This window comes from Pinus tabuliformis, chromosome 7 (assembly GCF_031772625.1).
Source record: "Pinus tabuliformis cultivar Carrire ecotype Pingquan chromosome 7, CPIR1, whole genome shotgun sequence".
Classification (NCBI taxonomy): Eukaryota; Viridiplantae; Streptophyta; class Pinopsida; order Pinales; family Pinaceae; genus Pinus; species Pinus tabuliformis.
In genome coordinates this window covers 1,476,737,611-1,476,879,255 of record NC_142293.1, presented here as the reverse complement: position 1 = coordinate 1,476,879,255, position 141,645 = coordinate 1,476,737,611, and the positions used below count along the sequence as shown (strand labels likewise).

Genomic DNA, 141,645 nt, shown 5'->3' with positions numbered 1-141,645 from the left:
GGCCCGATTTTGGGTAAATTGGTACATCAACTTCCTGGGGTTGTAACTTTGGCACCCAATTTCCGTTTGACGCATACAATAGCTCGTTAGAAAGATCTATCCAATAACTATAACTTTGCAAGAGAAACATCAATCCATGGACCCATGTTGTTCCCAGATTTCCCAAAATATGTCATTTAGGGTCTCAAAACGGCTCTGAAAGTTTAGGACCCGAAAAACAGCTAAAAATAGTAACTTGTGCTACAAATAAGGAAACTGAAAAGTTGAAAGAGATAGTTGTGGGTGTCCAAGTGGGATAGGTGGGTGGCCACAAAAATCCACCTGGATCACACTTACCTGATCACCCACACCGCCGCCACCTCCACCACTATTCAACATGGTGAACTCCATAAAGCTACTTGTATTCAATGGAATTGGAAATGAAGATCCATACCAGTTTTGGTTTGTCGCAAACGCTGTATGGGAAACTTAGGGTATCATGGATGATCAAATGAAGAAAGCAATTTTGGTTAGTGCTTTTCAGGACTGCACACTAACATGGTACATTAAGTACAGTACTAATAACTCGATGTCCGCATTGGCAGATATCCAGAGTGCTCTAAATAAGGAATTTAATAGACCTAAGTCTTAAGTGCAATCCATTGTGAGATTCAAGGAGATCATGATGAAGCCTGGGGAGACACCCTAGGATTTGGATCAAATATTGAATTGTATATCCGTGAAGCCAACATGAGCCTAGCTAATGGGCAGCACTGCAAATGGTTTATGGCCTTGCTCCTACCCCACCTTAGGGTTGCGCTATCACAACAGAAGATTTGGACCCAAGCAAAAGCTCTGGAAATCGCAATGAGACTGCATGAGACACCAATGTAGGATGCTAATCTGGGGTTTCAACAAATTCACACGCAGTTGCAGAACCTTTGCCTCGAAATGCAAAGTCTGAAGAAAGATAGAACAACTCTACTAGAGGTGCGGGAAGAAGTCTGGTGCTCGAAATGAAAAGGTCAGGGGCATGACAAGGATCATTTTCCAGTCTTTGTGAACTATGATGTAGCAGGGGGACCAATGCCTCTAAGGCTTGAGGCTACAACAGGGCCAAGTACATGACCCACGCTATGGTGTGCTATATGTCAGGTAGCTAGGAAACATGCGAACGACAATTGCCATTTGCTGCACAAATTCGTACAGGCACCACAACAACTCTTCTACAATTTCTATCAATCAGTAGGTCATGACGAGCGCAATTGTTGTAGTTAAAAATTAATGATGGGCAGGACACCTATATATAGGGTGCAGGAAGAAAAGTGGCCTCTGGACCAAGGCATTGGGGGAGCATGAGGTGAGTATAAGGGCATGGCCGACGCTGAGCTGGAGGGGGGCCTGGTAGAGGCCGACGACAGCTTATTTGTTACAATTGTGGAAGACCAGGACACTACGCGAGAGATTGCCCAAATCCGACGCGACTGTCATGCCGCTACTGTACTTAGTTTGACCATGTGACTGAAGATTGCCCTATATTATTGGCTAAGGTTCACGAGAAGGGGGCGCAACCTCCTTAACCGACTCAAAACCTATAGATGATGACGGTTGAGCCTCGCGAGGAATACCCTAAGGTAAACATTATCCTACGGAGCAGAACAACGACTGGTGAGGATAAGGGGAAGCATCCTGCAGAGGGTGAGTGGGTCCGTAAAGCACCGAAAAAGGAGACCGGGTTTGATCTAGAATGCGCAAAAGAAACATTTATGGAAGAAAATAAGAGTTTCGTTGAGGCCTCTACCTCAGGAAGTTAGGAGAAACTGGTTAAATAAATGGACCCAACCATTATTATCATGTTCTTAGAGACCTGCATGAAACTACTCTACGATAGTAAGGATGTGAAGGGTCTGCAAGAACTAATCAATCAGTGCATTGGGAAGGACAAAACTACTAGAGAATCGTGCATAGTCAGAAAGCTTGGTAAGCATAAGGCGAGGACTGGACATGACATGAGACTTACTGCGCAAATAGAGGAATACGAAATGGACCAAGTTATCTTGGATCTGGGGTCTGATGCGAATTTTTTGCCAAAACAAACATGGGAAAGAATGGGGAGACCTGCACTCCAGTGGTCTCCGATCCAATTAAGGATGGCGAATCAATAGAAAATCATACCAATGGGGAGGCTGCAGGGGGTAACAGTTGACATCGAAGGCGTGAGCGCACTGGTGGATTTTGAAGTAATAGATATTGTGGATGATAGCAATCGCTACCCTGCGCTCCTTGGGATCGATTGGGCCACTGACATGAATGGGGTAATCAACCTAAAGAAGCGAAATATGATACTTGAAAAGAAATCACTCCACATATGGGTGCTACTGGATCCTGTAGAAGGACCGCGCTATACAAAACCGGTCCATGATTATGAAAGTAATGACGATTTGGAACATATTTACAAGATAACAGTGCGAGACCAGGATTGGTTGAATTCAACAGTAGATGGACATATTTCATGGAACTGCGAGAGATCCTGCACATCAGATTCAGATGAAGAACTAGAGCACTGGAAAAACCAACTGCATGAAGTATCTATGCTACATTGTAATATGATGACCAAGTCATTGTGCTGTGTATGCTCAAAGGCAGAATATCTACATCACTATGATGGACTAACTAACATTGATCACTTTTTGTATGCATTCTAAAGGGAAGTTCCTGAGAAGCATCGCTTCTAGGAATTAAATTGGGCATTGTGCACTACACCTACAAGATGGTTGGGTACACACAAGGATAGTTTCGAGGATTGGCGTGAATATAAAAGGATGATGAGGATATGCTTTGGCCACCCGAAGGTACGACTAACAGAAAAGTATGATGGGAGGAATGATCTACATGATCATTTGGCCAAATGGACTGAAGCATATGGAGTGAAGCCTCAATTGGAGTGGGTCCATCTATTTTGTCATACCTTGGAGGTTTAACCAATGAATTGGTACTTGGATACAAAACTCCATCATGGCACTGAAGAATGGGATGTTTTACGCCAAAGATTTCTGATGACGTTCAATTTTGAGGATGGATTCGAATCCATCGATGAAGCATTGGAGGAGGTCAAGAAAACCATCTTTAGGATACCACAAGATCGTCTAGACTTGATTCAACCTAATTGGACTACCCAGCTAAGCCACGCGTTGAAGTGTTACAATGTAACAACAGAAGAAGAAGACGAAGACCCGAGGAAGATTAATATCCCGGAGACTGAAGGTCACTACGGATTTGAAGGACCATAGCTAGAGAAACCAGACGTAACTGAGCTGCTCAAGACCAGGGAGGTGAACATTGGCACAGAGGTAGAACTGAAGTTTGCAAAGATTAGGGACTATTGGGATGACGCGACAGTAGATAAGGTTGCTAAACTGCTCCACAAATATCAGGACTTATTCCCCATGATGTTTTCTAATATGAAAGGGATAATAGGAGACTTGGGTGTCATGAACATCACCCTAAAGCCGGATGTGAAACCTGTGAAACAAAGACCGTACCACCTCAACTCGAAGTATAAACAAAGGGTCCATGTTGAGTTAGATAAGTTGCTCGCGATGGGTATTATTGGACCAGTGGAAGAATCTGATTGGGTAAGCCCAATAATGGTTCAGGAAAAGAAACAAAGGGAAGAAATAAGGATATGTGTAGACCTCAGGAAGTTGAACGATGCCTGCGTGCATGATCCCTTCCCAACCTTGTTCACCGATGAGGTCTTGGATAATGTTGTTGGCCAAGAAGTGTATTCGTTCATTGATGGGTTCTCTAGGTACCATCAAATCAAGATCGCGCTAGAGGATAGAAGTAAGCCAACCTTCACGATCAAATGGGGATGATTCCAATATATGGTGATGCCTTTTGGGCTGAAGAACGCGTCGACGATATTTTCACACATAGTCATCATGGTGTTCAAGGATTTTATTCATAAATTTTTGGAAGTATACTTTGATGATTGAACAATGTTTGGACTAGTGAAGTGCCATGTGGAAAGTCTATGCTTGATGCTAGATACATGCCAGAGATACCAGATCATGCTCAATTTGAAGAAATGTTTGTTTTGCATCCCTTTTGGGATCTTATTGGGCCATGTGGTATGCAAACAAGGCTTGATGGTAGACCCAACTAAGATCACAGTCATAATCAACTTGGAGGCACCAAGGAGTGTGAAACACCTGCACGCAACACTGGGGCATATGGGATACTATAGGAAATTCATTAAGAGCTATGCCCAGATTACCGTACCAATGCCCAGATTAAAAATGTATGTTACATTCTGTTGGAATGAAGAATGCCAGAAGAGCTTGGATGTGCTAAAGAAGAAGATGGTCACTGCGATGATCCTAGTCTTCTTAGATTGGAAGAAGGAATTTCATGTGCATGTGGACGTGTCATGTATTGAGCTGGGAGCAATACTGACACAGGCCGATGAAGGGGACTTTCATCCTATAGCATTTGCGAGCAGGAAGCTGTCTAAAGCAAAGAAAAATTATCCCACAACCGAGCGCGAAGGCTTAGATATGGTGTACACACTCCAGAAGTTCAGGCACTATTTGTTGGGCGGACACTTTAAGATGTATACGGACCATTCCTTGTTGAAATACCTAGTCAACAAGCCTATGTTGGGGGAAAGATATGTAGGTGGCTGTTGTTGTTCTAGGAGTATGATTTTGAAGTTATTGTGAAACCAAGATGTTTGAATGCTAGACTAGATCATCTGTCGTGCATCGAAACAAGAGAGGAACCTACTAATTTGCAGGAAAGGCTACCTGATGCGCAACTCTTTGTAGTATGCATTTTGGATAGTCACTTTGAAGATATTATACACTTCCTAATGATGGGCATGGCTCCGGAAGGATATACAAGCCAACAAATGAAGGAACTAGTGGTGTGCACAACAAACTTTTCTTTCATTGCATGGCACTTGTATAGAATGGGGTCAGATGAAATATTGTGACATTATGTGCCAGAGTTTGAACGAAACAACATCCTCGCTAAGGCTCATGACAAAGCCGTGGGAGGTCATTACGCAAGAAAAGCAACGGCATAGAAGATTTTATGCGTTGGGTTATAGTGGCCAACCTTGCATAAGGATTCAAAAGCATATTGTAGGACATATGATGCATGCTAAAGGATATGAAGGCCCTCACGTGGGGATGAGCTTCCACTGAATCCGTAGGTATCACTACAACCCTTCAAAAAGTGGGTGATTGACTTTGTAGGGCCAATTCAGCCACCAGGGAAGAAGATGGGTGCATGGTACATCATCACCGCAACTAAATATTTAACTAGATGGGCAGAGGGGCTTCCTGTGAAAGACTGTACGAGCACGATAACCACAAAAATTATCTTTGAGTACGTACTAACAAGGTTTGGTTGTCCAAAAATTCTAATGAGTGATAGTGGTACACACTTTCTCAATGAGTCAATCAGCGTGATGATGGAGGAGTTTCAGGTGTACCATCAAAAGAGCATGCCCTATCATCTGAAGGCTAATGGAATGGTGGAAGTGTTTAATAAAATATTGGAAAGTGTGCTCACAAAGGTTTGCAATGCTCAAAGAAACGAACGGATGTGTGTGTACCCGCGGTGCTATGGGCTTATAAAACGACTTGCAAGAAGCTGACTGGACAAACACCATTCAGACTAGTTTATGGCATGGAAGTTGTGATGTCGATGGAGTACATTGTACCTAGTTTGTGCATAGTGGCATTCATAGGAATGGCGGATCATGGAGCCCTGGAGGAGAGACTCGCGCAACTAACAAAGCTTAAAGAAGATAGATTTCTAGCTGGATTTCATCAGCAAGTGCAAAAGGAGCGAGAAAAGGCATGGCACAATCGACACACCAAACTGCGCACCTTCAAGGTAAATGATCTGGTTTTGTTATATGACAACAAGTTTGATAAATTTACAGGGAAATTTAGGACGCATTGGCTGGGGCCCTATGTAATCAAGGAGATTACTGATGGTGGAGCAATTTAGTTGGTCAAATTAAATGGAGAAGTATTCCCAGGACAAGTGAATGGCAGCTGATTGAAGCCATACACCAGTGATATAGCTAGATGACTACATGATGGAAGCACAGTCTTAGTTCTCCATGCAGCTGAAAGGAGGCGCGGGACTATAAACTACACTGCCCGAGTTGGGGAGATGTGCAATTGGAGAATTACGTGGAATGAAGGAGTGTCACAGTATCATCAGATACACATAGGGAGCTGCGCTATCCAAGGAGGGACTGCGCAAGGTAGCCAAAAAGTGACAATTACGGTCATTGTTCATGACATGATAGTCCGAAAATGGTCAAATGGAGCAGGGGGGCAGCATTTAAGTCATAATTTAAGGATAAGATTTGTGAAAATCTTTTGCCAATCCAGCATTTATGAACAAGTTATGGGGGGAAGGGTCAAATTTGAATTCAAAAATACCTATAAATTACAGGTGGCTACCCAGCGAAAAACACTTGGCATTTTCAGAATTGAGGTATTAAGCTCTCAGGCGTGTATGAACCCTGAGCTCTTTGAAGCCCTAATAGCGAATTCTGTCTTTGAGAAATTCTCCATAGAGATGTAGGTTTTGTTGTATAGTATAATGTCAGCACTCGCCAAAACTTTGAGTGCAAGAGAAGCAATGACAACTGAAGGAATTTCCCCAGAGGTCGTAGTAGCAACTAAGGGAGCTACCCTGGAGGTTGGAAGTGTAGAAGTACTGGCAGAAGTGCCTAAATCCCCCAGGTCACCCAGGCCAAGGCCTATGCTGACCCAGGAGGGTCCAAAATCAAAGAAGGATAAGAAAAAAGTGTAACAACCGATGCGCGCATCACCCATAAAGCACCCGCAGACAGGGAACCCCATTACGCAGGAAAAGGGTAAGGTGATTGACCCGGAGCCTGAAGCCGAGGTTGAAGAACTCCATGTGGACGCAGACGATATTGATATGGAGGAGGTGGCAGTCGTTGATGTGGAGGGGTCTGACCCCATTTCTAAACCAGCCAAGGACATTCCTCCACGCAGAGGCAAGGCAAAGGTTCCAAAGGATATTGATGAAAGTAAGGTCACACTACACACAACCTTACTTATGAACCAAATTGTCTTTGAAGGGTCGCACCTGGGGCGCATCCCCCTATTAAAATTGGAGGACTGGGATTTGTTTGATGTAGAACACTTTCCCCATTTAGTGATAGACCATCTCATGCATCATGTCTTCCATAAAGACTGTGGTGTGATTGCGCTGGAGCCAAGGAAGTGGGTAAAAGAGGTGGATAAGGTGGGTTTGCTAAATATGTTGTGGGTACTGCATTATAACTGCACACCCATAAACATGGTTGTGATCAAGGAGTTGTTGTGCTTGGTGCATGATGGGTGTCTATGGCTAGAAGAGTTGATACCCATCACTAACATGCTGATCCATAGGATCACTCGGCTGCTGTACTCGGGAGAAAATCTAGCCATGGCGTTTGGCGGAAAGCCAAGTGAGCGTGACATTGCTGAAGCAATGAAGGACAAATTCAAGTCGCCAAGAAGCTGCGTGGCTATGCCATCACAAGTATAGCTGACCCCACGGTCAAAGTCGTAATGCAAATATTGGCAGGAAAGATTATGCGAAAGTGTCGCGCAGATGAAGTACCGACACCAGTAGTAGCCTTAGTGGCCCAGTACGGAGAGGGCATACAGTTTAATTGGGTGCGCTACCTCTGTGGAGAGTTCCTCGCGAACTGTAGAGAGGTGTAGGATCACATAAAGAAATTCCATTATACCTGGCTACTGCGGTCCATAGTGCTGGTCATGTGGGAGTTACCATAGGATAGCTAGTTTCCTCCAGTTGCGCCTGACCTACCAGAGGCAGCGAAGTTCGCTTCCCTGTGGGCTTCGAAGGACCCTCAAAGGGTCAAGGACAACAAGATATTTTAGATCTTGATGGAGATGAGCATCCATATGGCCATCAACCCCAAACCACAGCTGTCGCCAACGATGTACGAGAAGCTGCAAGAATATGAGGAATTCAAGGCCGACTTCCACCGGGTCTCGATACGTGCATGCAAGGACCTTGAGCAGAAATGGTATGACCTCCCATACCTGGACACAGATGATGTAATTACATCGGTCCTTGATCGCTGGCTGGCAGATTGGCGCACTATCTTGGACTTGACAGGTGGATCTAGCAAGACCGCAGCGCAGTGGAAAAAGGAGGCGGCCAAGATGAAGATGGAGCAGTTGGCCGCAAAAAGAAAAAACGAGGCTGAGGACAAGGCCAAGGTTGAGCATGCCACCGCGAAGAAAACGAGAGGACAGGCAGAAGAAGAGGAGTATGGCTTTGATAGAAGTTAGAAGTCACCTTCTCTAGAGACAGAGGAGGAGGAATAGTAGTCAGACCTGGGAGGAGTGGACCTAGAGACCACTCCGTTCCGCATTAAGCACAGTAGAGATCCACAAAATGTAGGGCTGCAAAAGAAGTATAAGGCCAACAAGACTTCTCTTTATCTGATCACCTTAACAGAAGGTGATTTAAATGATATCAGTGATACGGTCAGAGATAGCAACGCAGAATTGCTGCAGTAGTTCGAGATACAATAGAAGCAGGCCTTGGGGGCCATTCAAATGGGTCTACGCGAGCTACAGATCCAAGAATCGCAGGTCCAGACTAGCATGGGACAAAGCAATGCGACATCAACTAGTTGGGTGCTCGACACATTGGAAGCAGCAGGGATGGTGTGCACCTTGGATCCCTAGGAAATACTGCTGTCAGAGGGAGTGCTAACTACAGATACTGAAGCTTATAGGTCTGCTATCAGCACCCTCAAAGGAATTGGGCCTAATTTGGCCACACTTCCTAGTGAGGCGCTTCACAATTTACGAGATGGCGTGATTGCAGAACTTTGGGCCCGCAAACAATGCATGTTACAGGTAATCAGTGAGAAGAAAGGCAACAATGCTTAGATGATGGTACAAAGAGATTCTGTTGTCAACCTCATCGAAGCTGTCACAAACAAAAAATGAGCAAACGACCAAGGTGGTGGCTGAGGCATGCAGGTATGTCCCATAGCTAGCCATTCCGAATGATGAGCCCATAGATGTGTGGATTCGAAAGATCGCCGCTGGAGTGCACGATGCTAGAACAGAGTTGGTGAAGGTTCAGTTTGACCTGAACCTCAAGATTACAGAACTACAATTGAAGGTGCAACCTTCAACTTTGCCAAAAGTGAGAGAGTAATGCAAGACTGCTGTGAAGGACGTCATGGCAGTAGTAAACAATGTCGTAACAAAGTGTAATGCGCTCTTCGAGCAGGCGCTTGAAGTGGTTACCAATCTGCAAGAAGATCCCACCTTACAAAGGTTGGAAACGAAGGCCTGAGAGCTACAAAAACGATATGATGAAGTCAAAGCGACGGCATGCACTGTCACCCTTACACAAAGGCTAGCCAAACTATAGGAGGTAAAGGTACTGAAGGAGTAGGTGGATGTAGCGCAGTGCAAAGAGAGCGTCCTCAAGGATAGAATAGGGCCTTTGGCTTAATGAATCCTATGCGCTCATCGCCACCATCAAAGGAAGGCTAACTGGTCTGCAGGCGACTCAACAGAAGATACCGTCAGATAGTACAAGGCTAGCGATGAAGCGGCTGGTTGAGGAGATGACGCAAGCGGCCACACAGTGCGCTGTTGAACTTGTAGTAGTCCAAGTAGAGCTAGGAGGTCTTCACGACAAGATCTCTGTGCTGATAAAGTGACTTTAAGGCGAGTCACCATGTTTTTGTTGGGGGCCTGTTGGGAACGGGTCCCCTGGGGTCAATTTTGGGGTTAAAAACCCAAGTTTTGGGGCATAAGGCCCGAATTTTGTATAAAGAAATGTAAAGTCTCTGCATTTTGTGTTCGCGAAGTGTGAAGATATCAAGAGTCAAAAAGGGTTTCCGCCCTTAGTCTAGATAGGTTATGTCGGCTTGATGAGATCCACCCTTGGTCCATGGACCATGGGATTGTATAAAAGGGCCAGTAGTGTATGGATTTGTTTGGCTGACTAAACGTTGAACCTCAGTCAGGGGCCATCAAGCCAACAAAGCCCTAAACAACCAAAACCCTAACCCCAAGAGATGTAACACCAAGAGTTTTTGAGCCCCATTGGGGTTAGTTGGGCAGCCAACTTCCCGGGGTTGTAACTTGGTCATATTATCTCAATTTAGCGCGTACGATACCTTGTTGGAAATGTCTCACTGAGTACTACATGTTTCACCATAGTCCCATGCCTATGGAAATGGGCTTGCTACGAACCCGAAAAAAACACCGTTTAGGGGGGTCAAAATTGCTTCGAAAGTTCAGGAACCAAAAAACTGTAAAATTAGTAAATGATAAAATGAACAAGGAAACAAATGAAACTGACTAGGGGTTCTAGGTGGAATAGGCAGGTGGTTATAGATATCCGCCTGGATTATTTGATTTGGTACCCTCTATCATCACCGATGTAGATACTTGTTCCACTGTTGGTTTCTTTAAAATTCTCAAACCAATGTCTGTGACATGTCATGTGAGTGGAAGCTCGTTATTCCAGAAACCAAGTTTTTGCTTCATCATCCTCAACAGAAAACATAGAATTAGATACAAAAAATCTGAGATTCTTATTATGATCTTCATTAGTGAAGTGTCATGCATGCTTCTTATGTTTATGTCGACCTTCATTAAGATTCTTCTTATGGCAATTTTCAATGTGACTAACTCTACCACAATAAAAACATTTGGGTCTTAAATCAATTGTATTTAAAGACATAGCTTGAGGTGGTTTTCTTTGTGGTGTACCTCTGCATTTCTATCTTGCACTTGCCTTCCATCTGAAAGGATTCTTCTTTGCCATTAGAGCAAGATCTGAACTCTAGGGTTTCAAAGTCATCCACCATACTTCTTCTTGCATCAAGATCCCTATCAATTCTTCAAATTTGGGGGCTTTCTTTCTCACATTCAAGCCTATGACAAACATCTGATAGTCATCAGTCATACCATTCATGGTAATCATGATGAGATCAATGTTTGATATTGTCTCCCTTATGTCACCTAATCTTTGAGCTCCTTAATTCAAGAGATGAACATAGCCGCAGATTCATTCTCCTTCATTTTAATGGATAAAATCTTTCTCTTTAGAAACAGTAGGTGATTTTTGTTTTTGATCTCATACAGGTCCTTAGAGTTGTCCAAATGTCGTTTTCTGATTTATATTCTCGGATGTGAGGGTTAATATAATCTTTCACTGAAAATTTTAACAACACTTTTGCTTCTTTCTCCCTCTTTTCCCAGTCCTGGATTGTTGTTGTTGTTCTGCCTGTAGCTATGGTCGGCTTCAACTCATTATCGCTTGCAATCGCCCATGCATTTTTCCCCTCAAGCAGGGTCTGCAACTTAAATTTCCAATTATAATAATTGAATCTTTCGAGCTTAGTGCTCTCATTTAGATATGCCTTTGCCATCTGGTTATTCATCTTGACAATTCTATCTCAAAAATAAAACTTTCAACCTCTAGCAATTAAAAAATGGATCTATCTCCAAGAACGATCTCGAAAATAAATGGGTGCTCTCTCTTAAAAAAAACAACTCCTTCAAATAGATGCTCAAAAAACAAATCCTTTTTAAAGATATAGAAACCCTCTTTCAAAAAAATGACCCCCTTTTTAAATGGGCCCCAAACACTTTCCTCTAAAAAGTACTATAACCCATTTAACAATATTCAAAGGAGAAATATTACCGGAAAACAGAAATACTTGCAGTTACTCCTCCCCAAAGGTGTCCCCTTTTTTTAATTGTGCCTCCACAAATTGATCAATGCCACGACCTGTTCTATCGAGTTCTTTGCTCCTCACAACAAAATCGCAGCAGATCTCGATCCACTGCCCCGATTCCACTACAGTTGACATATCATACCCCCTACCTCAAATCAGGTTGGTCCACCTATGCCAACTTGGCCCTCCTCATGTTGCTATGTCAACTAGATCCACGTGAAAATAGATATCTGATCAATTCAATCAGTCTGCGCACCAATGCCAACTCATAAACCACAAATGTGAGATCAACAACATGGAATTTCTAGCGCTAAACCTGGAGGGCGAGATCAGTAACATGCATATCAATTTTTAGCAGAGAGAATGATCAGTCATGCCCGGATCATGTCATTTTTTAGCAGCAAAAGGAAATGATTCTTGGGCTTTTGATTTGGGTGGACGAAGTGTTGTGATATGCGAGGCGGCTCTGTATCTATGGATATCGGCCACCGCTCAACCTCTGGCTGCATCACCATCTTGACCTCCGCTGCCACCAGCTCGGCCTCCAGTTGCCACAACAACGTATAGGTCACAATAGCCTCTACACCACGACTTCACAATGCTTCAGTAGACATCTGACATATCAGCGTCCACCACTGCAATTGCCAAAATCTGATGTTATATAGCTCCTCACCATATCTCCATTGGAATCAAACCTAAGAACAACGAGCTACAACACCTTCCAACGCTGTCGGCTTGATCAACGAAGACATGAACCTCGGTGCCACTATAGTCAATGTTGGGCCACTGATCGGCCTTCGAGCTGCCAGAAGTCGCCTCTCTACACAGGTCACCTTTTGAGCGTTGCCACCGCTATCACTCTATACATGCCTCCACTACTTTCCCCTCACGAGTACCACACTGCATACTTTGGTTGCACAATGCCTTCAGATCCACTAGCATGTAGAGTTCGACCGCACACTCGATGCCACGTTTCCAACAATCGGCCTGCCCTTCTCGACCATGTTGCACTGCCTGCTCAACTACTCAGGAGCTCTCCACGACCACCTTGCAGTCAACGGGCCAACTCAAAGCCGCTGCGGTCAAATCCTCGCTACTCAAAAGCTAGGTCAACGCTACTTCCAACTATCAATCCAGCGTTGCTTCAATTACCCTCAAAGGAAAAAATTTCTCATGTGATACTTCACCACTTTGCCTTCTCGCCACGAGGCCTCTTGCTTATCACTCAAGGCCACAATACAACTACTTAGGCACCCTTAGTCATGAAAGCACTCTAGCTTGGATTCACTCAACCCTAAAGCTCCGATACCATGTTAAAAATAAAAGACACATAATATATTTATCAAACTAAGTAGCTCACAAGTGAGGGATTTCACTTGGAGACTACCTTTGGCATAACGCTCTACATTCATTATTAAACATCATGAATATATATAGTTTACAAACAAATAAGAAAATTAAAACAAACTCTTAAGAAGTAGGAACTAAATCCTAATCTAAAACTCACACATAACTAATGAACTTTCCAAAAATACATTTAATTTTAACTATATATATAATTAAGTCCTATCAAAATATATCTCAACTATTCTATAGATTTAAATATATATATAACTAACCCAAAACATTATACCGATGGAAACATCATTAGACAATCATGGTGAATCATAGCGAATTATGTTTATGTAAGGACATATAGCGAATCATTCTTCTTAGTATATTTTTTAAAAGATTCTTAAAATATAAAACTAACCATAGAAAATAAAGATTCTTAAAATATAAAACCAACCAAGAAAACACGATAACGAGGGAACACACAATCATGGTGAATCGTAGGGTTCAAGGTAACTTTTAAAGACTAACGAGGGAACACACAATCATGGTGAATCGTTGGGTTCAAGGTAACCTTTAAACAGTTTCATGGCTAGTGCTAGTTTCTTCTCATATTTTTATTTAAGCTAGGAAAATTTATAATAAATAGAAAATTTCCTATAATAATTTTTATTTTTTTTTATTTATTTTTTTTAATTTGAAGCCTAAAGAATTATAATAATTTAGTTTTTATTTATTTATTATGAAGAAGTTGATTAGTGTATTTATTTTGAAATATTTTTCTTTTAAAATTTTGATTCAATTATCAATAATTAATAAATTAATAGTAATATGAAATATCTATAAATTATATATATATAAAATAAGAATTTGTTGTATAATATAAATCAATAATATTTATATTATAATTATGCAAATATTCAAATCATTCATGATAGTCATTTTATTTTTCAAATTATCAATTTGATTGCTGATTTTATAATTTACCCCATGCACAGATATATATAAGAAATTCCAAATAAAATTGCAAGAAAAAAAGGAAAAAAAAATAGTGATCTTTATGGTTGAAATTCCAATATAAGTATCCTACTATGTGACATCCACAATAGTAATTCGTTGAAACTCCAATATAAGTATCCCAGTATAAGTATCCCACTACCTGAAATCCACAATACTAATTCTTTAAGATGATACTTCAAGATAAGAAAAGAATGCCTAGGTAGTGCTGAGACATGAATATAAGTATGGACTCATAGATAATAGATATTTGGACTTATTAGGAAAAATTAGTCAATGTCTTCACTCAGACCATACAATCATACATTATACACATTTAAACATTTAAAGCCTAAAGCATGAACAACTAAGCCTCAAGCTTAAAGGTAGAGACGCACACAACATGGCCACACCCGTGGACCATTGATACTCTATATAAAACATTAATTGACTTTTCTTGTTTATTGGAATGAAATAGTATATTTTGATTTGATTTTAAGAGTTGTATGTAGTTTCTTTGTGTTGGCACATTAGTGATATGAAAATATTGATTGTGTGGTTATGGAAGCTATGATGTGTTTGGTACATTCATACCTGGGGCTAAACACAATAATATTTGGGCTCTTTGGGTGTTACTGTTAGCTCTGCTACATGCTGCTGATTTTCTAGGAGAAGGAATAAGTTTGGTCCTTGGTTGCTGGCTCAGAGATGGTTTATAATGGTTATCATTGTCTCTCCTTATTTTCCCCGCTACCTCCATTTCATCCTTCCCTTTCATTTTCCCTTTTCTCCTTATAACTCCCACACCTCTGTTTCCTCCTTCCCCTTAAATCCTCATTATTCTCTTTAAACCCCTTTATCCTTGTTTTGGCCTCAAAACCCCGCCTAAACCCTTTTTTACCTACTCCCGGGCATATTTTGTTTTAACACTTTTAAAACCGCATAAACCTTTTTTCACAACTTTTTGGCTGTTTTTTTTTGTTTTAATGCTATAAACCCCGATAACCCTCTATAAACCCCATTAACTATTATAACCACGCATATAATAAAAATCATTTAACTGTGTGCCTGTACCGCCCCTCACTTGTCACATCAACCTTGAAACTTGTGCGTTAACCGTGACTGTTCAATGATCCATCGCTTGATCCAAGGGCATACGCTACCCCCGCTCCCATAAATTGCACGTCATATAACCCGTGAGGGGGTGGTTTTGGGCTACCACGCGGCGCTATTTCACTAGATCGCGCTACCTTGTACGTAAACCACCATTCCCAAAGAGCGGTGTGGGGAAACTGCTTACTACCCTTCCGGTATGGTCCCCCGCTCGTTAACTTGTGCGCACCTTCTGCTTGCGATCACCGTCGGACCTGCCGCGTCCAGATCCGACAGCACTGGTTGCTCCATTCCCATTTGCTCCTGATAGCCCCTTAGATCTTATCTCTGCCATCCGATTTGTCGGATCCGACGGCCTATAATCAATCACGCTCTTGCTTTCTCCCAACGTTGCCCGCCAACAGATCTAGGCCGTCCATCGGAGCCATCCAACAGTCAGCAATTCATGCCCAGTTCATCATCCATTTTCAACGTATTTTTCAGTGTTTTCAGCCTGTTTTATGTGCGTGAAGAAGGAAGAGATGATCCAGCAATCTGCACATTTAATCATCAGCTACCACATTTAAGAACAACACGGTCAAGGACGAGAAGGATGATCCTCAAGCAGCTCAATGACTGCAGTAGTTATGGAAATTCATTCAAATCATACTTCACATGTTCATGAAGGACAACCAAGTACCACCAAGTACCAGTAAATATCGTTTTGTCCATTAAAACAATCAAACTGTATCAGAGACCCATATCTGATTGTAAATGCGGTTGGTGGTCAGTTATGACTCCTCCACGCATGGGTTTGCAGAGCAATTTTGTAGTCAACCTCCATATATACCCAGAAAAAAGATGTAATGAGGTTGATGAATGTTATTTTAGTGTAAACTTCAACTTCTGGAGACTACAACTATTGTGACACCTGCGGCTTCTGGTTTGCATTTCCAGCTAATACAAGCTTCTTTTGTTGTTGATTGCTCACTTTCTACTTCTTCTTCTTTGTTCCAGGCTGTGCCTGTTGTGTATTTATTCATGTGTTGTTCATGCTTAGCATTAGAGGGGCTATCATCCCACCTCTGTGATAGAATCTAGCTGTATCATTGAATTTGTATGCAAGTTTCTATTGTTTTAATTCCAGAGAGTTGTCATCCTGTCTGTGCATTAGGAAATAGATTTACAGACCTTTTAACTGGTTGCAGCTGGCCATCACAGGGTCCTGTATATATACTGGTGTGACCAGTCTTCTCCATCATCACATTTTCTTTAAAACTGTGGGTAATTGGTGGTCTAAAGCCTTATAGTCTAGGGTGTTCACCCATGTCTGGGGTTAAGCATAGTTAAAGTGGTTATCTGGCTTGAATATGCAGCATTTCTTTCATTCATCCACCATTTATGTAACTTTTTGTTGAGTTTGTAATGTTCCTGAGCATCTCTGATATACAACCTAGGAGAGTTTCTTGGGGTGATAACATTAATTGGCGTCGTTTCTGCGGAGTGGAGAATTGAAGCTCAGCTTCCCTGAGAGAATGACACGGCTTCAAGCATTGATGATAAACAAGGTTTGAACACAGTTTCGGGTTGTAATCATCTATCTGGCAACTCCATTAGAGGAAGACCATCCTTTGGTGACTCCACATTGAAGTTCTCGCTCAGTTTGTGAGACATACTCGAAGAAATCCTCAGAAATCACCTACTGAATCAGTGCCTGAACCTGAGAGGACTGTCAAAGCAAAGAAATCATCACAGAAAGGGGCATCAGGATCAGGTAAGCCTAAGAAATCTCATTCATCTCTGAAAGACAAAGTCATAGCTGAAGATGTATAGTTTGAAGATTTAGAAATCAACACTGTTAATAAGGAAATTCATTCAGAGATTAATACAGCTCCTTGTTCAGTTAGTTCCCCTTTGAATCTCAGTCCAAAGAAGGCTTCCCATTCAGTCCAAAACATCCCTTTGTCTCTTCCATCCATCACATTACTTCCTACTACTTAATTTGCTAGTTTTCTTCAATAAACCCCAATCATGGCAGGACAGCAAGCACCTACGAAGATTGAGATAATTGTTGCTGCTAGATATGGACCTCTCGTTTTGCCTGTTCCTTTAAATCCTATGCTTGCAGGAGAATATCAAAAATATATGCCTAAGTTCACTTGCATAGAGGGAGTAACAGCAGAAGAACACCTTGGAGCTTTTTACAGTTATGCTGATAATTTAGATATAAGTGAAAATGATGTGTGGATGAGAGTTTTTGTCTAGAGCCTTGATAGAGAGGTTAGGAAGTGGTTTAGAGAATTACCCCGGAGATCTATAACTGATATTGAAGCATTAGGTGATGCATTTTTGAAGCAATAGGGAGATAAAAAAGACTTGTTGTATTATCATACTGAGTTTGGTAATCTGAAGAGGGAAAATGGGGAATCATTGTCTGCTTTCAATAAAAGATTTAATCGAATGTATAGTAAGATACCAGCTGAGGTAAAACCTACTCCTACCTCTCACTTATGCCAATCTTTTGACTCTAATTTCTGCCTATTATTGAGAGAAAGAAGATGTGCTACTCTAGCTGATATGCAGGATGCGGCACTAGAAGTAGAGTCTAATATTATGGCTGCAGAAAAGTTAAAAAATCAAGTTGACAGAAGGAGGCAGAGAGCTTAGGCTTCTACTTCTTTTGCTTCATCTTCAGAGCCTAAATTAGACAAAATGACTAAGATGATAAAGTCATTGGCTACTGAAATTTCTAAGTTGAAAGTTGAACAGAATTAAGGGAAAACAAGGTAGCAGAACACATTTTCTCTAAGAAACCAAAACCCATTCAGAAGAGAAAATGAGTAGTTACAAATTATGCAGAGGGGTGAAGAATCAAAAGAAGAACAGAAAGTTAATGCTCCTTTCCAAAATGTAGTCATGGAGGAAGAACAATTTGAAGAAGATGAGGATGAGATTCACTACATGGAAGATAAAGGAAGCGCTACATTTTTTACATTGGCTGAGTATGAACAATCATTGCTGCAAGAACAAAACAGTTAGGAATGGGATAGAGAAGCTGTCATACAAGCTGAACAGTAGCAAAGAGATAATCTGAGATCCAATGCAAAAAATGCCAAGGAGAATCCTTCCCAAAGAGCTGCTGTCCAAGTAGAATCACAGAATGTCAAACAAAGAAGACCAACAACTGATCCAGTCATCCTCAAAGCTCCAGTTCAAGAGGTAAGAGGTTCTGATAAGCTGCCCTCCTCTTTCAGCTTTGAGTCAGAGGTCCAAAAATTGAAAATGTCTGTGCCTCTGGTTGAATTGGTAAAGAGTGAAGTGTTTAGAAAGCCCATCTTTGAAGCTCTTGAGCTGAAAACCACACAAACCTCCACTGACTCTGTCAATTTGCAAGATGACAAGCTTGCCATTGTGCTCATCCCTATGATTGAACCTGCTGATAATAATTCTCCATCTTTTTATGTCTTCTTGACCATTCATGATAAAGTCCTCCAAAATTGCCTGCTAGACACAGGGGCCAGCCACAATTTAATGCCTAAAGCTATCATGGAACAGTTAGGCCTTGATATCACCAGACCCTATCATACTTTATTTTCTTTTGATTCAAGGAAGGTGAAATGTCTTGGATTGATTAAAGATCTGGAAATTACCTTAACTCAGCTACCCATGAAGAGTATGATGATGTATATTGTGGTAGCAGATGTCCCTCCTAAATTTGGCATGCTGTTGTCCAGAGGGTGGATTAAGAGACTAGGTGGGACACTACAAAATGATCTATCTTATGCAACTGTCCCAGTTTTTGGAGGGGAAAGCAAGAGATTGTATAGAGAAGCATAGTTGGCATATATCATTAGTGATGAAAATAATCCTACTAATCATCCCATTTATGCAGTGGACACTGATTTTGGAGCATGTATTCTCCAAATAGAAGAATCTCAGAAGGCTGAAATGCAACTCATGAAACCAACAGTTCAGGCCAAGGAAAAGCAAGGAAGTCAGATTTGGGACATGTTCTTTGATGGAGGATGTTCCAGGGAAACTGCAGGAGCAGGGGTGGTGTTAGTTTCTCCAAAGAAAGAAAGCATTCAACTATCTTTTAAGCTGGTTTTTCAAGTGACAAACAATATAGCAGAATATGAAGCACTGTTGTTGGGCCTTAATGCAGCCAAAGACAAAGGAATCAAGAATCTGAAGGTGTTTGGAGATGTTGATGTGATCATCCAGCAAGTAAATAAAACATTTCAAGCAAAGCACCCAAGGCTGAAAGCATACAGAGATGAGGTATGGAGAATCAGAGACTCTTTTGATTATTTCTACATTTCATACATTCCTAAAGCCCAAATCAGCTTGCTGATTCCCTTGCTATTTCTGCTAGTTTATTTATACCTCCCATGCCTCCCAGATTAGTTTATGAAGTCCAAATCAAGTATAGACCTTCCTTGCCTGATAATGTCCACCATTGGAAAGTTTTTGATGATGATGATGAGATAAATAGGTTCCTTCAAGTCATTGATGAGTTCTTTGAAATGCAAATTGACCAAGAAAATGATGTCTTGTTAGAAAATCCCCAGTCCCAGCTTAGAAATAAAATTGGTAAAGACAGCATTGTCCAGCTTCCTAGTAATCATATTCCTAAGGGCCTAATTCCTCTTGAAAGACTATTTGACCAGAATGATGTGCCTTACAAAGCTGCCCAAAAAAGAAAACCAATCTACAGTCTGTAAGCATGATATAGGAAGTTCGGGTCAGCCTAGGTATGTGAATTTGTCCACTCATTTGTCTACTGATCAAAGTGATGAATACTGCAATTTAATGAGGTAATTTGCTGATGTGTTTTCCTAGGAGTATAGTGACCTGAAAAATTATGATAAGAATATAATTCAACATAAAATCCCTCTAGAAAAATACAATATTCCTTTCAAATAGAAGCTGAGACCAATAAATCCTATGCTTCTTCCACTGATTGAAAAAGAAATTAAAAAGTTGCTAGCTGCCAAGATCATAGTACCTCTGAGATATTCAAAATGGGTAGCCAATCTAGTGGTGGTGAGGAAGAAAAGTGGTGAAATTAGACTGTGTGTTGATTTCAGAAATTTGAACAAATGCTCAAAGAAAGACAACTATCCTCTGCCAAAGATGGAACATTTGCTGCAAAAGGTCTCAGGAGCTAAAGTGATGTCATTTTTGGATGGATTTTCAAGCTTTAATCAGATTGTTGTGCACCTAGATGATCAAGAAAAGACTGCATTCATCACTCCTTGGGGCACATTTATGTATGCCAAAATGCCATTTGGATTGATGAATGCTAGAGCCACCTTTCAGCGAGCTATGGATATAGAATTTGTGGGAGAGAAGGAAAAATTTGTGCTTATCTACCTTGATGATATAACAGTTTACTCCAGCAACCATCAAAACCATTTGCAGCATCTGAAAAAAGTGTTTCTAAAGTGCAAGAGGTTTGGAATATCAGTCAATCCCAGAACATCTCAATTTGCTTTAAATGAAGGCAAGCTGTTAGGACATATTGTGTCTGCTGCAGGTGTTCAGATTGACCTAGAAAGAGTCAAAGAAATTCAGACTTTGTCTGTCCCTAGATCAAAGAAGGATATTTAGTCTTTTTTAGGCTAAATAAATTTTGTAAGAATTATTATTCCAAATTTTGTTGAATATGTGAAGCATATTACCTCCATGTTGAAGAAAGGGGTAGAAATCAAATGGACTCATACAGCAAGAAAATCGTTTGATTCCATCAAAAAAGCTATTATGGAGGCTCCCACATTAATAAGTCCAGACTACAGCAAGGAGTTCCACATATTTTCATTTGCCTCTGAAGACACCATTGCAGCAGTTTTATTGCTGCAAGATGAAGAAGGTTCAGAACATCCAGTGGCATTTTTCAGCAAGAACTTGAGGGATGTTGAACTGAGGTGCCAAAGATTTGACGGAAAATAACAGTTGAAGTCCCTACCCTTAAAACCAATACTTGCAAAAGGACCTTTTCAGTAGTGGGGTTTGGATTTCATTGGTTCAATCCACATTCCAGTGGCCAGCATAAATGGATATTAGTAGCCACTAATTATTTCACTAAGTGGATTGAAGAAATTCCTACAAGGAAGGCTGATCATAATATGGTCATGAAATTTTTAACAGAGAATATCTTCAGCAGATTTGGTTGTCCACATAAACTAATAACAAATAATGCAGCAACATTCAGGGCAAAAGAGCTGGTGGAAATGTGTGATTCAATGGGTATTAAACTTGTTCATTCCACCTCATATTACCCATAAGGAAATGGTGTAGCAGAATCTTCAAATAAAATTCTGATCAGGATAATTAAAAAGCTGTTAGAGGACAATAAAAAGAATTGGGATTCAAAGCTCAAGTATGCACTGTGGGCTGACAGAGTGACCATTAAAAAATCCACAAGCAATTCTCCTTTCAAGCTGGTATATGGCACTGATGTTGTATTCCTAATTCAATTAATTCTCCCTGTGGCAAAATTCATTCAAGAAGAGCAAGATGAGGAAGAATGCATGACAAAGAGGATCACTAATCTAGCATAAATACATCAAATTAGAGAACAGCTGGTTGAAAAAGTTGCAGCACATTAGAGAAGGATCAAGGAAGCCTTTGACAAGAAGGCAAAAACAAATAATTTTCAGATTGGTGACTTGGTTTTGAAATGGGATGCACTAAAGGAGAAGAAAGGAAATCATGGGAAATTTGATGCTTTCTGGACAGGGCCTTTCATCATTTCACAGGTTCAGGGGAACAACACCTTCATACTGAAAAGTGTGGGAGGAGAAGCAGTTTTTGATGGCCCAGTTAATGGACATTTTCTAAAAAATTATGTTGTTTAAGGTCCTTTGGCCTTAAAAGTTGTAAATATTGTGTTTTTATTAGTTTTAGTACAGATGCAGTAGACTCCATGCCCAGTGGAACACTAGGAATTTTAGCTAATGTGTTTTCAGCTGGAAAGGCAGTGGTCTGCAGGTTCTTGAGACCTCACAGGGAGGATCTCATCCCCAGAAGTAGCTAGTGTTAGCTCTGCTACATGCTTCTAATTTTCCAGGAGAAGAAATAAGTTTGGTCCTTGGTTGCTGGCTCAGAGATGGTTTATAATGGTTATCATTGTCTCTCCCTATTTTCCCCGCTACCTCCATTTCATCCTTCCCTTTCATTTTCCCTTTTCTCCTTATAACTCCCACACCTCTGTTTCCTCCTTCCCCTTAAATCCTCATTATTCTCTTTAAACCCCTTTATCCTTGTTTTGGCCTCAAAACCCCGCCTAAACCCTTTTTTACCTACTCCCGGGCATATTTTGTTTTAACACTTTTAAAACCGCATAAACCTTTTTTCACAACTTTTTCGCTGTTTTTTTTGTTTTAATGTTATAAACCCCGATAACCCTCTATAAACCCCATTAACCATTATAACCACGCATATAATAAAAATCATTTAACTGCGTGCCTGTACCGCCCCTCACTTGTCACATAAACACTGAAACTTGTGCGTTAACCGTGACCGTTCGATGATCCATTGCTTGATCCAAGGGCATACCCTACCCCTGCTCCCATAAACTGCACGTCATATAACCTGAGGGGGGGTGGTTTTGGGCTGCCACGCGACACTATTTCACTAGATCGTGCTACCTTATACGTAAACCACCATTCCCAAAGAGCGGTGTGGGGAAACTGCTTATTGCCCTTCCGGTATGGTCCCCCACTCGTTAACTTGTGCGCACCTTCTGCTTGCGATCACCGTCGGACCTGCCGCGTCTAGATCCGACGGCCCTGGTTGCTCCATTCCCATTTGCTCCCGATAGACCCTTAGATCTGATCTCTGCCATCCGATTTGTCGGATCCGACGACCTATAATCAATCGTGCTCCTGTTTTCTCCCAACGTTGCCCGCCAACAGATCTAGGTCGTCCATCGGAGCCATCCAACGGTCAACATTCATGCCCAATTCATCATCCATTTTCAATGTATTTTTCAGTGTTTTCGGCCTGTTTTATGCGCACGAAGAAGGAAGAGATGATACAACAATCTGCACATCTAATCATCAGCTATCACATTTAAAGAACAGCACGGTCAAGGACGAGAAGGACGATCCTTGAGCAACTCAATGATTGCAGCAGTTATGGAAATTCATTCAAAGCATACTTCACCTGTTCAAGAAGGACAACCAAGTACCAGTAAATGTCATTTTGTCCATTAAAACAATCAAACTGTATCAAAGACCAATATCTGATTGTAAATGCGGTTGGTGGTCAGTTATGACTCCTCCACGCATCGGTTTGCAGAGCAATTTTGTAGTCAACCTCCATATATACCCAGAAAAAAGATGTAATGAGGTTGATGAATGTTATTTTGGTGTAAACTTCAACTTCTGGAGACTGCAACTATTGTGACACTTGTGGCTTCTGGTCTGCTTTTCCAGCTAATACAAGCTTCTTTTGTTGTTGATTGCTCACTTTCCACTTCTTTTTCTTTGTTCCAGGTTGTGCCTGTTATATATTTATTCATGTGTTGTTGATGCTTAGCATTAGAGGGGCTGTCATCCCACCTCTGTGTTAGAATTTAGCTGTATCATTGAATTTGTATGCAGGTTTCTGTTGTTTTAATGCCAGAGAGCTGTCATCCTGTCTGTGCATTAGGAAATAGATTTACAGACCTTTTAACTGGTTGCAGCTGGCCATCACAGGGTCCTGTGCATCTACTGGTGTGACCAGTCTTCTCCATCATCACATTTTCTTTAAAACTGTGGGTAATTGGTGGTATAAAGCCTTGTAGTCTGGGGTTCACCCATGTCTGGGGTTAAGCATAGTAGAAGTGGTTATCTAGCTTGAATATGCAGCATTTCTTTCATTCATCCACCATTTATCCAACTTCTTGTTGAGTTTGTAATGTTCCTGAGCATCTCTGATATACAACCTAGGAGAGTTTCTTGGGGTGATAATAGTTACGTGTCTAAGGAGAACTTTATTCTTCTTCTTTTCGAAAGTTTATGGATTCTTCAAAATGTGCCCTATGTATTATTATTGTTTGAAATGTTAAAATTATGCCAAATTCCGATTTAAAAATAGGTTCAAACTTGTTTTATTATCTGTAATTTCCCTCTCCTGTACAACTCATCACATTGAAAGCTAATATTGATTGTTCCACTTCAAAATATATTATAGTTAATGGATCTCACCAAACTACTTGAAATTCTTTCAAAAATTATTTAGCATAATTTGTAAAATCTTTGAAATTACATAAATAATAATGATACATAAATGCCTCAAATCATTGGTCAGTTCAATAGTGGGAATACACATTGTTTTATATGTTTGATCTTTATAATATTACTTGGTTGACATATAATTTATGGTCAAACATTAATTTAAAAAAATATTAAGATAAAATACAAAATTTATATTAACAAAAAAATTAGTTTTCTATTCATAATTCTTTTTAATAAAAACATATAATGTATATGCCAATTGGATAATGTGAATACGCATTGTTTTATATATATGATCTTTTGAAAATAATATAAAACATTTATACCTATAATATTATATGGTTGACGTATATTTTAGGGTCAAATATTAATTAAAAAAATATTAAAATAAAATATAAAAGTTATATTAATGAAAATTTAGTTTATATTCATAATTTTTTTTAATACAAGCATATAATGTATATGTTTGTTGGATAGTGGGAATACACATTGTTTTATATGTTTGATATTTCCAAAGTAATATAAAACATTTATACCTATAATATTACTTACTTGACGTATATGTTTTTATCAAACATTAACTAAAAGAATATTAAGTTAAAATACAAGCAAGGAGAAAGCCCGCCCCAACAAATCAACAGTTATGAGGATTTGAATACCGCAGAAAATAAATCTTCCTTTAACAGCGAAGCAAATCTCCTAAACCAAACTTCTCTGACTATAGATCGCGAAGCTAAGACACCAATGTCCCAAGAACCAGAAGAGATGAAGGAGATGCAAGACAAAGGAAGTTGGAAGACCATAGAGAAAAGACAGAAAGCTACAACACCAATCTTGCCAAGAAAGACGAGGAGCCAGACAAGTAAAAATTAAGAAAATTGTAGGTCCGATAGACCAATTTGGTCTCAGTGGACGTTAACCATCATCATCATCATCATCATTAACAAAAAATTAGTTTTATATTCATGAAAAAATTAATAAAAACATATAATGTATATGCGAGTTGGATAGTGAATACACATTATTTTATATATTTGATCTTTCGAAAGTAATATAAAACATTTACACCTATAATATTACTTGATTGGTCTAACATTAATTAAAAAATATTAAGAAAAAATATAAAAGTTGGTCAAAATCTATTACTAATTTATGCCTTTAGTCAAACTAGTTATTACTCGCTAATGGCTAGTTAGCAGCTCTCTACATCTATTTATTACAATGCCTGGATTTGGTTCCTCATCTTATCCTGAAGATAAACAAAAATTATATTAACAAAAATTTAATTTTATATTCATAAAAAAAATAATAAAAACATATAATATATAATATTTAAATAATGAATAAAACTAAAAACCAAATATTATGTGAGGGAAAAACAACCATAAGAAATTTATTTGACAATTAAGAGGGACTAACAAATTTATACCTTGGTTGCCAAACAAATCTCATAAACATTAAATCTAGTAACAAACACACTATTTAACTATAAATTCACTAACTCAAAATAACCATAACCATTAATTGAACTATTCAATAATATATTTTAACTATTAATTTATTAACTATTTAACTCATTAATACTTTACTTTAATCCATAAATATCAATTAATTTTTCGGCCTGGAGTATGCCGTAAAACTGCTTTTGCTTGGCTAAGAGCTCGTCTTCCTCGGACGTAAGGAAACAGGTTAACGGCCCAAGACCCAGAGGCATCTGGCAGGAGTGAAAGCCTGCTCCCTTACGGACCACCAGCGGGTTATTACAGGTGGCGTGGTTTTCCTTGATAACGGTGATGAGTCAAATCGACATTCGCGGATAGCAGCCAGAGATGGTTGTCCTCACTGTTGGTTTGACACCTGAGTTTGATAGTTTTGCCACCTTCGGAAAAAAAATATCAATTAATTTTATAATATTAAATAATTACCAATGAAAATATTTAAAATTATATAAAATATTTTATTTTAGATTAGGTAATAAAATTTGAATGAATCCGAAAATTAAGAGTATAATTTTCATCATAATTCAGAGCAATGTAAAATATTTATACTTCTAATTTCCACACAATTTGAATTAGTCCAAAAATTTCTCCTACACTGGGTAAAGTATTTATACCTTTATAAATTTAGTAGTCTGTATTTATATCTTTATAAATTTAGTAGTCAAATCAGTAGAAAGGTGAGTTTTCTTAATGAAGTCTCCTCTAACCATTACGTATCAAATAATAATATTTAACTTAGAACTCATTTTTATAAAAATATAATAAGAGACGTTGCTCATCATTTCGCTTTTATAATGAAGAGACCTAGTCATCCATGCGCATATTCATGCTAGTCGTAAGGATGTAAGGTTTTAATTAATAATTAACAGCCTGTCGATGCCAACCCTATAGTGCTGAATTGGCGCAGGAACATTTGGCATTATAAATCATTTAATGGCGGCTCTGTGCCTGCTGGAAAAAACCTAAATTCATCCTCAAATGGAGGGCCTGACTTAATCTTCACTCCGTATTCTATAAATATGGAGGTTGTTCCATATTGAAATCGATCCATACCTTCTTTTTCCTGCATCTTGTTTCCTCATAGCGAACGTTGTATCCTGCAAAAATGGTTAATATAAAAGTGAAAAGCTGTGAAACGGTGCTGCCCGCTGCACCGACTCCACGGGGGAATGTTTGGCTTTCAAATCTGGATCTGGTAGTGGGGAGAACGCATGCTAGTACTGTATATATCTACAGGCCCACTGGCACTGCTACACCTCATTTGTTTTCAATGGATATTCTTAAGGATGCACTTAGCAAAGTTCTGGTGCCCTTCTATCCCATCGCGGGAAGACTCGGAAAGGATGCGCATGGGCGTCTGCAAATTATCTGTAACGGTGAGGGAGGTGAGCTTATTGAGGCTGTAACAGATTCTACCATTGACGATTTTGGAGATTTTGCCCCCAGTCCGGAGCTCTGTCAGCTTCTTCCCCGCCTTGATTGTACTGCAGAAGACATTCATACCTACCCTCTGCTCCTTGTTCAGGTAAACTAATTATTCTTTTAATCCAATTTATTTTACTAGTTATTCTTTTAATCGAATTTATTTGATATGTTAAGATCCCTCCTTGTTCAGGTAAACTAATTATTCTTTTAATCCAATTTATTTTACTAGTTATTCTTTTAATCGAATTTATTTGATATGTTAAGATCCCATTAACAGAGGTAGATCGCATTGTGTTTTGGGAATATTTTTGAATCTTTGAGTCTTACTTTGGAAATATTTCTGAATTGGAAAGTTAAAACATAAGTTAACTGTTTCATTTCTGTATTTTGAGAATATCTCGAAATCTTAGAATCATAAATGAAGTTTTGGAAATTTCTTGAAATCTAAGTATTTATAGAAAAGTCAACTGTTTCACAGTTAGTTTTGAAAATTAGAACGGTTTCACAATTAATTTTGACAATTAAATTCTTTTATTTTATTTAAAAAATTTAATTAATTTATTATAAATCACAAAAACTTAAATACAAAAATTAAATTCCTGTTTATTCTCCATTTACAACAGAAATTAAAATATATGTTAAAATAGGAATTGAGAATGGAACTTCTCCTTGTTATTGTGATAATGTTTATAGCTATGCAATTTTACATAGTAGAGGAGGTGAGACTAGCGGATGTTACGAGTAAAAGTATGAGCTATATAAGATCCCATAGGTTCATCTAAAATATAAAATTAATTTAAAGATAAATTTATTTTAATTTTTTTATTAAATAAAAACCTATATGATATATTTTTTAATTATTATCATTTTTAAAAACGGTTTAAATTTCATAGATTATAGATTACATTTGAAAAGAAGAATTGATAATTTTTTCTCCATATCTAATGAAGATGGTTTATTTTAGAAATAAATATTATAAATTTACATTATAATTTAAATTAAATTTGGAATTAAGATGTATATTGATTTAACAATTTTTTTTTGGTAAGTTAGATGCATTTTCTAGTGTATGTGTTTAGCACTTCAGTAAGATTTGAACACAGGTCGTTTTAGTGTACGAACTTTAGCCGTTCACTGAAATTTGAACACATGTCGTTTTATTAAGAAAACTTTTTCTCAAACAGTTGTATTACTGAGATTTGACTCTATCAATTTAATATTTAATTTTATGATTAAAAAAAATTATTTTGAAATAAATATTATAAATTATAAAAAATTGTTTTATAAGAGATTTTTTAACTTGTTTTATATTTAAAATTTAAAAAAATGTTAATAACTATATATAAAAATTTAATAACTATATATAAAAATTTAGAAATATAATTTTTATATATAATTTTGTTTAGATTCTTTTGTTTTGGAAAATCTTTAATAGATAATTTTATATTTTAGTAAATTTTGATTATTCATATTGATTTCTTATATATTATATTAATTATATTTTTAAAAATTGATTTTATTTTTATTAACTTAATGATATTTAATGCATAATATCGTTAAAAAATTTCTTTATTAATTTCAATTATGATTATGATTATAATAATAATTAACTTCTATGAAACTAATAAGAAAATTAGTCCAAAACCATTATAATTTTAATTATTTGAGATATTAAAAAAGTCACTATTCTAACCCATATTTTAAAATTAAATTTTAGATTATTTTTTATAATATAAAAAAGGATTAATAATAATTTTAAGAGTAATTAGCTTTAAAGACTTAATATTCAATAATTAAAATTAACTTACTCCATTTATTATTTATAAATCTGATAAATCATAAAAATTTATCAAATTACTCTAACGAAAAATCCATTTAACTTTTCCTCATTTAAAAATTCTTGTATTTAATTCGCTGCAGTAAAAGCATAACAATTGTATAAGATTGTTGACTTTTCATATTGATTCTCTGTACATCGCAATCTTTGGTTTTTGTCTCGAGTATGCAGGTTAATAATGATGTTAACATTGCATGAGATTGAATTTTTTGGTCTGGTAGTATGTGTACATTTTCATAACATTATGTACCATTTATTTATTTGCAGGTAACATTTTTCAAGTGTGGAGGAGTTTCACTGGGTGTGAGGATAAATCACATTGTGGGGGATGGATATGCAGGTTTACATTTTATGAATAGTTGGGCTGCTGTAGCTCGTGGAGCCGATATTACTCAACCCTTTCTTGATAGAAGTATTTTTCAAGCCGATAATATTGCCAGTCCAAAGTTTCATCATATAGAGTACGAACAACCTTCACCATTGAATGAAAAAAATGGTGCAATGAATGATAACCAGAACTCAATTGGCATTTTCAAAATCACAAAGCACCAGTTAGACAGCCTTAAGGCCAAGGCCACAGAGAATGGCAATCAAGTAAAATACAGTAGTTATGAAATGCTGTCAGGCCACATTTGGAGATGTGTTTGTAAAGCTGGAAATATGAGGGAAGATGAAGAGAGCAAAATGTATGCTCCTATAGACAGTCGTAATCGGCTAGTTCCACCTCTTCCTCCAAATTATTTTGGAAATGCTATTTTTATTGCTTCGCCTATGGCTCTGGTGGGGGAACTGACCTCAAAACCTATATATTATGCTGCAAGTATCATCCATGAAGGTTTGGTTGGGATGGATGATGAATACTTACGCTCAGCTTTAGACTATTTGGAGTCACACCATGATTTGGATGCTCTAGTTCGAGGATCTCATACATTCAGGTCTCCTCATCTTTGCATCACAAGTTGGGCTCGATTGCCTATTCACGATGCAGATTTTGGTTGGGGAAAGCCAATATATATGGGTCCTGCCATCATTGCTTTTGAAAACTCAATCTGCATTTTGTCTAGTCCTGTCAATGATGGAAGTTTGACAGTTGCAATAAAATTGCAGAAAGATCAGATGAACAATTTTAAGAAATTGTTCTATGAATTCTGAATATGAATTCATTAGAATTACAATAAAATGTTAGAGAAAGTTTATATTCATTGGATCTAAGATTATTGCTGAGGAGGACAACGCTTACTTTTTCTCTAGTCTTACCGAAGATGGAAGCCTGTCAATTGTAATAAGATTGGAGGCAGAGCATATGGTCTACTTTGAGAATTCGTTTTATAAATTTTGATGCAGATGGAAGTTTGTCAATTGTAATAAGATTCCGGGCAGAGCATATGGTCTGTTTTGAGAAATTGTTGTATGGGTTTTTACAATGATCGAAAAATTATTATTAGTCAGCAATAATAGGATCTCAATTGTTATTGAAATAAAAATGGGACAATGTTATATCTCTAGACTATTGTAAATATTTTGTTTACCACAGTTAAAAAAAAAGAAGAAGAGAGAAACAAACTAAAGGATGGTGATTATTATCTGTTGCATAAATTTATTTATATATATATATTAGTGAATGAAAATAAGAAATGATTTCCTAGTATCAGGGATATCATGTAATTTCTGAGGAGAGAAGTTAAGAGATTTAAAAAAAACAGTTGCAAAACCCTAACTGCCCTTCCCCCTCACTGTGGAATGGTTTCCAAGAAAAGGAGGGGGAGGGAAAAAGCACTGTGTTGTAGAGGACAGGCAGTAGGAAAAAGAGGAGAGGGCTTACCACGTCTAGTGATGATCAGAAGGTAAGGGTGCAGAACACGTGCAACTAGCAAAGATTGTAGCTTTTGAGCAAGCTAAGGGGGGAGATTGGTCTCGAAATACAATCTCATGATCAGGTGGTTGACTAGCTGCAGAGAGCAGAGGTGACCTTATCTCGGAAAAGAAAAAGAAAGTACACTTATAGGAAGCGACATAGGTATGAGGGACTGACTTGAAACCAGAAAATGTTTAATTTCTGTGGGTTGCAATACTTTTTAGAATTTATGAAATAGTACTCAAAAAAAAAAATGGTGAGGTTAGGTAGTTCTCTTTATAAATTGTTTTTCGGGTAGTAGTTGCAGTGAGCTGCCAAGAAGAGGGTCAAACTTAGTTAGAGAACTTTACAATTAACCGTCTCTGTTAGACAATTTTTCCTCAGGTTGGAAACTAAAACATGTATGGTAATGCAGGCGTTAACAGTATTTGGTAAGGGTTGCCAGAGTGAATTTGGCGTGAGGTAGCATACCAAATGTAATAACCAGTTTCTTGCATCAGAGAATGAAAGGAAATGAAACCCTTAGGAAGACATTGAAAATTAGGCTAACTTCTCTAGGGAATATTAATAAACAAATTGAGGAATACTGTGCAAAGCATAGACAGACCCGAATATATGAAGTGTACAAAACTGGTTAAATTCCAATAATATTCTTTAGTTGGCTTGCAACGTTTGGTCTAAGCCTTTTTCTTTTTAAAAGAAATATAAGTAGAAAATGCCATCGTTTGCCTTACCGCAAGCATGCAACAACTATGAAATATCACCAATCAAATGCAGAGATTAATGCAAGTTTTTTAAGGTGCTGCAAGAATGTTTCCCCTGTATTAAGGTAGGGCCAGACACAGCATGGGCGCAACAGGTGGTCCACTCAACGAGTATTCTCTAAACGGTGAAAGAACCCAAAAAGAAAACTGGGTATTGAGCATGGATGGGTAAATAGGTTGGGTAGGGTCGCTACCCTTCAGCGTTTAACACTTCCACAATTAAACAAAGATAAGGACCTAGTAGCATGCAAAAGCTAATGGGAAAGAAATTTAAGACTGTGGTTGGGGGGCAAGGTTCGGACCCTCTCAAATGGAAAGATGCATGCATATGGAACAAAACCAACCCAAAGTCAAGTACATAAAACACCATAAAACTGTACATTTATTTGCATACTAAACCAAAATGCTTGACATCATTAAACACTGGCAAGACCATGAATTATAGAAAAGAAGCTACATCTCCTATACAAACAAGCCACAGTGCGGTAATTCCTTTAAATAAGTATATAACAAGGAGACCATTTGTCTATAAAAACCAATAGCTCTTCAATTACAGTCCAGCAGATAAGAGGATAAACATGCCGTAAGAAAAATGTGCACAGTTATGCATTAAAGTTTATACAATCACAATGTCCGAGCAGTGAAACTGTAGTCAGATGCCTAAACTCTAGTAACTAAATTATATAAATCATTTCAGTGGAAACTTGGAGCTTGGAGGGGACGTAAACACCCTCCACTCCATTGTTTATCAAAATATGAGAGAAACCGGAAGGGTTACCCTCCTTTAGACATAGGAAAACCTTCAAGACAAACAGACAAGGCCATGGCTGAAAGGCTTTCCCATACCTGGAACCCTAGACAGGATGAAGGTGGGCTTCCCTTAGTCGAGTCTAGGCCACCGTATGAGGGACAGGCGCCCAGCCTGTATGAGAGCAACCCACGCAAACAAAGTCAGACAATGGTGGAAGGAATGCGAGCTGCAGTAGAAATTCAAAGGAAATTATCCTCTCTCTTTGTCAAAAACTTACCCACTAAAGGAAACTCCGGCCAACGTATGAACAGCTCTCGTATCGGTGCTGTAGAATGCCCTCCATTATCGAACCAACCTGCAGTTTGCATGATACATGTGCAAAACAAGAATTCTTTCAGTAAAACGAAGGAGCACATAGCCAAAAGAAAGCAGAACAAACATGACTCTGTTTCATTTGATTACCTGAAGGGTTTGGTGACAAATCCGTCGGCATTCGAGCAGGGTCTGTAGGTTTGGCTCTCTGGAACTAAATGCATGGGTTGAACCAGAGCAAGCCCGCGGAGAGTTGCCTAACCAAATGAAATCCGCCACCCAAAGCAACCGATAGATTAGGTCGGAAGCCCGCGAAACGCTGCCACCATTGGATGGCAGGGGCGATCTCCACTGTAGATGAGGCAAGGAATACCACGCAAGCCGAGAGATTGGACAGCCTGCCGGCCTCGTACAAAATGGAGCAAGGCAGAACTTAATCCCACGTGGAAGTAGATAAGGAAGCCATGTGATGGCGATGGGAGAAGGGGCAAGTTACCTCCTAACTGGATGCCACTTGGACAACATGTCTGATACCCAACAGAGGTTTCAATAAAATCTAAAACTCGTACATCAGCACATAAATTAAAACCAAGGCCGCATCTTGAGTGGTAACCATTTGGTGTCACTAGGTGATTAATCATAGTTGTACGGGACTATAACCCAATAAGGTATCCACAGTTATGTTAATACCTTAAAAAATAAATAAATAAATAAAATAAAATAAAATAAAATTTACTTAGCAATGGAGATATGACAAGTGGTATCAGAGCCAAGTTACAAAAACTGTGGCCTCTGGGAATTGAAAACTGTCAAACAGATTGTGTACATACAACTTATTTCATCTCTATTGAGTAATTAAAGAAACAGATAATGTATTGACCTTTCCACTGTTACTTGTTGTATGTTAAGCACAGGAAAACAGAGGACTGACAATATGAGGAGAATAGACAATGCGTCACGTAGGTTTGTGGCGGGTCAGGGACTTGCAATGGGTCCTGGAAATCGTCCTGAATTATGGGTACAGCTGGGAGAGGAGGCGCGCAATACCAATCTGGCAATTTTAGAGACAATACAAGAGCTGAAAAATGAAATGGCTTGATTACGGGAAGATAATGCAAGGTTAAATGTGGAACATGAGAGAATTATAAAAAGCCTATCCGATAGACAGAATCAGCAGCCACCGAATCCCAGTGCTGAGCAACAAAGAATGTCAGAAGAACAGAATCACCACACAGAACCCAAAGAGTCAGAAGGAAGGGAGGAGAAATGCTCTGATAATGCTTCCGAACAGCAGACATCCAAAAGGCAATGGATAGAGGTTCATGGGGAGTTCCATAAAATCAAACCACCACACTTTGACGGAGAACATGAGGAAGCAGCTGAGGCCTAGTTGATTAATATGAACAAATACTTCCAGCTATATGAATACGATCACAACCTCAAGGCATGATTGGCCATTTTCCAATTATAGGGAAAGGCCACCTTGTGGTGGGAAGAGGTTAAGATGGTAAGAGGAGTAAGCGAACAGAATATCACTTGGGAGAAATTTCAAAGATACTTTAAGGAAAGGTACCTGACCGAGCGCTTCTATGACGAGAAGGCAAGGGAATTTCATGACCTGCATTTGGGGTAGCAAACTATGGACGAATTTATCACTCGTTTTACTTCTTTGCTCCGTTATGTGCCCTATATTCAGGAAGAAAAAGCTAAAGTACAAAGGTTTGTCAGTAGTTTACCCTTGACTATGAGGGAAAGAATCGAATTTGACAACCCAAAGATGATGAACGAGGCTATACGCAAAGCCCGAATTTGCTACTAGCAGAGCAAGCAGAAGGGAGAAATCCTGGGTAAGAGATGGGTCGATAAGAAAAGCAACAAGCTGGCTGGAAGTACTAAAGGTAATTGCGGTGGTGGTAACAAAGGATTCGCCAAGGGGCAGATCAGCAGAAACTCACAGAAGAATTTGCTCCGATTAAAGCCCCCCATTGAGTCCAGAACCAATGATCAACCCTGGAAAATAGACAACGAAGGGACAACAAGGCCTCCAGTGCAATGTTGGGGTTGTGGTGGACCCCATTACGTGAAAAACTGTCCCCAGCGAAAAGGAGTTGAATAGGTTTCCTAGGTCTACAAAGCTTCTAAAGTTGGCGATGTAGGACGGAGTCTACCAAAGATTAATGCCGTTTTGGAAGATTGCCAGGTGGAGTACCAGCCCACCATGGTCGAATTTGAAGGTAAACTCTTAGACCTTGCTGTAACTATTTTAATTGATCCTGGAGCTACATTAAGTTATATTAGTCCTAGAGTCGTGGAACGTTGCAAATTGCAACCTGTTAAATTTAAGGACCCTTGGCTAGTACAGTTGGCAACAGGGGCAAAGAGACAAGCACTTGCTAAGATCAAACACTGCCCTTTAAAGATAGTAGGACAACCAGTGATGGCAGATTTTAATGTGCTTCCCCTTGGTTCGTACGATGTGCTGATTAGAATGGATTGGTTAGAAAAATATTGGTCCATAATTAATTGTAAAACTAAGACTATTTGTTATAAGGACGAACTGGGAACAAAACAAGAGATGCAAGGAATTAAGCGGCCAGTGCAGATTTGGCCCATAACTGCCACACAGTTAGCAAAATGCATTAGGAAAGGATGTCGGATTTATGCCATCCAAGTGGGGTATGCCAACTCAAAAGATAAAACAACCACATTGGAGAACATTCCTGTGATACAAGAATTTGCCAATGTGTTTCCAGAAGAGATTCTCGGACTGCCACCCAAAAGAGACATAGACTTTACCATCGAATTGGTGCCAAGAGTAGCCCCAGTATCCCTAGCACCCTACAGAATGAGCGTACCAGAATTGACAGAGCTAAAAATGCAATTATAGGAGCTGTTGGACAAAAACTACATTCGCCCCAGTGTGTCCCCTTGGGGAGCCCCGGTATTGTTCATTAAGAAAAAGGACGAGACCCTCCGCATGTGTATGGACTACCGTCAATTAAACAAATTGACAATCAAAAACAAGTACCCTCTACCCCGTATTGATGAACTGTTTGACCAGGTGAAAGGAGCAACAATTTTCTCAAAGATTGATTTGCGATCAGGGTATCACCAAATCCGAATTAAAGAGGAAGACATAGCTAAGACAACTTTTAGAACTCGTTATGGCCGCTATGAGTTTGTGGTGTTACCCTTTAGGTTAACCAACGCTCCTGCCACCTTTATGTGTCTGATGAACAATGTATTTCATCGGTATTTGGATAAATTTGTGCTGATCTTTATTGACGATATATTGATTTACTCTCAGACTATGGAGGAGCATCAGGAGCACCTCAAGTTAGTATTGCAAACTCTCCGAGAACACCAATTATATGCTAAGTTCAGTAAATGTGAATTCTTTAAAGAGAAGATACAATATTTGGGGCATATCATCACTAAAGAAGGGATCGCAGTGGATCCTGAAAAGATAAGGACCATAATGGAATGGTCGGTACCCAAAGATGTGGCGGACATTCGATATTTCATGGGACTAGCAGGCTATTATAGACAGTTTGTAGAAGAATTTTCAAAAGTAGCCTATCCAATCACATCCTTACAGAAAAAGGGAAGAACTTTCAGGTGGACCCCTGAATGTCAAAAAAGTTTCGAACAACTCAAATACTTACTCACCACAGCACCCATTCTAAGCATAGCCAATCCTAGTAAATATTATGTGGTGTACACTGACGCAAGTAAGGAAGGGGTAGGAGGTGTGTTAATGCAGGAAGGGAAAGTGATAGCATATGAATCAAGAAAGTTAAAAGAGCATGAGCAGAAATATTCTTCTTACGATCTAGAGTTGGCAGCTGTGATTGATGCCTTGAAAATGTGGCGACATTATCTTATGGGAAGAAAATTTCTGTTATTGACAGATCACCACAGTCTGACTAATTATTTTAGCTAGCCCACTCTAAATGCAAGGCAAGCACGGTGGGTGGATTTCCTAAGTGGTTTTGATTTTGAGATCAAGCATTTAAAAGGGAAGGAGAATCGGGTGGCAGACGCTTTGAGTCGAAAATTGCAATGCCTATACGAAATTTCTTGCAGTGAAGGGAAAAGCCCCTTCAGGGAAATGATTAAAAAGGCAGCTAAACAAGATGTTGTTTATCAGCAAATAAAACAGCAAGTTCAACAACCAACCAACAAAGAAAAACAACCGGATTATGCTTTGGATGCTGCTGGAATGTTGTATTACAAAGGAAGGTTGTACGTGCCCAATCAGAACAATATTAAAAATATGATATTGGATGAGTATCATAAGAGTCATTACACCAGACACCCAGGATATCAAAATATGATCACTGCACTTCGAAAAGAATATTATTGGTTGGGTATGAAGAAAGATGTGGCTGGTTATTTGGCATGGTGTCTAGAATGTCAACAAATTAAAGCAGAACACCAACATCTTGCGGGTTTATTACAACCATTACCCATCCCGGAATGGAAGTGAGAAACCATCTTTATGGATTTTATAACGGGTTTGCCTAAGTCAAAGAAAAATAACGACTCCATCATGGTGGTGGTGGACAAGCTAAGTCAGCACATTTTATACCGGTGTAATCTACCTACAGAGCTGTGCAGATCACCCATGTTTTCATGCAAAATATATTTAGGCTACATGGGTTACCAAATACAATAATTTCAAACCGTGATGTAAAATTTACATCGGTCTTTTGGAAAACATTATTTGAAGAATTGGGGACTCGGCTGAACTTTAGCACAACTTATCACCCTCAAACTGATGGGCAAATCGAACGGGTGAATCGGGTGGTGGAAGATATGTTAAGAGCATATGTGATGCAGCAACCAACCAAGTGGGAGGACGTACTTTTTAAAAATAGGTCGAGTCGTGATTTTTCTGGTTGGCTCTTGGAGATGACAATTTTAAAGGTTTCATTTATAATTTACAATCTATTTGTCCAATAACATGTCCAAACTACAGCCAAGATTGATGTTTTAAAATTCAGATTTTTGGATAGCATCTCTTTGTCACTTTAGCCCAGATTTTAAATCTACAAAGTTACCTAAATTCGAAGTATCACTCAGGCAGGAGTTAAGCAAAAGACTAGTAATTTTTACAAGTTTGTACGGACACTTTTATGATATTTGCAATAATAGGACACTGATTATCTTTTTACAGATGTATAACCGATTTTATATTTAATATATTTGCATATAAAAAGTAATTTGTATATAGAGGAAATGTAAAATGAAAATAATTTAAATATTTATGTTTAATGAGGGAAGTGAAATTTTATAGTAAAGATTGGTTGAATATCATGATATAGTCTTTCGTAGTAGTTGTTAGTACAATCTAGTTGTCAGTCAAATATAGCCATTTCCCAGTTAAATCTAACCGTTTGAGGTTTTGCTCTCTCTATTTAACATGCAGCTATGATTATGCAGCTATGATCTGGTTCTTCAACTCGTCCTGACGATGAACCACACTCGTGGGTTCGAAACGCGTTGAAAAATAAAATATGATGTGATTTTCACTGAAGACTACTCTCATAAACTGAATATGGATCACAGAAACCTCAATATCATGATATGCTTTAACAATCACATGCTTTCCTTTTATTATATTATTCTTTTTATTATATCATTTTTATATAATTATTGGTTATTAAGTTTTGTTTTTAATTATTGAAGTAGCTTTGAGTTTAAGTTTGAGAGAGTCTTAGTGTGTGATATTATTATTACTATGATATCTATATATATATATATATATATATATATATATATATATATATATATAATGTTGGATATTAAATCTTATATCAAATTTAGAAAATACTAAATTCCACACAAACTAATGGATATATTGATTCATTGCATGATGTGACATTTGTCTTATGGAGAATATGATTAATTAACTGAGTTAAAATAATCATGGAATTGATGCAAGGTTACATCATGAAATTTAAGTTAATATATTAAAACAGTGGTAGTTAATGGTTGTGTAACTTACTATTCCTTTACTAAAGATTACTCTATGTAATGATGATGATTTATTTAATGGCAATTGAAGGAATATGGAAAGTAATTCAGAAAATTACATGTTTGAAAATGTAGTAAAAAAATTCTTATTCCATGCATTTTCATGCGAGGTTATCGAAAATGTCATAAATGGTATCAGAGTTGAAACTTACAGCATTGGTGCCTTTTGGGAATTGGTAAGCAGAAATGAAGTATATGATACTAGTGAACATTAACTCAAGTATGATTCTAAGAAGCTACATAACAATATATGCAGTAGACTACTTTTACATGATGCATGTTTATAACCACAATGAAGAGTAGTAAGTAATAAAGTATGCTGCAAAATTGTGCTCATGACATTTGAATCTTGATGAGGATAAAAAAAAAGCTTTGTTGCATCTATGAAAGATCCTTAGTCACTAGTGAAAGTGAGAATTGACTACCAACCTTTGCAAGATTAATGATACATTTAATGAACATGACAAAAGTTACAATGCATTGCTTGTAAAGAATGAATACATGTATGTGATAATGAAAGAATGTATTAGATGGGGAATGTCCTAAAAGTGGACAATGTGATGTTTTAAAAATAACCCCTTTATATGTTAAAGATAGATAATAATTCAAGTGATAAGTCTTAGCTGTAATGGCTAAAAAAAGATTGAGTCATGTCATGGTCAAATTTAAGATCGTTGGTAGCATTGATTAGTTACTTTTGCATGGGTAACTACTAAAACTTATATGCATGAATCAATTTTGAGTAAAGCTTACTACAAGTTGTAAAAAAGTAGTTTACTTCATGTGCTAGTCTGTTGGTAACAATACAATGTGGAATTTGAGAATGTCTGGATTGTTACCCTAAATGTTATTGACATTTACACATTAATGTTAACTCTATGTTTTATGTGAATAAAGCTTTGCATATGCTTTTATGCATAAAGATATTGTATGCAAGAAGCTACAATGATTGCAACATAGATACTTGTTTAGAAATGCATACATGTGACTGCAAGTTCTTGAAACATACAAAGGACTTGGATCATAATACAATAGTGTCGTTGAAGTGATAGATTTGATGGTTTTACCAGCTTAATGGTAGAACTAGTGGTAATCATGATGATGATTACCTTATTTGTTCAAAATTTCACAATTTTACAAATTGATGACTCAATAATGATGTTAGTGGTATGCATTAATGGTTGTTGATTAAATGCATATGCATAAATTAAATGACATGTTGCATGAGTTGGAAATTATGGGAATGTTGATGATTAAAATATTATTCCCTTAACTGTTGTTTTGGAAAAACAACTTTATGAAAACATTGTTTTAACATCTAGGGGATGTTTCCTTACTAGTTATATTACTTTTAATACATAAAGGTGGATTATGAAAATCAATACGACCAATAATTTCTATTATGTTGAAATGTTGATAACATAGATGTATGTGAAAGTGAAATACATCTTGAATGTTTTTGGTGAATGTTTTGTGCATGCCAATATTTTGTAGAAGGTATGATTTTATTAAAAACAATTGTGATTAATATTGTTAATGTGATTAAGCAGAGGTAACTTAACAGCAGCATAAAGACGTGTGAAAAGTAAATTATTGCAATGTGATTTGCAACTAAAAATAGAAAATATAATGTTATGATATATAAAATATGGTAATGTTTTTATAAATTGCATAAGGGTTATTTTGAAACAAATATTACCTATATGACATGTGATATTACAAATTTTTAGTGAATGTAATTTTAATGTCAATTTTTTTATGATTATTATATGCCTAATTTTTTTGTCTTCTCAAAATATATTTAATAAGAATATACTATTATTAATATATGCTTTTAAAGATTCTTAAAATATAAAAAAAATTGAATATGATTATTTTTTTAGTTTTCAAAAAATGCAACTTAATTATTTTATTTTAGTATATTTTTAAATTTTAAAAAAAATCTAATAATATAAAACCAACCAAAAACATGATAGTGTTTGAACTCATGGTGCATTGTAGGAAAGACATGATAGTGAATTATTCTTACTAGAATATTTAAAAAAAAAATTCTTAAAATATAAAACCATAAAAAAGACATAATACCAATTAAATTATTCTTATTGATATATTTTTTTAAAAGATTCCTAAAATATAAAACCAAAAAAATTAAATAGTGAATTATTCTTACTCGAATATTTTTTTTAAAACTTCTTAAAATATAAAACCATAAAAAAAGAAATAATACGAGTTAAATTATTCTTATTGGTATATTTTTTTAAAAGATTCCTAAAATATAAAACCAAAAAAATTAAATATGATTTTAATATCAAATTTTTGAGTTTTTTCAAAATGCAACTAAATTATTTTTAATTATTTTTTATTAGTATATTTTTAAATTAAAAAAAAATAAAAATAAAATAAAATAAAACAAAATCAACCAAAAACATGATGGTGTATTGTCGATAATTATTCCACATGATAGTGAATTATTTTTACTAAAATATTTTTTATAAAAATACTTAAAATATAAAATCATAAAAAAGACATAATACCAATTTCTTTTATCGATATATTTTTTTTAATTATTAAAATTTAGAATTTTTTCAAAATGCAACTCAATTATTTTTTATTAATATATTTTTAAATTAAAAAAAAAATAATAATAATATAAAACCAATCAAAAACATGATAGTGGCTGAACTCATGATGCATTGTAGAAAATTATTCCTATAAAAAAACATGATAGTGAATTATTCTTATTGGAATATTTTTTAAAAAAATTCTTAAAATATAAAACCATGAAAAAGACATAATACCAATTATTCTTATTGGTATATTTTTTAAAAAGATTCCTAATATATAAAACCAATCAAAAAACCATGATAGCTGGGGAAAGCTAACCTTTAAATTCTTTCATGGCCAGTGCCACTTTCTCATCCTAATTGTATTTCATTGAAGTTTATGGTGTTCTGTTTTTTTCTTTATTACTTTAATTTAAATGGGTTGATTTATAAACTTGGAATTCTATAGAACATAATATTTTGAAGATATATTTAATTAAATTATTTTATGAATTATATTTTTTAATTAAGATGGAAAACATTTATTATAATTAAAATTATAGATATATTTATTTTAAAATAGAGATTTTGGAATTTAATTTAATTATTAATAGTGGATGGTAAAGATATAATCTATTTAAGAATTATGGTTTTTAGATATGTTGTATTGATAAGTATGATATTGGCTCATTAATGGTTTACAAATTAAGAATCTGTATAATAAAGTGGGTAAAAATTTCTATGATTAACAATGTTTATTTATACTTTTTTAAATATATATATGTTTAGCATATATTTTATAACAATAATAATAAAATTAGAATTTCATGATTTTTTAATTTCAATATCTCAACATATATCATGAAATAAGTATTTTGATGATTATTGTGAATTTATATCTAATAGATTTATTCACTATTTAATTTATACTTATTTTAATGAAAGAAAATCCAAACCAAATTTATTTAATTATATTATTATAATAATAATAATTAAATTGATACTATATTAACTAAAAACTCCAAATCAACTAAAACATTCATTTTTCTTTAAATAAATAAATAAGTATTTTTTACTTTACTTTCATAAAAAAAAATTATATATTAGCTGAAAACATTGATATAAGTGTTTTTATAAATGGGCTGAAAACATTGGCATGACTGTGGTTTCAATGATGTCATTTGGCCTTGGTACCTATTGTTATAAGAAACCTCCCTCTGGTATTATGCGATGGTTTTTTCTTACTGTCCAATTTCGCCACTCAACGAAATTGGTCAACTAATGGAAGAGTTATACATTCATTTACGAAATGTCACTATCAGAATTGTGAAAGATTAGATGCGCTCCATAAAGGAGTTTTGATTCTCACAAATAATTCTTATCCTCACCAACTCCTTATCAGGATTCAGTAACTGCCAAGTTCCAACGACTAAGTATGGTAATCCGGACAAAGTGACGCCATCTTGATTATTTCCAGTTTAAATATCATTAAAGTGAATTCGGCGAAAATGGAATAATTTTTTTATATTAGTGGCGATCCAATCTTCAGACGTGGGCTGGGGATACACAACGCACATTATTAAATAAAACAAGATAAGCTGCATGGCAGCTAGTCCCTGCCCGAGGCTTGAAGAAAAACATGAGACCACAGTTCCGATAAAGCACAGTCAAGCCAAAGAATTTTGTGGAGTTTGTGGAGTTTCAACAAACATGTTGGTTACATTGTATACGGGTATTCCATGGAGAGTGGCATGTCTAACAGGTAGGGAATGGGAAGTGATCGATCAAGTTAGTAATCATACGTGTTGGTTACATTGTATATGTGTATTCCATGGAGTGCTGCATGTGTAACATGAAGGGGACGAAAATTGATCGATCAAGCTAGTCTGATTTTTTTGTTGGTGTCTTGATAATCCAGCCTTTCCTAGCTAGACAATTCCAGAAAACCACGGGCCATACGATTCCAAAAAACATTGTATATGTTTATTCCATGGAGTGTTGCATCTGTAACATGAAGGGGATGACGAAAATTGATCAATCAAGCTATTTGATTTTTTTGTTGGTGTCCTGATAATCCAGCCTTTCTTAGCCAAACAATTTCAGAAAACTACTAGCCATACGATTCCAGAAAACTACAAATACAAGGCAGCGCTAAATCGTTGAAAACTACAAAAGAATCCTTATGAATGTACAAAAGAATGTATTAGAACAAATTGTTTTCGTATGGTAAACACGTCGTCAAGCATAAGAGTTTAATACCTTAATTAAGGACAACAACTTGCAAATGAAGAACAATGCCACACCCTCGAAACCAGTAGCCGGAGATGTGGCAGCGAGCTCACTTCACTGAAAATTTTACCAAAAAGCTTAATGTTAACTATATAAATATGAAATTTTCAATAGTACGATCAAATTAATCAACTCCTTCGATTTTAAATATCAGTGCACAAACAATAACATAATAATCAAGCAATTAAAAAAGTAGGCCATCCATGTTATTAATCGAAAATTTCAAACAAAAAGGCCGACAACAGAAAAAGAAAAATATTTATGTTTCGATTAATCCTGAATATGATCAAACCCAATAACCCACATATTTATCAAGTGATCATAATTCTGTGAGTTACCACTTTATCGATTTATTAACCCTATGTCTAAGAATATAATGCCTTTATCTATTGATATTTGTACCAAGTAAACATAGTATTATATAAATTTCCATTTTTTGTGGGCATTGCAATGGCTTCTCCATATGGTGAAACCGGAAGAGTGGTTGGTAAGTTTTTCTGGTGGTAAGAACCGTTAATGTTTTAAAAGTAAGTTAGACTAAGCGTGCATGCCTTCCTATTAAAATAAAAGATTACATGACCCTGTAAAGGCTGGTCTAATATCCTCTTTTCACACAGAACATTACTCCATCTTCGCCGAAGCTGGAAGTTGCAACTCATGGCTACACGTGCTGAGAAAGCCAGGAGATGTGTCAACACGACGTGCATGTTGACCATCTGTTTGAACTCGGAATAATGTTATACATTAATTATCGGGTATGCATCAGGATTGCATGCAAGCCATGTGCCTGTGTGCATACTTTTGTAAATTAGATGTTGTTGTTTGTACAGTAAATGAAACAAAAAGAGGTAGAGCTTAGTCGAATACAATCAATTTGAACAATTAAGACAATCGATTTGAAGCTCGTCCTTACGGAATTTGAATAGTTAGTTGAATTTCTTGTTGAAGACGATCGATTTGAAGCTCGTCCTTATGGATCCATTTCATGCCCATGAACCCTGGTTGTACAATAAAGCCATCATTTGGCATCCTCCTCTAAAGCATTCAATGGCATGGTCGAGTCGGTTCAACCCATTGGTTCACCATCGAACGAGTCAAGGCCACACGCTGAGTATGGGCACAGGATCGCATGTGGTTCTTAGTTACAACCTTCACCTTTGAGCGTAGCATCCCAAGGGTGGATTGCTATCATTAATTCACCATTTAGGTTCTTAGTTACAGCCTTTGTTGGCGAAAAATTGATAAGTCCAGGGTTTGGTCAGTGCAAGGACTAGCTAGCTCAGTATGTATGCTTGCTAGCTTTTATGCTCCTTCTTATGTTGTCTTTCTCGCTGCGTGCTTTTCTACAGGAAGCATCCCAACCAGCAGCTTAAGAAGAAGGCAATTTCATACCCTTTACCATAATTTGGTAGTGCTCCTACTAACCTATATATATCTCAAGGCTGCGAGGTCTACTGGTTATAAATCAATGGCTTCGGGCTTTGGCTCTTTTTGCAATTACAAGGATGCTGGGTCAACTATTGACTCGAATGCTGGTGAGTAAACTGAGGTTCAAATGCATCTCGTTAACTAGCCACCTTTCCTGCTACTCCTGCTACCACCTCTACTTATATTGCTATTGGTAGTGTTGGTTCCAAAGCAAGATCCAGTTTATGGAAGCTCTAGTTTAAGCGCTTGATTCAGAGCCATTTGACGATGCAAGTGATTCATAACCGGTTGATCCAATTGCCCGTGAACCAACGAAGGTATGAAAGGAAAAGGTTTCAGGTGAAAGTACTGATAATTCATGGTGGAAGGAGCAAGGACCATGTTCTTCAAGCCATCAATCTAGCCAGCCTGCACAAAGGTGAGTTTTTTTGTTTCTAATCTGAGCTTTTAAGAGTTTCATAAAAAAATTAAAAAGCTGTGTTCAGTGAAAGATCATAAATGAAAATTGACTGGAAAAAGTTGTGTTCGGTGAAAGATCATAAATGAAAATTGACTGTGTGAAAATTGACTAGAAATGATGACAAAGAGTGAATGCAAAATGAAGAAATGATGACAAAGAGTGAATTCATAATGAAAATTGATTTTGCATGAAATGATAGCAAGGAATGAAAAATTGTTTCTTACTTGTTGCTCCACTATTTCAAGTTTCAAGCTGCAGACTAGCTATGAAGGACCATGTTCTTCAATCCATCAATCTAGCCAGCCTGCACAGCCTGCACAAAGGTGAGTTTTTTTGTTTCTAATCTGAGCTTTTAAGAGTTTCATAAAAAAATTAAAAAGTTGTGTTTAGTGAAAGATCATAAATGAAAATTGACTGGAAAAAGTTGTGTTCAGTGAAAGATCATAAATGAAAATTGACTGTGTGAAAATTGACTGGAAATGATGACAAAGAGTGAATGAAAAATGAAGAAATGATGACAAAGAGTGAATTCATAATGAAAATTGATTTTGCATGAAATGACAGCAAGGAATGAAAAAATGTTTCTTACTTGTTTCTCCACTATTTCAAGTTTCAAGCCACAGACTAGCTCATCATAGCTTATCTTCATTATGATGCAGAAGAACTGGCTCATCATAGCTCATCTTCATTATGATGCAAAAGACTCAGGGACGAGACTCCATTATGATGTAGAAGACTCAAGGACTCTGGCTTATGGAAAACTCTCCCATGCAACCTGGCGAAAGGGACAACTGTTACAGTTTATGGAATGGCACCTAGATTGAAGCGGTGGCAGGTGGCAGGTGCACTAGACAGAAGCCTTCGCAGATGGACATGCCAAGTCTCTGACCTTGCCGTGAAGCTTATGAGCTTAGGTTTAATTCAATTCAGTTGTTATAGGTTTAATTTAATTCAGTTGTTATAACATTTAATGTTTTAAACTAATGCTGGCATTAGTTTACTCTGCTAAGCAAAAATTCCAAATGCCAATGGAAAAAATGAATATAACTTATGTTTTAGCCTCCCACCTTGGGAAGAGGCTAAATAAGACAATCAAACTAATTGTTCTTAAAAAGTTTGGTTATTCATAATAGTCACTTGTCATTTGTAATGGTAAGCAAGTTAAATTAATGTTAAATTCCATCTTTTCGATTACTATAGTCCCTGGCCATTGCCAGATGGCAGGGACTAATAAGATGAAGACAAAAAGAACTGACTGCAAACAGGCGTTCAAAAGGCATTGTCATGCGGAAAGAGTCAATTTTGCGGACAAAACCGACCTCCCTAGAAGCCAAGGCTTTCTAGTGACAAACAAGACAATTAAGCACTATCTTTCCCTAAATATGCATTTAGAATACAAGCAATCAGGTGTTTAAAACATACCTTTAGCCCAACGCTGTTTGTAGCAGTCCAGCCTCTCCGATCCAGATGAGCTCCTCCTTCTCTTTGAAACCTGCATTCACTAACAAGCAAACGATTACATAGCACCTGAATAACTCATAAAATAAAACATATTCATCATAAAGACCAAGGAGTATATGAAACAAATTATATATAACAACTTGTTGAGAAAAATGAACTTAATTGTATTAAGTGGAAACAAAAGAAACCATTACAACCAGTGCCTTGGTGTTGTGCAGGTCCCTCCCAGGGTCCAACAAGAGTTCTCCTTTACTTTGATCAGCTCACCCACTTCCAAATGAAGCTAAGGATGGGGAATCTCTCCTCTCAAGCTCTATAAGGGAGTCCTAATTTCAGCAGCATCTACCCTTAGGAATGTTCAGCTTTCAACCTCTCCTCCCTCTGGCCCAATGCCTGTATTTATAATGCTTTGGGGGAAGTTAATCAGGTCCACCATCAATGGGATAAGCTCCTCTTTCAAAGGGATAGCTCCCCTCTTCATGGGATAAGTTCCTCTTTCTTTGGGATGCATGAACCATCTGGAGGCGCTCAATCCACGTCAAACCATCTTCTAGAATGCTCTAGAATCGATCGCAAGTAAGTTTTTTGAAGTAAAACTTGCGCCTTTTGACCTTTACAGGAGTACGCACCCACCCCTTTACAGACAGAGCGTACAAGTATGCAGGTCTTGTGAACTTGAGGTGCGTACACGCAGGTAAGGTTAAGAGAAACTGCGTAACCAGAGTTATTTGACTTTTTAAGGACTTTCTCTCTTTATTGGAGTTTGACATGAGGAGTAGAGGTATAAGACTTGCCAAGGAGGATAGTATGATAGTTGATGGAGCCATACTAACTGTAGATAGTTATGGTGACAAATTTTAGTGTAACAGATTGCCCCCTAAAGTGCGAAGCCTGTAGTAGATTAGTGTTTCATATCATCTAGGAAGGGTGAGGTACTTTATCATTTCAAGGATTATCTTGTGGAGAGCCCAGTCGGAACCTGCAAATATTCAACACAAAATACATATATAAGATCATATCATTGCTGAGGTAGGCATTCCCATACTCAGATTGAAAACTTTAACTAACAAACTAACTACTGCTCTGATACAGGAATGATTTCACAGTACATCATAATCATAGACTCATGTAGACACAGTATGGACGCAGCCATCTATTTATGATTAGTCTACTGTATAATGAATACAAAACTCCTCGCAGCCTGGATGGTGGAAACTAGATCCAGGGTCTTCATTTCTACTTCTCGAAATGGTACGATTCTATCCATGCGAATAAATGAGTTGATGTCGAACATGGTAGAAACCACTTGATTACCAGTCGATGATGTAAACTGTTAACAAGTGTGAGAGAAACCACCAGTGATGTCAATGGTTCTCAAAGTACCCAGTACAATCCATGAGATGCGAATGAATGCGTTGATGTTGAACATGTCACGGAATCCTTCGATCGAAAGTCAATGATGTAAAATGTCATCAAAGGCGAGAAACCTGCCATTGATGCATGCAGATTTCAAGGTACTGACGATTTCTAGGTCATCTTTCTAGATAATGTGCTGATGTCGATAGAAAGTGACCCGTTGCAGGCAAGCCCACAACACGAAATCATAAATCAAGTTGAAGAAATGTAGCTGTAAGGACTGACTCAAGGATGGTTGAGATGGATGACAGGTATTTTGCAGATGAATGGTTTATTTGCAGTGACCTCTTGAACACATAACGACACGACAGATGGCTTGGTGACAATTGACCCAAAGTTAATACCCGGAACCGGTTGAAGATTTTCAATGTGGTTTGATTAACTGTTAGGCAAAGGATTTCCCAACCCAGGTGAATGAAAAAGTGTCATGTTCAAGAGTGGTGATAAGGTTTCTTCTGAGACAAAGGATAGCAAATAGGCTCATTTTCCTCTCTTTTCCCCCACCATTTCTGGCAAGTACCTCTTTATTTTTTACAAGCTTGAGGAGGATAACATATGCTTGATTATAAGCTCATCCTTCGGATGAGTCCAACTTAGTTTAGATTCAAACCCTAAGAAGGAGTGGTCCGTTCCTGTTTGTAATCGAACAGGTCCTTTACTGTGAAATTTTAACGAGTCCAGTATAGGAGAAACTCGGCGTTTTTCAATTTTAGAGAGTCTGAAAAAACTTAAGAAGACTCCAGGGTTGAACTTTTTCGTAAATTTGTGTCTCCCAAGCCCGAAAAAGTATAAAATAATACTTGAGAGAACCGCTTGATCTTTACGACCAAGGAGTACTTTCATGATTAGTGTCTCTGATCTGAAAAGTAGAAAGTGATCAAGGACACGTCGTTTTATTTCCAATATCGAATTTGAAACGACAAAAATCCGGCAATCTTTTCATGTTTTTACGGTCAGAAAAGGGTTGTAAGAGGACCGTCTTTTTAGTTCCGTTTTAACGAGTTTAAAAAGAAAAACTCGGCAATCTTTTCATATTTTGAGAGTCTAAAAAGGGCTTAAAAGAGAACTCCAAGGATTCATTTTTTCGTAAGTTTTAATGAGTTCGAAAAAATGACAAAAATGTACTCATGGTTTTCACTTTTTCGTAAGTTTTAATGAGTTCGAAAAAATGATAAAAATGTACTCATATGGCCGACTTTCAATTTAATTTATGAGCAGGAAAAGACGGAAAGAACTCGGCATTTTCATTTGTTTTACGAGAATGAAAGATAGAAAAATAATCTCGGTATTTTCATGAGTTTAACTAGTCTTGAAAATAACTGAAATTGACTCGAGATAGGTTTCATTTTTACAAAAGCTTGAAACAGAGAAAAACTATGCTTCAAAGTAGTTTCATTTTTACACAAGCTTGAAACAGAGATAAAACTGTGCTTGATGCCCCCTACGCGTAACTGCTAGAGCGCACTGAAATTGACTCGAGATAGGTTTCATTTTTACAAAAGCTTGAAACAGAGAAAAACTATGCTTCAAAGTAGTTTCAATTTTACACAACTTGAAACAGAGAGAAAACTGTGCTTGATGCCCCCTAAGCGTAACTGCTAGAGCACATGCCCCCCAGCTTCATTTCATTCAACTAAGTACAAGCTGGATGGAATGAAGGTTCATGTACGAGATCATTTGAAAGACTCGACCTAAAACTATAAGAAAATTATGCAAAACACTGAAATAACTAAACTAAATATACAACTTAACATTTATGAGATCTAGTCAAACTCTCTACTCAAGTAGAGGAGGATTTGTTTCTTTTTTTAACGAGCTTGACACAGGAAAAGAACTATGCTCGGATTCAGTTTCATGTTTACGCAAGCTTGAAACGAAAAACTATGCTTGTTATAAGTTCGCATGCCCCCAACATAATGATGCAAATCAAGGTACATGCCCCCCAAGCTTCATTGCATTCAATCAGGTGGATGAAATGAAGGTTTACTTTCGAAATCTTGGAAAGACTCGTGGGAGTTGTTTCATTTTTTAGTGAGGTTGACACAGGAAAAGAACTATCCTCAAAACCCTTGTTTCATTTTTTAAACGAGCTTGACACAAGATAAGGAACTATGCTCATAACTACTCTCTACAATCTACCTATATAACCTATCCTTGTTTCATCTTTTAACGAGGTTGACACAAGACAAGGAACTATCCTCGAACCTGATTCATTTTTTAACGAGGTTGACTCAGTAACAGGAACTGTGCTCTAAAATCCTTGATTCATTTTTTAACGTGCTTGACACAAGACAAGGAACTATGCTCATAACTACTCTCTACAATCTACCTACTTAACCTACCCTTGTTTCATTTTTTAATGAGCTTGACACAAGACAAGGAACTATGCTCAAGACTCCTTGTTTCATTTTCTAATGAGCTTGACACAAGACAAGGAACTATGCTCCAGAAGTTCGCATGCCCCCAGCATAATGATGCAAAGCGAGGTACATGCCTCCCAGGCTTCATTGCATTCAACCAAGTGGATGGAATGAAGGTTTACTTTCAATATTTAACTTGAAAAGGGAGTTGTTTCATTTTTAAGGACGTTGACACAAGAAAAGAACTATCCTCATACCTGATTCATTTTGTAACGAGGTTGACTCAGTAACAGGAACTTTCCTTGAAACATCCAATTTCATTTTTTAACGAGGTTGAGAGAGGAACAAACTATCCTCGCTTCTACTCTCTACAATCTACCTAACAAAAACTCTACTCTAAAAACCTTGATTCATTTTTTAACGAGCTTGACACAAGACAAGGAACTATGCTCATGACGCCTTGTTTCTTTTTTTAACGAGCTTGACACAAGACAAGGAACTATGCTCTAAAATCCTTGTTTCATTTTTTAATGAGCTTGACACAAGACAAGGAACTATGCTCTAACCTGATTCATTTTTTAACGAGGTTGACTCAGTAACAGGAACTATCCTCTAACAACTGATTCATTTTTTAACGAGGTTGACACAGGAAAAGAACTGTCCTCATACTCACTGATTCATTTTTTAACGAGGTCGACACAGTAAAAGGAACTTTCCTCGACAGCCTATTTCATTTTTTAACGAGGTTGATACAGGAAAAAAACTATCCTCGTTAGCCTGTTTCATTTTTTAATGAGGTTGATACAGGAAAAAACTATCCTCGCACCCACTGATCATGGCTTCCAACTAGATGAAAGACATGTCAATGGACACACCTTGATCATGGCTTCCAAAAGGTCTTCATCAGAAGGAAGAATAGTTCTTTGGAAGGAACACATGTCAAGGGACTCAAAAGGGATAAGAACATCGTGTTCAAGTAATCCCATAGAGTTTTCCATGTCAATTACCGGATCTAAATCAAAGGAATTTACATCGGTAACTGAAAACATGGGACCAGTTGCCACATAATTAACCCGTGGCGGGGTAGATACCACTTGAGAATCAGGAACATTTAGGGTTGTCATATTATTGGTAGTTGAAACAAGACTAGGGAACGAAAGTTGGTCTACAGTCACAATACTGCCATTGTGAGGGAAAGACATCACGCGAAAGAGTGTCGATATGACAGCTTTCATTACATAAACATAGTCTCGCCCAAGGAGTAAATTGAAATCCAAGGGACCTCGAACTACCATAAGATCAATACAGACAGTTTTACCTTCCAAGGTAATAGAAAACTTAGGAAGGATCCCTAAAGGTTCACTGATGGTTCTGTTAAAAGCTTTCAGATTTTGCGTAATAGGCGCAAGCTGAGGGGAACCCAAAGCTTTCCAAACAGTTGAGGATAAAATACTAACAGAAGCACCTTCATCTACCTGAGTACGATGTATGTCCCTACCACCAGCCTTGACAATGATTTGGAAAGGGATGGAGGAAGGAAGATGAGGTTCTGTCAGTCTATTCCAATCAAAGGAAAAGACCTCAGTACTTGGAGGGGGTTCTGTAGAAACAGGTGAAATGCCCCCCGTCATAGAAGAATCTGATGTAACAAGAAGAACCTGAGCGGTATGAAGTTCACTCTCTAAAGAGAAAGTCGGATCGACTGAATGTGAAATTGAATTGACCACTTGATCAACTAACGGGTCATCAACCTGAGTGACATGAGTTTCACTCTCCAATGGAAGAGTGTGATCGACTGTACTTGAAACTAAATCAATCACTCCATCAGTTGACGGTAGGTTGGGAGAAAGTTTACGGTAACCAGTTGGAAATTCTTGCTGTGGAACAGTAAGGTTTTCTAGCAATGTTGAGGCCTCATCCATGTGAGGGCAAATGTGAGTTTGATGACTCCCTTTGCATAACTTACAAGGAAACCTAACTTTACCCTTTTTCCCAAGAACCTGACTATCACTGGTTGATGGATCAATGGAAAGTTGATGAGATTTTTCTGACCATACTTCCAGGACCTTTGGAATACCAGGACAATTGACAAGGAAGTGGTCACCCTTACAAAGCCTGCAAGGGTATTTGGGTTTACGATGCATGTCAGAGTTTTCCTCAACACAACTAACACTTACAGCCATGGTGGGTTGGTTGACTTCTTTCTTATCTTGCTTCTTCTTCTTCTTCTTCTTCTTCCCTTTCTTCTTCTTTTTAGCCACCTGGTTACTAGCATCAAGGCTATTACCAAGCGAAGAGGAAGAAATGGAGGAAGAAAAATTAGGCGAAGAAGGTAAAGGGTCAATAGAAGGTTGGTGATGTTGAGATGGCGAACTCTGTTGAGGTGAAGCATTCGGTTGAGGTGGAACAATTGGAGTACTTTGGGCCAACGAAGTTGAAAATAGCCATATCGGTAAACCTATTGTAAATCCAGGTAATGACAAAGTAGCCATATAAGGAGGACCAACATTTCCAAAGTAAGGAAAAGTACTAGGATTCTCGTTAGGAGGGGTTCCTAGGTTGGTAAATTCCGGAACATTTGCCATTATATTCAACTTCAGTGAATTTTATTAACAATTTATAACTAAAATTAACAATTCACAATTCATACCTAACAATTAAAATTCACAATTCACACCTATGGTCTCTAAAAGTAAAAACAAACAAATTAACACGCGCTATCAAATCTAGGAGTCAAACCACACACAAACAGTAACTTTCCGGACCGAAAACACTAGTTGGTGATGAAATCTAACATCGCAAAATTCAGTACAGAAATGGCGGGTGGAACAGTTACCCCGGCAACCTGCTTAATGAATAGACTAGACCAAGTTCCTCCACTTTAACCGTCTCGAGTGAAGTGAACCCCCCAGAAAATCCAAGTGAGTCTAGCCGACGTCTGCTCCAGGTACAGTGGGATCTTCCCTCCACCGTCACCTTGGGTAGAACCCTAAAGATAATAGTCACTAAGGTCACCAACAGCAACAAATATACCTGGGGGAACAGTCTATGATCCGATAGCACGCAAGGGCAGAGTAACAAGCTCAATCCCCTTGCTGGCTCCTTGACAATAATCCAAGGTTTACCGACAAGTGACCCCAGGCTCCTCGACAATGGTTAATCCGAGGTTTACCATTTGTAGTACGTGCGTATCTGGCGTCGTTCCCAATGAAGGAGGATTGATTCCCTCACTGGTTCGGACACGATCTCGTGCTTCTCCTTTAAGAGGAGCTTTCCCAGAGTATAAATGTAACAGTTGGATTTATCCTACCGCAAGATAAGCTACTTGTTTGGTTTTACTGTCTTGGAGAGTTAATTACTCTCCTACTCCAAGACACTAGCCTAAGCTAGATTGGTGTATCAGAGCCCTAGAAATGTAAAAATTACTAGATGAATTTTAATTAAGCGCTGTGTTATTTAGGCTATTATTACTCAAATGGGTAAATGGATATGAAACCAATGGTGTTATGACCCGACTCAGCTGAATGCAATCGAATATGATAATGTAATCTTTTCAATTCGATGAATCCTAACAATGCAATGAATCCTTTCAATATGAGAGAGTTTCCATTCACTTCCAACAATGTAAAAAATTGATCACTAAGAGAAAATATAACAAATTCTCTAATGCACTAATTTCATCAAGAAAAACTAATGCAAATAAATTCCAAAATAGTTTTTTTATTTTTTATTTTTGTGTAAATTCAAATCAAAGAAAACTGATCTAAATCTACGATTGATTTTTCAGAATGTAAACTATGCAATTGTAATCTATGCACAATTCACTTGAAAAGCATGCAAATGTAATCTATGCACATTTTTCATTCATCTTCTGAAAATGAGAATTCTAATTATGCAAATGTGATCTATGCAAGAGAATTCTCAAACACAAGACGATTCTAATGTAATCTAAAAACCAATCAAGTGCAAGTCGAGAAAATTGGATGAGAGTTCCAAAGATCAAAAAATAAAAACACTCAAAGGCGATTAACACTCATACAAAAGCAAAAAGATGCAAAATTGTGAAAAAACTGAGACAAACCTCCAAGTAATGACCAAAGGAAATCAAATTAAGAATTTCTCAAAAAGAGACTCAAAACACCCAATTGATAAAAGCTTAAAGCAGGAATGCCAATGAAATTAACCAAGGAAAGTTTTTGACAGGGAACAAGCAGGTCTGGGCAATGGCTAAAACCTATAAACAAATTCTAAACTGATAAAAAAGAGAAAAATTTAAAATTTTCAAATTTTTGACAGGGTACGCAGGCAACCTGTTTACACAGGTGCGTCCACGCTCTGTGCACAAAGTAAAAGTGCATACAGGTACGCACTGTGCTTAACTCAGAGGGTGCGTACCTCTCCCAAAACTATGAAAAATGAAAACTAACTCAAAATTAACTAAATTCACCCAATCCCACAATCATCAAATCAAAAACAGAAACAAATCAACGTTTCTCAAATCAAAGTATCAATCAAAAGAGAAATCAATTAAATCCATGGATTCCCCAGTGGAGTCGCCATTTTGTCATGCGAAAGGAGTCAATTTTGCGGACAAAACCGACCTCCCTAGAAGCCAAGGCTTTCTAGTGACAAAAAAGACAATTAAGCACTATCTTTCCCTAAATATGCATTTAGAATACAAGCAATCAGGTGTTTAAAACATACCTTTAGCCCAACGTTGTTTGTAGCAGTCCAGCCTCTCCGATCCAGATGAGCTCCTCCTTCTCTTTGAAACATGCATTCACTAACAAGAAAACGATTACATAGCACCTGAATAACTCATAAAATAAAACATATTCATCATAAAGACCAAGGAGTATATGAAACAAATTATATATAACAACTTGTTGAGAAAAATGAACTTAATTGTATTAAGTGGAAACAAAAGAAACCATTACAACCAGTGCCTTGGTGTTGTGCAGGTCCCTCCCAGGGTCCAGCAAGAGTTCTCCTTTACTTTGATTAGCTCACCCACTTCCAAATGAAGCTAAGAAAGGATGGGGAATCTCTCCTCTCAAGCTCTATAAGGGAGTCATAATTTCAGCAGCATCTACCCTTAGGAATGTTCAGCTTTCAACCTCTCCTCCCTCTGGCCCAATGCCTGTATTTATAATGCTTTGGAGGAAGTTAATCAGGTCCACCATCAATGGGATAAGCTCCTCTTTCAAAGGGATAGCTCCCCTCTTCATGGGATAAGTTCCTCTTTCTTTGGGATGCATGAACCATCTGAAGGTGCTCAATCCACGTCAAACCATCTTCTAGAATGCTCTAGAATCGACCGCAAGTAAGTTTTTTGAAGTAAAACTTGCGCCTTTTGACCTTTACAGGAGTACGCACCCACCCCTTTACAGACGGAGCGTACAAGTACGCAGGTATTGTGAACTTGAGGTGCGTACACGCAGGTAAGGTTAAGAGAAACTGCGTAACCAGAGTTATTTGACTTTTTAAGGACTTTCTCTCTTTCTTGGAGTTTGACATGAGGAGCAGAGGTATAAGACTTGCCAAGGAGGATAGTATGACAGTTGATGGAGCCATACTAACTGTAGATAGTCATGGTGACAAATTTTAGTGTAACAGGCATGTTTTATGGTTCGATTTAATTTTGGGAATCAATATTAAAATACAGAAACATATGTTTGAACCAGACATGTAGATACATAGAGAGATTGTCAAATTTAATAATAATAATAAGAAAAACTTAAATATTTTTTATATTTTAATTTTTATTGTTGAATAGATTTTCACATAGTAACTCATTATGTGGGTTGTATGTTCGTGGTATTAGATATTGTATTTATAATTCAGTGACTTTTGAACCTTTAGAAAATAAAGTAATGATTTCTCTGGTTCTTTTATTGCTGCTGGAAATCTTTCAAGAAACTTTATTAACAGTTTAGGCATTTAAGAAAATAATTCTCTTTTATAATATACAATTTAGTTTTTCGCATCCCATCTATGGTCGCAACAAACTGTAACATAGCTTCACATTTTAAAGAAATTTGATATTACAGTTCAAAGGTTTTAGTTAGGATATCGAATTCAGAATATCACTTATAAATCATGGATGCCACTTATACATTGTAGAGGGGTTAGATAATGATAAACCTTTAGAGGAGGAATCTAGTATTAAAAATGATAGAGAATTTTAGGTTAAACATCATGAATATATATAGTTTATAAGCAAATAGTAGAGTTCGAGCAAACTCCTAAAAAGTAGGAACTAAATCCTAATCTAAGGCTCACGCATAACTAATGAATTGACTCTCTCCAAGAATACATTTTTCCATTAAATTCAAAACTTCCCCTTAATGGAGAAAGGGTTCACTAGTACTCCTAACATCTCCTTAAATAACTCAAATTTAATTCTTCCAAGAGGCTTGGAAAAAATATCTACACCATTGTCACAAGTATTACAATATTCAATATGGATTTCCATTGACTAAAATTTCTCCCTAACAAAGTGAAACTGTGTATCAATATGCTTTTTGTTTTGATGAAACACTGGATTATTTACAAGTTTGATTGAGCTCTCATTGTCACATCTGATAACTGTTGCATCTTTTTGTTCTTCTCTTGCATCCTGGAGAAGTCTCCTCAACCAAACTGCCTCACACGTTGTTGCACACATTGCTTGATACTCTGCTTTTGCTAAAGACAAGGGTACAATGTTCTACTTCTTTTTGCTCCATGCAATGACCCTAGACCCAATGTTGAAGGCATAACCTATTATGGATCGTCGGTCATCCGAATTTCCGGCCCAATCTGAGTCTTAGAAACCTGTCAATCTAACATCAAACAAATCAGTATATTTAATACCAAAGTCTAAGGTTCCATGAAGACACCTTAAGACGCCTTTCACTGCAACCCAATGATGCTCAAGAGGCTTTGACATGAATTGGCTCAATACACTGACTGCAAAAGCCAAATCCGACCTAGTTGTAGTCAAATAAAATAGACTCCCCACCAGCTGTCTATACAGTGTTGCTGGTTGGGAGTCTAAAATAGAACCATCATTATTCTGAAGTTTGGTATTCTGCTGTAAAAGCACCTAGGTAGCTTTGCACTGATCCATTTTGAACTTTTTCAATAAAATCCTGACACACTTAGCCTGAGACAGAAAACTCTCATGAGAATCCCTCCAGACTTCAAGACCCAAACAATAGTGTAACTCTCCAAGGTATTTCATCTCAAAAACCTATGAGATATACTCTTTGATTTCCTTAATGAGTTCATAAACATTTCTTGTAATGATAAGATCATCTACATATGAAGAAATCAAAACAATTTTCTCCTTTTCATCAAACACGATATACATATTAGGGTCATTATTGGTTCTTTTATAAATATGTTGTAGGAAAAATGAATCAATTTTATCATACCATGACTTGGGTGCCCGTTTTAGTCCATACAATGCTTTCCTCAATCTACAGACTAAATGTTCCTCCCCCTGTATGACAAACCCTTCAGGTTGTGTTAAATACACTTCTTCTTTTAATTCCTCATTTAAGAATGCATATTTCACATCTAGTTGGTGTATCATCCCATGATGTTTGGTACCTAAAGCAATTAACATTCTAATTGTGTTTAATTTAGCTACAGGGGAAAAGGTTTCCTCATAGTCTATACCTTCTTTTTGTGAGTACCACTTTGCAACCAACCTAGATTTATATTTTTCTATGCTCCCGTTTGCTTTAAATTTAGGTTTTGTATAACCATTTGCAACCTATGGGTTGTTTTCCTTCAGTTAGTTCAACTACATCCCAGGTTTTGTTTTTAAGTATTGACTCATATTCCTCTCCCATGGCTTCTCTCCATTTTCTATATTGACTTGCTTCTTTATAATTAGAGGATTCAATAACATTTAAGATACTAGTTATAAGAGCATGATCCCTATATCTTGCTAGCAACTAAATTTGCCTACCTGATCTCCTGAGTGGTGGAATGGCTTCAAAATTTTTCTGATCATCCCTGGGTGGACTTGGTCTGCTACCTTCATCTATACCATCCACATCTTCCTCTTGTTGTTTGTGTTGTAGTTGTTACTCATGGATGTGCCTTGTTTCATCACTTCCATATTCCACCAACAAAGGCATGTGCCATCCTTCATTGCTTCTATCATGGTTCCCATCATCAACCTGCTCATGGAATACTACATCTCTACTTGCAAACACTTTATGAGTAGAGGGATTAAACAAATTATAAGCTTTAAACTCTGTGCAGTACCCAACAAAAATGCATTTAATGGCCTTTGAATCTATTTTCTTCCTATCCTCTTTTGGAACACGAGAAAAAGCTTTGGAGCGAAGAACTCTTAAATAATTAACTGCGGGATTAAAACCTAATAAAGCTTGTAATGGAGTTTTAAAATTGAGGCTTTTTGTTGGACTCCTTTTCTTCAAATATACTGCAGTATTTATTGCTTCTGCCAAAAATCCATTAGACAGGTTCTTACCCTTTAGCATGCTTCATGCACACTCCACAAGGGTTATGTTCTTCCTCTCTACAACCCCATTTTGTTGAGGAGTGTGGGGTACTGTGAACTATTGAACTATCCCATGGTCCTTGCAATATTTTATGAAACCACCCTTCTTGTATTCTCCCCCTCGATCTGAGTGGAGAATTTTGATGAATTTCCATGTTTGTTTTTCAATCATGCTTCTGAACTCCTTAAAATATTAAAAAATATGACTCTTCTTCCTGAGAAAATATACCCAAGTAAATCTCATGCAATCATCAACAAATAATAAGAAATAATAGGCACTCCCTAATGACCTCGTCTACATCAGCCCACATAAATCAGTGTGCACAAGCTCTAGTATATCTCTCTTCTTTCTATCTAAATTTAAAGGAAACACATCTCTATGCATCTTCCCAAGAGCACACGCTTCACAATCAACATAAACATTCTTCAATACAGGAAGACCATTGACCATACCTCATTTCTGAAGTAGCAGCAGGCCGTTGAAATTGATATGACCGAATCTTTAATGCCACAAGCCTTTTGCAGTGATAACTGATGAAGTCAAGGCTTGGTGTGGTGCGCTTTTTACATTTAGCTTATACAATTCTCCTACTTGAATACCTGATGCAATTGGCTTCATACAATCTAGTAGATATTTAATAACAGAATAAGAATTAAAAAACTCAACGTTAAGGTTTTGATATGTTATCATAGAAATAGAGAACATATTCCTTTTTATTCTGAGTACATACATTACATTTTGAATATGTCTAATATTTTCATCAGGAAAAACGATTGGAACATTACCATACCCTATGATGATCCGAACTTAAACAGGAACACAACAACTTACAGATATAATCATAAACACAAAGATGCAGCAGAAAAGCACTTCATTTCATTAATAGAGAAACATTGAACTATGCTTACAAACAGAATGGAAATAAGATAGCTCGGGAAATGGTAGCTTATCTTTGAGAAGAGATGTGGCAGCTACATGCCTCTGAACTATATTACAATGAGGATTAAGGTATATTTATTATTGGAAAACATGACAAAACATTAAACAACCAAAACCCTAACCCCACAAGATGTAACACCAAGAGTTTGTGGGCCTCGTTGGGGTTAGTTGGGAAACCAACTTCCCGAGTGTAGAAATTCTCACTATAGATTAACCTGATTATGCAATAAACTAAAGCAAAATACTTAATCTACTTCTACTATCAAACTTGCGGAGGCTTAATCGATTTGAGTAAGATCAAACAGAACACATATAACAGAGAAGAAGAATCAATCACACATAAAACACAGAAGAATACTTTGGGGAAAGCCTCAGCTAAAAACCCCGCTATTTGTATTATCATACAAGTGGAAGTATCTCAGGATTACACAAAGCCTTAGCTCTCACATCTATCCAGCTCTCAGCACAATCCCTATCTCTGCTCATAGACAGACTAGACAACTCATATGCCTTTCCCTCTATCCTTCAAGCCTCCTATTTCCTTGCGTTGTTTTCCTTGGGTGTGCCTGTTGTAACCTTGTGTGACACTGATCTCACACACTGCTCCAACACACTATAAAACTGTGCAAATATCAAGGAATGAATTCCTTCTGCATGCAAGATATTTTCTTATAGGAAAATTCTAGCAACTGATAGTACACTGTCCCTGCCTTTAATCTCAACTGGGTCTTTTTTCTGAACTAACATGCATGAATTATTTATGGGAGAATATTCAATTATCTGGAGTACACTAGTTTCATGCATGCATGCATTAAATGACTGAACTCACAATTAGTTCCTCAAACTGTTTGGAACTAATTTAATTGGACATAGCTCAATTAACTGAGCTAACTAATTACAACTCAAATAAAACTCATCCTTATCTCCTTAATTAAGGGATAACTTCCTCAATTAAAGGGATAACTATTGCATGACTTCACAAAGACTTCATGTTTGAATTTCTGCAACTAATTAACTCAAGATGACTTAATTAATTATTCTTCAAACAATTGGTGAGACTAAATTCGAATTTTAATTCTCAATTTTAATTTAAGGACAACTTAAAATTGGAATATTCTTGTTGCCACATTTCAACACTCCCTCTCAACAAGAAAGGGATTATCTGCCACCCCGATCCTGTCTCTATGGAACTCAAATTTACACTTTGACAATTCCTTAGTCAAAATGTCAGCATCTATTCCTCAGTTGAAACATACTGCAGCCACATAGTCTCTGAGATGATGATACCGAATGTCAATGTGCTTGGACCTGTCACGAAATACTAGATTCTCAGAGAGTTTGATACAACTATGATTATCACAATATATCACAGTTGGATCCATCCTCTGATCAAATAAACCAACTAGAATTTTCCACATCCAAATGGCCTCACATGTTGCCTGACTTGCAGCCATGTATTCAGCCTCTGCTGAGCTAAGTGCAACTGACCTTTATTTCCTGTTGTACCAAGAAACTATAGCTGATCCAAGGTTAAAAATTCCTCCTGATGTGCTCTTCCGATCTGATGGACTTCCTGCCCAATTTGCATCTGTGAAGCCCTGTAGCTTCACTCCCTTTATTCGTCTATACCATAATCCATATTGAGATGTGCCTCTAAGGTATCTCAAAACATGCTTAGCGCCCTTCCAAAAACAACTTTGTAGGCTGAATGATAGCTTGACTCAATTGGTTCACCGCATAACACAAATATGGTTGTGTGTTCACTAAGTACATCAGTGAACCCACAAGCTGCCAATACAGAGTAGCTTCTACTACTTCTCCTGAATTAGCATCCTCCTTCCTCCAGTTACCTGCTAGAGGAGATTGCATGGGCTTGCACTTCTCCATGTGGAATCTCCTGAGTATCTCATTGGCATACTTGCCTTGAGACACAAACAGGTCCCCATCCTTCTGCCACACTTCCATGCCAAGGAACTAGTGCATGAGACCCATGTCTTTCATCTCGAATTCTCTTGCAAGGTCCTCCTTGCAAGACATGATCAACTAACCATCACCTGTCAATATGAGATCATCAACATAAAGAACAATGATCAACTACTTACCTTCTACCATGATGTTGTATAGGTTCGCATCCGCTTCACTCTTAGTGAAGCCCAACCCGGTGAAGTAGTTGTCGATCTTGGTGTACCAAGCATGAGGTGCTTGCTTCAGCCCGTACAAATCTCTCTTGAGTTGGCACATATGTGACTCACGATCGAAGGTCTAAAAACCTTTCGGCTGCTCTATGTACACCTCCTCCTCAATCTTGCCATTGAGGAATGCAATATTCGCATCCATCTAATGGATATTCCAACCCATCTATGTTGATATGATAGATGGATACCTTGCTATAGGAGAAAAGGTATCATCATAGTCGATTCCCTCGACTTGTGAGAAACCACGGGAAACAAATCTTGCCTTATGTTTCTCCACACTACCATCAACAGCTTGCTTTACCTTGTAAAGCCAATGGGAACTCACAACTGACTTATTCTCTGATCTTGTAACAACATCCCAAACACTGTTCCGAACTATGGATTCATACTCCTCCACCACAGCATCAACCCAAATCGGTTGCTATACTGCTTCCTCAAAGGAAGATGGCTCAGTCTCAACACATGCCCCAACAAGGGCCATGTATCTAGTGTACCTATCAGGTGACCTCCTCTATCTGCGATGAGAAGATGGTTCTCCCACATTCTCTCTCACATCTGACAACAATCTGTCAGCTTCTCTCGTGTGCTTCTGCCCATCTCTAGAAGACTCTGCTTGAGTGGATGTCTCCACTCCTGGAACCTCTGCATGTGGCTGCTCCACATCAATCTGAGGATCCTCCTTCTTAGGAACCAAAAGTTCCTCCACAGCTTGTATTTGGAGCTCCCTCTCAAGGGAAACTCGCATGGCCTTCTGCTCATCTAACTTAAGATCTTTGCGAACCATTGTCCTTCAACTGGTAGGCAAGTACACCCAATAGTTATGAGGTGTATCAGTGTACCCCACAAGTATCCCCAATTCAGTTGTTAGCTCAAGTTTCTTCTAGGAATCCTTGGTCACATGGCAATATATCGATGAGCCAAAGATCCTGAAGTGACCCACATCTAGTCTCTTCTTGGAGAAAGCTTCCTCTGGTGTCTTCATACCACATATGTGATGTGGGCTTCTATTATGCAAATAGACTACTGTGTTGCATGCCTGAAACCACAAATGAAGTGGTAGGCCTTGGTCATGCAGCATCACCCGAGCTGCCCCCACAATTGTTCTGTTCTTCCTCTCCACCACCCCATTCTGTTGTGGGTTATGAGGTGCTATCAACTCCCGTTTAATCCCTTCCACTGCACATAAGTCCTTAAACTCTTGAGAGACATACTCTCCATCATTATCCCTTCTCAAGGCCCTGATCTTCTTCCCTGATTCTTTCTCAACCAAAGCTTTGAACTCACAAAACTTTGAGAAGGTTTGATCCTTCTTTCGCAAGAAATAGATCCAACATTTACGAGAAAAATCATCAATGAAAATCACATAATACATTTGTTTCGCGGTGGAGGCTATCAAGAATGGTCCACACACATCTATATGAACTCACTCCAGGATTTCTTCAGCTCAACTATCTCGATCATGAAAGGAAGATTTGGTGTAATTTCCCAAGGTATAACCTTTGCATTTGTCCACTTGCTCAAGTTTACCTTTGGGAAGTCCGGTAGAAATTTTCTGCATTATCTTCAAGGCCCCATTATGCAAGTGGCCCAACCACCTATGCCATAACTTGCCAATGTATTGGCTTTGCACTAATTCTGCTTTCGAACTCAATGCAACACAGTCATCTACCTCTAGGTTGTAGAGATTCTTCACTCGAATCCCAATCCTCTTGGTCTGACCCATGGCTATGTATCTCAGGAATTCCTTTCCTTTACTGAAGACTACATCATAGCCTTTGTCTTCTAACATCGCGATGGATACCAAGTTTTTCTTCAGTCCATGCACATACTTTACATCAATCAGGGTGAGAGGAGCTCCATGCTCCCTCTTAAACACAACCATGCCTTCACCTGAAACACGATACATTCCATCATTGTCCATATCTATGCGCATCTTGAGGTCTTTCTCCTCCAAGGTACTGAATAAACTCTTATCACTGGTCATGTGCAATGAGGCTCCACTGTCCAGGTACCAAATACAACCCACCATCGATGAAACCATGCATGTGATGAGGGTAAAATCCAATTCGAACTGAGAGGCCAGTGCCTCACCTTGTGATCCTTTGGAGGATCCCTTCTTGGATTTCTTCAATGGATAATTAGTTGCATAATGGCCCACCTCATGACAATTAAAGCATCTCACTTTAGATTTGTCAATCTTCTTCCCACCATGAGAAGAACGGAATGGGAAGCCTTCCCTTTCCCTTTCCTTGCCTTACTTGCTAAGGTTAGATTTTCTTCATCATCATGTTTAGATGAAGAACCATCTCTGGTGCTCCTCCTGATCTCCTCCTGCATCAAATCCGACCATAGTTGTTCCCAATCCGGTAGTTTCTCTCTTCCATTCACTGAGTCCTGGTAGCTATGCCAGCTCTTAGGAAGACCGAGGAGAGCAAGACTCACCATATCATCATCGACTTTTGTTATTCCCACACTACCAAGCTCATCTCTGCAGGTGGTGAGCTTGTTCAGATATGTAGAAATAGTGTTTCCCTTTTCACACTTGATTTTCCAAAGCTTATCCTTGAGTGCCAGTTTCCTCTAGCCGCTATTGTTCTGATATAGGTCCTTCAATGTCTTCCACATTGAAAACAGAGTCTCCCTCCCATGGAGACTAGAGACAATATGGTCTTGAACTCCCTCCAGAAGAATCCTCCTTACCTTCGCCACACACTTCTTCCATTCCACCAATTCTTGTGCATTAGCTGCAGCTGGATTAGGGATTTCTTGATCAATGAAATCCTTTAAACCATTGTCTTCTAATATTGCTTCCATGTGATCCTTCCATTCTATGTAATGCAAGCTGTCATCTAGTGCATACTCGAGTCTCAAGCCATTGAACGCCATTGGTGAACTTTGAGGTGTGATAAGAATTCGATTTTGTACCTACAATCAAGAACTTCAAACTTCGACTTTTCCCTTCTCAGTATGATTTTCATAGCTCTGATCACCTTTGCTCCGATACCATGTAGAAATTCTCACTATATATTGACCTAATTATGCAATAGACTAAAGCAAAATACTTAATCTACTTCTACAATCAAACTTGCGGAAGCTTAATCGGTTTGAGCAAGATCCAACATAATACATATAATAGAGAAGAAGAATCAATCACACATGAAACACAAAAGAATACTCTAGGGAAAGCCTCAGCTAAAACCCCGCTATCTATATTATCATACAAGTGGAAATATCTCGGGATTACACAAAGCTTTATCTCTCACATCTATCCATCTCTCATCATAATCCCTCTCTCTGCTCATAGATAGACTAGACAACTCATATGCCTTTCCCTCTATCCTCCAAGCCTCCTATTTCCTTGCACTATTTTCCCTGGGTGCTCCTATTGTAAGCTTGTGTGACACTGATCTCACACACTGCTCCAACACATTGTAAAACTGCGCAAATCTCAAGGAATGAGTTCCTTCTACGTGCAAGAGACTTTCTTATAGGAAAATTCTAGCAACTGATAGTACATTGTCCCTGCCTTTAATCTCAACTAGGTCTTTGTTTGAACTAACATGCATGAGTTATTTATTGGAGAATATTTAGTTATCTGGAGTACACTAGTTTCATGCATGCATGCATTAATTGACTAAACTCACAATTAGTTCCTCAAACTGTTTGGAACTAATTTAACTGGACATAACTCAGTTAACTGAGCTAACTAGTTACAACTCAAATACAACTCATCCTTATCTCCTTAATTAAGTGATAACTTCCTCAATCAAAGGGATAACTGTTGCATGACTTCACAAAGACTTCATGTTTGAATTTCTCCAACTGATTAACTCAATATGAATTAATTAATTATTTTTAAAACAATTGGTGAGACTAAATTCGAATTTTAATTCTCAATTTTAATTCAAGGACAAATTAAAATTGGAATATTCTTGTTGCCACATTTCAAAACCAAGGTCATAACTTCGTCATATTATCTTTGTTTGGTGTGTATGATACCCTGTTGGAAATTTATCGCCAATTACTACATGTTTCTCCGCAGGCCCATGCCTACAACCATGGGCCTACCATGGACCCCAAAAAAATGTCATTTAGGGGGTCAAAACTGCTCCGGAAGTTCAGGACCCGAAGGAATGCTAAAACTAGTAAATGTTGAAATGAACAAGGAAACATATGAAACTGACTAGGGGGTCTAGGTAGAATAGGTAGGTGGCCACCAATATCCACTTGGATCATTTTTGCCCACTTCAGAAGCAATGTTCCCCATTGTGTGTAGAGCCTCCATGAGGTGAGGAAATTTCTGTTGGAACTGGTCTCTCGTGAACCACTTGCCCTAATGAAGGAGTTGGCCTTCTTTGACAACTTGATATAACTGTATCCTCTATTGGCAAGTGTTCTTAATATGCGTGTCCATGATCTAATCAATTGTGGCCTATTCCATGTAGTCCAGGTTGAGTTATGTTGGTGTGAGTTGTTCTACAATGTCACATGTGTCCAACAATGGTGGAAAGTATGGCCGAAGGTGCAGACCAAGGAATGGTGGGATGCTAAGCTTGAAGGAATTGTCACTGATGGCCTTGGTGATGGTGTATTGTCCATATCAGAGCAGGTGAAGCCTGTGGTGGGGTTCAGCAAGGCGCTCCTTCTACAAATGTAGCCAAATTTTGTCGCCCACCTGGAACTTGTACAACACTTGATGTGGATCATGGCGTTGCTTGTACTTAGCATTGGCTCTATCCAATATATCATGGACCTGTTAGCGATGTGTTGAATGCACTCAAGGAAGTTGTTAGTACTTTCAGCTTTAGACTGAACATGAGACTAATATACTTGAGTGGCTGCAAATGGTATCGACACATCAATGGGGCATAATGGCTGAAATTCTAGCCATACCTAAAAGGGGTTGTGGCCTGTTGCGTTATGGAGAGCTCTATTGTAGTTGTTTTGGACATAGGGGAGAATTTTCTCCCACATGCATGGATGCTTCGAGTTGTACATGTGTATAATGTGTACGATCATCTTGTTGACAACCTCTGTTTGGCCATCAGTTTAGGGATGGAAAGTCGTGGACTTAGTAAGTTTTGTATCCAACATCGACTAGAGACTTGACCAAAATACACTCAAGAATCTGTTGTTCTAATCTGAGACAATGAACTGTGGGATCCCAAAGTGTACCCAGATTCGCTCAAAGAAGAGCTTAGCAGTGGCCTTTGTTGTGATACTCTTCTTGCTGGACACCATGATGGCTATCATAGAGAATTTGTCCATGACCATGAAAACATAATCATTGTCGTGCTTAGAAGAAGGCCCAACATGTAATCCATGGAGATAGATTCCTGAGGCCGGCTAGGAGTAGGTAGAGGAGTATACAAGCTTTGATTCTTGATGGTTTGTTTGGCAATGGCGCAGGTGGTGTAGGACATAATTTACTTCCCAACAACGTGATGAAGTTTCGGCCAATAAAAATACTTCTACAATACCACCACTATTTTCTCTACTGTGAAATATCCAGTGACCCAATTATAGTGCGCCTCCCAAATCATCTTGGCACGCTCAGTTGAAGGAATATAGATTGTTTCCCAGGTGGCATAACAATGCATCCTGAAGGTGAAAATTTGGAACTTGCTTCCCTTCCAGAAGTGTCTCATATATGTTGCCAAATTCTGGATCACTCTTGTAAATTGTAGCCGTCTCGATGTCTCATGCCCACAGGAGTCAAGCACAGTGATCAACGCCATGACTAGTGGTTGACTGAGGCAATCAAAAACGTTATTGGTGTTGCCCTTCTTATACTTGTTAAAATGGAATTGTTGCAGATAGGTGGACCAATTTTTATGATGATTGTTCTGTAACTTCCCCTATCTCTGTATGAACTGTAGAGGTCGGTGGTCTATGTGGATGACCATTTCCTTCCCCAGAATGTAATGCTTCCATTGACGATAGGCCTACACAATGGAATAAATTTCGTTGTCGTAAGTGGGGTACTTTCAAGCTGTGTTTGAAAGTGTCTCACTTTGGTAAGCCACTTGATGCCCATGTTGAGTAAGAACCATACCAATAGCATATTTAGAGGCATCTGTCTCAATCTCAATAGTGCAGCACAAAGGTGATTCTTAAACTCAGATAATGTTTTTTATTGGGTGTCCGACCAAAAATGCTTTTCTTCTGCTCTGCCATTGGTGACTTGACTTAAAGGCCAAGTGATATGAGAGAACCCCAACACAAACCCATAGTAGAAATTAGCAAGACCCAAACACTGCGGAGCTTTGTTAGAGTGGTTGGGATTGGCCAATCCCGAATGACTTGTATCTTGGATGGTTCCACATGTACACCCTGCTCATCAATGATGTATCCCAAATATTGAACGTGGGTCAGGCCAAAGGTGCATTTCTCCAAGTTAGCACACAACTTGTGTTGTTGCAGGGTATGAAGGACCTATCAAATATGGTGAAGGTGCTCTTCCCAACTCTTACTAAAGATCAAAATGTCACCCAAACACACCATCACGAATGCATTGGTGAAGGGTCACAAGATGTCGTCCATCAATCTCATGAAGGGTGGAGGGGTGTTCGTCAATCTGAGCTGCATGACCAACCATTCGAAAAGGACCTCCTCAGATTTGAAGGTAGTCTTCCACACATTGAAGGGTTCGATAAGCACCTGGTGATAACCTGACTTCAAGTCAATATTGCTGAAATATTTGGCCCCTTTGAGCTAGTCCAGAAGGTCATCAATCTACGGGATTGGGTACCTATTTTAGACAGTGATCTTGTTCAGTGCCTGATAGTCAATACAGATCCTTCAGGTCCCATCCTTCTTCTATACCAATACAATCAGGCTCCCACAAGGTGATGAGCTTGGATTGATGTGCCCTTTCTGTAATAGTTCTTGAATATGCCTCTTTATCTCATCGTTCTCTAGGACAGAGGGTTGATAGATCGGTCCATTAGGCAGCGATGTGTCCGGGGTCAGATTGATGGAGTGCTTGACCTGATAGTGCAAAGGTACCCCTGTGGGTGAGGCAAAAATATCCTTATACTCCTCCACGAACTTGTCCATCTGTTGTTGTTGTGTAGAGCAGCCCTACCTAGAAGCCATGGCCACAACCTTCTTCTTGCCCAGCTTCATGTGAATGGTATGGAAAATATTTGTGAACTATGACACATCTTCGTCCCTTCCCTGTCGTAGCGTGATCCACTTTATGTATTTATCTTCATAGCTCCTGACAGGGTAATATTGCTCCTTGATGGTGTCTCGGAATGAATTCCAAGTGGGTGTGACTAAAAATAGCAAGGGTTCACTCTCGTCCTTTTGTTTACAGTAGGTTTCCCACTAGTCCTTGATGTGTGGGGCAGCTTTGAGAAGTGCAAAAGTAATCTTTTCCCAATTGGAAAAGTCATGAACTGAAAAATATCCTTCCAACAAATTTAACCATATATCTAGGACGTTTGCATCTATCAGGCCTTCAAATACGGGAATATTGAAGCTAACTTTTACCTTAAAAGGAGTGGTGCCTCCAAAGTGGTTGTTGGATGAAGATGCATCACTTGAGGGTAATCGTCGAAGGATCTAGGAAAATTTATCCATCATCGCATCTCTCTGTCACTCGAGGACTTCTTTGAGAAACATTTTGAAAGGATATCTTGCCCCCTCATCTTTCTTATCTTTCTCCATGTGAATTCGTCGAGTTCTATAAGGCTGGTCTTGCAATGGTTCAACCAGATCAAGCCCTAACTCCTTATACCGTGACCTCATTGGGGACATGCAAAGAAAAATAGAGAAAGAGTAAACCACTCTGATACCACTGGTCCGAACTTAAATAGGAATGCAACAACTTACATATATAATCATAAACATAGAGATGCAGTAGAAAAACACTTCATTTCATTAATAGATAAATATGGAACTATGCTTACAAACAAAATGGAAATAAGATAGCTCGGGCGATGGTAGCTTATCTCTGAGAAGAGATGTGGCAGCTACATACCACTAAAATGTGTCACAATGAGTCTCAAGGGCCTATTTATTATTGGAAAACATGAGAAAACCTTAAATGACCAAAACCTTAACCCCAAGAGATGTAGCACCAAGAGTTTGTCGGCCCCCGTTCGGGTTAGCTCGGCAACCAACTTCCCAGGGTTGTAACTTGGTCATATTATCTCGATTTGGTGTGTACGATACCTTGTTGGAAATGTGTCTCCAATTATTACATGTTTCAGCATAGGACCATGCCTATGGAAATGGGACCATGACAGACCCAAGAAAAACATCGTTTAGGGGGTCAAAACTGCTAAAAATAGTAAATGCGAAAATGAATGAAGAAACAAATGAAAGTGATTGGGGGGTCTAGGTGGAATAGGCAGCTGGTTACAAATATCCACCTGGATCATTTGATTTTTTACCCTCTATCTTCACCAAGGTAGATGTTTTCTCCACTGCTGGTTTCTTTAAAATTCTCAAACCAATGTTTGTTACCTGTCATGTGAGTGGAAGCTCCTGAGTCCACATACCAAGTTTCTTCTTCATCATCCTCAATAGAAAACACAGAATTAGATACAAACAAATTGAGATTCTTATTATGATCTTCATCAACAAAGTGTCATGCATTCTTCTTATATCTATGTTAACCTTCATCAAGCTTCTTCTTATGGCAATTTGTAGCAATGTGACCAACTCTACCACAGTGAAAACATTTGGGTCTTAAATCACTTCTATTTGAAGACATACCTTAAGGTGCTTTTCTTTGTGGTGTACCTCTGCCTTTATATTGTGCACTTGCCTTCCCTCTGAAAGGCTTCTTCTTCGCCATTAGAGCAAGATCTGAACTCTAGGGATTCAGAGTCATATGTCTTACTTCTTCTTGCATTAGGATCCTTGTTAATTCTTCAAATTTGGGGGCTTTATCTCTCACATTCAAGCTTGTGACAAACATATGATAGTGATCAGTCATACCATTCATGGTAATCATGATGATATCAGTGTTTGACATTGTCTCCCTTATGTCACCCAGCTTATCTCTGAGCTCCCTAATTTGAGAGATGAGAGCAACCACTGATTCATTCTCCTCCATTTTAATGGATTAAATCTCACTCTTTAGAAACCCTAGGCGATTTTTGTTTCTAATCTCGTACAGGTCCTGGAGAGTTGTCCAAATGTCGTTTGCAGATTTACATTCTTGGATGTGAGGGATAATACAATCTTTCATTGAAAATTTTAACAACACTTTTGCTTCGTTCTCCTATTTTCCTAGTCTTGGATTGTTGTAGCTATGGTCGGCTTCAACTCATCACTGCTTGCAATCGCCCATGTGTTTTGCCCCTCAAGAAGAGTCGTCAACTTAAACTTCCAATTAGAATAATTAGGTCTGTCGAGCTTATTTCTCCCATTTAGATATGCCCCTGCCATCTGGTTATTCATCTTAACAATTCTACCTCAAAGAAAAACTTTAGACCTCTAGCAATTAAAAAATGGATCTATCTCTTGGAACAATCTCAAAAAGAAATGGTGCTCTCTCTTAAAAAAATAACTCCTTCAAATGGATGCTCAAAAAACAAATCCTTTTTAAGGATATAGAAACCCTCTTTAAAAAAGATGACCCCCTTTTTAAATGGGCCCAAACACTTTCCTCTAAAAATATTATAACCCATTTCAAAATATTCAAAGGAGAAATATTACCAAAATCAGAAATACTTGCAGTCGCTCCTCCCCATAAGTGTCCCCATTTTTTTTAATTGCGCCTGCACAAGTCAATAAACACCATGACCCGTTCTCTCGAGTTCTCTGCTCCTCCTCAGCACAAAATCGCAGCAGATCTTGATCGACTGCCCCGCTTCTGCTACAATTGACAAATCATGCCCCCTACCTCAAATCAGGTCGGCCCACCCACGCCAACTCGACCCTCCTCGCGCTACTATGTCAACTAGATCCATGCACAAACAAAGATCTAATCAATTCGATTAGTCTGCGCACCGATTCCAACTGATAAACCCCAAATGCGAGATCTGCAACATGGAATTTCTAGCGCTAAACCTGGAGGGCGAGATCAACAACATGCATATCAATTTTTAGTAGAGAAAATGACCATTGATGCCCGGATCATGTCATTTTTTAGCAGCAAAAGGAAATGATTCTTAGGATTTCGATTTGGGTGGACGAAGTGTTGTGATATGCAAGGCAGCTCTGTATCTATGGATATCAACCACCGCTTGACCTTTGGCTGCATCACCAGCTCGACCTCTGCTGTCACTAACTCGACCTCTGGTTGCCACAGCAGCGTAGAGGTCACAATAGCCTCCACACCTGACTTCACAACGCTTGACTAGACATATGGCAGATCGGCCTCCACTGCTGCAATTACCAAACTCCGACGTTACATAGCTCCTCACGAGATCTCCATCGGAATCAAACCTGAGAACGACGAGCTGCAACACCTTCCAATGCTGCCACCTCGATCGGCAAAGACTTGAACCCCAGTGCCACAAGTCGCCGCTCTACACAGGTCACCTTTTGAGTGCTGCCACCGCTGTCACTCTACACATGACTCCACTGCTTTCTCCTCACGAGCAACACCACCCTGCAGATTTTGGCCACATAGTGCCTTCAAATCCACCAGCACGCAGAGTTCGGCCACACAATCGGCGCCAAGTTGCCACCGATCGGCCTGCCCTTCTCGACCACGTTGCACCGCTTGCTCAACTACTCAGCAGCTCTCCACGACGACCATGCAGTCAACTGGCCGACTCATCACTGCGCCCTTTTTCTGGTCAAATCCGCGCTACTCCAAAGCTAGGTCAGCACTACTTCAAACTATCAATCCAGTGTTGCTTCAATTATCGTCAGAGAACAAAAAATCTCGTGTTATACTTCACCACTTTGCCTTCTCACCACCAAGCCTCTTTCGTATCACTCAGGGCCACAATACAACCACTTAGGCACTCTCAATCACCAAAGCATTCTCGCTTTGACTCAGTCAACCTTGAAGCTCTGATACCATGTTAAAAATAGAAAACATAATATATTCATCAAACTGAGCAGCTCACAAGTGAGGGGTTTCACTTGAAGATTGCCTCTGACAGAACGCTCTACATTCATCACTAAACATCAAGAATATATATTTTACAAACAAATAAGAGAATTAGAACCAACTCCTAAAAATAAGAATTAAATCTTAATCTAAAGCTTACGCATAACTAGTAAACTCACTCTTTCCAAAAATACATTTATCCATTAATTTCAAAAATATATATACGTAATTTAATTTTTAAATCCTCTCAAAATATATCTCAATTATTTTATAGATTTTTATTTATTTTTAATTCTTATAATATAAAACTAACTAAACATTATACTGAGGGAAACAAGACAATCATGGTGAATCATAGCGAATTCATTTTTTATAATGTGAACTTTAAAGTATTATTATAATTTAGTTTTATTTATTTATTATTATGATGTTGATTAGTGTATTTATTTTGAATTTTTTTTATTCAATTATCAATATTTAATAAATAGATAATAATATGAAATATATATATATATATATATAATAAGAATTTGTTAGTAGAGTTTAGGCTTCTGTGATCCATATCAAGTTTACAAAGGATTTTTCGGCGAAGATCACATGAGATATCATTTGTCAACGCGTTTTGAACCATCCAGTGTAATTCATCGTCAGGACGCGTTTTGTTGTATAATACAAGTCAATAATATCTATACTATAATTATGCAAATATTCAAATCACTCATGATAGTCATTTTAATTTTCAAATTGTCAATTTGATTGTTGATTTTATAATTTACACCATACATACACACATTTATATATATAAGAAATTCCAAATAAAATTGTAGGAAAAAATAAAAAAAATTAGTCATATTCATGGTTGAAATTCCAATATAAGTATCCTACTATGTGTGATTCGTTGAAACTCCAATATAAGTAGATCACTGTTGAAATTCCAATACAATTATCCTACTATGTGACATACACAATAGTAATTCGTTGAAACTCCAGTATAAGTATCCCACTACGTGAAATCCACAATACTAATTCTTTAATATGATACTTCAAGATAAGAAAAGAATGCCCCAGTAGTGTTGAGACATGACGATAAGGATAGATTCATAGATAATAGATATTTGGACTTATGAGGAAAAATTAGCTAGTGTGTTCACTCACACAATGCAATCCTACATTGTACACATTTAAAGCCTAAAGCATGAACAGCTAAGCCTGAAGCTTAAATGTTGAGACTCACACAACAGGGCTACACCCATGGACCATTGATATTCTATATAAGACATTAATTGACTTTTCTTGTTTATCGGAATGAAATAGTATATTTTGATTTGATTTTAAGAGTTGTATGCAATTTCTTTAGTGTTGGCACATTAGTGATATGAAAATACTGAATGTGTGGTTATGGAAGCTATGATGTGTTTGGTACATTCATACCCGAGGCTAAACACAATAGTATTTGGGCTCTTTGGGTGTTACATGTCTAAGGAGAACTTTATTCTTTTTCTTTTCAAAAGTTTATGGATTCTTCAAAATGTGCCCTATGTATTATTATTATTTGAAATGTTAAAATTCTGCCAAATTCTTATTTAAAAGTAGGTTCAAACTTGTTTTATTATTTGTAATTTCCTTTTTCTATACAACTCACAACATTGAAAGCTAATATTGATTGTTCCTCTTTAAAATATATTATGGTTAATGGATCTCACCAAACTACTAGAAATTTTTTCAAAAATTATTTAGCATGATTTGTAAAATCTTTGAAATTACATAAATATACATAAATGCCTCAAATCATTGGTGAGTTCAATAGTGGGAATACACATTGTTTTATATGTTTGATCTTTATAATATTACTTGGTTGACATATACTTTATGGTCAAACATTAATTAAAAAAATATTAAGATAAAATACAAAAGTTATATTAACAAAAAAAATAGTTTTATATTTATAATTCTTTTTAATAAAAACATATAATGTATATGCCAATTGGATAGTGTGAATACATATTGTTTTATATGTTTGATCTTTCATAAAACATTTATACCTATAATATTGTATAGTTGACGTATATTTTATGGTCAAATATTAATTAAGAAAATATTTAGATAAAATACAAAAAATATATTAGTGAAAATTTAGTTTTATATTCATAACTTTTTTTAATAAAAGCATATAATGTATATGTCAGTTGGATAGTGGGAATACACAATGTTTCATCTTTCGAAAATAATATAAAACATTTATACCTATAATATTACTTAGTTGGTTTAACATTAATTAAAAAAATATTAAGATAAAAATATAAAAATTGGTCAAAACCTATTACTAATTTATGCCCTTAGTCAAACTACTTGTTATTCACTAATGGCTAGTTAGCAGTTTTCTACATCTTTTTATTATCCTCATCTCGTCCTGAAGATGAACTACACTCGTTGGATCGAAACGACTTCATCTTGTGCTGAAAATGAACCACACTAGCTAGTTTGAAGCGAGTCCACAAGAATATCTTTTATATGATTTTTACCAAAAAATATTACTATAATACAAAAATTATATTACCAAAAATTTAATTTTATATTCATAAAAAATTAATAAAAACATATAATTTAATATTTAAATAATGAATAAAACTAAAAACTGAATATTATGTAATGAGAAAAAAAAAAAAAAAAAAAATCCGTATAAAAAAATTATTTGACAATGAAAAAAGTACCTGCCAAATTTATACCTTGAAACCAACCAAACAAATCTCATCAACATTAATCTAGTAACCAACACACTTTTTAACTATAAATTCACTAACTCATTATAACCATAACCATTAATTAAACTATTAATGATATATTTTAACTATTAACTATTTAACTCATTAATACTTTACTTTAATCCATAAATATCAATTATACTTTAATCTATAAATATCAATTAATTTTATAATATTAAATAATTAGCCATGAAATATTTAAAATTATATAAAATATTTTATTTTAGATTAGTTAATACAATGTGAAGGGACATTCGGCATTATAAATAATTTAATGGCGACTCTGTGCCTGCGGAAAATAATTAAAATTCATCGTCAAATGAAGGACCTGACTTAATCTTCGCTCCGTATTCTATAAATATGGAGTTTCTTCCCTATTGAAATCAATCCATACCTTCTTTTTCCTGCATCTTGTTTCCTCATAGCGAACGTCGTATCCTGCAAATAATATAGAAGTGAAAAGCTGTGAAACGGTGCTGCCCGCTGCACCGACTCCACGGGGAATGTTTGGCTTTCAAATCTGGATCTGGTAGTGGGGAGAACGCATGCTAGTACTGTAGATATCTACAGGCCCACTGGCACTGCTGCACCTCAGTTGTTTTCAATGGATATTCTTAAGGATGCACTTAGCAAAGTTCTGGTGCCCTTCTATCCGATTGCAGGAAGACTCGGAAAAGATGCGCATGGGCGTCTGCAAATTATCTGTAACGGTGAGGGAGGTGAGCTTATTGAGGCTGTAACAGATTCTACCATTGACGATTTTGGTGATTTTGCACCCAGTCCGGAGCTCTGTCAGCTTCTTCCCCGCCTTAATTGTACTGCAGAAGACATTCATACCTACCCTCTGCTCCTTGTTCAGGTAAACTAATACTTCCTTTAACTAGTTATTCTTTTAATCCAATTTATTTGATAGGTTAGGATCCTAGCTCGATTGCATTGTATTTTGGGAAAATTTCTGAATTAGAAGTCTTATTTTGGGAATATTTCAGAGTATGAGAATTAGGAGAGAAGTTAACTGTTTCATCTCTGTATTTTGAGAATATTTCGAAATCTGAGAATTATAAAAGAAGTTTTGGAAATATCTTGAAATCTAAGAGTGATTAGAAAAGTTCACTGTTTCACACTTAACTCGGGCAATTAGATTCTTTATTATTAAAAAAGTCAATTGTTTTACAGCTAGCTCTGACAATTAAATTCCTTTATTTTACTAAAATTTTTTGCTTAATTCATTTTAAATCACAAAAACCTAAATACAAAAATTAAAATGCTATTTATTCTCAAAATTTACAACAAACCTTAAAATAACTATTAAAATAAAAATTAAGAATAAGACTTCTCCTTGTTATTGTGATAATGTTTATAGCTATAAAATTTTAGCTCGTAAAGGAGGTGAGACTTGCAAATGTTACGAGTAAAAAGTATGAGCTATATAAGATCCCATAGGTTCATCTTTCGTTAAGTTGGTCAGACCAGTGTAAGATATAAAATTAAGTTAAAGATAAATTTATTTTATTTTTTTATTAAATAAAAAATTATATTATATATATTTTTAATTATTATCATTTTTAAACACGGTTCAAATTTTATAAGTTATAGAGTACATTTGAAAAGAGGAATTATCTTTCCATCTAATTTAATTGGTTTTTCATATGTGCTATTCAATCTTATGATTGAGGAAGATGGTTTATTTTAGAAATAAATATTAGAAATTGTAATTTTAATTTTTTTTAATTCAAATTAAATTAGGAATTAAGAAGTATATTGATTTAACAATATTTTTTTAAGTTAAATGCAGTTTTCTAGTGCACGGGTTTAGCAGTTCATTGAGATTTGAACACAGGTCATTTTAGTGTAGGGGTTTAGCAGTTTAGTGAGATTTAAACACAGGTCACTTTATTAAGAAAACCTTTTCTTAAAGAGTTGTACAACAGAAACTTGAATCTATAAGAGATTTTTTAATTGGTTCTATATTTGAAATTAGAAAAAAAAAAAACAAGTTGTAGTTAATGTTAATAACTATATATATAAATTTAGAAATATCATTTTTTATATATAATTTTATTTAGATTTTTTGTTTTTGTTTTGAAAAATCTTTAGTAGATAAATTTATATTTTAGTAAATTTTAATTATTTATATTGATTTCATATCTATTATATTAATTATATTTAAAAAAAGTTTTGATTATTAATTTAAAAATAAGTTTGAATTTTTTTTCTATTAAATTAATAATATTTAATACATAATATTTTTAAAAAAATTCTTTATTTATTATAATTATAATCATAATAATTAACTTCAGTAAAACTAATAATCCAAAATTATTATAATTTTCATTATTTAAAATCTTAGAAAAATCACTATTCTACCCCATATTTTAAAATTAAATTTTAGATATAATAGTCCAAAATTAATATAATTTTGATTATTTGAGATAGTAGAAAGGTCACTATTCTACCACATAATTTAAAATTAAATTTTAGATATAATATTATGTTATTTTTTATATTTTAATTATATTTTTTTATAATATAAAAAAAAATTAATAATAATTTTAAGAGTAATTAGCTTCAAGACTTAATATTCAATAATTAAACTTAACTTACCCCGTTTACTATTTATAAATCTGATAACTCATAAAAATTTATAAAATTACTCTAAATAAAAATCCATTTAACTTTTCTGCCTTTAAAAACTCTTGTGTTTAAATCCCAGCAGTAAAAACATAATCCGAAAACATTAATTATATAAATTTTTATATGACAATTGTATAAGACTGTTGACTTTTCATATTGATTCTTTGTACATAGCAATGTTAACAGTGCATGAGATTGAATTTTTCCGTCTGGTAGTATGTGTATATTTCATAACATTATGTACAATTTATTGATTTCCAGGTAACCTTTTTCAAATGTGGAGGAGTTTCACTAGGTGTGAGAATAAATCACATTGTGGGCGATGGATTTGCAGGTTTACATTTTATGAATAGTTGGGCTGCTGTAGCTCGTGGAGCCGATATTACTCAACCCTATCTTGATAGAAGTATTTTGCAAGCCGATAATATTGCCAGTCCAAAGTTTCATCATATAGAGTATGAACAACCTTCACCATTGAATGACAAAAATGGTGCAATGAATGATAACCAGAACTCAATTGGCATTTTCAAAATCACAAAGCACCAGTTAGACAGCCTTAAGGCCAAGGCCACAGAGAATGGCAATCAAGTAAAATACAGTAGTTATGAAATGCTGTCAGGCCACATTTGGAGATGTGTTTGTAAAGCTGGAAATCTGAGGGAAGATGAAGAAAGCAAAATGTATGTTCCTATAGACAGTCGTAATCGGCTAGTTCCACCTCTTCCTCCAAATTATTTTGGAAATGCTATTTTTATAGCTTCGCCTATGGCTCTGGTTGGGGACCTGACTTCAAAGCCTTTATATTATGCTGCAAGTATCATTCATGAAGGTTTGGTCCGGATGGACGATGAATACTTGCGTTCTGCTTTAGGTTATTTGGATTCACAACATGATTTGAATGCTTTAGTTCGAGGATCTCATACATACAGGTCTCCTCATCTCTGCATCACGAGCTGGTCTCGACTGCCTATTCATGATGCAGACTTTGGTTGGGGAAAGCCAATATATATGGGTCCTGCCATCATTGCTTTTGAAAACTCAATCTGCATTTTGTCTAGTCCTGTCAATGATGGAAGTTTGACAGTTGCAATAAAATTGCAGAGAGATCAGATGAACAGTTTTAAGAAATTGTTCTATGAATTCTAATAATGACTTCATTAGAATTACAATAAAATGTTAGAGAAAGTCCATATTCATTGGAAGATGGAAGCATGTCAATTGTAATAAGATTGCAGGCAGAGCATATGGTCTACTTTGAGAATTCGTTCTATAAATTTTGATGCAGATGGATGTTTGTCAATTGTAATAAGATTCCGGGCAGAGCATATGGTCTGTTTTGAGAAGTTGTATGGGTTTTTATAATGATTGAAAAATTATTATTAGTTGGCAATAATAGGATCTCAATTGTTATTGAAATAAAAATGGGACAAATTCAAGATTTTGATGTTTTTAACGAGACATTGACGATCCCGCAGGCTATACACAGAGAAGGTCAAATTTCATTTTAACAAAGGTTTAAAAACCTAATATATCTTTTAATTTGTATTTTTTAATGAATTTTTTAATTTCATTATTAAATGTGAGATGTATATATATTGGAGTAGTTTTGTCTTTACACTTCATTGGCTTTTCACGTACTTTTTAAAACTAGGTCGAGTCGCGATTTTTCTGGTTGGCTCTTGCGGATGACAATTTTAAAGGTTTCATTTATAATTTACAATCTATTTTTCCAATAACATATCCAAACTACAGCCAAGATTGATGTTTTAAACTTCAGATTTTTGGATAGCATCTCTTTGTCACTTCAAAATCCAGCCCAGATTCGCATATAAAAGTTTGGATGATGAAATTTAATACGATGGATCAAAATTTTAAATCTACGAAGTTACCTAAATTCGAAGTATCACTCAGGCAGGAGTTAAGCAAAAGACTATGGTAAGTTTTACAAGTTTGTACGGACACTTTTATGATATTTGCAATAATAGGATACTCATTATCTTTGCAGTTGTCTATAACGCGACTTTTTGAAAGTCTTTCTGGCAGTTTTTTCCAGTGAAAATCCGGCAGCAATTTATTGGAATCGCAAGTTTGATAGCTAGTTTCTGCACAATCAAAGCGTCGCAGGGGTTTTTCAGGGTGCTGAATCCGAATATGCAGTTAAAAAACCATTTTAACTGCAACAAATCATGATTTCATCTCAATTTCTTCCGCCGGATTCCGTCACCGGAATCTCAAAAAGTCACATTAGAGACAACTCCATTATCTTTTTAGAGATGTATAACCGATTTTATATTTAATATATTGGTATATAAAAATTAATTTGTATATAGAGGAAATGTAAAATGAAAATAATTTAAATATTTATGTTTAATGAGGGAAGTGAAATTTTATAGTAAAGATTGGTTGAATATCATGATATAGTTTTTCGTAGTAGTCGTTAGTACAAGCTAGTTGTCAGTCAAATATAGCCATTTCCCAGTCAAATTTAACTGTTTGAAGTCTTGCTCTCTATTTAACATGCAGATATGATCTGGTTCTTCAACTCGTCCTGATGATGAACCACACTCGTGGGTTTGAAACGTGTCCCCAAATCAAATATCATGTGATTTTCACAGAAGACTACTCTCATAAACCTGATATGGATCACAGAAGCCTCAATATCATGATATGCTTTAACAATCACATGCTTTCCTTTTATTATATTATTCTTTTTATTATATCATTTTTATATAATTATTGGTTATTAAAGTTTTGTTTCTAGTTTTCTTTAATTATTGAAGTAGGGTTGAGTTTAAGTTGGAGAGAGTCTTAATGTGTGATATTATTATTACTATGGTATATTTATATATATATTTTTTATAAATACAATATTGGATATTAAATCTTATATAAAATTTAGAAAATACTAAATTCCACACAAACTAATGGATATATATTAATAATTAATATAATTATATAAATTAAATTATGAGTGAATAACCATAGTTATCAAAATATTTGCTTCTTGATACATCTTAAATTGCCAAATTAAAAAGAAAAGAAAAAATCATAAAAATTAACTAAATTATAATTATAGTTTAAATTGTTATTAATATTATTTATTTTAAAAAATTATAACTAATTCATTTATAATTTATAGATTGATGAGTGATAATTACTACCCTAGCCATATAGATTAAATCATCAGTAAATCCATATAAACATCAGGACATTTACCACACATCGTATATTGCCAAATTATAAAACAAAAATCATAAAAAATAGTTTAAATTATTTATTATTATTATATATATATATATATATATATATATATATATATATATATAACGTAGTAATATTCTATGATGCCTCGAGAAAATGTAATATTTAATTTTACTGCGATAAGAGACAAACTGAATATGACAATATTAGTCGTTTGAAATTTAATAATCCTTTTATTAATTAAAAAAAAAAAGAGTAAGAAAATGTTTTCTTGATGTGCTGGCAACTTCTTGAGGAAGAAGTTGGGAAAAGACAGTTGTTGTGGTTGCAACCCTAAATACTTCCCCTAACTGGAAGGGCTTCCAGAGAAAAGGAGGAGGGTAGAGGAAAAATCTGCACTGTAGGGACAGACAGAAAAAGAAAAAGGCTAAGTTTGGTGAGGACTAGATAGCCAAGCACAGAGTGCAATCGTTCTTGCTGAGGATAGTGATCCTGCAAGAGAGCTAGGGGGGAGATTTGGTCTCGAAAGACAATCTCATGGTCGGGTGGTGTGACTAGCTACATCCAGAGGTGATCTCTTTCTGTGAAGATACTTAATTAAAGTAACCAGGTATGAAATACTCTCTGTTGAATTGTTGATATGTTGACTGTGTGGTTGTGAGGGTGTATACAGAAGGTTCTTTCAGTAGGATACTACAATAATTATGCTTGTGAAGAAACCCAAATGCATATTTATTTAGAAATTGATATTTCTTAAGCGTAGAAAAATAATGACTGTTGAAACTAAATCTGCCTGTAGAGGAACTATTTTGCTATGGATTGGATTATGACATATTTGGCCCATTTTATCTGTTTTGTGTTCCTCAATACCTTTCACCATGAATACAATTCTTACTAGAGGTGGTAAAAACTCGGTATTGACCATTTGAAATTCTGAGAAAAATTGAAAAGAGCTAACGCCACCGAATTACCATATACAAGAAATGATGGGAAAACATACAATTCTATTTCATTCCTTTAAAAAAAAAAAACAGTTTATTGGAAATTCTGAAAGAATGGTGAAAGTTAATGTATAGTGCCATCACATACAAGAAAAACAATATATATACATTGTTGTACCATTCTATAGAAAAAGACAATCCGAAACGCTGAAGGGTTGTAAAAAGAGTTAATGCAACAGTTCTGGTAAATATGAAGGAAATAACAGTAATACATCACACTGCACCTTTCTTGTAAGTAAACGAAATACATAGAAGCCAACAAAATCATATTGGTAACAAATAGTAGGCCTCGAGGGCCAAATTATACAACTCTTGCTTCTGATAAAATACAGGCAAATGAAAATTTGATACGGAAGAGCTGAGAACAACATACCAAAACTGTTAATACTGAAAAAGAATAGCTGTGCACGTGTATAGGGTCACAATTATAAGAATTTAGAAACCCCGACCTCGTCCAGGTTATTCGGGACATTAACCCTGAGAGGACCTAATGGAATTCCACGGCCGAGTTTTTTTAAATTAAAGCCTCTCTCGCCAATATGGAACTTCCAAGGGTGAAACCCTCTGTGTCAGTTCCAGAAAACTTGGCAGCGTGAATAATTTCACAGTGAGATTAGTGGATAGAGGAAAGGCCCTGAGGGGGTTTAATGAGAAATTATTATATGATATTAAAGGAAGAGCAAGAATACCAACAATGATCAAAAGGGCTCGAGGCCACATTTCAGAAAATAACTATAACCCTCTGTGCACAAACAACATAACCAGAACACAGACATAGGAGCAATTATTAGGAGAAGTAAATCCGGAGACCCATGTATATATTCATAAACGTTCAATGCATAAAGGAAAGTTAACCAAGCATCCACTAGAGTAGTCGCACCAGACGGTTGAATTATAACCGGAAAATATACAACAGACTTACAGCCGATAAATCCCCTTTATACATATTTAACTTAGCAAAAGAACTGTCCAGACCAGGGATGGCGACACCATTGTGGGTGAGAAGCCATGAAACCCTGGAGCATACAGAGAAGACCATTAAGAGTAATCTGAGGGCGATTCTAGCTATCAGGGTGAATACCCTCTAAACCCTTGAACGTTGACATACATGCAATATAAACAATAACTTAAGGTATGAACTGGCAAGAGCCAGAGTCATTATACTGTTCAGAACTAAAATCCCAGCTAGGGAACACTTCAACCACGGTGGATCTTACCCGGAAAGGATGTCAAGCCGATGTCGTAGGAGCTCCTCTCCTCCTGAATTAACCAAGAGTAAGCTTCCCATCATTCTGCGAAACATATGAACCCGCAAAGGGAAAATTACGATTAGAGCTACAATAAGCGACTTCATCATAAGGAGGAACTTATGCAACAATAAAACAATAGCTCAAAATTACCTGTAGGTCATAATGGCTGTCAAATGCTGAGTCTGAAGCGGTAACACCGGTAGTGACCTGGTTCTGTGCTCCAACAGAATAGAGCTGCTGAAGAATGAGCAGGACTGGAGCAGGTTCCGCCGGAAGTTTCCCTCCAAATGGAGTCACGCTCATAGCAATCCACAGAAGAGGTAAACCCTGAGGAGATCGCCACTGTTGGATTGCGGAGAGAATAGTGCACCGTTGATTAGGGCGGGGTTTCCAAACAGATAGATGAGACTGGACAGCTCTGCTCAGGCCACGTACCAGACGGAGTAGAGGAGTTAATAAAAGTTGCAGTAAGTACAACATGCCACGTGATGGCAACAGGGTAAATGAAACACTAGGAAACAAAGGTGTGCCACGTGGACCTCCAATTGGTAACCAAACCTTAGCGGTAAAGGTGATCATTAACACGCTGACGTTTCATTGAAATTACAACCGCGTAAATCCCAAGAGGTGAATGTATTATAGTTGTGGTAAAAAAATAAATTGAGTGGAGATGTTACAAGTGGTATCAGAGCCAAGTTCCAAAAACTGTGGCCTTTGGGACAAACATCGGAACAAAACAAAAACAAATTTGAAAAAAAAAAAAAAATTGATTGGAAATAAATGAAGTAAAACCATTATAAATTTTGCAGTTGCAATTTTACTTATATTTACAGAAAACAGTTAATATGTTAACTTCTCTTTTGGTTCCATTTTTAGGCAAAGGAAACAACAAAGAGATAGAAGATAGTGAGCATGCGAAGGGCAGGCAGCGCTCCGCATAGGTTTGTAGCAGGCCAGGGATCTGCAACAAGCCCTGGGGATAACCCAGAATTATGGGTACAGCTTGGAGAGGAAACTCGCAATACGAACCTTGCAATATTAGAGACGGTACAGGAACTGAAAAATGAAATGGCTTGATTACGAGAGGATAATGCCAGATTAACCATGGAGCAGGAAAGAATTCTAAAGAGCCTATCAGATAAACAAAATCAACAACCGTTGAATCCCAGTGCTGAGCAGCAGAGAGTGTCGGAGGAACAGAATCACCACACAGAACCAGAAGGGTCAGAAGGAAGGGATGAAGACTAGGAGGAACGATCTGATAATGCTTCCGAATAGCAGACATCAAAAAGACAACGGACAGAGTTGCAAGGGGAGTTCCGCAAGATCAAACCGCCACACTTTGACAAAGAACAAGAGGAAGTAGCTGAGGCATGGTTAATTAATATGAACAAATACTTCCAGTTGTATGAATATGATCACAACCTGAAAGCATGATTAGCCATTTTCCAATTACAAGGGAAAGCCACCCTGTGGTGGGAGGAAGTCAAGATCGTGAAAGGAGTAAGTGAACAGAATATTACCTGGGATAAATTTCAAAGATATTTCAAGGAAAGGTAACTGAAAAAACAGTTCTATGACGAGAAGGCAAGGGAATTCCATGACTTGTGTTTGGGACAGCAGACCATGGATGAATTTATTACTCAGTTTACATCATTACTTCTTTATGTACCTTATATTAGGGAGGAAAAGGCTAAAGTACAGAGGTTTGTCAGCAACCTGCCCTCGAATATGAGGGAAAGGATTGAGTTTGACAATCCGAAAATAATGGACGAAGCAATACGCAAAGCCATAATTTGTTACCAACAAAGTAAACAGAAGGGAGAAGTTTCAGGTAAAAGATGGACTGATAGGAGGAACAACAGATTGGCTGGAAATAATAAAGGGAATCGAGGGGAGGTAGTAAGGGCTTGGCAAAAGGGAAAAACAATAAAAATATACAGAAAGGGCCCCTCAGGTCAAAGCCAACAGGCGAGTCCAGGATCAGGGAGCCATCTGGAAAATTTGACAACAAAGGGACAGCAAGGCCCCTCGTGCAGTGTTGGGGGTGTGGTGGACCTCATTACGTCAAAAACTGCCCGCAATGGAAGGGAACCAAACAGATTTCCCAGATCCATGAAGCATCAATGGTCGGTGACGTGGGACATAGTCTGCCAAGGATTAATGCTGCCCTAGAAGATTGTCAGGCGGAGTACCAGCTGACTATGGTGGAATTCGAAGGTAAAATCTCAGACCTTACTGTAACTGTTTTAATTGACCCTGGAGCCACATTAAGTTATATTAGTCCTAAGGTTGTAGAGCACTGTAAACTGCAACCTATTAAATTCAAGAATCCTTGGCTAGTACAGCTGGCTACAGGGGCCAAGAGATGAGTGCTTGCAAAAGTCAATGACTGCCCTTTAAAGATAGCGGGACAGCCAGTGTTAGCAGATTTAAATGTGCTTCCCCTTGGTTCATATGACGTTCTAATCGGTATGGATTGGCTAGAAAAACATTGGTCCCTCGTCAACTGTAAAACCAAGACCATCTATTACAGGGATGAACTTGGAAAACAGCAAGAGATGCAGGGAATTAAGCGACCTGTGCAGATTCGGCCAATAATTGCCTCTCAGTTGGCAAGATGTATTAGAAAAGGGTGTCAGATGTATGCCATTCAAGTAGGCTATGCTAACTCGAAAGATAAAACAGCCGATTAAACAACATCCTGTGATACAAGAATTTGCAAATGTGTTTCCGGAGGAGATTCCCGGATTGCCCCCTAAAAGAGATATAGATTTTACTTTTGAATTGGTACCAGGGTCAGCCCCGGTATCCCAAGCACCTTATCGAATGAGTAAACCCGAGTTGACAGAGTTAAAGATGCAATTGCAAGAATTGCTAGACAAAAATTACATTCGCCCTAGTGTGTCTCCCTAGGGAGCTCCGGCACTGTTTGTGAGGAAAAAGGACGAGACTCTTCGTATGTGTATAGATTACCATCAGTTGAATAAATTGACCATAAAAAATAAGTATCCTTTACCCCAGATCGATGAACTTTTTGATCAAGTAAAGGGAGCAACAGTATTTTCCAAGATCGATCTGCGATCGGGTTATCACCAAATCAGGATTAAGGACGAGGATATAGCTAAGACTACTTTTAGAACAAGGTATGGGCATTATGAGTTTGTGGTGCTACCCTTTGGGTTAACTAACGCCCCTGCAACCTTTATGTGTTTAATGAACAACATATTTCATCAATATTTGGATCGATTTGTGCTAATCTTTATTGACGATATACTTATATATTCTCGCACCATGGAGGAACATAAGGAGCACCTTAGGTTGGTGCTACAAACCCTCCGAGAACACCAGCTATATGCCAAGTTCAGCAAATGTGACTTCTTTAAGGAGGAAATACAGTATTTGGGGCATGTAATCACAAAAGAAGGGATCGCAGTGGACCCTGAAAAGATAAAGACCATAATGGAGTGGCGTGTACCAAGGGATGTGGCAGACATCCGATCCTTCATGGGACTAGTTGGTTATTACCGGCGATTTGTATAAGGATTCTCAAGAGTAGCGTACCATATTACTTCCTTACAGAAAAAGGGAAGAGCTTTTAGGTGGACCCCAGAATGCCAAGCAAGTTTTGAGCAGCTTAAGCATCTGCTCACCACCGCACCCATTCTGAGCATAGCTGACCCCAATAAGGATTATGTGGTGTGCACTGATGCAAGCAAGGAAGGCGTCGGAGGCGTGTTGATGCAAGAAGGTAAGGTAATCGCTTACGAGTCAAGGAAACTAAAAGAACATGAGCAGAAATATTCCGCTTATGACTTAGAATTGGCAGTCGTCATACATGCTTTGAAGATGTGGCGACACTACCTTATGGGAAGAAAATTTTTATTGCTAACAGACCACCACAGTCTGACCAATTATTTTAGCCAGCCCACTCTAAATGCCAGGCAAGCACAGTGGGTGGATTTCCTAAGTGGTTTTGACTTCGAAATCAAACATTTGAAAGGGAAAGAGAATCGGGTGGCAGACGCGTTGAGTCAAAAATTACAGTGCTTATATGAAATTACCTGTAGTGAATGGAAAAGCCCCTTCGATGAGATGATTAAAAAAGCAGCAGAGCAAGACGTTGTATACCAGAAGATAAAACAACAAGTACAACAGCCAACCAGCAAGGAAAATCAGCTAGATTATGGGGTAGATGATGCTGGAATGTTGTACTATAGGAAGAGGCTATATGTGCCCAATCAGAACAACATCAAGAACCTTATTTTAGATGAATTTCATATCAGCCACTATGCTAGACACCCAGGATATCAGAAAATGTTCACTACCCTCCGAAAAGAATATTACTGGCCGGGTATGAAGAGAGATGTGGCTTGGCACGTTGTTTAGAATGTCAACAAATCAAGGCAGAACACCAACACCCTGCAGGACTATTGCAACCGTTACCCATTCCAGAATGGAAGTGGGAGACCATTTCTATGGACTTCATAACAGGTTTTCCCAAGACAAGGAAAAATAACGACTCCATCATGGTGGTGGTGGAAAAAATAAGTAAATCAGCACATTTTATCCCTGTGCAATCTACTTATAGAGCTCTGCAGATTGCTCATATTTTTATGCAAAACATATTTAAGTTGCATGGGTTGCCAAAAACAATAATCTCTGACCGTGATGTAAAAGTCACATTGGTCTTTTGGAAAACATTGTTTGCATAACTGGGAACTCAACCGAATTTTATTACAACATATCACCCTCAGACAAATGGGCAAATAGAACGGGTGAACCAGGTGGTGGAAGACATGTTGAGGGCATATGTCATGCAACAACCAACCAGGTGGGAAGATTACCTGCACTTGGTCGAATTCGCATACAATAATGGCTATCATACGTCACTGCAAATGAGCCCATTCGAAGTATTTTATGGGTGAAAGTGTTGCACACCCTCAAGCAAGGGTGGACCAGAAAACAAATTAATGTTGGGGTCAGAAATGCTTGGGGAAATGGAAGAAGTGGTCAAGAAGGTACGGTCTAATTTAAAAGCCGCCCAGGATAGGCAAAAGAATTTTGCTGACCGGAAAAGGAGGTTTAAAGAATACCAAGTCAGTGATCATGTGTATGTGAGAATTCAAGCAAAGAGGAGCACATTGCAATGGAGCGGGTGTACCAAATTGGCACCTCGATACCATGGACCGTTCCAGGTCTTGGCAAGGATTGGTCCGGTGGCTTACGAGCTCGCCCTGCCAAGTCACATCCGAGTCCACAATGTCTTCCATGTCTTCGTATTAAAAAATACGTCTATGACCCTAAACATGTAATCAGATGGCAGGATGTACAGGTAAGAATCATTTTGGTAAACCAGTCTGAAAATTTTCTTTAAAAGAAACTGACTTAGAATGTTGCATGACGCAGGTCGAACCGGAAGGAGAAATCCTAGTCAAGCCGCTGAACATTCTCGACCGAAGAGAAGTACAGCTGCGGAAGCGAGCTATTACCCAAGTTAAAGTGTATTGGCAGGACTTTGGGCCTGATGAGGCTACCTAGGAGGATGAAGAGCTTATGAAGCAAGCTTACCCGAGGCTATTTATGGCCAAAAGACATTGGGATGATGTCCAATCTCAGGAGGGGGAGATGTGATGCCCCGAGAAAATGTAAATATTTCATTTTACTGTGATAAGAGACAAATTGAATATGACAATATTAGTCGTTTGAAATTTAATAATCCTTTTATTAATTAAAAAAAAAAAAGAGTAAGAAATGTTTTCTTGATGTGCTGGCAACTTCTTGAGGAAGAAGTTGGAAAAAGATGGTTGCTGTGGTTGCAACCCTAACTACCTCCCCTAACTGGAAGGGCTTCCAGAGAAAAGGAGGGTGTAGGAAAAATTTGCGCTGTAGGGACAGGCAGAAAAAGAGAAAAGGAAAAAGACTAAGTCTGGTGAGGACCAGATAGCCAAGCACAAAGTGAAATCGTTCGTGCTGAGGATAGTGATCCTGCAAGAGAGCTAGGGGGGAGATTTGGTCTCGAAAGACAATCTCACGGTCAGGTGGTGTGACTAGCTACATCCAGAGGTGATCTCTTTATGTGAAGATATTTAATTAAAGTACCCAGATATGAAATACTCTCTGTTGAATTGTTGATATGTTGACTGTGTGGTTGTGAGGGTGTATACAGAAGGTTCTTTCAGTAGGATACTACAGTTATTATGCTTGTGAAGAAACCCAGATGCATATTTATTTAGAAATCGATATTTCTTAAGCGTAGACAAATAATGACTATTGAAACTAAATCTGCATGTAGAGGAATTATTTTGCTGTGGATTGGATTACGGCATATCTGGCCATTTTATATGTTTTTTTTGTGTTCCTCAGTACCTTTCACTATGAATACAATTCTTACTAGAGGTGGTAAAAACTCGGTATTGGCCATTTGAAATTCTGAGAAAATTTGAAAAGAGCTAACGCCACCGAATTACCATATACAGGAAATAATGGGAAAACATACAGTTCTGTTTCATTCCTTTAAAAAAAACAGTTTATTGGAAATTTTGAAAGAATGGTGAAAGTTAATGTATAGTGCCATCACATACAAGAAAAACAATATATATTGTTGTACCATTCTACAGAAAAAGACAATCCGAAACACTGAAGGATTGTAGAGAGAGTTAATACAACAGTTCTAGTATATATGCAGGAAATTATAGTAATACATCACACTGCACCATACTTGGAAGTAAACTAAATACACAGAAGCCAACAAAACCGTATTGGTAACAAACACTGGGTCTCGAGGGCCAAATTATACAATTCTTGCTTCTAAGAAAATACAGGCAAACAAAAATTTAATACGGAAGAGCTGAGAACAGCATACCAGAACTGTTAATACTGAGAAAGAATAGTTGTGTGCGTGTATAGGGTCACAGTTATAAGAATTTAGAAACTTCGGCCTTGTCTAGGTTATCCGGGACTTGAACCCTGAGAAGACCTAATGGAATTTCGAGGCCGATTTTTTTTTAAATTAAAGCCTCTCTCGCCAATCTGGAACTTCCAAGGGTGAAACCCTCTATGTCAGTTCCAGAAAACTTGGCAGCGTGAATAATTTCACGGTGAGATTAGTGGATAGAGGAAAGGCCTGGAGCTGGTTTAATGAGAAATTCTTATATGATATTACAGGAAGAGCAAGAATACCAACAATGAAAAAAGGGCTCGAGGCCACATTTCATAAATAACTATAACCCTCTACACACAAACAACATAACCAAAGAACAAACATAGGAGCAATGATTAGGAGATGTAAATCCCGAGACCCATGTGTGTATTCATAAACGTTCAATACATAAAGGAAATTTAACCAAGCATCCTCTGGTGAAGTCGCACCAGACAGTTGAATTATAACCGGAAAATATACATCAAGCTCATAGCCGATAAATCCCCTTTATGCATATTTAACTTAGCAAAAGAACTGTCTAGACCAGGGATGGCAACACCATTGTGGGTGAGAAGCCATGAAACCCTAGAGCATATAGAGTGGACATTAAGAGTAGTCTGAGGGTGATTCTATCTATCAAGGTGAATACCCTCTAAACCCCTGAACGTTTGACATACATGCAATATAAACAATAACTTAAGGTATGAACCGGCAAGAGCCAGAGTCATTATACTGTTTAGGATTGAAATCCTAGCTAGGGAACACTTCAACCACGGTGGATCTTACCCGGAAAAGATGTCAAGCTAATGCCGTAGGAGCTCCTCTCCTCCTGAATTAACCAAGAGTAAGCTGCCCAACATTCTGCGAAACATATGAACCCACAAAGGGAAAATTACGATTAGAGCTACAATAAGCGACTTCATCATAGGGAGGAACTTATGTAACAATAAAACAATAGCTCAAAATTACCTGTAGGTCATAATGGCTGTCAAATGTTGAGTCTAAAGCGGTAACACCGGTAGTGACTTGGTTCTGTGCTCCAACAGAATAGAGCTGTTGAAGAATGAGCAGAACTAGAGCAGGGTCAGCCGGAAGTTTCCCTCCAAATGGAGTCACGCTGATAGCAATCGACAGAAGAGGTAAACCCCGAGGAGATTGCCACCGTTGGATTGCGGAGAGAATAATGCATCGTCGATTGGGGCGGGGTTTCCAAACAGATAGATGAGACCGGACAGCTCTGCTTAGGCCACGTACCGGACGGAGCAGAGGAGTTAATAAAAGTTGCAGTAAGTATAGCATGCCACGTGATGGCAACAGGATAAATGAAATACTGGAAAAAAAAGGTGTGCCGCGTGGACCTCCAATTGGTAACCAAACCTTAGCGATAAAGGCAATCATTAACATGCTGACGTTTCATTGAAATTACAACCGCGTAAATCCCAAGAGGTGAATGTATTATAGTTGCGGTAAAAAAAAATTTGAGTGGAGACGTTACATATTCCCAACCATGGAGGATCGCCTCCATTTTATCATGGAGATTTTGAACTTATAAATAAGCTTTGCTACAATATTATCTACCAATATCATAGTTTAGTGCTACCACTTATCCAGAATATCATAAAATTCAAGTTTATATAATATTTTTTAATTAATCAATTTAATTAAAATGTCACAAATAACATAAATATTTTTGAAATAAATGATAACTTTTGATAAAGAACCATCGTTACAGAAGATAAATCCTTAGTTTCATTCTTTTGAATTTCCAGGAAGCTTGATAAATGGGACGAAATCACGTAGGCAATCTTCTATCAAAATATTTGGGTATTTTGTTTATCATGAATTCTGTAATCTTCCATCAAAATACTTGGGTATTTTGTTTATCACGAACTCTCTAAAGACTTCTTGCTTATTGGAAGTAAGAAACAAGATTTCCAAATGATTGGATAACTAGGCTTTCCGCACATTAAACCTAACAACATGAGTCACTTTGTTGAAACCAGTCCTCCAGGTTCTTCTAGTTTACCAGTTGTCAGTATTATCATCCCCAATGGAGGTGTACAGAGGCATTGTTTCCAGGTTCAGGAATATTTTATGTCAAGGTGCCTAGAAGACTAAAAGGTCGGCCTTGTTGGGTTGGGATAAGATATGTCTTCCAAAATGGGGAGGAGGGTTGTGTTTGAGAGATCGTGAGGTTCTTAACAAAGTATTGGGAGTTAAGTTGTGGCAGAGGTGGTTTCAAGGGGGTTCAAAGCTCGAAACAAATTTGGGATGGAAAATATAAGCCAAATAAAGCTCAAGCTGAGAAGGTAAAAACTCATACTTTTGTTTTTAGATCTTATATTTGGAATTTGGCACAGGAAAACTTTTTCTTAATCCATAATCGCATGCTCTAGGAAATTAGAAATGAATGGACAACTTGGTCGTGGAAAGAATCCTATCAACAACTTCCACACCTAGAGAATATAGAAGAGCTAAAGACTCTCAAAATGATTACTATCACTCTAGGAGCCACCCAAGTGGTGGACTTTTGGAAAGAAGGCAATCTACAATCCCTCTGGTGGAAATGGAAAACTATGGACAATTGGCCTAAAGATCAAGCAATGCATGTCTCGACGATTATAAATCTATGTTTAATGGAGAAGAAAATTGAAATTGCTCATAATCCTGGCCAGCTAAGGTGGGGTATAAACCAAAGGGGATTTTCACTTTAAAAGAAGCCTATGGGATGGTGGTGAGTCATTCAACAACCTCTTAAGAACCTTTTTGGAGGAGGATATGGATAGGAAAACTGTGGCAAAAAGAAACATATTCTCATGATGTATACGAAAGAAAATGCCTCTTAAATCGGGCCATCTGTAGAGAAAAAAGCTTCATGGGACTTTCATTTTCTCCTCCCATTGAACACCTTTTGAATACATGTGCCTTTGTGGATAATTTATGGAACCAGGTGTTATCTTTGGATCACACCTGAAATAACCTATGGGATGCTTTGGAGATGTGGTGATTATCCCTCTTTAATAACCCAGTAGTCAACAGAGCTTGAAAATTAGTTTTGGGACTCTTACTTTAAAATTTTTGGAAGGAATGAAACATAATCATCTTTAAGGACCAAAGGACATCAGGGGACTTTGTATGGCAAGCCACGAAGAAAAACTGTAAAGAAACAATTTTATCAGAACTTTGGGATATAGAAGATTGGAAGGTGGATTAGGTGGAGGCGAGGATACTTAAAGACCTTGAGATCTTTGAAGACTTGATTGCTACGAGTAAGTCACATTTCCCATGGGACTTAAGGACATCCCCCTCAGGGTTTTCCCTTCCCCCTCGAGATCTATCAAGTTAAAATTTGAAGGGGCCTCTAAGGGTAACCTCACGCCAAGTGCGATAGGGGGAATATTCTAGGAGTGAGACAAAAATTTGTGAATTCAATAGTTGGCATTTAGATCTCCTAGTGATCTACAAGTTGTTATCATCCTTCCCTTATATAACTACTTCTCACTCAGAAAGGACGTTTAACAAGTTTGCTAATTTGTTAGCAAATTGGGGTAGTCAAGAACGAGATCTTGACCTTTCATCCTCATAGCCCATGCTCGTCTATTTACTTAGACAATATTATGGAGACAGAAAAGGATGATCAACTCTTCTGATACTTAATGGAGACAGAAAAGGATGATCAACTCTTCTGATATTTAATGGTTGTTGGGTGCATTTTAATTTTGAAAGTCTTCTGGTATTACTTGTTTTTCCAGTTATGGCTAATACGGTTGTTTTGACAATTAACTATATGTAATGATGGTTACCTATTAGCCAATAAATAGAGTAAGGGTTAGATTTTGAGAAAATATTATTAGCTATGTAATTTTTTGATATAATAAAAACTTTTTAATTTAAAAATAAATAAATAAATTTTAATATATGATAATTATAAAATTATTCTAAAAATTTTAGTAAAAATTCTTTATCATCTATAAATAAATCAAAATTCTAAAAACCCTATTCCAAAATAAATAAATAATTTACATAATTATTATACCTATTAAAAATAATCTCATATATATTTATATGTTCACGTTTATGTTTTGCATTTATTCTTCTGCCTTGCGGTGGAAAATCAAGTCTGAAACCCGGAACCCGGATATATACTCGAACGCAATAATTTGCGAGAAGATTCTAAGAACGAATATTTTGTCCTAATAAAAAGTTCACGAATAACTTTTAACGATCTGCATCAAGTTTTCAATATTTTTGTTTTTCGTGAAAATAATGGATCAAAATCTTCCAAGCATTAAAAAAAAAAAAAAATGCAAGAACGAATTTAGTAAATGAGATGTATTGCAACAAAGAGTTAAAGACCAATTTCATAGAACAAATATGTTCAACGACGAGTTTAACCGAAGAAACAATTTAACATAAAAGCATCAGGAACGAGTCTAAGCACAAATTGTTTGAAAAAACCCGTTAAATGATAGCTCGGCGGCTTTCCATTGTCGTAAAATTTCGGGTTGAGCGTGTTATGAATATATTTTTTAAACCAGAGACGGGAGAAACCATATTAGATGAAAGGATGTGGTTGAGGTTGGTGGTGGATGAAAATTTAGTATATATCTATATATATATTCCTGAAGTATATCTCGATTATTCTTATGAGTATGAGTATACATTTTTAAGAATACTCTTAAAATATATAATACTTACCAAAACATTGTTACTAAAGATGGGATAGATCCATGAATATTTATGGAAAATTTTAAAGTATGTCATTAAAAAAATTTAATGATTAATATGATTCTTCTAACCATATTGGCACGATCTTATTATAATTTAATTTTCCACTGACAAGAGGTTAGGAGCTGATTATTATTATCTATTAACTTATGTGTTTATTCATCATCTTTTATAAATTTCAATTCTTATAAAATAAACAAAATTCAATTATTAAAAGTAATTTTAGTTTTTTTTTTTTTTTAATCAAAAAGTTATTTTAACTAACATAATATCCACAAATCGCTGATGGGGTGTTGGGGTGTTAATATAAGTAATGAGAGGGCTTTGGGGTTGTGCCCGCTACCTTCAGGTGTGATGTAAATATATGAGGGGGCACAACCAATCCCTTAGATCTGAGAAGAGGATGCAACCAACTCCTTGCATGCATTCATATGCAAGATTCTAGATGGCCTTGGCTCAATATAAACATGTACAAATGATGTCTTGCAGAGCAGTTAGTGTTGGATTGAGAGGAGGAGGCGAGGCTCGGACCTCGACTTCCCTATGGGTTCTTTCTCTTCCAGTTGGTGGTGAATGTTTCTTTGAGTTTTGGTTTGAGTCGGTTGTATTGACAGTGAAGACAGGGCTCTCCGCCCCGTGAGGTTGTTGGTGGTAGGTGTCGAGTATCTTTGGCATTGAGGTCTTTGGCTTGAAGCTTGGAACCCTGGTGCGGGGCAGGCTAGTGTGGGATTCACTTTCAACCCCCAATGTTGGAATTTAGGTCGATTCCTTCCATTGTCAAGTAATTTATTTTGACGTAAATATTGGGTAGGGTCTGAGGTTGTAGGTTTGATTTCTTTGTGTTGGGGGGTTTGGTTTGAGTCTATTTGTCTAGATTGGAAAGATTTGACAACTTGTCTACATCTTTTGCTCCAAGGTCTGCTTGCAATTGTAATTTCTGGGTCTGTTGCTAAATTTCATGTTAATTTTAGTGAGCGTAGTCCAGTCAATTGTAAGGTTTGGGTTGGAGGGTTGCTTTGTTCTTGGCTTCCAAGGTTCCTAAGAGTTTTCTGTGACCTAGGTTCATTGTATTGTGTGTATTTGGCCGTATGTTTAATGGTGTTGGGGAAGGGGTCCTTTTCAAAGAATTCCACAACTATTGCACATCACCAAGTGATTACCTTAGGTCCAAGGTCTATGTCACGAGTTTTAGGGATGATTTAGTGGGTTGGAGCTCTGGCTCAGTTGTGGATGTATCTGGTTTCATTTCTTTTTTTCTTATAGGGAGAGGTATTTACAGTAGTTGATCTGTGCATTCCCTCCTACTTCTATAAATTCCTCCCAGGTAGTGAATGTGTTGTAGGAATGAGGGAGGGGAAAGTAGTCCAAAGGAAAAGAGAGGAGCGAAGATTTTCACTCATGACTTGTCTACCACATACTTTAATGCAATTCTGTTGGAAACAAGGAAAGAGATATGTACAATGGAAACTCAAGTTGGGGTGGAGAGACAATCCAACTTTGATTCAGAAACCTTAGAGGATATGTCTGCTTGGGTTCCTAACCCTAGGCACACTAAGGGAAGGAAGTAGGAATATCTGAACTTTGTGGCCTTACATTGGCAAGTGAAAACCCTAATGGGGCTTGTCCTAAAGGACAAACAGGTGCAACAATATAATGTTTTTGCTACCTTGGAAGATATCAAGAGAACACTCTGAAATAAATGGTTCTACTTGGACATAATTGATGCTTATATTTCTCATGTTGAGGTGCATAGTCATGCAAATTTGATAACGATGTTTCGCTAGTTCTGCCAAGTTTAAGTGCAAGGGCTCGTGCACTGATTTCTTCCTCTTAAAATAAATGTAATGTGTGTTATCTTTCTTGATTTTTTCCTACTCAGTTTTGGTTCGACCAAGTCAAGAAGGCTTAAGCTATTATGATGTATTCACATTTTAGCTTTTTGTATATTGGATCTGTTAGCGCTTGAAATTTCACCTCAGGCTGAAAAAGGTAAACTCCAAGGCAACATCAAACCACTTAGCCTCGTAGCTAGCCCTACGGGGCAGGAGAGGGCTCTCTCCGGTCTATCTCGGTAAAGATCTTCAATGGGCGAGATAACCAATAAGGAAACACTGATTTTAGGCTAGTAAACTGATAAAAAAGTTTGAATTGCGATTTTTAGGGTTTTGGTGGAAAGTTGGGGAAAGGCAATTTTGGGTGCGGGTATTTGGACACAATTTTTGCAGGGGGTTCTTTGGGGCAAGGTAGGAGACTGTATTGATGCCTTTGAATTAAGTGAATGGATAGGAATGACCGGTGAGGAGCTAAAGAGAGCAAGAAACCTTCAAGAGTTCTCTTTAGACAGATGAAAACATAAATATTAAGCAAACTTAAAAGCAGAGCATGACAATCATGAATTCTACTTTAACACTTCATTTGCCTAATTTGCAGAAGGAAAAGTAAGAAGATGATTCACATAACAAACTTACAAGTACAAAGAGAAACACGCCATCAATACATGTAACCACAGGAATCCCAAAAAGGACTGCAAAACCCTGGTCTTTCTTCCTTTGCCAAAACTGCAGAGATACAATGAGTAATACAATAGAGCTTTCTCCCTCAAGAGTCCAACCTCTCCAACCTCTGAAAATGACTAAGAAAATACATAATATAGATAAGCCAACCTCTTCCCTTGCCTATAGGGGTCGAGCTCATCATCCTAGGAGCTTTTTCAACCAATTCTAAACAAAGCACTACAATCTAGGCAGTCAAAACAACTTGCCTCTATAAGCTAGGAAACCAATTCATTCATTAAATGTTTGCTATTTCATGAATAAATTTCTAGAATAGGTAAATAAGTGTCATGTCAACATGAAAATACATTAATTACATCAAAGAGGGTGAAAAATCCCATCACAAGTCAAAACTGGTCAAAGCTGGGCGAATTCCTGAGCTGTAGATGAAAAATTGGCAAACTTTCCCAACAGGGCGCGCCCTGATCCTGAACGGGTCGCGCGCCTTTGGAGGTACTTTTGAGGCGCTTCCAGGTGTCCAAATGAGGCAAAAGTGGGCTTGTTGGAAAGGTATATATGTCTACTTTCCAACCCAACTAGAATATTTCAATTTGGAGTTCATTTGCCCTATCAAAAATCAAATCTCCCAAGACTGGTCAAAAAGTGCCAAATGAGGCTGCCTCAAGGAAGAGTGTTGTTGCAGTCAACGTTTGAATGCCTTCCTCAACCCCAAATTGAGCTCATGATAGCTCATTAGAAATATGTTTGTGTCTAGTTTTCATTTTACCCATCAAGCAAATCATTTGGCCAACCAAGCTAGGCGAAAACTTGATTTTCCCAAGGTCACTTCAGAGGTGTCTTTGATTCTCCTGAGGAAACGGTATTCTTGACATTTCTCTCAAACCATGACACCTGTGCAAAAAGTGAAGGAGGTTTTTCTTCTTTGGCATGTTGTGGACAAAAACCTCTCTCATTTTTCTAAAATTCATCTTTTATTTCTCTAAAACATCTTTTGAGTGAAACTTGTCCCGATGTGTGGAACAAGGGATTTTGTTGAAATGAAGCGAAATGAAGGGGATAAGGGGCTTCTAAATTCTTGGGGAAATTTTTGGAAGTAGGGAGGGATGTTAGGAAGCAGGGGAAAGTGGAATCGCGGAGATCAAGTGAGGGGAAGGGGTCCAAAAGGGTAAAACACAGGCCCAACCTAGAAAATTGCCAGGTTGTAGCTAGAAACTAGGGTTTGAGGAAAAATGAGGAATTTGGGGGATCTCAGTGATGGAAAGCATTTAATAAGGTACTTTAAGGATAGGGGAAGGTGTATGAACATCAGGATACAAGTTTTGCCAATGATTTGACCATCCAAGAGAAATTGCCTTCAAAACCCTAGGAGAGGGAAATGACCTTACCTAGGCGCAACTAAAGCATGGACAAGGTGTAAAATGACTCATTAGACACTAACATGATAATGACAACCCTATGAATGATGATAGACTCAGCTGAAGAGTGACATAGATTGGCGTTTGGGCAACTTTGAAAGGAGTGAAAACAAACCCTAGACCTAATGCCTTGTGACCAAATTTTGCTTGAAGACTCACTGAAATGACAAAATTTGACCTTGACACTTCAAAATCACTTTGTAAGAGTACGTTTGATCACTGGAGGAAGGCTAGAAAGACTGACACTAACATTGGCTCCAATGGGGATGGTAGCTCCTTGGAGGTGCCAAGAACCGCAAATCTCTGTAAGAGCTAGACAGTGCCTTCATCCATTGGGCAATGGAGTCAAAAACTCAAGCTGCAATGCATGACTGAAAACTGATGACTTGACAACACAAATTGACTCTCACTCAACTAAAAAATCTGACTCAATACTTAAACACAACTGACCAACTGAAAATGATGCTCAAAGTGGAGCTTATTCATCAAAACCTACTCTAACAGTTTCATTCATCACCTGATCAAGTGAAATGAAACAACCAATGCAACCAAGTAAGTATCCCGTTTGCTGTTCAAAGTCTCCACAAGTGCTCACTTATGACCAACAAGAGAGAACTACTGAAAGGCAACTCCCATGACAACTTGGAAACAGATCCGTTGAATGATATGAATTCTCTATCTGCCTCCAAAAACACTGCATAAGGATCTTGAAATTCAAGCACACTGGAACTTTGCTCATCCAATGGATTACTTCTCTTTTCCTCATACCATGAATGCAAATTTTGATCTGAGCCTTGTGACGAGACCTCTGCTGAAAATGACAAAGAAACCGGCTGCTGGATCAAGTTCATATCAGCACATGTTTCAAGCTCACCTGTAATCAATGGAAAAAGACTTTGACTGCAAACCTCATCCAAAACATCAGCTATTGGATCATGAAAAACTTGAAAAGATTGCTGTAATGTATCCATTGAAAATGTATGACATCCTTTTAGCTGTTCATCTTTTTCTTGAGAGATTTTACGAAGATTCTGCCTTATAAACTGAAATGCTTCGAAACAAAAAGGTATAGAATCTTCCTTCATCATCAAATCATCTTCCACAGCTTCATCTGTAATCTGCCCTTCAATTTCATTTGGTGGCTGCAAATCTGATGGTACAGGCTGCTTAAGAATTTTGTTATCTGCCTCATCCTCAACATTAACACTGAGAGATTGCTGATTTGTTATAGGCTGTTCATTTAAAGATTTACTATGCAATATACCCTTCAAAAACTGAAATTATTCAAAACAGAATGGTACGGAGTCACCTTGAATCATGAAATCATGTGTGTGCACTTCCAAGTCTTCAACTGCAACTTGACAAGCAATGACTTTCGGGGGTTGCAAATCTGAATATGAGAAGTCTTGAACAAAATTTTCATTGCTCTCAAGATGATTCAAATCAAGACTTGTTGACATTTGATTTCTGATTGCATGGTAGTTATCTCTGATGAACTGAAACGAATCAAAACAAAAAGGCAAAGATCCTTCACTTACTTCAAACTTTGCTGCACTTTCCTCATCAATGTCATAGCTGATATGTGATGGCTGAACATTGTACTCGCGCTGCTGTAAGTGAACATCCTCCTCCCACAAACTAGCTGCTTGTTTGATTGCAAGATTAGCTTCTGTTTGGAGAACATAATCATCATCATACTGATCAAACTGAGGCAAATCATCAGTATAAAACACATCATCAAGCATACATGTCATATCAACAGTGCTTTCTTCGCCAAGGTGATCTACAAAACAATCATTATCAGATCTATGACAATTGGGATAAGAAAGAAGATGTTTTGGATCAGCAACTTGTTCCTTTTCAATCAGCGAGCCTTGAACATCATAATCATTCCTTGTGGTGACCTTGTCCATCATCTTTTCCACTGCACTTACCAAAATGTTAAGCTTTACCTCTAGAGATGTCGATTCTTTCAGATCTATGTTTTTCATCTCTTCTTCTTTCAACCTTGCCCTTCGGATCAACAGATGAGCCTCTACACTTACTGCACTGTTTTGCATCTCGTGAAGCGTTGCAATATCCATTTCTCTCAGCTGAAACTCCATCTCCGGATCAAAGGCACCCGGATAGTGCAAGAGAGCAGATCTAGGAGAAGGTCTTATATCAACTGGCATCGAATAATAAACTTGGTTAAATCTGGCAGAAAATTGTTGTATTGTCTCCCCTGGCAATCTTTTCAGCTGGTTATACTCTTCTACAATCAAGAAAAGGTTCTGCCCGATCATCCACCTGTCAAGAAAAACTTTGACGAACTACTGGAAATCTAAGATGCTCGCATCAAGCAAGGTTTTGAACTAACTCTTGACTTTAGCTTGCAAAGAAAGAGCAAAAAGCCTAATACTAACATCTTCTTCATCAACTTCAAAAAGATCTAGAAAATTCTCAAAATTCTGCACATGTTGCTCAGCATTGACATTCTTACTCTCACCATCAAACCTCGGCAAGTATAGATCATAGTTTTTGGGAAAAGCATGGAGAACAGAAGGCAAAACAAGAGGTTTATACCGATCTGGAATTTTACAAGGTGTAGGGGTATGTACAGCAGGTATAGAATCAGTCTTGGTTTCTTGGGGCTCATCAGTTAGAAGATGGTCATCACAAAATTTGAAAAAAGGATCTTGATCAAGCTCAAAGGTATGCAAATCTTTGGTATTCACAATCTTCAAAGGGAAAGAATCAACTGCAGGCCTGGGATCTTTTCTCAAGCATAGTATACTTTGCAAAGCCTTCTTTACATTCTCGGGAAAAGAGAAGAAATAATTTATGACAAAGAACAAAATGTCTTGGATGAAATTTTAACTTGAATACCTGATCTGTCCATGTTGTCCTTTCATGTTTCTGCTGGTCGGGATCATCCTCCAGTGGAGTCTTTGGATCTGATCTCAAAAATGATTTAGAATCGCCAAGTGAATGATTTCAGCCTTTCAAGTGTCTGATCATTGTCCACCATCAACCATCAGATCTGAACTTGATACATGTACTGGGGAAATTAACAAGTTAGATGTCACGATTACAAGCTAGACCGGAGATTGACTGAAGCAGCGTTTATCTACTTTCGCTAATGCAAAGCAAAAGCGTTTCGAAGGCTACCTGACATAACTTCAGGCTCCATCTGTAGCTTATAAAACAAATGACATCAACCAGCAAACCATTTGTTCTTCCCCAGTATGGTCGCCAATATGTTAGCACTTGAAATTTCACCTCAGGCTGAAAAAGGTAAACTCCAAGGCAACATCAAACCACTTAGCCTCGTAGCTAGCCCTACGGGGCAGGAGAGGGCTCTCTCCGGTCTATCTCGGTAAAGATCTTCAATGGGCGAGATAACCAATAAGGAAACACTGATTTTAGGCTAGTAAACTGATAAAAAAGTTTGAATTGCGATTTTTAGGGTTTTGGTGGAAAGTTGGGGAAAGGCAATTTTGGGTGCGGGGATTGGACACAGTTTTTGCAGGGGGTTCTTTGGGGCAAGGTAGGAGACTGTATTGATGCCTTTGAATTAAGTGAATGGATAGGAATGACTGGTGAGGAGCTAAAGAGAGCAAGAAACCTTCAAGAGTTCTCTTTAGACAGATGAAAACATAAATATTAAGCAAACTTAAAAGCAAAGCATGACAATCATGAATTCTACTTTAACACTTCATTTGCCTAATTTGCAGAAGGAAAAGTAAGAAGATGATTCACATAACAAACTTACAAGTACAAAGAGAAACACACCATCAATACATGTAACCACAGGAATCCCAAAAAGGACTGCAAAACCCTGGTCTTTCTTCCTTTGCCAAAACTGCAGAGATACAATGAGTAATACAATAGAGCTTTCTCCCTCAAGAGTCCAACCTCTCCAACCTCTGAAAATGACTAAGAAAATACATAATATAGATAAGCCAACCTCTTCCCTTGCCTATAGGGGTCGAGCTCATCATCCTAGGAGCTGTTTTAACCAATTCTAAACAAAGCACTACAATCTAGGCAGTCAAAACAACTTGCCTCTATAAGCTAGGAAACCAATTCATTCATTAAATGTTTGCTATTTCATGAATGAATCTTCTAGAATAGGTAAATAAGTGTCATGTCAACATGAAAATACATTAATTACATCAAAGAGGGTGAAAAATCCCATCACAAGTCAAAACTGGTCAAAGCTGGGCGAATTCCTGAGCTGTAGATGAAAAATTGGCAAACTTTCCCAACAGGTCGCGCCCTGATCCTGAACGGGTCGCGCGCCTTTGGAGGTACTTTTGAGGCACTTCCAGGTGTCCAAATGAGGCAAAAATGGGCTTGTTGGAAAGGTCTGGATGTCTACTTTCCAACTCAACTGGAAATTTTCAATTTGGAGTTCATTTGCCCTGTCAAACATCAAATCTCCCAAGACTGGTCAAAAAGTGCCAAATGAGGCTGCCTCAAGGAAGAGTGCTGTTGCAGTCAACTTTTGAATGCCTTCCTCAACCCCAAATTGAGCTCATGGTAGCTCATTAGAAAGATATTTGTGTCTAGTTGTCATTTTACCCATCAAGAAAATAATTTTGCCAAGCAAGCTAGGAGAAAACTTGATTTTCCCAAGGTCACTTCAGAGGTGTCTTTGATTCTCCTGAGGCAACGGTATTCTTGACATTTCTCTAAAACCATGACACTTGTGCAAAAAGTGAAGGAGGTTTTTCTTCTTTGGCATGTTGTGGACAAAAACCTCTCTCAGTTTTCCAAAATTCATTTTTTATTTCTCTAAAACATCTTTTTAGTGAAACTTGTCCCGATGTGTGGAACAAGGGATTTTGTCGAAATGAAGCGAAATGAAGGGGATAAGGGGCTTCTAAATTCTTGGGGAAATTTTTGGAAGTAGGGAGGGATGTTAGGAAGCAGGGGAAAGTGGAATCGTGGAGATCGAGTGAGGGGAAGGGGTCCAAAAGGGAAAAACACAGGCCCAACCTAGAAAATTTCCAGGTTGTAGCTAAAAACTAGGGTTTGTGGAAAAATGAGGAATTTGGGGGATCTCAGTGATGGGAAGCATTTAATAAGGTACTTTAAGGATAGGGGAAGGTGTATGAACATCAGGATACAAGTTTTGCCGATGATTTGACCATCCAAGAGAAATTGCCTTCAAAACCCTAGGAGAGGGAAATGACCTTACCTAGGCGCAACTGAAGCATGGACAAGGTGTAAAATGACTCATTAGACACTGACATGATAATGACAACCCTATGAATGATGATAGACTCAGCTGAATAGTGACATAGATTGGCGTTTGGGCAACTTTGAAAGGAGTGAAAACAAACCCTAGACCTAATGCCTTGTGACCAAATTTTGCTTGAAGACTCACTGAAATGACAAAATTTGACCTTGACACTTCAAAATCACTTTGTAAGAGTACGTTTGATCACTGGAGGAAGGCTGGAAATACTGACACTAACAGGATCTAGCACAGTATATTGTGTTCTGTGAATTTTCGTAACCGATATTATCTTGAGAAATGTTGTTCTATTAGTTTCATATTAGATATTAAGTGATTTCAGGGAGAGTAAAATCCTCAAAAAAAATATAGGACAACTATATAATCCTAATTTTTTGATAATACAAAGTGTCAATTAAAAAAATCAAACAATCAAAAATAAAAACACAATATCCCCAAAAATAGTGTACCTTCTAAACTACTTACAATGGGGCCATGTTCCCCGTTAGAATAGGATCATACTATTTTTAATAGCATAGAGCCTCAATCTCATACTCCTCATCATTGTAATGCAACTATAATTTTAAAAGACAAATCTTTTATTTATAAATTTGCTAAGAAAAATTATTAAATATTTGAAATTATTCTTCATTTAATAAATGGATAAATTTAATTAATATTCCATATCCTTAGAGTGTTTAATAGATCTACGTTACATTCAATGCAATCAATTATGAATAAAGTAATATTTGTTGTTGGTGGTCAACTATCTTTATTACTTTTCATTTTCTTCTTTTTCCCTAAGATTGTAAAAAACACTCACCCTTAACCCCTCTCCTTGAAAGTTGAACCATTTGATGGAAACTAATCATCACACAAATAAACTAACTATATACACATTTCTCTATTGTCATAACCAAATAATAATAATAATAATAATAGTAGTAGTAATAATAATAATAATATCTTTGTTATTATTAGTGCCATGTAATAAAATTAACAATATTTTTTATTTTTATTTTTTACTCAAAGATATAAATCCAAATTTACTTTGAAAGTCAATTGTATTTTCCTCACTGGAAAATCTATTTATATTTTTTTACTCGTAAGTCCATTTATATTTATTTTAATGTAAATATTTTTTACTGTAGCATTATTTAATTTTAATGCCAGAACATTTCTTTCATAATATTTTCTTTATGCATGGTTATATATATATATATATATATATATATATTTGGCAGGATTAAATCTTCAACATGTCCAATATATCACCTAGATTGGGGCTAGGAGTTGAAGATGTGACTTCACATCAAGGAGTGACTTAACAGAGCACTCAATCAGCATATATCCAAGACCCCGTGGACTTTTTTTTGTGAGCTTGGCAGGACTACATGTTCATCAGGTCCAATATATCACCTAAACTAGTGACTTCACAACAAGGAGTGTCACGCCCCTACACCTGTGGTATTCTTCCAACCGCTTGTAGCAAGGTGCGGCACCACCGAACGCTTTCTTTTCACCAATACTAACATTCGTGGACTACGCCTACTTTCACATTAACATTACTTAGCTTGTGTTTCGCAACCAAGTAAACATGTAATTATCCTTTATACTTAATGAAGCCCATACTCATTCATTATCATCATGCAATTATAACAAGAACATCAACAATTGCAACAAGTATAAAGGGGAGGGGCAACTCCCCGTAATGTGAGTCTGCCCGAATCAATATATTAAGAATATCAGTTTACAACATACAAGTGTGTCTTGCCAAACCAAGTCTCACACTTAGCCAAATATTACAAAGAGAGGCAACCCTGCCTTTTACAATACATGTGCACCTCTTGCACGAAGGGCGGTGCTCACCCGAGCCACCTAGATACCCTTGCCAAGTCCTACACAATTCTGCACATCCATCGAACCCCGGGCACACCTTGCCCACCCTTCGACCGACTCAAGACAACCTCCAAGTGCACCTTCAAGTAGAGCGCATGAGATATGCGCAGCTCCACTTAACTCTGCGCACTTCTGGTTTACCCCTTGACTCTATGCGTAGAAGAGATGAGAGAATTCGTTGTTGAAATGAGCTCTAAGGCTCACATATATATAGCCTTCCTTGCATGGGTTTACATGGGGTGTGCAGCCCCTTGGCCGACCCCCAAAGCCACTAACATGCGCCCACAAGACTTGTGTACAAGTCGGCTTGCACGTTTTAACCATCGCATATATATCGTTTCACACTTAGCCGCATTTCTAAGTGTCGTTCCATGTTTCGCCTTTCGTCGCATTGTCGTTCACGGTATCGTCGCATTTCTTCCGCAGCACCGTCGCACGCCCGTTCGTCGCGCACCCGTCGTGCACCCGTCGTGCGCCCGCGCGCCCGCCCACGCCCTCGTGCACGGCGACTTCGCCCGTTGCACAATCGCCCGGAGGCCTTACGTCCTTCTCCACCTGAAATCGTTGTCGTCCTCGACAAGATACCATCCCGGTAGCCATCCACCAAGATCATCATCATCCATGATGTTAGCTCCTCCATATAGGCAAACATCCCTGCAACATATGTAGAGCCTCATCTCCATCATGCCCCGGCTTAGTGACCAACTGCCACCAAGCTCACCATACCAAGGTATACACCTCTACGGTATGTCCTCCATCAGATATCATCTCGATCCATGATCATCGACTCCTCTGCCACAATCTCTACTGCAACATCTCGTGTTGACCTCATCATGTATCCCTATGTGATCCTCTGCCATGATACTCCAGCACAATGCCAACACATCTCTGTACACTACGCGTCCCCATGTCTGAACTAGTTGGGTAGCTAATCCAACCATCACGCTCAATCCATGAGAGTGAACATCCTCATGCCATCATCAACTGTTCCTCAAACATCTTCCACATCCTTGACTCATCAAGAATCTATCTCCATAATCCATGCTCAGGTCCATGGAAACTCCATCCATCTCATCTGCAACATGTCATGATGCTTGATGCCAAGCCATCCCTGCACCATCAATCATACCTGCTCAAACATGTTTAAGGACTCACTGCCATGAGCAGCTAACAATGAGCCCCATCTTCTTCATCCATCTAAGAAGATGTAGAGGGAGTAGAGCCTGAAGGCTCTCCCTCACTAATCAATTCGATCCACCTATCAGGATCCTCAATCTCCATCCATTGTAGATAAGCAACCCGGTCTTCCCTCTGGACATCCGGTCTCACATATACCTGATCATCATCATCCTCCACCAACTCTAGCCTTCTTGTCAAATCCAAGATGCTATCTGAAAGTGTCTTGATGACCAATGACTGCTCCACAAGCTTTGTATCAACACTAGACAACCGCTTGTTCACCTTCTCCTTATCCTCCATTTGCATCACTCCCAATTTACAATCAAGCCTTGTCACACCAATGGTTGGAACACCAATGGGTACATCTTCCCTTCCATCATAAATGTAGAGCTTCTTCAAATGTGGAACGATCATAGCATCAAATTGTTTCATGAACTCCATCCCCAATACAGCCTCATAGTCATCAATCCGCACTATAGTGAAGTCCACCTTCCCGGTCCATTCACCAAGTGTAGTGTCCACCCTCTCAGCTATACCAAGAATCTCAATAGGAGGAGAATTCACTGTCTTCATTTGTGCCTTTGCCGGTACAAATTTCAGCCCAATTCTTCTCGTAGTATCTTCGCCCATGAAGTTGTGAGAAGCCCCACTATCCACCATAGTGAGCACATCAGCACCTCCAACCTTCATTCGAACATACTCCAACTTGTTCCTTTCAGGATCCCTTCTGGAGGCCACTTCCGTAGTAGTAGAAGCACCAAGTATCTGCATCATCCCCACAAAACCATCTTCATTCTTTTCATCAGACTGTGCAATAGCGGCCACCTTCGGTTTAGAGGGGCAATTCTTCACCATGTGTGGTCCTGCACATATCCAACACTTCAAAGGTTTCTTCGTCTTCGAACCATCATCCGATTTTGAAGCATCATCCTTCTTCTTTTCTTTTGGCTTGTCGGACTTCTTTTTCTCATCAGAAGTCTCATCATAATGATCCACCAACCTATCAACTGCAGCAAAAGCCTCCTCAAGTGTCCTAATCTTCTGCCTCTTCACCTCATTGCGTGCCCAAGGCTTCAACCCAATAATGAAGTTGAACACCTTGTCCCTCTCTGCCATGTCGGGAAGTTCCAGAGCTGCACTTGCAAACTCTCGCTGATATGCTTGTAGGCTTCTGGTTTGCTTTATGTACTTAATCTTCGTCCTTACTTCCCACGTTTCATCCTGAGGACTGAAATGGGTCTGCAAAGCCTTCTTCATGTCATCCCACAAAGTGATGTCATCAGCACTGCCATTGACAATCTGATCCACCCTCCTTCGCCACCACATCTTAGCATCCTTTGTTAAGAACTGAGCAGCCACCTTGACTTGTGTCTCACCATCAGATAGACTCAACCGTTCCAAGTACTGCTCCATGTCCCATAAAAAGTTGCCAAGAGTTTTTGCATTCCTTGTGCCATCATAAGATTCCGGTTCCTTAACCTTCACATGAGGCACTCCTCCACCTGAGTTATGCCTCACGGCCTTCTTCAACACCGCGATCTCATCCTTGGCTTCATCAAGAGATTTGTTTACCTTGTCAAGAGATTCCTTCAAGTTCACGATCTCTGCAAGACCCTGATCCCTTGCTTCTTCAACCTCCTTGACCCTTATCTCAAGTTGTGTACACATAAGATCAATGTACTCATGCTGCGTTCGAAGCTCATCAAATTCTTCCCTCAGCTTCGAGTTGGCCTCTCGCTCCTTAGTGAGCAAGTCCTCCTTCGTATCCCAGGAAGACTCCATGGCTTCCATCCTCAACAGCATCTTTTCCATAAGTGATAAAGTCTCGGCTTCATGGCTAGACCCAACATGAGACCCAGCTGCCATCTCTAACAGCTTCTTCTTCCTTTGCGATCTAGTCTCCACCATCCAACAGCTTCACCCTTCAATACCCGGAATCAGCTGCTCTGATACCACCTGTCACGCCCCTACATCTGTGGTAGTCTCCCAACCGCTTGTAGCAAGGTATGGCACCACCGAACGCTTTCTTTTCACCAATACTAACATTCGTGGACTACGCCTACTTTCACATTAACATTACTTAGCTTGTGTTTCGCAACCAAGTAAACATGTAATTATCCTTTATACTTAATGAAGCCCATACTCATTCATTATCATCATGCAATTATAACAAGAACATTAACAATTGCAACAAGTATAAATGGGAGGGGCAACTCCCCGTAATGTGAGTCTGCCCGAATCAATATATTAAGAATATCAGTTTACAACATACAAGTGTGTCTTGCCAAACCAAGTCTCACACTTAGCCAAATATTACAAAGAGATGCAACCCTGCCTTTTACAATACATGTACACCTCTTGCACGAAGGGCGGTGCTCACCCGAGCCACCTAGATACCCTTGCCAAGTCCTACACAATTCTACACATCCACTGAACCCCAGGCACACCTTGCCCACCCTTCGACTAACTCAAGACAACCCCCAAATGCACCTTCAAGTAGAGCGCATGAGATATGCGTAGCTCCACTTAAATCTGCGCACTTCTGGTTTACCCCTTAACTCTATGCGTAGAAGAGATGAGAGAATTCGTTGTTGAAATGAGCTCTAAGGCTCACATATATATAGCCTTCCTTGCATGGGTTTACATGGGGTGTACAGCCCCTTGGCCGACCCCCAAAGCCACTAACATGCGCCCACAAGACTTGTTTACAAGTCGGCTTGCACGTGTTAACCATCGCATATATATATCGCTTCACACTTAGCCGCATTTCTAAGTGTCGTTCCATGTTTCGCCTTTCGTCACATTGTTGTTCACGGTATCGTCGCATTTTTTCCGCAGCACCATCGTACGCCCATTCGTCACGCACCCGTCGTGCGCCCGGGCACCCGCCCACGCCCTCGTGCATGGCGACTTCGCCCGGCGCCCGTCGCACAATCGCCCGGAGGCCTTACAAGGAGTGTCTTAACAGAGCACCATCATCTATCCAGGACCCCATGAATTTTTTCTTGTGAGCTTGGGAAGACTACATCTTCATCAGGTCTAATATATCACATGAACTAATGACTCAAAGAGTGTCTTAACAAAGCACCATTGTGTATCCAAAACCATATATATATATATATAAATTGTTATTATATAAAATAATAGTAGAATTATTACATTATTTTATTTTTAGTTATTAAAATAATTTAATTGATACAATTTTAAAAATAGAAAATAATTATTAATTATTTAAAAAATATAATTAGAATAATATTTTTCTAATAATATATTATAAAAGTTATTATAATTCATAAAAAATTTAGAACTTTTTTTTTATATTTTCAACCCAGTATGATGTGTAACGTTGTCCCTCCATCATCAAATTTGAAATTTTGCTCATGTCACCCAAAATACAAATTTTAAAAAATCTAAACATCAAAAAAAATAACTATACGAATCATTTAAATAATGTTGCCTCATAAAAAAAATGTGCACATGAAAAAATTATTGGTTTGTTCCTGAGAGGATTACATGTCGAACTTTTGTCTTGAGAAACTTTGACCCAAGGGCATTTAAGCAGTCACACAAAGTCTGAGCTACACTAGCCCTTAATATGGTTGGATTTTTTCCCACCAAATTTCAAACTAGTGACCTTCACTTCACAAAGTGCTTAACAATATACCCCATCATAATCTATCCTACAACTAATAAGAAATTAATATTTAATTTTTAATTATTAACTTAATTATAAATTAAAATTTATTTCATTATATAATGATGTAATTTAATTATTTTATATTTTCAATTATATTTTTAAAATATTATTATATAATTTTTGAGAAAATTATAACTTTTTGTTATTTAAATTATAATCTCTATATATGAATATTTAGAATATGTAAATCACAACCTCTTAACCTCATAACATGAATCTTTTATTCCAACAAACATTTGCAAAAGTTTAAACAAAATTTATATAAAAATATATAATAAAAAAACAAAATTTAAAATATTTAATCAATTTATAAATAAAAAATTAATTCATCTCAATTCATTCAACATATTTAACCATTAAATATTATATCCAATAAACTAATCTCATAAATCTAAATTAAACATAAATTATTAATCGCAATCCATCGCTATGAACCATCCAAAACCTAACGTATTACTCCTTCAGTCATCGACTTAACATAAGTCTAACTCTATTAATTCTTATTATCGTAACTAAATAACCAACACACAAGCTACCATTAAACCACTAACTCCATTAATCAACCAACTCGTTAATGTATTCTGACTATTAACCTATCAAATCTTTTAGCTCAATGATATTTTTCCATAACCTATAAATTCTTGATGATGGTGGTGGTTAACGTCCGCCGAGACCAAACAATGGTCTATCAGACCTAAAAAAAACAAATTACTTATTTTGATTTAAGATTTTATTCCTATGCTCAAAAAGCTTCGCGAGCTCACTATAATTTTGACATTGTAAAAGGCTAGGAAGGTCAGTATTGTAACAAAGATTGTGAAACTGAGATCTAATGTGGTTGTATGCAGGGCACTCGAAGAGGAAGTGGTTTTCATCCTCGATGTTCCTATTCTCATATATATGGCAGATCCTTTCCATCCATGGCGTTTTAGGAACTGCCCAATGAACTGTTTCACTATGGAGCTCATGAGAATTCGTTCTAATCTTTGCTATATTTTTTTTCTTCTTTGAGCTAGCTAAAATAGAGAGATACTTTTGATCTTCTAGGGTGGGGTTGATGACCTTCTTCTAATAACTTAATTTTCTTTTAGGCTCTAAATCTTTCTCACACCACATTTTTCTTTGAACTTAGAAGTAACAATATCTTTAATGTTATTTATGTTTTGCAATGCATCATTTTCGTTGATCTTACAACATTGTTTGACTAATTTTTTATAATATGTAAAAATAATTTATCACAAAATACTTATTTGTAAATGAGTATTTTTCAATCATATTATAAAAACAATTTAACATATTACTTATTTTTCCATTTCACTTTACTCGTACAAAGAACACGACGGCTTAGTCATCAACGCCTCATGACGATGTAAGGAAGGGTTTCATTCATAATTAAAGAATTAATTGATGACAACGGAATAGTAGACTTTGCAAAACGGTGCCCATCCTTGATGTCTCTGAATCACAGCCCCTTAGAGCGAGCCTGGCTGCCAATTCTCCCAAATGATCCCCATCCTATCCTTCAATATTCGGGGTCTTGGCGTGGATCCTAAATTCATCACGCTAAAAAGTTTCTTTTTCCATTCCAGGGCTGCAATCATCCTTATTCAGGAAACAATGCACAAGAAGGAGGACACCTTGTCTTATTTCAGGAAAATGCTACCTACTTGGTTCATGGTTGCTACAGAGGCAAATGGTTTATCGGGCGGCATGGCTACTCTTTGGGATCCCACCAGGGTCAAAGCAAAGGCGTACAAATGCTACGCCGGGATTATAATTACGGCTTCAATCAGAGGTGTTGAATTCCCGATAAACATTCTCAATCTTTATGCTCCATATAAATCCCGAATTTCTTTCTGGAACAGGTTCTTCGCTTCAGAGCTCTTCGATATTAATAATCTCCTTATTGCTGGCGATTCGAATGCTGTCTTGAAATCAAACGAGGTCTGGGGACAGGGAAAGATAAACAACTGCTTGGCGGATCTCATCAATTCTGAGATGCTCAACAGAAACATGGTCGACATAAATCCCGCTGTGTTGAAGCCGACTTGGTCAAATGGTAGAGTGGGCAGCACTTACATAGCCAAAAGACTCGATAGGGTGTTTATCCATTTTAGTCTCATTGACAAAATGGGTATGCCAAGGCTATCTGTGGAAAATGTCATGATCTCGGACCATAATCCTATCCTTCTATCCTGGCCTGCAAACCTATTTAGAAAAGGTTACTCCTTTAAGTTTGACAGCAGCCTCCTTCAAGACTCTGCTTTCAATGAATACATTCAGAGTGCATGGAAAGTGATAAAGGACAGGGATAAACAATTTATTTTTTCATCCTTCAGGGAAAAATTGGTCGAGATCAGGAATCTGGTGAAAAAATGGCAGTTTCAAAAACATCAGAAGGATAAAGAGAACCTCCAAAGGATTCAACAGGAATTGGATATGATGATGGCATCTACAGATTTTTCCACATGCTCTCTTGAGAGGAAATGTCGTATTAGAAACCTGGAGAAAGAGAGATTCTGTTTGCTGAAACATGAGGAAGCCAAATGGAGGCTCAAAAGTAGAGCCTTATGGATGCATGAAGGAGACAAAAACACAAAGTTTTTCCATAAATATGCAAATGCAAGGAGAGCAAGGAACTTCATATGGAAAATTAAGGATGATCAGGGTGGTTTTGCTGTCTCCCAAGAGGACATTACAAAGCAGGCCGTAGACTTCTTCAAAAAGCAATATGGCAGGTCAAATGAGATTGCTTTCAATGATATTAGATGGGGCATTGACTTGATGCCAGAGATGTTTGATCAAGAAAAGAACGACGCTTTGTTTCGGCCAGTAGATGAAAATGAACTCCTTGAGGTCATGAAATCTTTTAAGAAGGATAAGTCCCCTGGTCCTGATGGATGGTCAATAGATTTTTTGATCCATTTTTTTGACCTTTTCAAAAAGGATCTGCTAAGCATGGTGGAAGCCTCCAGACTTTCAGGCACCATTCACAACCATACCTCGTCCACTCTCATTGCTCTCATTCCTAAGAAGGATGAGCCTGAATCCTTCATGGACTTCAGACCCATCTCCCTTTGCAACATTACTTTCAAGATTATTACAAAGATTATTGCTGTAAGGATTAAAAGGACTCTGGCATCCTGTCTCTCTCCCAATCAACATGCTTTTTTAAAGGGCCGTAATATACACGATGCCGTCGCCAGTACACAAGAATGCTTACATTCTATGTCTGTGCATAATTCTAATGCAGCTATTATGAAAATTGACCTTCAGAAAGCATTCGATGTCTTGGACTGGGGATATCTGCAAAGCCTCCTCGCCAAAATTGGTCTGAATTCGGGCCCCATTCGTTGGATTATGGCTTGTATCGAAAACGTCAACTATGCAGTTTTGATTAATGGTTGTCCTTCTCCTTTCTTTCGGGCAGAAAGAGGCCTTCGACAGGGCTGTCCACTGTCGCCTCTTCTCTTCATTTTGGCCATAGATGCTTTGAGCTTACACATCAACCGTGCAGTGGCGATAAAAGAATATATTCCGGTCAAAATCTGTAAGCAAATCTATATCTCTCATAACCTATTTGTAGACGACGTTATGTTATTTGCTATGCTATCCAAGGCAACATGGTTGTGCATTAAGTCTATTCTGGATCGCTTTCAAAAGGCCTCTGGGCTCGCCATCAATAAAGCCAAATCGATCTTGTATCATAATGGCACAGATGAGACTCTGGCTTCTTGGATATCTCAGCTATTCGGAATTGAATCAAGACTTTTGTCTGATGGAATCAAGTACCTCGAGTTTCGCCTAAAAGCAAAGGCATATAGGAAGGATGACTGGCGATGGCTTGTTGAACAATTTTACAGCAAGATCTCACTGTGGGAATTCAGATCATTATCTCTGGGTGGTAGGGTCGTCCTTGCCAAATTTGTCTTGACACAGTTATCGGTCTATTGGGCTCACCTTTTTCTTCTTCCAGCTAGTATAATCCAGGCCATCAACAGGATCTCTGCCAATTTTATATGGGGGGCAAAAGCTGAAAGAGGAAAAATCCATCTCACAAAACTGGATCTCTTATCTTTGCCAAAAAAATTTGGTGGATGGGGTCTGATGGACATAAGACATTTTGGAAAAGCTATTGTCTATAAATCCTTATGGAGAGGCATCTTTGACTCAAATCCCTGGAGTGCAATTATCCGCCAAAAGTATGAAAAAGGAAGAAGCTTGGAATTCTGGTTCAGGTTTGGTTCCATTGGTATCCAGCAGGGGTCTGCTATTTGGCATAGTTTTAGGCGAATTCAGCAATACTTTATAAACAATCTCAAATGGAAGATCTTTTCTGGCCGGAAAATCCTCATTGGTTTCGACTCTTTTGCTGGCTTCAGGGGTAATTTACAGGTTCCAGCTCCTCTTCTTTTTTATCTCCACAGATTTGGTATTTTCACTTGGAACAGAGTTATCAAGGAATGGAGAGGGCCCTCTCCTTCGCTTAAGGATGCTGGCGATCTTGGTATTCCGCAGGCCCTGTCTTTCCTATGGGATAACCTCAAAATCTCCCTCGAACAGGGTGGCTTAAAGCGGTCTGGGATTGATGACCATATGGTATGGTCTTTATCTCTCTCTAACTCTCGAGCCAATGTTAAGGACATTTACTTGGACCTCATCTCCAAAAAAATCAGGCTGGCTAGACAGATTTTTCCAGTGTTCTGGTGGAAACTTGGTTGCCCCCTCAAAGTGATTATATTCTCTTGGTTAGTCTATTACAACAAAAATTTATCTTGGGATACCTTGAGAAAGCGTTCTTGGCACGGACCCAGCAGATGTGTCTTATGCAAAATGGAGGAGGAAACAAACTATCATTTGTTTTTCAAGTGCATGGTCTCCCAACAAATCTGGTATGAATTAGCTCTGTTTTTTTCTTCTCCGCATCTAAAATTCATCTCTATTGATGCAGCTTTTGCCTGGTGGGGAAGACAAGAAGCTGATAAGCGACCAATCCTTCCCATCACTATATGGTGCCTTTGGAAGTGGAGGAACTTAAAAATCTTTGAGGATTCAAATATCTCCTCCAAATATGTTCTATCTTCTATCTCAGCTCTCTTTCCTACTATTCGATGAATGCAATATATGTGGAGATTAATTTTGGTTTTGTGTCCTTGATGTTTCAGAGGGCTCTCATCTTTCTGTATTGTGTCCTTAAGTTTTTGTTGCTTCAGGTCTCCGACTGATATCATGCTGAATGCATAAGAGATCTTCTTATGAGATCCATCAAAACATCTTGTATATATTGCCTCAATATAATATAGTGCTTTTTTTCTTTCTGAAAAAAAAAAGACTTTGCAAAACGAACGGTGCAAGTGATGGCAACCCGCGGACAGCACAAACCCTGGTTGAGCAATGGTATAATGTGGAAGGACACAAATTCTTCCCCTTACTTCGACCATATTGTTTCAAAACTTTTTTTAGGAGGCATTATAGACATTAATTCTATAACTTCTTCATAATAAATCGTTTAACAACTACTTATGCTGATGGAAAGAATTTAAAATATTATTTAATTGAATGGATGGTTCAGAAAAAGAAATTTCTACCCATAATAAGATATGATTAATTAGAACATAGATATTCTCTATAAAATATAAAAATATTTCTCATTAAAATTATATTTAATCTTTATTATCTATCTATAACTATAAAGGTGGTTCAATATACAAATCAACTCATATTTTGATTTTCTTAGCTTCTTGTTTTTTTATGGCTAAAGTTGGATTGCAAAATTGGTTTAATATGAGATATGAAATACTACTACACCTACTCCATAGGGTTATGTTTGGCTATCAAATCTAGATCTTGTAGTAGGGAGGATGCATCTTACAAGTGTGGATATCTGCAGGTCCACTTGCACTAGTACATCTGATTTTTCACAATGGACATTTGTAAGGATGTTGTCAACACAATGTTCATGCTTAACTATCCAATTGTAAGAATATTTGAAAAGGATGCACATGGACATATCCAAATTAACTGTAATGACAAGGGAGATCAGCTTATTAAGACTGTAACAAATTCCACCATTAACGATTTTGGAGATTTTACACCTACTCTCGAACTCCACAAGCTTCTTTCCCAAGTTAATTGTGCTTTGGAAGATATTTATTCTGATACTCTACTCCTTGTTTATGTTGGAATTGTGAAAACAAATCAAAAAAGGTTAAAAAAATATTGTAAAAGCCAAATTTATTTGAAAAGAAATTTTGGCAATTCATATAACATATATCACAATGCCATATATTTAACCATGATAGTTATGTTGAACACATTATATATCTATGTAGTCTTAAGATGCATACACAATTTTGTAATGGTTGATGTGAGAAGATTGCCATCCTTACCTCTTAGCAATAGTAACACAGAATATATCTTGTGTGGTACACATTTCCTTAACATATTTTCAATGTTTTACTATGTAAATATTTGTCTCGTTGGATGTTGTTTTCTTATTTTATTTTATATTTTTCATTATTTCTTCACAACTAATTTGTGATGCAAATTTAGATGATTTCGTGGGAACGTGTTTACTCAACCAATGATATTACAACATTTTATTTTGCAACGACTATGTTATAGTTTGGTGTTCATTCTATATCATCAATGATGAAAATTTTGAATATAAAGTTTAATGGTGAGAAGTTGTTAAGCCCTGTAAGCACCATGTTAACTTTAAAATCCCTTATTAATCCCTAGATATTGAGTGATTATATTTCTAATGTTATATTTTTATGTAAGCTAGAAATTCTCATGGTCCATTTTATGACAATTGTACTCTTTGTCTCATATATATACTAAGGACACTTGGTCTTAGGATCATCAAATATTTTCGTGTACATTTTATTCATTGTAAAAGGTGGTTCCCCCCTCAAACATGAATGAAAGTATTGATTTCTTGTCATTTTTAAGGTGCAATGTTCATAACATTTGGTATTAGAGCTCATGATCCTAGGGTTTTTCTACTTGAAATATGTCATCTTGGAATTTTCACTATAATATTTTTTATGGAAACTTTCAAATAGTGAAACTTAGATTATATGTACGAAAATTGTCGGAGAATGTCAGGTTCAAATTTTAGATCTTCATTCACTATATTTTCAAATATATTCTCTAAGTTAGGGTTCCTAAATGCTCTTGAAATCAATTCCAAATAGGTCAATTTGAATTTTTTTTCTTTTCTTTCCTGGAGGGTTTCAGATAATGAAACTTGGAGAATTTTTAGAAGAAACATCAGGAAACATATCATTCAAATTTTAGACCTTATTTTCCTACTCTTTCATCAATATTCTCTAAGAAAGTTAGGACTATTGAATGATCTTGCAATCTGGTTGAAATAAGTCGATTTGACATTTTCACTATAATTTTTTTGGGAAGTTTCCAACAATGAAATTTGGATGATATTGAGGATAGATATCAAGGACCATCTAGTACACATTTCATAGTTTGGATTACTATACTTTGGAAAATATATTCTGTATAATTTTAGGGGTTTTGAAGGATCCTAAAAATAGTTTTAAATAAGTCGGCTTGGTATTTTTTCTATAACTTCTTTTCTAGGATTTTTGAAACTATGAAATATTCATGGATATCAGGAGACATGCAAAAGTACCATAGGTAGAAATTTTAGAATTATATCCAAAGAAATGAACACTTGACATTCTATACAAGAATTAGAGAAAATTTCATCCTAAAAGTGGCCACCTAAGGAAAAATAATAAAATAATAGTTAAAATAATAACATAAAAGTTATCAATTTTGGAGGGAAAAGAAGAAAACTTCTTTTTTTATTGTATTTATGGCTTATCTCCTTATAGGTTTACTTGAATTTCAAGTGTAGACACTCGTTGGATGCGAGTTAAATTCCACATACAACGAGTACCCATTATGCATTCTTCTTAGAAGATTCATATTGGTAAAAATTGAAGATACATTAAAAAAACGTGTTCAACACACTTTTTTAATGTATTTTCAATTTTCATCAATGTGGGTCTTCTCAGAAGTATAATTGGTACTCGTTGGATGTGGAATTTAATTTTGCATCCAACAAGTGACTAAACTTGAAATACGAGTAAACCTATAAGGAAATAAGGCAATAATATAATTAAAAAAATAGTTTTCTTCTTCTCCCTCCAAAATATTTACATGTATCTATTTTTAAATTTAAAGAATTTTGATTGGTTTTCATACTATATACATGAAAATTTCATAGGAACTTTTAGATTGAAATTTCCTCTAATGTTTTCTCATCAGAAGATTCCAAAAATTAGCAAGTTTTGGGAAAATTACCATAACTTACATATGACACATCAAATTTTGGTAAACCTATGGAATTGCAGAGAAGACATATCAAAGTATTACAAACTAAAGTTTCAAATGCATAAGGGCTTACATTTCATAAATATAGTAAGAAAAATTTCAACAACTTAGATATTCTCCAAATTAAGGTTTTAAAGGTGCATAACTTACAAGTGACCCCCCTTTTGATTAGAAGTTCCATTTTTTTGGGTGACTCGAAATTGTGATAAAGAGAGTACTATCATTATTTTCTCACATGGCTCCAAGTAAAGATACAAAAGATACTACACCAAGTTAAACCTCCTAAAGACTCTTCTAGGACTTAAAGACCTATAATTTAGGTTCTCCAAATTAGAGAAGAAATCATCAAGAAAGTTAATGAAATGGATGGTTATATGTTGAAAAGGGTGGATTTATAAATTTATCAAAGAAAAATTAAAAGAGGAATTATGGATGAAATGGAACAAAAGATTAATAAAAATAAGGAATATAAACAAAAGTCTATCAAGTAAGAAATAAAATACTTGCAAACCACTCTATTAGATAATCTCCCTAGAAAAGTTGTGGAGATCCAATGAAATCATGAACATAAGGAGAAGTATAGTGTTAAGACTCAACAACATATGGGGCGTATGATATCACAATTGGAGAGAAAAGATATTGAATTACATGACCACAATTATGATTTTTCAATTCAAGATCCACGTCAACAGGGCTTCAAGTCAGCACTAAGGAACTACTACATTATGAATATTGATATGACGAAGTTTGATGGTAATGATCCTATAACATGGATATTTTAGATGGAATAATACTTTTATCTACAACAAGTGGAAACATTACAAAAGGTAAATATTGCATCTATGTTTTTAGAACAATGCCAATATGTATAGAAATGAATTTCTGAGAGGAAAAATGATTATATTATATCCTAGTCCATTTTATAGAGGAATTGATAGTACATTATGGAGTTATTAAGAGTAATTCATTGTTTTATCAATTGGTAAATCTTCAACAAAAAGGTCTAGTTGCAAAGCATATCTAGCAAATCCAAAAGGCGAGTCTTAGGGTAAAGAATATTTCAAAGGATAATTTTTTAGAACTATTTGTGGAAACTTTAAGTGAAAACATCCAACATGGCGTGTGTCTCCTTGAACCTAAATCTCCAAAACTTGCTTTTTGTTTGGCAACCAAAGTTGAAAATAAAAATATGGCCACTAGAAAATTGGTCACTAATAACTATAGAGAAAATATAACCGACAAGATTGTCTCCTCGACAAATTAAGGAAAGGAACTTTTATTCAAATGTGATAGTAAGCATAGTAAGGGGTATAAATGCAGTGAGAAGAAATTATTCTACATAGACTATGAAGATCAAGAAGTGGAATTGTCACAAGATCTATATCCAAAAGAGTCTACTCGAACAATCTCTTATCGTGTATTGACCGGCATAAATACTCCCCAAACCCTCAAGATAATATAAAAAAGGAAAAGGTAATAGTACTAAATGATTTAGGTAGTACCCATAACATCAAAAATTACAAATTGACAAAACTTCCTTATTGTTGTGTATATCCAACACCATAATTTTAAGTAATGATTGAAGATGGAGGCACCATAAATTATTCAAGTAAGGGCCATAATATTAAGATGAATATTCTGGAGTATTTATTGTATAGTCCCATGATTGAAATCCAAATGAGTGGTGTTGATGTCGTATTAAGGTCCAATGGTTACAATCATTGGGAACAATGACCCTTAATTTAAAAAAAATAAATCATAATTTCTCAAAAGGAAAGGATTATGGGCTTAGAGGTTTCCAAGGGAAACCTAGTAAAGTGATAAGCTCTAATAACCTAATAAATCTGCTAAAAAAGGGACACCAAGGTGTAAGTGTACAATTATGCTCATTAGATGATCAAATATCTATATCCTCTGCTCCAATGGATCTCTAAAAAGTTGTCAATAATCATTCTAATTATTTGGAGAGATTATGTTGATAGTGCTAGATCTACCAACATAAGTCCCAACTAGACCTCAAACCATTTGGAGTAGGAATCCTAGAAGTGGGTGGTAGTGTAATGACTTGACCGTGGTAGCACGCAGAAGTAATTATGATAAATTTGGGTGAGATCAAGTGGGTGACCCTACGAAGAGTCAAGTGTGATGCATGAAGGTTCTAACACAAGGGGGGGGAAGGAAGGGCACCCCTTAGAAGCCTGTAATAGTACGCAACTTGGAAGGACCACACTAGTGGAATGAAATCACAAGCTAAAATGCAGAATAGTCCACAAATTAAAGTGATGAGTTAATCCAACAACACGCATTCAACAAAATTCGTACAATTACATACAAAGTAGTTCATAAGCAAATGTGTAAGTTAAAAAATATACATTTCTAAAGAAATCATAATAGTCCAACTACATTAACAATATATGCATGAAAGCATGTTGGCTCTGATATTATTATTATAAGTGAAAGTTCCATCCATACATATACCATTGACGACCACTATCCCAATAGTGTAACATTACAGTCAAGAACACTTTCTCCTCCAAATAAGTATACTCGCCCTATGCTATGGAGAAGCAAAGCCTCTTCACAATACTCCCAAGTCTTGTCTAAGCTTAAGCCTAGGAAAAAGCTTAGCTCCCAAAATCCCTTTCTATGTATTATGAGGTTCTATTTATAACGAAGGGTGGGGTGGCCCTTGACATTCCCCTTTGTGAATCTTTGACTCCCCTAATGACTCTTCAACTCATTTACAAGTAACTTATTACATAACATGATGACCTTTCACATTCCACCAATGACACTTGAAATTTCACTTACAACATATTTACAAATGATATTACATTTCCACATGTACCGATGTAAGAAAAATTAGGTTAGAGACACCCTAACAAGATAAAACAATATTATTCCGAAGTTTGGGGAAAGACGAACTTGAAAACATCCACTTGTTGCTTCTTAGTCACATATTGATGCCAAGCTTGGTACTGTGTGATGATGTCCCCAAACTATTCGATGGTGTCTTTCTGAAAGCGGACTCTTGCATCCATGGCATCTAGGTATATAGTCTTGGAACCTGTATCCAACTCGTTCTGAACCATGTGCAGCATGGTGTTGACCATGACAAGAACACCAATGTACTTCTTCATGTTGTGCGCATTCAGCTCCAATTCTTCCCTGGTGGCCTCTCATCTTAGCTGCTCCAAGTACTCATCGATCTCTAGCTAGACTTGGTTCTTGGGTTTAGGATTAGTGATGGAACTTATTGATGGGATCCTGTGCATTATTACCATTCCATCCAAGCTATTGTGCAACCTTGCATATGAGGCTTGTATGCTACTGATGAACGGGGCGAGCTTCTCATAGTTCTAGATCAACATTCAAAACTTTGCTTTCTCTAGCTCTTCTCGTGGCTTCATATTCTTTGCTAAGTCAAGCAGGGCCCCTTTGTACCACATTATCGACTCTTGTACATGGGCGATGAAAACATGTATGTTCTTAAGAGTTTGAACAAACTCTTTGCTCCGCTATTGTAGGCCATGCGCACAGACAACTACTTTATCCACACTGACAAATTTGTCATAGAGATTCTGCATGGTACTCTCAAGTGTTGATACTTCAGAAAGTATCAGTATCTTCATCTCCCCCAATGCAGAAATTTCATTTTACATTGACGCTCAGATTTGTTCTCCCTCTTTCCTAGAAGCCTACAATTTCTTTGCCAGTTGTTCATTCTTGGTGTCAGGTACTTAACATTTGAGCTTGTTGCTCCTACATAGGCCCAACTAGCTTTGGCAAGGGCGGTTGGATGTCATCTAGTGTCTGATGCTCTGACCCTTGCCTTGATGAATTCATGTGATGCAGGATCATCCAAAAATTGCTTCCTACATGCCTGTACAATCTTCTTCTGCAACTCATCAAATGATAGATTGTGGACATTGATGACTAGATCATCATCAAGGAGAACATATTCTCCTTCCTTGCTTAGGGTTGGTTCGGATACTGGAGGTGGCAGGGACTGATAGATGACTCGAGGTGCTCTCGTCATCAAGTCAATATCTTCATTCTGTGGCTCCTTCTCCAACTCCATGTTTGTCACTTCGATCAGTTTCTCAATCTGTTGAGCAAGATCTGATCCTGCATTTGTTCACCCTCTTCCTTCGCTGCTGGCTATTCCGACTGATCAACCTGTATGGGCAGTATTTTCTCTGTAATCATGCATTTCCATTGTTCCTCTTCCTATTTCTTATTCTCTTTTCTTTCTCTCCTCCTCAGCTCCTATTCTTCCTTCAACTTCTTCTTCTTCTCCTGCAACTTCAGTTCTGCTTCTTGCAGCCTCTGCTTCTCTCTCTTCCTTCACTCTGCTCTCTTTATCCACTGCTCCCTCTTTTCTTATGCTGCCAAATCTACTTTATCCAAGAGAGGATTTTCTTTCATCTTGCAACTTTGCTCTGGCTCTAGGTTCTCAACAATCTTCCTCTTCCCCTTGTCTTGCACTGGATTGTTGCCTATTTCTATTGTTGTTCTTGTTTTTAGAGTTGACGTTGTTTGCAGAGAAGCCTTCCAAGATGTTGCTATACTAGCCGGTTCATGGAGTTTCGATGAATTTTAACAGTACCTCCAAGGGTCCTCCTCTAGCAAATGACATGCCCCGTGGATCCATGGAAAATAAAATCTCACATAGTGGTCCCTATAAATATCGTGGGGATCATACGAATCAAAGAATTTGGTGCTAAACTCGAATTTCACTATCTCCTTAGCACCAAAATCTACATCCTTCAAACTCTTAATCTCATATAATCTGATCTGCAAAGGAAGAGTGGGACATGGCACTTTATTATTCTTATGCAGTGCTACTGAAAACCCTATAGAGAGGTGATATGACACTTCTTGCATGATCAAATTCTCAGTGGCATACCTTGGTAGAACATGCGGAGGCTTCTCTCCACTGAACAGTCTGATGAAGGTTCCACCTAGTGAGGTATACCAATCTGCAATGTTTACTATTGCCTCAATTTCTTTTCGGGACATGCAAGGTGGATCCTACTAAAAGATAATATTGTACAATAGGATGATAAAATGGTCAATTAGCCTTGCCATCACTCCTTGTTAGTTGTAGTCGGAAAGAAACTTGCAATAGATGTTGACAACAGTCTCTTTTGGTGTCCATGTCTAGCTCATGCCAGAGAAATGTAGTTTGACACAAATTTCATCCAGTAAGTATGTGGACATGTAAAAACTTTCTTTCTCATTATTGGGTGGATTCCAAGTGTTAGTCACATGGATCTTCAACTAACGAGCCAAAAAACTTGCTTTCTCATTGTTGGGTGGATTCCAAGTGTTAGTCACATGGATCTTCAACTATCATGATCTGGTTTAACCTTGAAGTGTCTTCCCGTAGGGTTTCCATTTCTTAAATGCATGTAGTACTACCAACATTTCCTTCTCATAAATAGGTTTGTGTAAATACTTTCCTTTGATTGGACGACTTTCGAAAGCAATGAGTCTTTCTTCTTGCATTAAAACAACACCAATTCCATTTCTTGAGGCATCACATTCCACAAGGAAGGTTTTTGTGAAGTCCGGTGTAGCTAAGACCGGTGCTTGGCACATTGCCTCTTTAAGATGTTCGAAGGCCTTTGTTGCTTCTGGAATCCATGAAAATGCATCTTTCTTCAATAATGTTGTTAGAGGTGCTGCTATTCTCCCATAATTCTTAACAAACTTGCGATAATACCCTGTCAACCCGAGAAATCCTCGCAGATGATTTATGGATGTGGGGATTTTCCATTCCTTAATGGCTTTAATTTTGCTAGAGTCTACCTTAACACCTTCATGAGATACAATATGACCCATATATTCCACCTCTTGTACTCCAAAGAAACATTTGGAGCTTTTTGCATATAATTGTTTCTCCTCCAATAGTTGTAGCACCCTGTCAACATCTTCAACATGATGTTTCCAAGACTTGCTGTAGATTAGTATATCATCAAAAAATACTAACACAAATTTTCTAAGGAAGGGTTTGAAAATGGAATTCATCAAACCTTGAAATGTAGAAGGTGCATTGGTAAGGCCAAAAGGCAGGACCAAAAATTCATAATGACCCTCGTGAGTTCTAAATGTTGTTTTTGAAATGTCTTCAATCTTCATTGTGATTTGATGATATCCTGAACGAAGATCCAACTTGGTGAAGTAAATCAATCCATGCAATTCATCCAATAATTCATCAATGACAAGAATGGGAAATTTATCTTTAATAGTGAGCTTGTTGAGCTCCCTATAATCCGGACACATGCGCCATGATTCATCCTTCTTGTGCACCAATACTACTGGAGGAGAGAAAGAACTTTGACTAGGCTAAATTATACTCGCCTCTAGCATTTATGCAACCATACATTCAATTTCACTCTTTTGGGCATAAGGATATTTGTACGGCCTGATGTTTGGAGGAACACTTCCTGGAATCAAATGAATAGCATGATCTTGATCACGAATAGGTGAGAGACCTTTGGGAGTCTCAAATACCTTGGAATGATTGTCCAAGACTTTTTGGAGATATGGAGAAATAGATGATTTTGATGTGGGAACCTCTAGCGAACATAATTGTGCAATTACACCTCATTGTTCCTTTTTTAGAAGATTTGTCATACCATTAGAGACCTAACAGCTTCAGGTTCCAATATGATTTTTCCTTCCTCACCAAGTTCTGGAAATATTGTTTGAATTGGTATCTTGTCACCTATAACCTTCTTTAAGCACGAAACATGGAAAACTAGGTGCACTCGGGAAGCTGCAGGAAGCTCCAATTTGTATGCCATAGTACTAATCTTTTGCAACAACTTGTACAGACCATAATACTTTGGTGATAATTTATTATCCTTCTAAAATTCTTGAGGGAGATTTGTTTATATGGTTGTAGCCGTAGAAATACCCAGTCACCTACATGAAAACTTATTTCATTGCGATGTTGATCGTCATGTTCTTTCATTCTATTCTACGCCAAAGTGAGGTTATCCTTTAAGAGTTGGAGAACTTGTTTTTGATGCTCGATGTGATCTTCCACTGCTTGAACCTTATAATTTCCTCTTAAATATGATGTGATGGACGGTGGATGATATCCATAAAGTACCATAAATGGGGTCATTTTTGCTGTAGTATGGAAGGAAGTGTTATACCACCATTCAGCCAGAGGTAACCATTTGACCCATTGTGTTTGTTTATCAGATACAAAGAAACGAAGATATGCTTCCAAACATTTTTTTACTATCGCATTTTTCCCATCATATTAAGGATGATAAAATGAGCCATGAGCTAACTCAGTAGCCAAACAAGAAAATAATTTTGTCCAAAAATTTCCAGTGAAAATGGGATCTCTATCGCTTACAATAATCTTTGGGTTTCCATGTAGCTTTTGAATTGTTTCCATAAATGCAGTAGCAACTGTACTGACTTTAAATGGATGAGATAATGCACAAAGGTGTCCATACTTTGTAAGTTTGTCAACTACCACCATGATGACACTCTTTCCTTCGGACTTGGGTAAAACTGTGATAAAATCCATTGGAACCTCCTCCCAAAGTTGACTTGGAATGGATAAAGGTTGTAATAGACATGGAGTCTTAATTGTTTCAACTTTATTTTGTTGGAAAACCAAACATTCTGCCACAAACTTTTGAATATTAGATTTAAGGCCATCCCAAAAAAATTCCTTCTTAACCCTGTGGTAATTTTAAAAAAATCCTGAGTGCCCTCCTAAGGGAGAGGTGTGAAATTCCATAAGAATCTTTTGTTTGAGTTGGGAATTCTTACAAAGGTATAAGCGATCTTTGTACCATAACCAATCATTTTTCGAGCTAAATGTATGAGATGTACTGGGATCTTGTTGTAGCTTTTGAATGAGTGCCCACAATTCTTCGTCATTCTTCCATTCATCCCTTGCTTTGTTTATCCACTCTGGTTGGATAATAGAAATGATGCAAAGAAATGTTTCCACGTCCTCATCCTTTCTTGAGAGTGCATCTGCAACAACATTTTTCTTCCATTTTGTGTAGATGATTTCAAAGTCATAACCCAACATCTTTGTGACCCATTTTTGATGCTCTTCTGAAGATAATCTTTGTTCTAAAAAGTATTTAAGACTATCATGATCCGTGTTTACCTTGAAGTGTCTTCCCATTAGGTAGGGTCATCATTTATTAAGTGTATGTAGTATTGCCAACATTTCCTTCTCATAAATAGCTTTGTGTAAATACTTTCCTTTGATTGGACAACTTTTGAAGGAAATGGGTCTTTCTTCTTGAATTAAAACAACCCCAATTCCATTTCCTGAGGCATAACATTCGACAATAAAGGTTTTTATGAAGTTTGGTGTAGCTAAGACTGGTGCTTGGACATTGCCTGTTTAAGATGTTTAAAGGCCTTCATTACTTCTGGAGTCCATGAAAATGCATCTTTCTTCAATAATGTTGTTAGAGGTGCTGCTATTCTTCTATAATTCTTAAAAAACTTGCGATAATACCCTGTCAACCTGAGAAATCCTCGCAGATGATTTATGGATGTGGGGATTTTCCATTCCTTAATGGCTTTAATTTTTCTAGGGTCTACCTTAACACCTTCATGAGATACAATATGACCCAGATATTCCTCCTCTTGTACTCCAAAGAAACATTTGGAGCTTTTTGCATATAATTGTTTCTCCTCCAATAGTTTGAGCGCCCTGTCAACATGTTGAACATGATCCTTCCAACACTTTTGTAGATTAGTGTATCATCAAAAAATACTAACCCAAATTTTCTAAGGAAGGGTTTGAAAATGGAATTCATAAAACCTTGAAATGTAGAAGGTGGATTGGTAAGGCCAAAAGGCATGACCAAAAATTCGTAATGACCCTCATGAGTTCTAAATGTTGTTTTCGAAATGTCTTCACTCTTCATTTTGATTTGATGATATCCTAAACAAAGATCCAACTTGCTGAAGTAAATGGATCCATGCAATTCATCCAATAATTCATCAATGACGGGAATGGGAAATTTATCTTTAATAGTGAGCTTGTTGAGCCCCCTATAATCCGCACACATGCGCCATGATCCATCCTTCTTGTGCACCATACTACAGGAGTAGAGAAAGAACTTCAGCTAGGTTGAATTATACCAACATCTAGCATTTCTACAACCATACATTCAATTTCACACTTTTGGGAATAGGGATATCTGTAAGGCCTAATGTTTGGAGGAACACTTCCTGGAATCAAATGAATAACATCATCATGATCATGAATAGGTGGGAGGTGTTTGGGAGTCTCAAACACCTTGGAATGATTGTCCAAGACTTTTTGGAGATTTGGAGAAATAGATTATTTCGATGTGGGAACCTCTAGCGAACATAATTGTGCAATTATGCCTCGTTGTTCTTTATTTAGAAGATTTTTCATGCCTTTATAGTTGATTATCTTTCACGGTTTCCCTACGATACCCCTTAATTCAACTTCCTTCCCTTTTGAAAAAAATTCAAGAAATGTTCTTGAAAATTAAAAGTTATCATACTCAAAGATTGTAGCCATTGGACTCCTAGTACAACATTAGCACCACCCATTGGAATGGAACACATTGGTCTATTCAATACATATTCTCTCATGGATAACTTGATATTATGGCACTTTCGAGAGAAATTTATGGTTCCTCCATTTACAACCATCACTTGACACTTTGGTGCTAGATATAGGAAGGAATTCAATTCCTTGGCTATCTTACAATGAAGAAAATTATGGGTACTGCTCGAATCAATCAACACTATTACCTTTTTCTTCTTGATATGTCCTTCTATCTTGAGAGTTTGAGGAGTGGTAATTTCAGCCAATGCTTTACAAGATATGCTCTCATTCATTTGTTCTTTCTCTAGGGTTTGTTCCTAGTGTATATCCTCTTCTTTTGACGTTTCTTGATCCTTTTCTTCCTCCTCTTCACAATCTATGTAAAATAATTTCTTCTCAACACACTTATGACCTTTAGTGTATTTTCTATCACAACTGTAACAAAGCCCTTTTTCTCTTTTTTCTTCCAATTGTTGCGGTGTCAACCTTGTAGGTTGTGGAAGGCTAGGGGCAACAACACTTCCATCTTTATAGTTGTGAGTGGTAGGCTTCTTTGTTGCCATAATTTTTCTTTCAATTTTTCTTGCCAACCTGAATGCCTTCTCTAATGAATCAGGTTCCCAAAGGTGAACCTCATGTTGGATGTTATCCTTTAAAGTCCCTATGAACACATCAATCCTATGCTGCTCTGCAATATCTTTTACCCTTATATTCAATTTTTGGAAGTCCTCAATGTGCTCCATCATTGAACCCTTTTGTTTAAGATTTATCTATTAGCTAAAAAAGGTTTTTCTTTTTCTATCCTCATAATGTGCTATCATTTCTTCCATGAAAATTGCCCAAGTGACTATTTGCTTATGAGAGCAAATCCATCGATACCATACAAACTGATTTGGTTCCAAATATAAAGTTTCAACGCGTACCTTTTGTGTGTTTTTCACATTATGGAGATCGAAATATTGCTCCAAACTTCCTCATATCAATATTTGGAACGTTTTCGGTCTTCAATCCAGTGTTAGAGTCTATAAAATAATGATTAACATTTATTTTGTTCTCATCGTGAGTTTCCTTTACTACCCTTTTGCCATTAGTAAGCATTTCTTATAGCAACTTTGTCAAATTTATCTTCAAATCTTCCATGATGCCTTTAAGATTTGATTCTATACCATGCATCTTAGCTTTCATGCCATCCATCTTAGGTTCCACACCATCCATCTTAGCTTCCATGTCATTCATCTTACCTTCCATGTATTTCTTTAATCCGTCCATCTTAGCTTCTGTTACTTTTTGTGAGAGTGAAAATTGTTGCACTTGGTCTCATAATTTTGATATATCATGTTGCATTTTTTCCTCTTCTTCATGAGTCATGGTAGAGCTTTCAAGTGGCTTACTAGGTGTTTCCATTTTCTTTCTTCGGGACATCAATTAATGATAATTATGCCTCACTATTCCCTTTGAATCACTTCAAACTAATTTTTCAAACCAAACTTATGAAAACTCTTTAAAAAAACTACACACCTGTTTTTGCTTTGTACGAGATCGATATTGAATCTATGTGAAGTTTGAAGTTTGTCATATTTGTATGCCTCTTTGCAACCTGGAGAAAAATTAAGTCTTCCACATTTGGAAGCCCATACGAAGGAAGGTACTGCATATGAGAGCTGGAATACTATAATATAACTGAACATTTCTATGAGAAATGCTATTATAAAATTATTTGTTTCAAATTTCAAGAATATTCCTAAATCCCTGCGTATCAAATTTTGGAAATGCTTTAAAAATCTACAATTTAAAAAAAAAATGCCATTTACTGTTCCTAAATTCTTTACATTGATTTTTCATCTTCACTAGAAAATACCCATCTAAACAAGGGTTCTAATCATTATATTCACTGGTTCATATGATCTAACACGGGTTTAAATGATAGTAATTCTTATGTTTTCATATCTTATGCACTAATTTTGATAAAATTTTGAAATCCAAATTCGACTGCCAAGATTTCATTAATGTTGATAACATTATGATTACCGCTGCTCAATACTCGGTACTTGTAATTAGATGCTTTTGTTTTGAATTTACTTTGTACAATCGATGCTAGCGTATTGATATTGTAATTTTGTGGTTTCATTGGCAGCTTTAACCATAATTAGGCTAATTTTATTGCCTAGCGGTAACATTCTCAAAATTATAGATGGCATAGCCATGGACCTGCTGGAGGTAATTTCATTCTTATTCTGTCACACTTAATTGAGTTTATAGACAAGTTTTTGTGTTTGCAGAATGAATAAGTCATGCCCGGATTTTAGTGTTTTATTAATTTTAGACGACACAACCATGGACACACTGGAGTTAATTTCATTCTTATTCTGTCACACTTAACTGAGTGTAGATGCGGGTTTTTGTGTTTGCAGAATGAATAAGTCATTCCTAGGATTTTTGTGTTTTATTATACTAATCATTGAGATTTACCCTTCAATGCTTATTGTAGATCCATACATGGAATAAAAATCCATTGTGATTTGCGTAAGTCTAATGGATACCAAACTGGACTAGCCTTTCTAATGTTGTCTCCATCATGGTTTCTTTCTCATTTTCCCCATCGTTCATTGGCCCCATCGTTATAATGTGGTTTCTTTCTCATTGCCCCCATCGTTCTGTTGTGGTTTCATTCTCATTGCCCCCATCATTCCCACTAGAAGAGGGAAAGCCAAGTTGCCACCATAAGCGATATAGAAGAACCCTACCAACCCAACATATGCAGGAGAGGCATGAAGCTTATCCTAATAGGCAGAGAACAAATTTACAAAGGCACATACAATTCATTTGTAAAATGGGTCCATCTTTGTCTCTTAGAGAAGAGTAGGGCCTAATGACTATTTCTTTCCCTTCTAAAGAGGGGCCCAAAGTTTTTCTCCAATCTTATATCCTCTCTAGGAACCATTTTCACTCGCTCCACAGATGGAAGGAATCACCTTCTTTTTGTCTTTACACAACCAAGTACAATTGTTTCGAAGTTCACCTAGCCTCACTGTAAGCCTTTCCACCAACTGAAGAAGCAAGTTAAATCCTTTCATCTTTAAGCCTATTGTACCTGTTGTAGAAACCTACAATGTCACTTTGCTCTTGGATACCACTTATCTTTCTGTCTATTATTTTGTTTTCTATTAGAAGTTGGCTTTATTCTTGGCCTATGCTTATCGTAGAAGGAAGCACTTCACCAACCAAAAACTTGATTCAACCAAGCACTCATTCATTTAGGTGAGTGTCAAAATGTGTTGTAACACATCTGGTGGAGAAAAACTTGGTCGTTTGCTAAGGGGTTATAATTTTCCTACGAGGCAACAAATCAATTACATGTAGGAAAGAAAATGTGTAACCTTGTTGAATGACATTTGTCAAAATGCATGTCTAAATATTGCCCTTTATTGCCAACTTATGGTGCTTTGTTATTAGTTTGAGCCTATTTGGTTGTTTTGGAAACCTAGAACGAAGTTGTCACTTTTCTGAAGTGCCAACACAAGGGATAGTCTTTACACACCAGGGATAGTCTTTACACACCAGACATAAAAAGCATGAAGGTTACCTATAACATTAGTGTTGAGTATGTACAATGAATATTGTATATCATGTTATTATAATCTTTTAAATTTATACACATTATAATTATATTTTAATATAATGAGCACGCCTAGTGAATCGTGTCTCTTTTTCCACGTCAGTCTTTTGAATAGAAATTTTGTAATGGTTGATTAATCCATTGCAAAAGAGTATGTTAGAATATTTTCACATTCAGTTACTGTACACTTTATGTTGTCCGTATTCTTTACCTTTTATGTTTCCATTGTTTTTATGAACTAATATGGCTTGCCAGCAAGCACCGAGAATAATGCATGGAACCTGGATCGACTGGATCAACTCTATGCTGATCAGCATATTATAGTCGGGGATCCGTAGTAGTTGTGTTTCCACCAGGTTTGGCTGTTCATTCTATATGAATAATGATCCGCTAGTGGGCCCAGGGTAGGGAAATTTTTCCTGGAAATGATTTCCCATTCCTTTCACCTCTGGAAACGATTTCCCATTTCCTTCACCTCTGTTTTCTCTGTTGCGAGAAATTCCACATGCTCGGTGGCCTCAGCGTCCTGGCAGGACTGGATGCTCTTCAACTGGTCCTTCGCGGGCAACGTGTTGATTTTGGATTTCCCATTTCCTTCACCTCTGTTTTCTCTGTTGCGAGAAATTCCACATGCTCGGTGGCCTCAGCGTCCTGGCAGGACTGGATGCTCTTCAACTGGTCCTTCGCGGGCAACGTGTTGATTTTGGCGATGGCGCGCAGGTTAGGTAGAGTGTTTCCCTCACTTGCCTCGAGGCTATAGATGAGGTCAAGCATCGCGTCCGCGTAGAGAAATCAATTTAAAACTATTTTTAACGTTGATTTATCATTTATTTATTTATCAATTTTATCCTTACATCCAAACAACAAAACATATCATTTCAAATGATTCACTAAGTGATTTATTTATCAATTTCATGGCTACATCCAAATAACAAAACATTTATGTTTTGAAATTGTAACAAAACATTTCATTTCAAATGATTCACTAATTGATTTATTTATCAATTTCATGGCTACATCTAAACAACAAAATGTTTATGTTTTGAAATTGCAAGTGGAATTGCATTTCCTATTTAAAATTTATGTTTTAAAATTGCAAGTGGAATTGCATTTCCTATTTGAAATTGCAAGTCAGTGGGAACTATTGCTACACAAGTAGTCCTTATTAGTATATGTTTTAAAAGATTTTAAAAACAAAAACATGATAATAAGGTAACAATACAATCATGTAATCAGAATAGAAAGTTGAGATTTATCTTAAAGGTAGTTATCTGCTTCTTTTTTCATTTAATTATAAAAAATGTCAACCCTTGCCTCCATCAAGCGGTAGGGATGGTGGTTTTCCATCCCATCCAGTGTGGTTCAAGATCTTAGTAAATTAGTTCTATAAATTTAAGTTAGAGGTGAATCACTAACTCATTAACCTCAATCCATTATCCTCTAAATCATGAACCTAAAATAAGTCCAACAAGGGATTAAATTTGACAAGTCTCTTAGTTTTATAAATCTAAGTTAGAGGTGAATCACTAACTCATTAGCCTCAATCCATTACCCTCTAAATCATCAACCTGAAATAAGTCCAAATAGGGGTTAAATTTGACGTGTCCTAGACCAAACGACTGAACTACGATTTTCTAATATATTGTTAATTCCCCCACATTAAATGTTGAAAAAAATGTTATAAAAATAAATTAAAATATACAAAAAAATATTTTGATAATGGTTTTAGTAACCCCTAACTTGTTCCCAACATTATTAATTTTTAGTTAGCAAATTTCTTAATTAGTTTCTTTAATATGACCATGAAATCATTAAAATCTAAATATTAATAAATTAGTTCTATAAATCTAAGTTAGAGGTGAATCACTAACTCATTAACCTCAATCCATTACCCTCTAAATCATCAGCCCAAAATATGTCCAAAGATACATGAAATTTGATATTTTCCTTATTTAACCATTAAAAACTAACCCTCACAACAGTCATGAGAGTTCCCACACTCCCCCACCCCCAAACATACCCACATATAAGAAATTCCAAATAAAATTGCAGAAAGAAAAGAAGAAGAAATTGTTGAGACTCGAAGATAAGTATCGCACTATGTGATAACCAGAATACTAGTATTTTTTAAGATGATATTTCAAGATAAGTGTTGAGACATGAAGATAAGAATATATTCACTTATAGATAATCTTTATACTTATTAGAAAAGGTTATTCTCTAAGATGATATTTCTAAGATAAGTGTTGAGACATGAAGATAAGAATATATTCACTTATAGATAATCTTTATACTTATTAGAAAAGGTTATTCTCTGTCTTCACTCACACTATGTAATCCTTCATTGTACACTTTTTAGCTTAAATCTTGAGTAATGAAGTTTGAGACTGAGACTCACACAAGATGCCCACATCCATGGGCCATTGCTATTCTATGTAAAACACCAACTAACTTTTTTTGTGTATCTAAATGAAATAGTATATTTTAATTTGATTTTGAAAGTTGTATGTAGTTATTTTTTAGTGTCGGCACACTAGTGATATGAAAATCTCAAATGTATGGTTACAAAGGCTATGATGCATTGATACATCCATACATGAGGCTAAACACAATAGAGTTTGAGCCCTTTTAGGTGTTACATGTCTATATGAGAAATTTATTTGTCTTCCCTATCAAAATATTATTGGTTTCTTTAAAATGCATGCCCTACATATTATTATTGTTTGAAATGTTAGAATCTAGCCAAATTCATGTTTAAAAGTGGGTTCAAACTTGATTTATTATTTATAATTTCCTAGTTTAGTCCAATTCATTACATTGAAAGCAAATATTGATTGTTCATTTTCAAAATAAATTGTAATTAACAAGTTTTACCAAACTAAGTGAATTTTTTTCAAGAATGGTTTAGACTAATTTGTAAATTCTTTGAAATTACATAAATAATGACTACACATAATTGCACTGAATCATTAACTACTTGGATAATGAGAATTCACATTGTTTAATAAGCTTGATCTTTTTAAAGTAATATAAAACATTTATATATATGATATTACTTCGTTGAAGGATTTTTATGTTCAAACATTAATTAAACATAATAATTAAGAGAAAATACAAAACTTATATTAATAAAAAAATATTTTATGTTCATAACAAAAATTTAATAAAAATTTATAATACATAATATTTTAATTATGAGTAAAAATAAAAAAACAAATATCAATATGAAGTGAAATTTAAAATAAAAACCCATCATAAAAAAAATTATTTAAAAATTATCAACGTCCATCAAATTTATACCCTAAATTTAACCACCAAAAAACCTCACCACCATTAACCTAATACCCAACACATTATTTAACTAAAAATTAACATAATAACCAACACACTATTTAACTAAAAATCACTATCTCAATATAACCCTAACAATTAATTAAAAAACTCAATATTATATTTACCTACTTTTTTTTTTGTAAGCTAAGGTGGAACCATTTCTATTATAACGGGTTAAAACCAGTGCATACATACGATGGCCTCAACCCGCCCCGTAGGGAAACCGGGTCTGTTGGCCATCTAAAGTTCTTAATAGCCATCCAAAAACAAAATTTAACTAGTCTGCTTGTCCATGCTATATAAACTATCCATTCAAAAAAACTACCACTGTTTACTAGCTGCATTATGAAAATTAAACAAAGGGTGGCGAGCTTTTCTACTTCCTAACTAAAGAAGAGATAGACATATCTTGACAAAGTCATTCTTCCATTGCACTTGGCTAATGTTCCTCCTCTTTAACCTCCTGAGTGAGCTTCTTGAGCTGCTGTTGTATCTCGTCGAGCTTGCCATCTTGCATCATGATGGTTATCTGCAGTTTGTTTATCTCCTTCTTTAGATTAGGAATGCCTTGGGCTAGTTCAGCCATCTCCATGGCTACCTGCTCCATAGCCTTAGCTAGCAGTCGCTTCATGACCCAATACACATGTAAGGCCTGTTTATATAGAGACATGCGACCTCTGGTATTGCCAGGGTCTGGTAACAGGTACTCCCAATCCTCCATCTCAGACTCGGACTGCTCCTGGGTCGCTTCCTCTTCCAGGTGCTGAATTATTCTCCTAATGTCTGCATGTGTGTCTTTGCAATATGCCCTCTCTGCATACTGCACTTGGCGACTTATTGTTTTCCTTCCTCGTTTGGGTCCTACTGTCCTGGTTCGTCCCTGATCCTGTCGACCTGCTTGCCACCATCCCCTTCTCCCCCTGCAGCCCCTTCTTCGTCCTGCTTTGCCTGCATTGTATTCCCTTGCCCTGCTGCCCTGACCTACTTCTTTGGCTGGTGCTCCCATGTCGGCTTCCTCTTCTCTGTCTTTCCTTTCTCCTATATCCTCCGCTGCCTGTCTTGTATTCTCCTTAATTCTCCCTTTACCTCTATCACTTCTCCTTACCTGTTGTTGCCTATCCGTTCCAGGTCAAGTGTCTCCTCTGTGTTTGCGTGGGTCTGTTCCTCTTCTTTCCATTGTTCTACCTTGGAACCTTCTGCTCGCGCAGGTCTTCCTCCCCTGTTTCCCTGCATTGCAGTCCTCATACCGTCCTCAATTTTCCTGCTCTGAGTTTTCCCCAGCTCCAGAGGTCGATCTTGAGTAATTACACCTGCTCCGTCTACCACCTTTCCTTTCCTTCCTCCGTTCACCTCGAGAGCGCTCCTTGCATGCTTCCCCTTATGCCTCCACCCGTATCTATTCCCGCTCACCTGCCACCCTCCTCTGATCTGCTGTACCACCTTTCTCTGTCGCCTGCATTCACCATAATAGCCCACTCCTCCTCTGCCTTCCCTTGTGCGTCCTGGTCCTTGTCCCATCACCGTTCTGCCGTCACCTCCACCACCTCCGTGTTTGAGTTTATTCCTCCGTCTGCAGTTTATCATGATGCCCATTCCACCTACTTTGTCATCCACCTGCCGCGAGCTCCTGCTGTAAGGTGGCTCATAATTGCCACTCCGTGTCCTTGTACTGCCTTCCCGTCTCATCATATTAACCACCCCAATCGAGGGTATATTTAACTACTTAACTCATTAATACTTTACCTTAATCCATAAACATCAACTAATTTTATAATACAAAATAATTATTTATAAAAAACTCAATATTATATTTAACTACTTAACTCATTAATACTTTACCTTAATCCATAAACATCAACTAATGTTATAATACAAAATAATTATTTATAAAAATGAGAGTGTTTAAAAAAATAAAAAATATTTTATTTTAAATTTGTTTCTACACAATACCTTAACGCATTAATACTTTACCTTAATTCATAAACATCAACTAATTTTATAATACAAAATAATTATTTATAAAAAAGACCATGTTTAAAATCATAAAGAATGTTTTGTTTTAAATTTGTTTTTACGCCATACAAATACAATTCGAAGAGTATATTTTTCGTATCAACTAATTTTATAATACAAAATAATTATTTATAAAAATGACCATGTTTAAAATTATAAAGAATAATTTATTTTATATTTGGTTTTACACAATACAAATACAATTTGAAGAGTATATTTTTCGTAATAACCCATAGTAAGCTAAAGTAATTATACCTCTATAAATTTAATAGTCAAATCAGTAGAGGTGAGTATCTTTTAATGAAGTCTAATGTAACAATCAGGTAACTAATAATAATATAATATAAATTTATTATTGATTTTTTAATACATAACAATTTAACTTATAACTCATTTTTATTAATGTGAACAAAAATTCATCTCAGCAGCAAAAAGTGAAGAGGAAGCAGCCGTTGGGGAACTCCTTGGGGCACGTCACCGCTCGTGTTGCCATCATTGCTTTGATGGTGGGGCCAACGCCGTATCAATCCATTTGGTATAAAATTTAAATCTTTCTAATGAATGACCTAAAATCTAGAAGTGATCAGTTTAAATTTAAGACTTTAAGCAATTAAACAAAATCTTCATTAATTACTTTGGAAGAAACTTGCTTTACACAAAACCTTTCCATTTAATAATTAAGATTTATCCATATATAATTAAGTTTGTGATTCAATTTTGGTTCAAGTGAAGTTGAATCCAACTGCGTAGCTTAGCCTAGCCTAGCCCAACAACTTTCCATTAATAATTAAAATTTATCTATATATAATTAAATTTATGATTCAATTTTGGTTTGAATCTAACAGCCTAGCCCAGCGCAGTCCAACCTAACAATTTTCTCTTTTGCCCAGCCCAGCGATTTTCATGTTAAAGAGTCTGTTTATGTGACCTCTGCAGTGGGAGATCGATTGCTTGAAACAGGCATATCGATAATAAGTTAGGCGTTTTTCTACATTATTGCCCTTTCTCAAGTTTTGGTGGTTTACACATTTCTACAATATAATAATAATTATAGTTATTATGGAGATTTGATCTTAATATATCTATTAATTTTTAAATTAAACAAAATTTATATAAATATTTGTATTTTATTTTATTAAAAATATTTTCACACTTAAAATAAAATTATATTTTAAAAAATAAAAACTAAAAATTTGTTTTTATAATATTTTTCAATAATATAAATAATTTTTAATAAATCTATCAACAATATAAATAATTTTTTATAATAATTTGTATTCTATTTTAGCCCTTTGACATATAACAATTGCAATGTAATAATATAACTTATGATTTATTTATTATATTGATTTATATTGTTTAGACAATTGCAATGTAATAGCATAACTAATGATTTATTTGTCATATTTATTTATATTGTTTAGACAATTGCAATCTAATATAGTAATTTATGATTTATTTGTTATATTGATTTATATTGTTTTTTTTATTTTATGGTATCATAGAAAGTTGTTATAAGATGTATCTCTTGAAAAAGATTTTTGAGATTTGTTGATCATAAAATTTCATTTATTTATAGTTTTTTCATGTAATAATTTTATTAAAAAAAATAGTGGGACTAGTCAACGTACCCAATTTTTATGTTGTGCATTATAATATGTGTTCTCTCCTTCCCACTATAAGTTTGCACCACCATTATGAGATCAATTTCATTTTCTTGATATATGCCCAACACCGTATTCCCCTGCCTGTGGCATTATTTTCCTAGTCCTTCTTACTCTAATACTAATACTACTCACTCTAATACTAATAAACTAGGTAAAATTGTTTACCAAAATTTTGTCTCATTACCTCAATTTAGTTTAATATACTAATGTACTTTTTTCTTTAAACCATGATAAGAATTTTCTATTGATCTAAAGTTTGCATCTGGCTCGCTTCCGGTACATCATGAGACTACATTATCTTTCCTATGAGGTTGGGTTATACTTGTTACCTCGAGTATTTCTTGATTTTCTTGATATATGCACATTCTTGCTAGCCTAAGAGGTAGCGGGTCTTTGGATGTATCGACTTTCCAAAAGACATATCATGAAATCAAACAACATTTACATTGCATGACAAAAAAATGAAGAGGTTTGATCTACATTACATTGTTTTTCCTCCGCTTCGGGGATCGTTTAAGTCTATCCTTGTAGGGGTTTCATTACACCAATTCTTCAAAAAAAAAATATGTTGAAGAAGAATTACCTTCAGATCTTCCAAGAGTTGCCTTAGAGCATCCATATTTTCCATGTGTTTGTTGTGTGGGCAGTCTTCACTTATCTTTTCTTCTTGAATCACTAATATTCTTGAACTTGGTGTAACTTAGCCTGAACCGTGGCCTGGTTTTCCTCAACCATAAATGGGTTTTGGGCCAAAGAGTAACCTTGCTTCTTAACACAAAATATTTCTTTTCTCCTACTCTTCGATGTGGTGTAAGAGAATAGGCTTTGAACATTCAACAATCCCTCCCATTCCTATCATTGATGAATTATTGGATGAATTGAATGGATCAATTTACTTCACCAAGTTGGATCTTCATTCAGGATATCATCAAATCATAATTAGGACTGAAGATATTCCGAAAAAAACATTTATAACTCATGAGGGCCATTATGAATTTTTGGTCATGCCTTTTGGCGTTGCCAATGCACCTTCTACATTTCAAGGTTTGATGAATTCCATTTTCAAACCCTTCCTTAGAAAATTTGTGTTAGTATTTTATGATGATATG

The 141,645-nt window shown here is 37.1% G+C and overlaps 2 protein-coding genes and 1 pseudogene across 3 annotated transcripts; all 3 read left to right on the top strand.

Moving 5' to 3' along the window:
* Window positions 1–26,898: 26,898 nt before the first annotated feature.
* On the top strand, window positions 26,899–30,492 carry LOC149253397 (shikimate O-hydroxycinnamoyltransferase-like). Its single transcript, XM_089456826.1, has 2 exons — window positions 26,899–27,444; window positions 29,449–30,492. The coding sequence occupies exons 1-2, from the start codon at window positions 27,025–27,027 to the stop codon at window positions 30,331–30,333; spliced, it is 1,305 nt and encodes a 434-aa protein (XP_089312952.1). The 5' UTR covers window positions 26,899–27,024; the 3' UTR covers window positions 30,334–30,492.
* Window positions 30,493–32,623: 2,131 nt separating this feature from the next.
* Window positions 32,624–80,297, top strand: LOC149253396 (shikimate O-hydroxycinnamoyltransferase-like; annotated as a pseudogene). The gene is made up of 4 exons (XR_016265469.1): window positions 32,624–33,053; window positions 33,778–33,917; window positions 76,726–77,159; window positions 79,196–80,297. The product of XR_016265469.1 is annotated as a shikimate O-hydroxycinnamoyltransferase-like (transcript).
* Window positions 80,298–87,680: 7,383 nt separating this feature from the next.
* Window positions 87,681–88,775, top strand: LOC149253395 (uncharacterized). Its single transcript, XM_089454466.1, has 3 exons — window positions 87,681–87,860; window positions 87,969–88,137; window positions 88,390–88,775. Exons 1-3 carry the CDS (start codon window positions 87,681–87,683, stop codon window positions 88,773–88,775), a joined length of 735 nt encoding a protein of 244 aa, XP_089310592.1.
* Window positions 88,776–141,645: the final 52,870 nt, after the last annotated feature.

Bases quoted from the DNA above. Each gene is read 5' to 3' on its own strand.
- LOC149253397 (XM_089456826.1), top strand. From the start codon at position 27,025: ATGGTTAATATAAAAGTGAAAAGCTGTGAAACGGTGCTGCCCGCTGCA. The intron at 27,445-29,448 runs GTAAACTAATTA...ATTTATTTGCAG, and splicing joins ACCCTCTGCTCCTTGTTCAG to GTAACATTTTTCAAGTGTGG.
- LOC149253395 (XM_089454466.1), top strand. From the start codon at position 87,681: ATGGAGGAACATAAGGAGCACCTTAGGTTGGTGCTACAAACCCTCCGA. The intron at 87,861-87,968 runs GTACCAAGGGAT...ACTTCCTTACAG, and splicing joins AGACCATAATGGAGTGGCGT to AAAAAGGGAAGAGCTTTTAG. The intron at 88,138-88,389 runs GTAAGGTAATCG...AACATTTGAAAG, and splicing joins AGGCGTGTTGATGCAAGAAG to GGAAAGAGAATCGGGTGGCA.